We start from the raw sequence: 144,179 nt of genomic DNA on the forward strand, positions 1-144,179 counted from the left end.
TCATTAAAAAAAACTCCCTCTGCATGAAGCTGTGTATCATTTCAACTCCACATTTCTTAGCATCCTTGATAGCTTATATCCCCTCTGTGCAAAAGGAATCAAAATGAATCACTCCCCATGGCTTTCAAAATCACCAAATCAAAACCAAAGATCTTATGACCAAAAGAGACAAAGTCTGGCAAAAGGACAAAACACATTCCAACATATTACTCTTTAAGCAGCTCTGTAATCTTACTAAAAAACAGGTATATAATTCCAAAAAAGAGTTCTACTCACACCTACAAAAAGCTACAAGCATAATCCTAGAAAAATGCTGGTCTTCTAATACCCCTTTACTTAATATAGGAACCAAAAAATACCCCAGCCCACTTACTGAAATCTCTCCTACCCAAATAGCTAACCAATTTAAAACTTATTTCATTGAAAGCATATCCAACACAACTTCATCTACAACACTATTATCCTCCACTCCCTCCCAAACCTCTTTAAAACCCACTCCTATGACTTTCTCCTCTACCAGCCAAACCTTGCCTAACAACATACTTTCCTTATCTTTTAAACCATTCTCTGCTCCCCTCATAAAAAAGCTTCTTCTTAAACTTAAACCCTCCCCTAGTTCATCAGATAACCTTTACACTGAATATCTTAGACTATCTGCAGCTGCATACCTTGTCTCATTAGCATTGTCATCAACAGATCTATATCTAGAAATCTATTTTCCTTCCCTATGGAAACTCCATGGAAATATCACATTTCCGTCCCATAGCCATCTTGTCTCGTCTCTCAAAGATACCTGAAAAATGCATTCACAGTCAGCTCCTTAATCATCTCCTCAATAATAAACTGCTACACATAACATGGATTTTGGCCAGCCCATAGTACAACAACTGCCTTACTATCCTTCACAAAAACTGTAAATAAGTCCAGACACTCTGGCAAATTTGTCTCAGCATTATTTCTTGATTGTTCGAAGGTCTTTGATGCAGTCTCTCATCCTAAACTTCTCGTTCAGCTACCTAAACTTGGTCTGTCAACTTCCTTTATCAAATGGTTCACTAGTTAACTTTCAGCAGGCAACAAGCAGTAAAATGGAAAGGGTCTTTTTCACCATGCCTGTCTAACAAAATTGGAATTCTCCAGGGCTCTATCACTGTTCCTCTCCTCTTTAATATTTTCATGAACAACCTGCACACTTCTACATGTCACGGCCTTCTTATTCTGTATGCTGATGGCTCTTGTATTATCTGCTCCTCTAACTCTCTAACACCTCCAAATCATAACTCAGAAAGCCTTTACCTCTATTGAGACCTGGCTTAATAATGTCCAACTCTTACTTAACCTTCCATAAAGTAAAACTTCTATTTACTCCTAAAACCAAAGTCCTAGATACTAATAATTTAAATGTCATCTCAATAAATAATACATTAATTAAATTAGTCTCCCACACAAACGTATTAGGTATAACTATCAACAATAACCTTAAATTTGACCTCCATATTCAAAATAACATATAAAAAATCAATCAGAAACTTCAAATGCTATATAGACACTAATACTTCCTAAATAACTCCACCAAAACTCCACTTGCCACTACATACCTGCTACCATCTCTCCTTTATAGCTCTCCTATTTTCACCACTTTACAATCCACACTGAAAACTAAACTAGAAACCTACTACAACAAAGTAGCTAAATTTGCTACCACTAGAGCTCCATACCACCACACTGCTCTTCATACACTAAACTGGCTCTAACTTCCACAACAACTAAATTACCTCCAGTTGGTAACAAATCACAGTATTATTCATGAACCTGCTAGTCCTTAGTTCTATTCAACACCTCTACTGCCCCAAATATCTGTCCAGTCAGAAGATAAACAGCTCCTGCCCCTATATAAACTAAACAAATCAGCTGGGAAAAGCCTTCACTCATACTGTGTTGCAAAAAAATAGAATGACTTGCTTTGCTCCTTGAGATCTATTTCAAACCTAGCTATCTTTAAACACAAACTTAAAGAATTCCTATCCAAAAATGGTTCTGCTCATGTGCCAGTCCTAGCTAATACCCTCCAACTTATTGACCCTTTATTTCTGTCCTTCCTTGTGTATCTTCCTAGCCATGACTTCTTTGTCATCATTTTCTTCTTTACTCTCTTTTATTTTGTATTTCTCCCATACCCTCTTTTTCATAGCTCTCTCATACTTTACTTTATTATTATTTTATTCCTTCTGTTTCCTTTCTCTCCATAACCTACACTTCCTATTCCCCTCGGTTTTCATTTCTCTCTAATCTTGCTAGCATCTAATAATCATACTGATTTTCCATTCTCAGAAAGACAAATATATATGAGTGTGTGTTTTATATATATATATATATATATATATATATATATATATATATATATATATATATATATATATATATACAGTTCTCCAAATTTTCTACCTAAACAATGTTCAATACCTTTGAAGTTATTGTGCATTACCTGATTTTTTTTTATTTCATTGTCATATTTTTGTATTCACCTTTATGTGTATTGTGACATCCCCTATCTAGGCCAGTAATCAAGGAGTCTGACTCCTCAACACTGACAATGAACAGGGACGTTTACTTGGAATAAAAATATGTACACATAGTATTTCCAGATGCAGCTCTCTGCATCAAGCACAATTTCCCTTAAGAGTACACAGGGAACACACTCAGTCCGTGGTCTGGGTCTCTCTCTCTCTCTCTCTCCAGGTCCCCAGTAAGACTCCCCACTGGCACAGCTGTAGAGTTGAGTCCTCAGCCAAGTATCCAATCCAAGTCCTGCAGCACCCCCTCTGTGAAACCAGTGCTTTGTGTCCCTGCTGCTTGCAGCTCACTCACACGCACACACACAGACACACACACACACACACACACACACACACACACACACACACCTGGGAAAGGCTGGCACAGATTTACTAGCTATGCCCCCTTCTGCCCGGACTATAAGGTAGTTACTGCCACCAGACACTCCAAAGTCAGCTACTCTATGGTTCTTACAAGGGTACCCAATTATACTGAGTGACATTAATATTAGTACAAATGACAGTATTTTGACCAATGCAGTAATGCTTTCAGGAGTGGCCACAGAATCGCCAAATAGATATGAGTACTCTCAGAGGTTAAAATATTCCCTAAAGGACTAACCACAATGAAATCTTTGAATATATGTAATAATAAATAATAAAAGAGCATGAAAATATTAAATATTTATTTATAATAAACACCAGAGTTTCAGTCACAGGAAATATTAAAATAACACAAATTAATAGATTCATACATATACAGAAAAACACTACTTAACTAATCTCACTATATTTTTCTGACTGATCTAAAGAATTACTATTCCCTGGTCACTTACTAGAGCAAGGCAAAATGAAGTAGGTGAGGGGTCCTTCTTTGTCACATTCCAAAAATAGACTGCTCTGAGACATCAGTCTCATCTAGTATTAAATAGCATCATTGCAGTGATGGATTACAGAATGGCAATATATACATCTGGTCATCTGACTTCTGGTTCCCATGCTACCCCCTTTCCTAGCAACTGACTCAGAATCTCACACATATGTGTCAATAATACACACACACATAGAGCTTTGCTAAGATCTGTTGCAGCTTATACAATAAAGCACTTCCACTCTTCCTACAGCAGCTAATAAACCATTCTCTGGCATAGACATTTCATCTCTGGCTGCAGTCAGAACTGTAAGATACAATCTTTTATGGCCTAAATTAAGTAATTTAATTTCTTACTATTTTTCAAAGTTAGCTGGACTGAAATTAATCTCTTCTCTCCATGTATCCTATCTACAACAGTACAGTCTGATATAAATATATATATTTTTTTGTCCAGCAGGATACACTGTTGATACATTTTTAACACAAGCAACTTTACAAATACATTTTCAGCACAAGCATCTGTACAAATCAGTTTGTTATACGAATGACATATAATTCTTTACAAAATTCCATCTAGCTGTGCTGTTGTTACACATCCACTGCATTACTTCTCCTGGCATAGCTGGCGATACCTCACATCATCACATATATAACATATATGTATTTCTGTAATATCTTTGTCTAAATATTTTTGAAAATATTTGTATTTCTTTCTTACAAATATTGGAGCTTGTCTCCCTTGGCCTCCACTGAAAATGGGTACCTTTTGGCCCAGTTGGATTTTCCCAGTAAACAAATGTCAATAAATAAATAAATAAATAAATAAATAAACAAAAGCTTTTGTAACACTTTCGTGTAGTTAATAAGTCAGGTAACAATATTCCTAGTGTATCAAGGAATGTCAAGTTTTGCAATTATACCTGCCATTTTAAAATTCCAACACTCCTTTGGTTATACTGAGAAATCAATTTAAATTGCCACTACACAGGACAAAATGAGTGATATGGGTGACCACTTCCTAAAAAGCAAGAGTGATGATGTCATTAAATTTGCTGCATTTGTTTGACACAGCTAATCATGGTGGAACCCCCTGTGGTTCAGTTAATCTTTCAAATCACTCAGGTACATGTCTGCTTACACAGAAAATTAAACTGATATTTCCAACACATTGTTTGGTGAAGTGACTGCTTACCCAAATGCAAAGTATTATGATTTCAATACACTTGCTGTGGACTATTTGACTCAGTTAATAATAATGGAAGAACATTCTCTTAACTCATTACAGCTGAATGTGCCTCCAGGCATTTCTGCAGTTACCTCCTACTGATGCCTCTAGATGTCAAATATTGCTTGTTCATATTTGCATTAAAAATTCCAAAACCATGCTACATACAAGGTATCAGAAGATTTAATCTTAAAGCATACATGATAGCAAACATAACTGTATTGATATTTGACCTCTGACTAATGCAGCTAAAGAGGTATTTAATATTATTTGTATACTGTTTGTTTTGTAATAATTTTCTTATTTCTCTAAATATCTCAACATTCAGGTGACACACACAGCACTGAATAGCCTCATATGAAAGTTCACAACTATATGAAGAAATTCTTGCAGCAAGTATGTGTCTTGCTTGAATGGTTGCTGATATATCATAAGCTGGTTATACAACATTACAAAATTAATATTCACTGCCTTTATTTTGGCTTATAAAATCCATATTAAGTATCAAACTGAATGAATGCCACCAATGTAAAAATTAATTTATCCTGAATAGTTTGCCATTTACAGTTTGCTAGTAACACGGTTCCAGAGATTTGAATGTTTGTTTGAACTGTAAGGCGATAACTTCATTTGTTTAAAGTCTCAAGCCACACCCACTGGGAGTTAAAAGTACACACTCAAAAGAGCTGTACTGTAGGGAAGGAGTTAATTAAAGATGAGGTGGACACCTGGATCTGTTAATTTTGATGGGGGCTGATTATTTATACTTTACTGTGGATCCCTTGGCTCCATTAATCTTTCTGGGAGCCAAACCTCTCAAGTGTACCTCATTAAGAGGAACATTTCTCATTTTTGTCTTAAAAAGTCCATGTTCCTCACTGAGATGGTCTGTCACAGATTCAGTGTTAAGGATTTTTTAAACTGATATCGATTGTAATTAGAACTGAATCATATTAATTCATCAAAAAGAAATGCTTATAAGTATAAAGTAACACATTTTAACCATTCTGTGAACTTCCTAGCTGAAGTTGTTAGCAAGCTATTAGTAAGTGTTCCACATTTTGTCCATTTGTCCCACATTGTGACAGGCAGTGTTCTTCATTTTGGAGATGGAAGGTTGAGAGTTGTGGAGCCCCAACTTACTACTAATAGAGGTGAGGTCTTCCGATTCTGGATAGCTTGGTAGGCCTCCTGACACTTTCAATTCTAGTAAGGCTTTCTGATTTTTTTAATTCCTTTTGTGGGTCCTTTGAAAACGTTTTATTAGGCTTCTCCTAATTGTAATATGAGTGGGGGTCTGTTAATGGGTTGGAAGGATTAATTTTCTGTAGGCATCTTATACGGTCATTTATGTTTGATTTCCTTTATTTTAATCCTTTTGAAATCACTTTATAGCCTTTAATTTCAATGGAAGCTTTTCAGTTTTGTTAATACTGCAGAAAGTGGTAAATCTGTTAATTCTGTGAGAGACCCTCCCACTCTACTCTTGCTTAGTCTGTTCTAATGACATTAATTCTGCTATGGCCTGCATGACTTTATTTTCTAGTTGAGGGTTTATATATTGCATACTATTAAGTGGAATAGCTTAGGTAAGGTCAACATTAGTATGTTAGATTTTTTGTTCTGCAGTGTACTTGTACTTTATCAATACTGACAATGTGTTGCAACTAGTAACATGTTGTTGATGTTACAGAATATTGTATGCCATCTTAAACTATGGTTTATATTATGCATGCCTAACCTAATAAAATGCTAATGGATCTGGTGGAGTGGTCAGTCATAACTGGAGGATAAAATCTGCAACAGGTAAAAATACAAACTAGTTTTTGAGCAGCCCATGTAACTGTTCAAGTAGACATTATTAACACCTTAGTTGCAGATGCTAAGAACACTGTATTACAGTGATGCTCCACGTGTGCGTGTGTAGAGAAGTCTTATCTTTAATAAAGCCAGTGAACTTTTAATTGTGCAGTAAGTTGTTTCTGTTTTTATTTGCCCTGCGATTTCCCAAAGATGGACTAAATTGGGCTTTGTTCGAGAGGGGTCCAATGGCATTCTTGGTATGGCACTTAACATCTACCCATCTACCCTCTGCGCCATAAAACATATTGAAAAGGGGGTGCTCAGTACCTTTTGCTTTCTCATTTCTATTCCCAGGCGCCCATGTAGCATGCAACATATTTGGATGTAGTTTGGCTAATCAAAAGTCTTTTTAAATTTCTTTTCTTCTTGTAGTCTCCCTCAGAATTATTGACTGTTTCATAGCAGGAAGAGCATGGATTACTCTTTAACTTTCCAGTGAGGTCATTGCATACCTATACTTTATTAATTTGTTCCCAGTAGTGAGTTTCTAACTCCAAGTTACCCTAAACTTAGGTTGTTTGTTACACAAAGTATTCTGTTCAAGCTCTCCCTCCGCCCTCTCTTTGTCACAGCTGATTTCAGACCCTTATCCTAAGAAAACATTTTTTCTGCCTTCCTGTGTGCATTTTATATTATAGACAGTTTGTAACTGTGTTTTCCTATCAGTTGTACAAATTAATAGAATGGAGGATGCATGTGTACATTTTAACTTTGACTGCTGACATTTGTATATTTAATATGACTTTGAAAATTTCTATATGCACACCTAGTGTACAAAAGTTCAAGAGAAATATACATTTCAGAGATTGCATATTTTAAAAGCACCCCCGAATAACTGAATATGACTAGGCCAGCCCTGCAAAAATGATATTCTGAACTAGCAAGATAAAAGTTTCTGTTTTCAATTACATTATCAGTGTCTATGAACATAACATTCTACACAACAAATAACTATGTACTTTAGCTCAAGGTCACAGCCTCATGAAAAGCAATAATTTATACTTCTCAATTTTCCAGAGAGAATTTATTCAAACTTTGACAGTAAATGGGTAGATCTGCAAAGTTACACTTTATTGTAAAAGACTTCCTAGTGAATAAAATTTGCATTATGTATGACCAGTATTTGGAATACGGAGAATGGAATTATTTCAAGCATCAAGTTTTAAGTTTATTACTGAATGCCAATAGGACTTGGTACTGGGAATTAAAAATTTTCTGTGAAGAATCTATCAGCTACAGGACCAGATTCAGAAAATTTCCTACGTCATGCTAATTAATTTTCATGATGAGCTGTCATGTGCAGGATGTGTGCATTTAGAAACACAATAGCCACAAGCCGGGCAGACCAAGCAACATGGTCAGGCATGGTATTTGTTACATGGTAATGAGTGACAGCATTACAATAAGTATCTTGGAGAATGCTGATGAGGAAAAACAAGATGAGAGAGTGATTCATAAATATGTAAATGCAGCACAGCATATTTGAACTCAGATGAATGCTCATGCTCAGACTAAGGAAACTGTGAAAGACTAATCGGAGTTGCAGCAGCAGCAGCATTAGTAAATGTGCATCTGCAAGATGCTTCTAGTGCCACTGCTTTATCTGATGATGCATGATGTTGCCCCCAGTGGAGTTTGATCATCTGACCATGCTTAATGTCTCATGGACTCCTCAACACCGATATTGTGGACTGGTACAAAACTCGTGAAAAATGAGAAGCAACTAAGAACAATATCCAGACACACCCGTGGAGACAATAATTCAACTGCTGCAAAAAGATGGTAAAAGCAGGTTTAATTCCCAAACGAATCCTTTAGCACAGAGAAAAAACACAGTGGAGACAAGCGCTTTCGCCTGGACAATTCCAGGCTTTATCAAGTCAGAGTAAAAACAAACTGTGAAAGCACTACCTATATACCTGAATCACATGCTTAAATTGATTGTTAATTAAACAAAACACGCTAGTAGAGAATAATTTAAAGACATATACCATTTCCTTTTAGCTTGTTACTAAAAGTCTATTGGGATGTAAATGTTTGTGTAAACCAAAATTGATTTCATATACAAATATATTAAACATATACTGTACAATAACACATTTTCTTAAAACATTACATTTAAAACCTTTTAAAAACAACATTTAAGCCTACGAGTATAGCATAAAACTGTAATAGACAACGAAATGTTGTCTGTACACCAAACAACCAAACTGTCAGCTACTGAATTTGTTGTATAAAATGTCAACCTATATTAAAAAATTGTGTGTGTTATAAGCTATAATCTGGCTCTTCTAAGTTTGAGAACTGGCCCTATGCTTAGCGTCTCATTCATGCCAGGTATACTGCTAGCATCAAGCCTAAGCTGCCAGATTAATTCCTTAAATTCCAGGGTGGATTCCCAGTCTCCACCCCTACTACTTGGATGAACTTGTTCAAGCACCATAAAAGCAAGTTTGAAATTAGGGCAACCAAGGGAATGTTTATAGAATGCGTTACTATCTTTCTTTTTACCTATATCATAGATATGCTCATATATGCGCTTCCTAAATTCCCTTTCAGTTTTTCCTATATAAAAAGCGCCACAGGTCAAGCAATACCCAATGTATACCACACCTTTCGTGTTACAAGTGTAGTGACCGTGTGGTTTCAAGTTTGTTTTACGTGTTTTAAGATATAGATGGTTACTATTGATAATAAAAGGGCACTGTTTGCACGTGCCGCATTTGAAGGTGCCATTCCTTTGTTGAGTTGTCATACAAGTAGTGATATGTCTTTGCTCAAACACCTCTTTTAAATTACGACCTCTTTTTCTGACAAAAGCTGGTCTCTTTGGAATCAAGTTTTTAAATTCATCATTGGTTTGTAACACAAACCAAAACTTATTGATTGTGTTCTCTATCTCCCTTGAATTCTCAGAAAAAGTATAAATAAAATAGCTAGAATTCTCCTGTGCTTGTGTGCTGGAGGGCCTTGGGATGGGGATACCAACATCATTGTTCCCAAACAATGGTGTATATAACGAGTCCCTTTTACTAAGAATCTCATGGATAAGGTTATTCACCAAATAATCCGGATAACCTCTCTCTGTAAACATCACCCTAAGGTTGTTAGCTTCAGCAATGAAATCAGGCAATCTGCTACACATACGAGATGCCCTAATAAGCAGACCTTTAACTATTCCTTTCTTTTGTTGGAATGGGTGTTGGCTGTTAAAATGTAGCAGAGAATTGGAAAATGAAGGTTTTCTATAAACCTTGGAGTATAATTCCATTGATTGTACATCTCTAAGGATTGCTACATCTAAATAATGAAGCTCATTCTCACTGATTTCATGAGTAAATGTAAGGAAATCAGTGGAAGAATTGATATATTCCAGAAAACCTATTACTTGATCTCTAGTGCCGTCCCAGATGATACAAATATCATCCAGGTAACGGCAATAAAAAGTGATGTACTGTGCCCAAGGGGACTGGAAAATGTGCACCTGCTCCCATCTATGTAATACCGCATTGGCATATACGGTAGCGCAGGAAGCACCCATGGCCACTCCCTTGGTTTGTTTAAACAATTCCCCGTTAAAAAACACATAACTGTTGTTAAGAACAATATTTAACAATTCAGAAGTTAAGTTAATGATATTGCTACTTAGCCTGGTTTCATGTTTGAGAAAATCAGTAAACCATTCAACACCAACACTATGGGGTATACTCGGGAATAACTCCTTAATATCCACAGTGATCATTAATGAAGAGGTGAGGCATTTTTCTTTTGGAAAAAGTCTGAGAAACTCCCATGAGTCTTTTATCACATGGGTCATGGCCAGGGTGTACTGTTTAGTGACAAAATCTATAAATTTAGAAATAGGTTCCGTTACCCCACCTGCACCTGAGACAATTGGTCTGAATGGTAACGGGCTGATGCCTTTGTGGGTCTTAGGAATTCCGAAAATAATAGGAACCCTGGGTTTATTCACTAGTAGAAAGTTATAAAGCTGTTCATTAATAGCTCCTTGTAAAAGATAATCATATAATGTATATTTAATCTTAGCTAGGGCTATGTTATACTCATTACGGGATATGAGACAGTATTGTTGGTCATCATGCAGCATATTATGTATACTTTCTTCATAGGTGTGGTCATACATAAGTACAACACCACCACCCTTGTCCGGCTTCATTACCCTGACATGTTCCCTGGATAGCATTGAGATGTATTCAAGTTCTTGTTTAGTTATATTAGATTGCTGCATGTTCAGTAGAATAAAGGAACTTATCACGCAGTTCATGTTCCACTAGCTCCTCATACAGTTTCAAAGGTTGTACCATGGGTGGATTAAATGTACTTTTCTGTTAAGCCCATTTGAGTTATATACTGTGTTTTTGAAAAAATGTTTCAAATTTAGTGCTCTGGTAAATAATTTAAGATCTACCAGTAAGTTAGCTAAATTAGTTCTGTGGGAAGATACAAATTGAAAGCCTTTGGTAAAAATACCAAAGGCTATAGGGTCTATTGAAACATCAGTAAAGTTATAAATGCTGAAGTTATTCATTTTAAACACCTTACAATTGACTGCATCCACTATTTGGATGCAATCATAGTATGCATCCAACTCAACCAAAGGGCATGGAGCAGTAACTGGAGTTGGATAAGGGGCTTTGTCATCGTAGCTTCCTACGCTTATTTGTTGTTCCATCTGGCCCCTGGCCTCTGTGGTTTGTACCCCCATCCCCCGGTTCTCCCGGGGGATAGTGAAAATCCTGATTTCGTTCCTTTCTATCTTTCTCAGCCAAACGTTCGCTCCTACGTGGAGCTTCATTATAATTGCGCTGAAAAACTTCATCAGTTCCGTTATCATAGGTACTGTTGTATCTACTATTATTTGTTGATTTGTTGTAACAGGGATATGCTATCTCTTCCCTATACTCATGCATATCTCTCTCTAGTTTCTTGATCTTTCTGGAAATGATTTTAGAACAGAACTGGTCAACTTCATCAAAGACTTTGTCGTAGTCATGTTTGACCATGCCAAAGTCAGTGTCTGAAATGACATTGTTATGTAAATTATTTAATTCCTCTGTAAGTGCCCTGGCCTTCTTTTCATATTCCTCTATCATAACTGTTAAAACTTCAAGGCCTGCTCTATCAAAAATACTACAAAGCTGTTTATATTGTGCAGAGCCTTGTTTAACAAAATTAGGAAATTTAAAGAATCGTAGCTCCTTAGGGATACGCTTAGTCCTGACACATTCTGACAGATAGTCAATCTCACATTGATTACTTTTTAATGCATACAGCTTGTTTTTAAATGCTGTAAAATCTGTGTCAATAGCCACTGAGTTGACATAATTAACAGTACCTTTGTTAAAGTTAAAGGGCTGGTTCGCCCAGTTTGCAAAATCAAACTCTTTCATTTTGTCTTTGGCTTTTTTGGAACGAGCTCCTGGATTACTTCGGTTGTTAGAGAATCTTGTACTTTCCTGGGCCACATGGTTTTCTTGAGAAACTTCAGATGGAATCCTAACTCCGTCTACCTCCCTCCGGTAGACCGTTGTATCGGTGGAACAATGCTAGGTGCGATATTAGAGGAAGAAGTTCTTACGTCGTCTTTGCTTTGTTGTTTTAGCAGTCCCTTAAGCTCAGTTAGCATGTCTAACACCTGGTTAAATTCCGCTCATGTTACAGGGAGATTAGCGTCTGTTTCCTGTAACAGGCGGGGTGTAACTGCAGGGTTGAACGCCTCTACGCCGGTGGTCATGATACCAAACAGGAACAAAACTCGTGAAAAATGAGAAGCAACTAAGAACAATATCCAGACACACCCATGGAGACAATAATTCAACTGCTGCAAAAAGATGGTAAAAGCAGGTTTAATTCCCAAACGAATCCTTTAGCACAGAGAAAAAACACAGTGGAGACAAGCGCTTTCGCCTGGACAATTCCAGGCTTTATCAAGTCAGAGTAAAAACAAACTGTGAAAGCACTACCTATATACCTGAATCACATGCTTAAATTGATTGTTAATTAAACAAAACACGCTAGTAGAGAATAATTTAAAGACATATACCATTTCCTTTTAGCTTGTTACTAAAAGTCTATTGGGATGTAAATGTTTGTGTAAACCAAAATTGATTTCATATACAAATATATTAAACATATACTGTACAATAACACATTTTCTTAAAACATTACATTTAAAAACTTTTAAAAAACAACATTTAAGCCTACGAGTATAGCATAAAAACTGTAATAGACAACGAAATGTTGTCTGTACACCAAACAACCAAACTGTCAGCTACTGAATTTGTTGTATAAAATGTCAACCTATATTAAAAAATTGTGTGTGTTATAAGCTATAATCTGGCTCTTCTAAGTTTGAGAACTGGCCCTATGCTTAGCGTCTCATTCATGCCAGGTATACTGCTAGCATCAAGCCTAAGCTGCCAGATTAATTCCTTAAATTCCAGGGTGGATTCCCAGTCTCCACCCCTACTACTTGGATGAACTTGTTCAAGCACCATAAAAGCAAGTTTGAAATTAGGGCAACCAAGGGAATGTTTATAGAATGCGTTACTATCTTTCTTTTTACCTATATCATAGATATGCTCATATATGCGCTTCCTAAATTCCCTTTCAGTTTTTCCTATATAAAAAGCGCCACAGGTCAAGCAATACCCAATGTATACCACACCTTTCGTGTTACAAGTGTAGTGACCGTGTGGTTTCAAGTTTGTTTTACGTGTTTTAAGATATAGATGGTTACTATTGATAATAAAAGGGCACTGTTTTCACAGCCTCATGAAAAGCAATAATTTATACTTCTCAATTTTCCAGAGAGAATTTATTCAAACTTTGACAGTAAATGGGTAGATCTGCAAAGTTACACTTTATTGTAAAAGACTTCCTAGTGAATAAAATTTGCATTATGTATGACCAGTATTTGGAATACGGAGAATGGAATTATTTCAAGCATCAAGTTTTAAGTTTATTACTGAATGCCAATAGGACTTGGTACTGGGAATTAAAAATTTTCTGTGAAGAATCTATCAGCTACAGGACCAGATTCAGAAAATTTCCTACGTCATGCTAATTAATTTTCATGATGAGCTGTCATGTGCAGGATGTGTGCATTTAGAAACACAATAGCCACAAGCCGGGCAGACCAAGCAACATGGTCAGGCATGGTATTTGTTACATGGTAATGAGTGACAGCATTACAATAAGTATCTTGGAGAATGCTGATGAGGAAAAACAAGATGAGAGAGTGATTCATAAATATGTAAATGCAGCACAGCATATTTGAACTCAGATGAATGCTCATGCTCAGACTAAGGAAACTGTGAAAGACTAATCGGAGTTGCAGCAGCAGCAGCATTAGTAAATGTGCATCTGCAAGATGCTTCTAGTGCCACTGCTTTATCTGATGATGCATGATGTTGCCCCCAGTGGAGTTTGATCATCTGACCATGCTTAATGTCTCATGGACTCCTCAACACCGATATTGTGGACTGGTACCATGTGGATAGGTACACCATGCAAGAACTGCAGACATGGGTCAGCGTCGGTCATAGCCCCATTGCAGTCATGAAGGACCTGTCCCAGTGGATACTAAGGCATGTGTGGCTTTAAATATATCAGCTACTTGGACCTTCTGGAGACACAATAGGGGTATCCTAGATATCTGCCTCGAAAATACTCCAGCAGTTTTTCAATCCCATGTTTCAGCATGTGGGAGATCATATGTGGCTCCCACAAAATACAGAGGAGAGCACCAGCACCATGCAGTAATTGTATGATATAGCCTGTTTCTCTGAGGGGACCATAGACTGTGCCCACATTGAAATAAAGGCCATACCTGGTAAACTGGAAAAGAGGAATATAAACCATAAAGAATATCACTTCATAAATTGCCAGGTGGTCTGTAATGCACAAGGTATCATCTAGAAAGTCTTTGCAGGCCACCCAGGCAGTTATCATGACTCTCACACATATAACACCTGTAACCTGTACCAACATTTTGTAAGGCATGACTTCACCCAGGGGCATCTTTATGGTGATGCCAGATAGGCACTTGAACGCTGACCAATGACACCCATTAGAAATCCCAAAAATGAAACAGATGACATACAACCATATCTGGTCTCAAACAATGAACATTACTGAGCATGGTTTTGGAATGCTAAAGGTATTCTTTCACTATCTACATGTATCCAGTGATGTTTTGCAGTATAACCCTGGAATGCTACAAAAGTATTTTCATGGTATGCAATGTTACAGAATTTCATACTTAAGAAGCACTTACACCAAGGTGACTACTTGCAGGAGCAGCAGTCCTGAGCACACCAGGCAGTGGTGGTTGAGTCAGATGAGAAGTCAGGGGAGGAATCAGCAGTAGAGGATGATCATTCCAAACATAGATAAGTGCAGTATGCTGTGGCACTGGCAAAGATGGCATTTTTAGGGAGAGCAGGGTACTACAGAAAGTTCATCCCCAGTTATACTACCATAGCTGCTTCCCTCACAGACCTGACAAGGAAGAACAGGTCAGATAAGGTAGTGTGGACCCCAGCATGTGAGCAGGCATTCCAGAAGCTTAAAGAAGCTTTGGAAGGTCCCCCTGTGTTAACCAGAACAGATTACAGCCAAGAATTTGTTGTGCAGGTCGATGCTTCAAACCATGGGGTAGAGGCTGTACTTAGCCAGATTTCTTCAGAGGGAGAAAAGCACCCAGTGGTCTATCTCAGTCATAAGCTCCAACTCAGGAAGGAATGCTATGCAGCTGTAGAAAAGGAATGTCTAGCCATAGTATGGGCACTGCAGAAACTTCAGCCTTATCTGTATGGAAGGAAATTCACTGTTATGAAAGATCACAACCCCCTAACATGGTTAAATAGAGCCAGCCAGCAAAATGCCAAGTTGCTAAGATGAGCCTGGTGTTACAAGCATGATATGTCAGTGCAGCACCGCAGTGGGGTTAGCAATGCCAGTGCAGATTGGCTCTTAAGGATAACAATACACACAGGGAATGGGGTAAGGTACACTCAGATAGACTTATCCCTCTCAAACAGTGTTTCTCAAGGATCACTTGAAAAACTAGCTTGAGTTCTCCGGGGTAGGGGGGAGGTGAAGGCTGCCAGCCTAGCCTGATAGAATTTTGCAGATAATTCTGTCATTTGTAAATATGAATGTAAACTACAGGCTTGTTGTGTTAAATGTAAAGAAATAGTGTTAAATGTGGAACTGGGAATAAATGTGACAACAGTGCACTCTACTGACCAAAGTAAAGCATATGGTGACCCTTTGATGTAGACAGTGGTGCCGAAGTGTCTAGATGAAGAAATGTTTTCTATTATTTTAACCAAGAGTTAAATTGCTAGATTTAAACAAGCAAATATATTTTTATTGCTCAGCTGCCTGACCAACTGCAAGATAACAAAAGGAGATGTTAAGGATGTAAATGCAGTTTCTGTTAGCCTGGGAACCCAGGGAAGTGTGAAGAATGATGTAATGTGAATCAGAACTGCAATTTCAATTTAAACAGAAAGATTCAGAGAGGATTAAGCATTTTTGTCTTGACCATCCAACTCACAGCACTGTCTTGTTCTTATGTAAGTTTATTTTAGACTTGTGTTTTCTTTTAGAAATAGCTAGGAACTAGAAAGATTAGACTAAGTGTTTTTCTGTGATGTCGGAACTGTACTACTGAATTATTTTAACTATTTCTCTATAATCTCTGAACTCTTGACTAGCACTGTGTAGTAAGAAGTAATGTCTTGTGTTTTTATTATTTATTATTAAATATTTTAAAACCTTTCAACTGTGGCTGTTTTGTATAGAGAAAATGTAAGCTCTAGAGTACATTGCATATTTCTAGTGATTACTGTACCAAGTCACTCTAATAAGCCTTGACTGTTTAGTTACGCTACCAATTGGATAATAATATTGCACAGTAATAATTGGACACCCTTTTATGGGCCTTGAAGTAGCTGATAAATATTAGCTGGGTGGTAGCAAGTGGTACTACTGTATAGTCTGTGTAATAGGGGCACAGTTGGAGAACATGTGCCAGCCTTTCCCAGAAGTGTCTGTGTGGTTGTATAAACTCTTATCTCAAAGTGTGTGTGTATGTGTGTCAGCTACTTGGATAGGGACAAGAAGCACTGGTAGAACAGAGAGGTTGCTGGAGGTTTTAGCTTGTAAAGCTAGGCTGAGATCTGGACCCTATAATTGTGCCAGTGGGGAGTCTTATTGGGGACCTGGAGAGCAAGGGAGCGACCAGCCCCGGACTGACTGTGATCTCTGTGAGCTCTTAAGGGAAATTGCACTTTATTGTGTGTATTGTTATCCTTTCTTCATATATGAGATGCCCTCTCTGATGTTAGTGGTGAGGACTGAGGCTCCTTGATTGCTGGGTCAGGGCACGAACATCACAAGTACAACAATTAATTTTTAATATATTGTCTACAATCCAGACAAGGGTTTGCCTTGTAGTGCCTTTGGATAATAAGTGGAATGTACATACATCTCAATACAAGCTGCTTAGCTACATTAATTTGTGGGCCATTTAGCAGTGTCCACTGAGGCTAAATGAGGTGGTTAGGTTGGATAGACTCTAAAGGAGGGCTACTTTTGGTTATACCACAGAGATTACTCATTTGTATTTCTATGCATTGTGTCCTCCCAAAACCAACTGTACCTATCTTTACACTCGATTTTTCTGCTGGAAAACACCAAAACCCACAAATGAAAAAGAAGTATAAAACCATAAATAAATAAATAAAATTAAGCAATATATTCTAAAACACAAAAATAGTATAATAGCAGGAATCACTTTTTAATGTGAAGATAATGCAAATTACACCCATGTTTGATACAGATTTAGTCACTTTAGCACAGCTCTCCATTATAAGCCATCACTGAGCTTAGGTAAAAAACTGCTTTACCAAGACCTGATATTTGAAAATGCAGGCAACAATACCCAAAAGTGTGGGAGTTATCAGGGAAATAACAGAATACCTGGGGTGTTTCGAGGTCTAACAGTTTTATCATTTCACGGAAAAGCACATTCTAGTGCACTGCTGGGCTTAGATGAGGGGCCATCTGTTAAATTGTGGGGTTTTTTGTACCTAACTTTTTATATATTTCATGTAAAATAGTTCCTCCACTTAACGTTTCAGACTCGGTATAGCATATGTAATTGTTGGAGCAAATATTTTCATTCTAAAATCTGTTATGCAAGTATTTTAATGTCCACAGACATACACATACAGGTTCACAGATGCATAGGCACATACAGACTCACACACTTATAAACAGAAACACACACACAAACACAGGTACAGAGGCACGGACACATACACAGATACACAAGTACCCAACAATTACAGCTACTTTCTTGAATTAATACAGTTAACATTTCTCATCATGATGAAATAAATTAAAATATGATATGGTACAAGACACTGGAATCTCCCATGCCTCTTGAATGTTCCCCATTTTGTTCTGTCCTGATTTCCTGGATTCCTATCAGCAGTGAGGCCGGACGTTTTAGTGCCATACTTCTTACCATGCAGAAAATGCATGCAGATGGAGAATTAGGGTTATATTTAAAATATGTCCTTGATTTTAGATCTTCTTTATACTATTTTTAGCTTTACCCAGAATTCTTGATTAAAGACGTTCAGAAGTATGCATGCACTCTCATGAAAAAATGTGTGCATGCACACAGTGACACACACACACACACACACACACACACACACACACACACACACAAACACACGTTACTTTTTTTATTTATCTCTTTTATTTGATGCTCTCCAAACAATGAATCTATGTTTAGCAATTGGGGGCAGATTTTGTTTCAGGCCATGCTTCCCAACAGCTTAATATACCGCTATAAAACAGTGGACTTTTGTTTTTTGTTTTTTTTTTTTTGCTGGGCGATATCTGTACATTAATAACTTGTTAGAGAACTTTCATTCTCCAATAAAGTATCAATGTATAATTCAACATTATCTAATCCATTCATCCGTCTATAACCGCTTTTTCCCATTTTTGCACATGGAGTCAGGATGTCACATCAATGGTGACAATCATTTAGAGCAGGTTTTCACGCCACTGGGTGGCTAGCCCTGTTGCAGTCCATATTTCAATGCTATACTAAAATCTTTCCTGGAATATATCAAAGTATGAGGCAAATCCAAGCATCCTAGTTTTCAGAAGTGATTTTTTTTATAGAAATATGTTATGATGGTTATAGGTAATAATAATAATAATCATAGCTAATGTGCTCTGCCTGCAAAATCATCAGAGTATATATAACACTGCTATCTAAACAGATGGGTATAGTATACAATGGACTTGGTAAAAATAGAATAATTAGTTTTTTCTTAAGTCCATTGCTAACATGAAGTGTTTTTACCTATCCAGAACTGCTTCCACCACACATACATACACAACTTCCTCCCAGTATAACGTCACTAATGTACTTATGACTAGACCTGGGCAGCACTTCATTCTATTTGCATAGGCTCTATAATAGTTAGTTTTAGGGAAAGGTGCTTTACATAGAGACTGTAAATCATATCTCCCAATGTCTTTGCTCAAGAATCCTGGACAAATCCAAAAATAACGTTGAGGACAAAGGGACAAAATCAGAGACAATTTCTAAATATTACTCTAATTTACAAAGTTAATAGAACAACAGCTTTTGCATCAACATGGATTTTCTGAACAGTATTTATTTAGAGAAAGAGAGCAGTTGGCATAACAATGATGATCCTCAACCTCCATACACAAAGTACAAGGTTCAATCTTGACCTCTGTCCAATGCCTGTATGACATTTGCATGTTCTCCATGTGTCTTGGTGGAGTTCCACCCACCTTCTAAAAACATGCTGAGTGTTTCCATCTCAAACTTACCCAAGAATGGAGGTGTGGACAGCAGCACAGACTCTAAAGAGTGCCTATAGGGGTAAGAGTTGTATAGACAAACCACTTTAGAGAGCAGCTGTGGCGCACAGTATCCTTTAGATAGGAGAATTCAGATCACAGGCTGTGCATGGTGTCAGGGCTAGCCACATGATGGTGTAAAAATTGTCCCTAGGTGATTTGGTCATGTTGCCTAATGTCACCAAAATGGACGTGGTCATCTGCTGTTGATATGTGAGTTGAGAATCCAACCTATTCTGATATACACCAGGGATACATGCTAATGGTGCGAGGGGTCTATGTGCCCCTATTGGGCAGTGTGCCTGCCATAAAGCCCAGCAACCTTGGGTCAATAAGCTACTGGCTGGTCAGTGTCTAGTTGCTCAGCTTGGTTTACCTGGAATAGCTTTTTTAAGCAAAAGCTGGACATAAAACCAATTAACCTGCTAAACATGAACTAAAGATTACTACACCCAATTTAGTCTCACTGACAGGATGTTGCTTAGAAGTGGATGACATGATGATAAAGAGAGGCAGGACATCCATGTCAATTTTTCAGGAGGAGGACAGACTAAAAATGGTGTGGGAACTGTGGTGATGGAGAGGCTTCAGAAGACAATGAGGATGTCATCAGAATTAGTGACAGACTCATGGCAATCAGGCTCCAGTGCGGGACAACATGAACTGGTATTAATAATTGATGACCTAAGTGCAAATATCAGGACAGACAGAGCAGGGTATGAAGACTGCCTGGGTTCACATGTGTGGGGCAACAGGAATGAAGGAGAGGCCACTCTAGACGTCTGTATGGAAATGGCTTGATGGTGGCCAACACAAGGTTCAGCAGGAGACAGTCACAGTATCACATACAAGCCCGCTGACATACCACTCTGGTAGATGTCCTCCTAGTAAGAAAAAGGTATTGGGATACAATCAATGACTGCAAATTCATTCCCAGTGAAACAGTCAGCCTACAACATAAACCACTGGTTTCTACAAGTGGCTGCAAGCGGTGGTCAGAAAAGACTCTAAGGTAAATAGAAACTATTATGAAGACTTGGAAGTTGACTGTAAATAGTTCCAGAAAGTACTCAGGACTCTACACCTCAGGAAGAAGAGGAAATAAGTGAGGTTGAAGAAGAATGGCAGCACATCAAAACAGCATGTGTGAGGACTACAGAAAGGATATATGGCCAGCCAGGCATGGAAATAAGGTACATAAGGAAAGCTGGTGATGGAATGCAGAAGTCCAGGAAGTCATCAAAAGAAAGATGGAATACAGGAAAAAGTAGGACAGAAAAGATGGACCAGGCTAATACTGGTTGGTTAGTAAAGAAGCTAAAAGTGGAGTTGCAATAGTAACAAACAAGGCATTCTATCACCTTCTGGAAAGTGACTCGGTAAATTGAAGAAAGAAATTCTATCAGTTTTCAAGGCAACGAAAGAAGGATAAAGAAGATTGTCAGACAACCCTCGTAAGAGATGCAAGCAACAACCTGCTCACCAGTTCTTGTGCCATCAAAAGGGGATGGAAGGAGTACTTCCAGCAACTTCTAAATAAAAAAACCCACAGAAGATGTACTGTCCCAGTAACAGCCTATAACAAAAAAAGAGGAGGCGCCCACCCTAGAAAAAGTAAGAACAGCACTAAGGAAAATGAAATCAGGGGAAAGAAGCAGGCTCAGATGAGAACACAGCAGATATGATCTAGGTGGTGGGTGAGACAGGAGAGAAATGACTCATGAGGGTACTCATAGCAGTATGGAAAGAAAGGCATATCCCAGATGACTGGAAAATATATTAGTGCCGGCATACAAGAACAACACAGCATTCACAGATGTGGGTAGTACACAGGTATCAAACTCCTGTTAAACTATATGAAAGTTCTAGAGAAGGTGATTGGTAAATGAATATGCAGAGTAGTAGAACATAAGATGGGAGATGAACAGTTTGGATTCAGATCAGGATGCAGCACAACTGACCCACTGACACACAATGACAATGTCTGCAGTGAGATAGATAGTTATGAAGAAGCTAGAGGTGAGGAAATAGTCCGAATGGGCATTCCTGGACTTGGGGAAAGCATATGACAAGGTCACAAGGAAGCTGATTTGGGCAGTACTAATATTGGTAGAATTAAGTGCAGACTATGTACAAGGACCCAATGTCTCAAGTATGAGCAGTGTTTGGTCTTACAGAGGGGATCCCAGTGGGACTGGGTGTGCATTAGGGTTCAGCACCAAGCCCACTTCTGTTCATACTGGTGATGGACTTCATTAACAGGTCAGAAAGTACAGATCGACAAAGTTGTTGTATGCAGATAATGTGGTATTACAGACAGACTCTGAGCAAGAACCTCATCACAGGACTGGGAAATGGAATGTAAAACGGAAGTCACATGGAATGAAACTGAGTGCAGATAAGACAGTGGTAATGGTAGCAAATGGGGGAAATCAGAAGCTACGAATTGAGATAGAAGGGAAAATAGTGGAACAGGTAAACAGCTTCAAATGTCTGGGGGGGTTGAGGCGAAGGGAATTCTGAATGAGGGGGTCAAAGCTAGAATCAGAGGGGATTCAGCCAACTGCCACAGACTGTCAGGTATAATATAAGACAGATGAATACCAAAGAGGCTGAAACATAAGGTGTACAAAACAGGGTGTAACTAGTACTGCTGTATAGTACAGAAAATCCGAGCAGTAAAGGCAGAGCAGTCAAGGAAGGTAGAGATAATGGAGATGACATGCCTGAGACGGGTGGTAGGATGCACACTGTGGTAAAGATAAAGAACTAAGCACATCAGGGTAGAAGCTAAAATAGCTCCAGCTGTAGAGAAGGTCAAAGAGAACAGATCACAGTGGTTCAGGCTCATATGCAGAAAATTAGAAGACAATCCAGTGAAGATGGTTTGCGACAAGCAGGAAGAAGGAAAGGGGGAATGAGGGCATCCAGCAAAGAGATGAATGGATTGTATGAGACAAGATCTGCGAAAGTCAGACATGATTGTCGAAGAAGGCAGGAAAGTGGCACGAAACTAGAGAGATGCTGGCAGTTGACATGACACTCCAACCCTGTGTAGAAAAAATGTAAAAAATGCGGCTGATGATGATAATTTATTTATTTACTTAATTGCTTATTGCTTGCTTGCTGTGAAGGTGGGATGATCAGCTGACTCTTTTCAGCCATGTCCCAGGCTCACAGAGCGGATAACATAAAGAATTTAATGGTCATATGATTGTAGATACAGTTTGAGTTACATAAAACTCAACACAGTTATTGGCATGACACAGTAATTCCACAGTTACTGTACATATTCATTTACTTATTTATTGAAACTTGATAACTGTTTATGTGGGCTGGTCAACAGACCCTTTTCAGCCATGACTGAGGCCCGTAAGGACAACAGTTTAGAACATCCTTTATTTACAGATATCATACTAGTTAGAAAAGCAAACCATTTAGAATGCATATAGAAACAAACAGCTAAATGTAGTGTTACTGCAAATACTTTAAGTAAACAAACATTTACAATGAAAATAGAGAAAAACAACTGAAAATTTACAAACAATACTTTGAATGCACAAATATACACAATTTAGCACTGACATCTTCATTCAATAGTGAGTTTACAGCATGCAGTAGTAAGTGCTTTGTCCTTTACATTTACCAGTACAAAAATATTCGGGCACATCTCACTTGTCAAAAATAGCACAATAGCTACAATACAGCTGCTGATGTTAAGCAACAAGAACAATAAAATGCATACTGAGGAAGGTAACAGTGACTACACCATGAATACTGTACCCAGCATCAGTACTGTGGTAACATACATGAATATTGTACCCAGCATCAGTACTGTGGTAACATACATGAATATTGTACACAGCATCAACACTGTGGTAACATACATGAATATTGTACACAGCATCAATACTGTGGTAACATGCATGGATATTGTACCCAGCATCAGTACTGTGGTTACATACATGAATATTGTACGCAGCATCAATACTGTGGTAACATACATGAATATTGTATGCAGCATCAATACTGTGGTAACATACATGAATATTGTATGCAGCATCAATACTGTGGTAACATACATGAATATTGTACGCAGCATCAATACTGTGGTAACATACATGAATATTGTACGCAGCATCAATACTGTGGTAACATACATGAATATTGTACGCAGCATCAACACTGTGGTAACATACATGAATATTGTACACAGCATCAATACTGTGGTAACATGCATGGATATTGTACCCAGCATCAGTACTGTGGTTACATACATGAATATTGTACACAGCATCAATACTGTGGTAACATACATGAATATTGTACGCAGCATCAATACTGTGGTAACATACATGAATATTGTACCCAGCATCAGTACTGTAGTAACATACATGAATATTGTACCCAGCATCAGTACTGTAGTAACATACATGAATATTGTACCCAACATCAGTACTGTGGCAACATGCATGGATATTGTACCCAGTATCAGTACTGTGGTTACATACATGAATATTGTACCCAGCATCAGTACTGTGGTAACTAACATACATGAATATTATACCCAAAATTAGTACTGTGGTAACATACTTGAAGCTATTCCTTTCTGTGCTTTAACGCTTTTCATTATAGCAGGCACAGCTACATTCCTTAAGAAGGGACTTTTTCAGTCTGCTTTTCAACATGAGTAAAGTATCTTTTTGCCTCATTTTTATTCGGAATTGGTTCCAGACAGCAGGTGCAATCTTTGCAAATGCCCTTTCACCCATAATCATCTTAAATCTGGGTCTAAGTAGAAAAAGAGTATCCTTATTTATATCCCTCATTGCATAGCTGTGATATCTGATTTGCAACTAGGGGCAATGGTCCAGCTTGATGATTTTAAAGATGTGGGAGAACAGCAGCAGGGTTGCTCTTTCATTCACTGGTGGCAATCTTACCTTGGATAAGAGTAGTTAATGGTGGTTTCTCTGGTCAGCAAGTAATGAAAATCTGCAGATTTGGTTAATTGCTGTTTGTAGTTTTTGTGTTTGTACTTATGTGGAAAATTGCCAATGGAAGACAATATTCAGTTTTTGGAAATGAATCTGTTCCTTGCTATAGCTTGGCAGAAGGCTGGTATAAGTAAGTGGGATATTTTATAGTGCAATTTAAGCTATGAGAGTGCTTTGTTTATAATAATGCCTGTGTGTTTAGAGAAGGGCAGTGAAAGGTCAATGGTGAAGACAAGGAGCATTTGTTCAGTCACAGTTTGAAGGTGGCATCCATTCGTGTCTTTAACAACAATGTAGATGTTTTTAGGAATCAGTTGAGTTGTCTCAGATATCTTGATGGTAGATTTTAAGGTGTTTATAGCAACCTGTTGTTTTGGATCCATCTACTAATCTTATTGAAGCTGTCTTGTAGTTTCAGCTATAGCTGAGGAAATGTACTGTTAGTTTCTAGCATGAGAAGGTCATCACCATACACTATAATATTTAGATTGGGGAGGTCACTAGTGACATCAGTGATGAAAGGTGAGAAAAGCAATGGACTTAGAACTGAACCTTGGGGTGTTTCTCTGTTGAAAAAGAAGCCTTGGTCTGAGAAAATGTTCTTTGAGTAGATCTACAAGTAACTAATTTGAGGGTAATGTTGGAACGATAATAGTGCTGAATTCCAATGTTGAGCTTGCTTAGCTTATGAGGAAAGATGTTATAACTGACTGGTTTGATTATTCTGGTCATGTCTATGAATAGTCCACCTATTAATCTAGATTCATCCATATTATTGAAGATTTGGTTGGAGGCTGCATATAGCGCAATCTTCTTATTTTTTCGGCTTTTCGCGGTTAGGGGTCACCACAGCGGATCACCTGTCTGCTCATGATTGGTAGTGGACTTTTATGGTGTCCAGTTGCCAGCCCAGTGCACAACCTTCCACAGAAGGCATGCACATGCACGCACTCACACCTATGGCCAATTTAGAGTGTCCAATCCACCTATAGCATGTCTTTGGGATGTGGGAGGAAACCGGAGCACCCAGAGGAAACCCACGCGACCACAGGGAGGACATGCAGACTCCGCACAGAAGGCACCCCAGCCTAGGATCAAACTGGAGAATCTCTTGCTGTGAGGTGGCAACGCTAACCACTGCACCACCGCGGCCGCCCATATAGGGCAATCATACTACTAAAACAGTTCTGGAAGCCGTATTTGGCATTGCATAGAAGGTCATAATTGTTAGTGTGGTCAAAGACTTGGTTATATATATATTTTTTTCAAAAAATGTTCAAAGTCGGCAAAGGTTGGCTATTGGTTTGACATCCTTGCAGTCCTTGGCATGGGGATTATGACTGCATGCTTTAACTGGGTAAAAAACACGACAAGCTGTATGTATGTGAGAGGGGATTTTGCAATATGAGCAACAATTCACTTAAGAAAGGCTGGATACTACTTGGGAGAAGGATGCACTGCTTTTCTCACTGAGGCTCAGCAGGGCTTTTTTGACTTGTTTTTCAGAAATCTGCCTGAAGTAGAATTCTGGGGGTGTATGCTCTTACTGTGCAACGTTGGGAAGATGATGACTGATGGAATTGTGACAAATTATTAATAATTAGCTGGGTTTGATAAGGAGGGAATTTGTTTGCAATGTATTTTAAGATTTCTTTTAGGATGTGCCTATAGATGTTAATGAAAATTTGGATTTTTTCTCATACTGTATAGTAGAAAACTCTGAACATTTTACAGTACTTCCTGTAAGTTCTTTTATTTTATTTTTTTCAGAAGTATTTTGGATTGCTGGCCTGTGTAGAGCTAGCTGTATGTAGCAGGTTCATTTGGTGTTGGGTGCTGCTCGTCTGTCTGCCACTCCTCAACACTAGCTTTAGAAGAAAAAAAAATCTATTCTCCAATCTGTCACTCCTTGCTTGGAGGAGAAGCACCAGGTCCTAACACCCATCTTCCTCAGGCTCTGTATAACAGCAAAAAATAAAAGGTCCATTCTGCAATCTAGTAGTTGTCCTTCTTTCTTTCCTAAGGAAGAGCACCCCTTGACTCCTTCTACCTGGGGTGGTTGCTCCCTTTACACTTCTAAGCCCATGTTTCCTACCTATTTCTTATAAAAGGCAGCTTTATAGAAATGATTGCTCACCTTGCTCTTTCACTCAAGGTAATTTTGACATGACACTACACTTAGAAAAACATACTATAAAAAAATTACAATGCCAGATAGCAAAATAAATGTATATACAGTATATACAAATACATTTTCATACCTCATTGTTTTACAAATTAAATAGTATAACACCTGAGCAGAACAATAAGACATATGAAACTCTAACATATGTGACAATTAACTAACTGTAAAACTCACTAAATTACCAGAAAATCAAAAATGTTACACGGTGCAGGGCAAAAATATGAGAAAGCCGAGGCACCTCAACCTCTTAACACAAGTAATCTGGACAAAGGCAATAAAATATGGGCCGATTTTAATTACCGCTCTTATAAACATAGAACGTTGCTAGAATGCCAGGTTTTGCATTAACGTGCATTTTTATTAAGGATACTAAGTCTAAAACTCAAATGTGTGCCATTATTTGACGATTTCAGTCATCAATTATTTGCCAGATAATCATACATTTTATGATGAACAGATCAAAATATTGCGGCAAAAATCTGGACAATTACGAAATATGAAGCAGAGAGGTTCTGCAAATTTCTGAAATGAGCGGTATAACTGCAGTGCAAATTGAGGCTGCGATTGTTTTACATAATTTGTTTTGTACAACATTCCTTTTTGATTTCCAGTTATTTCTGAAACAACTGCTTTGAGTGTCTGATGAAGGGCTGGATGTGCGATTATCCAGACTGTGATTAGCATGCTTTATGTGTCTGATTTTGTCATTTCCCGTTAATTCTGAAGCAACTGCTTTCAGCGTCTGATGAAGGGCTGCATGGATGTGCGATTACCCAGATTGTGAAACTGTGATTAGCATGCTTCATGTGTCGGATTTTGTCGTTGGCAATGCAAGCATTAGCACGGAAGACATCACTAGTTACCAATCAAATCAAATGCCGTATTTCAGGTGCATTACCACCGCCTGCCGCACACTCCAGCAAAACACAAGCTAAACGCCTCGGTGCTGTTATGTAATGGCTAGTGTCTCGTACTATTTTAAAGCAGCTGATCCAGACACTGTGACATCATTATGCGATACCTGCCCACGTCCCGGGCTCGGTAACCAATCAGATGTCTTCTATTTGCATACTCTTGGGTGTAAAGTTCGTGGAAGCAAGATTCCTCGAAAAATGTATTATCGAGCACAGCTCAGTTTGCGTATTACAATCAAAGAAAGAGAGAGACCCTCTCTTCTTAACCATACAAGCTCCCTTTGTCCGGGAGGTGCATTAAACGAGCATTGCTGCCTTGAACCAACATTTTGAAGCAGTATGCTATCAGACTAGTTAAATAATTCCCTACAATTTACTTTACTTTGCAGTTTCTAAATCTCTTTGTCGGAGTGCTCTTAGTTTTTAATCGTTTGTTCTGGATTATTATCAACATTCTTCCTGTTTTGTATTGGCACTGGAGCCAAACCTGACAAGTACACGTCGTACCAAGTGGTTTACGTCAGTTTGACTGCATTAAGTCCTTGACCTAGTGCAGATTGATGCCACGTTCTACATTCTGCTGAGGTGTTACTTTTGGCTCAGGCTTGTTGCAGTCACCTGTAAAAAGAATGTAAATCAACCATGGCCTTTAAAAAGTGTCTGCTGAAACGCATTTACCTCATTATCATATGTGTGCGCATCCATCTATGTGAACATCCACGTACCTAAAGCACATATGTACACACGCGCGCATCTCTATATATTATGAATAAATACATATTATGTACAGCATGCGTGTAAACGTGTGTGTTTTGAAGCAGCATACGCGTATGAATGGTACAAAAATAAATAAAGGAATGACAACGTGTAGCAAATACGCCGCAACAGGCTTAAATGAGTTAGTGCATGCGTAAATTGCAGCAGCAAATCCGAAATAACGTACTGTAATTTAAAATTCTAATACGTTTGATTTGTATTTTTGAGTTTGTCTTTCTCCTTCTTGTCTGTGCGTATAGTGTGCATGCATTATGATAAAAATAAACAAACACATCACATATTACATGTATTCTCAAATGTTGCAGTCGTCCTTAAAATGGCTCACAAAGGAAACATCAATAACAGACCACCTTAACTGTTGCGTCTGGCTTTCCCCATTGGCTCATTACATAAACGTCAGCTCTTTTGAGTCCCAGTTACAGCACTCACTCACCATGTTATGCAATTGAGTTCATCAATATCTACTGTATACGGTTAGATGCACACAAATCCTAGCAGCATCTAGTCCCGCCCTTCCGTTATGACTATTTGTCCTAACGCGTTCGCTGAAGGCTGATTGGATGACAGGAGCGGTCTGTCAATGTGGCTGGTTGAGCAGGAGAGTAGGCTGCAGAGTTACTGACCTACTAACACATATCTTTCTAGTGCAGCCAGACAGAAGCCGGGAGAGCGACGGAAGGTTCTAAATTAGGAAAAACAGGCGAGGATCTTGCAGTTACAGTCCGACCCCCCACCGCTGCAACTTCTCCATGGCTGGATATCAGGCACTGTGTCTAATACCTTCTACAATTAAGGATTTGTCTTGTTGAAATTGTTTCACTTAGGTAATCACGTCCAATATTGTCTTTTGGAGGTTCTTTCTGTTCTAATTTGAAATCCTGTGCTTATATAAGAGTTGCCTTGGAATACTTCCACCGAGTGGAAAGCAGCGAATACACTGGCTTCGGCATGTCTACAATGTTACATAAGTGTAGATGTATACATATGTGTATATTGTGTTCATGCATAGTTACACACGGGGGTGGGGTGGTGAGTAAAGCGGTCACACTGCAGATCGAGGATTCTTTGTTAGGTAATCTATTGAGAATTGTTTAATGAATGATAATTAACTACATAAGAGGCAATTTGTGGACATGAATGTGAAGTGTGGTGTGTGTGTATTCGTGCGCGCGCGCATTGGCTGTAGGAAGGGATGGATTTAGCCCTTGGAATGACCCTGGCATAGTAACCCATTCAGTTGTTCTCATGGAGCAGACATACGAGTGACTTGTGTGTCGGGAACGCAGGTTGTGCAGTGTGTTTATTTTCAGTTAAAGCTTTTTATTTTCAGTCTCCGATGTGTTGATGTCTGGAATAGAAGGATACTGGAAAACCTTATAGTGCCTTCCTATAACCCTTACATAATTAACGTGGTGGGAATGTGTGACCACGGGAGAATATGTTGATCGTATAGGATGGTCGAAATGATTTGTTTTAAAATATTTACAACCATTTTTGAAAAGGGTGCTTGTTGTCGTACTTTGCGCTTTATTTTGTTGCACTAATATTTTATCTTGGTTTTCCACAATCAGGGACTAAAGCCTTTTTATTATTAAATGTATTTATGCTGTCTTAATGCATTGACTTTGATGAGTGGCTTTCCAGAGTCTGTCATACAAATGCGTAATAATTCCTGCAAATGTTGCATAATACGGCAACAGAATATGCTGGCAAGTCGGATGGGGTGGAGGCTTGTTATGTGATTTTATTATCCTGCCACAAAAAGTAGGACACGAGGTAGCAAGTTGAATTGTTACTTAAAGGCAAGAAATATGTATTATTTTATTTGCGTTTCCCATGTCAATGGCTATTTACTTATGCATGAAAACAAGCTAGAGTTGATGTGGGAGAAAAGACCCGTTTGATTAAGGTGTGAAAACAGACATGACATGAATTGCGATGCGCTCCATAGAAAGCATTTGCCTTTGTGCAGTCATTTTTTTTACGCAGTCACTCAGATTATTTAGACATCCCCTTTGTCTTATTCGGATTTTGATTTACAGTTTTGCTCGAAGCACCATACAGCACTAATTTGTACTCTTCGACTAAAGGTTATTTTTTTATTTTGCCAATTATAGCACAATAAGAAAGCCAAGACAGTCCCGAGCAGTGAAATCGTAAAATTATGTAATCGCTGCTGGTATGCATTTTACGGTTAATACGTTGCGTGTTTAATTTAGAAATGGGACGCAATTTAGATTGCGATTGCATATGCTCAGTGCCTTTTGTAGTAGTTAGGTGGTGTTAAATGTTTAAGGAACTCGGTGACACCAGCAGCAATGAACTTCGGTACTTTTTGTTGTAGTATGTAGTAAGAGGATCTTGTGCTGCCCGAGCGTGTAGCAGCCCCCCTCCCCCCACTGATGTGTCTGACAGCTGCTCCACGAGCGTGGATGGCTACCTTGACGTTGCCTGGCAGGCGTTGGTAAAGCATTCCTTTGTTCCCGGGTTGCTTTTCGCGAGGGCGGGGGTTCTGTTTTTTTGGTAGTGTGGGGGAGACGGGACTGAGTAACAGCTGGGGCGCTCCATGCTCCTCCCAACACGGAGATATGTCGGACGAGGAGGGTGAGTGCCAGGCTGTGGAGTGGGCAGCAGCAGGCGGTAGTATCTTATCTTTGGGATAAGCACTCGTCGACCATCCATCTGTCCACGCCCCCCCATAAATACACACACACACGTGCACACTTCTTTGTTGTTGGGCCCATTTTCAGCGATTCTGAGGACGTTCCTTCACATTTACTGAAGCTGTGAGACGTTTTTTTCTTTCATTGAATGGAGATGATCAACATTTCCACTTGTCATGCTGCGACGGGCTTAGGTCGCCACCTTTTCAAATGGCCAAAGTGGGACATTTTTTGTAGAAAAGTCAGATTTTACAGGACAAAACATACCCATGACTAGTACAAAGGATAGGACGTCACTTTTTTTGCCAAAAATAGAAGTTTATTCTTGTAGCATTTGAGTTGCTTATGCTGTTTCATATAACATTTACGTGTTTCAGATAAAAACAAAACTGTTGTATGCAACTAGTAAAGAAAACTTAGGAATCATTTTTGTTCTAAAATGTCAGGACATTTGCTATTTTTTCGCAGGAAGCAACTGCTGTCCCTTACAAAGTGGGACAGGTGGTGGTAACCCTAGACAGGCTCCATAGCTCTCAACTGTCTAGATTTTTTTACTCATATTTTAGTCTGTTCCTTATAAAATTTGTGGTTTTCTGGCACTTCACTGATGATTGAAGTCCCCAAATAATGAACAATTGAGTTGCAGACCTCATACCCTTTAGGAAATGCTAACGCACATTCTGTTTAGCAATTTTCTAGGTTTGTAAGAGCAATATTTAAAATCTGTCTCTATTTTTGTGTCTTTGTCCCCCTCCCCCACCTTAATTTTAGGCAATGTCCAGATTTAATGGGCTAAGAGGTATGAGTGACACGATATCAATTTATTAAAGCACTAGTTAGTTTTAAATACTAATTCGTTGATTAATAAAGGTTTACTAAAACGCAAACAGTTACACAGACCCAGGTCTAATTTGTTTTCGCTGTATGCTGTTGTGAGGAAAATGTTGCCCAGATAAAGCCAGCATAAGTTTGTCTCACAATGTCATATTCGTTAAAACGGGGTGTTAACAAGTGAGTACTTAACTAAACTAAATCTGAGTAGCCTGTTACTTAACGCGGTCGTATCAGCGGTAAAGATTTAAACCGGCCTGATGCTTGTAGATAGTACTTATAGACATAACCTGTCAACCAGTATGTTAATACAGCACTATGATTTTTGACTTCCCATTTTGCTTTGTTCCTCGTTGATTTATTGATTTTCGTCAATTTTTTTCTCATAAATGCAGACTAGTGCAAGATTATTTACGTTAAGTAACTGAAATGAGCCAAAATGCAACTGATCCTTAACACTAACCAAAGAATATAGCCATACCTCTTAACTGGTCAGATTTTTTACAGAACGTCCAGATTTTTGCCTCGTATGTTTGGTCTGCCCGTCATAAAAGTTGTGGTTTTCTGGCAAATCACTGAGGATTGTAGTCACTAAATAATGACAAGCATTCGAGTTTCAGGCTTCTTGTCCTTCAGAAAATTAACGCTAACACAAACCTGCTATTCTATCAACTTTATTAGTTTATAACAGCGATGTTTAAAAATCTGGTGCTATATTTTGGACCCCCCCCCCCATTATTTTAGCCTTTGTCCAGATAGCCTATGCTAAGAGGTTGAGTCGTGTATAGCATTGTCTATGGCTGTTATCGTTTTTTTACTTTGTTAATGTTCAGAGGTTGAGAGATATGGCTGTATAATATTTTCTCTGAGTGCAAATTAGTATGTATTTGTTTATTTTAACTTGGGGGAGATACATTGTGAACCCATTTTTTGCCACATGCACTGTCTTTTATGTGGGTCCCCATTTTGTTTGCCAGTCCAGACTCAATGATGGGACAAGAAGGAAAAAGAAAACATTTTAGTCTTAATATTGGTGAGGATTTGGAAATTCAGGGCACTGATGTGAGATGGTCTTTTAGAGTAAGCAAATTGCAGTGTGGAAGCAACTGGTGTTGTCCATGAAGGCAATGATGAATGGAATACTAGCAAAGTATCATTATGTTCATACCTCTCAATTGCCCGAAATTTCACAGATATCCAGATTTTTACCTAATTTTTGGCCTGTTCTTCGTAAAATTAGTAGTTTTCTTGCAAATCGTTGAAGATTGAAGCCAGCAAATAATGCCAGTCATTCAAGTTACAAACGTGATATCCATTAGAAGATGCATGCTAATATAAAATATGTTATTTTAGTGACTTTCCAAGTTTATAAAATTAATATTTAAACTATATCCTTGATTTTGGATCTTTGTTTCACTCTTATTATTTCTGGCATTGTCCAACTTTTTTATCTAAAAGGTTGAGAAGTATGTGTTTGATGTTTTGGTAAACGAGTAGAGCATTACTGTCTTACTAAGAAGTCACTTAGAATATGTGTAGGCATGACCATGCAACAACTTTATTGTAAAGCTGTTTATTTTTTGGCTTGTAGCCATTGAGCATTGTTTCACTAGTAGACATATTCATTCCTATCTCCAGCTGCAGAAGATGTGATGGAGGGGAGGTGAGAGCTGAGCAAATCCATTAACATCCAACAGGTGGCCGGATTTTAGTACTATTTTTTGAATGCTCCTATAACCCTCCTCATCTTGGTCAACAAGCCCAGTGCAGTGCTTGTTAAGTTGAGACCAGAGCAGATGAATATGAGCTAATGATGCTCAGTTGGACCAAATGCACTGCCTGGCTGGACTTGCACATCTGGGTCCCAGAGTGATCTATAAACAATAGAGTCCCAAGTGCTCACAGCTGCTCTCTCAAAGCCAAGGACTTGAGTGCCTTCTAGCTCATGCAAGCTGCTGCTCACTTTGTACTCTATAACTCAAGTCTGAGTTTGGGCAAGCATCTCATAGGTTTAGGCAGAGGGAAAGTAATATTAGGGTTAGGAAGCAAGAAAAGTGTTTTATGGCATGAGTTAGGGTTTTAGGGCTATACAGTTTTAAGGGTAGGTTGTTTGGGATAGCTAAGGAGTTATGGGAGACTGAGTTAGTGTGGCTTAGAGCACTTGCCTTTTTGAACAAGTGGTAGTGAGCAAGTGTGTCATGGGCAAATAGCACAGGAGCAGTTGTACTAGACCTGGAGTCCTAATGTGAATGGAGTGTACTTCTGGGCCCTCCTTCAGAGGTAGCTCTTGTGGTGGGAGGATATCGGTGGGAGAGGTGAACTAGCATTGTCTGTTAAGTTCCACCCTTCCCCAGTTTGATTTGTCCAGTATCTGGGTCACTAATTGAACCTGGGTCAGTTGATATCCAGTCTTGTTTCCATCCCTCTGTACTCACTGGGCTGTATAGTATAGGTTTTAACTTTTTGTCTGAATTATCTTTTCATGATCATTCTGCTCGACATTTCACATGTTTTGCTTTAGAAGGGAGTATTTGAATGAATAGCATCCACTAACTAAGATTTTATAGGCTCATGGGTTATTACTAGGCTATCTGCCCTAATGAGCCATTTTAAACCTACCAGAATTTACCAGAGGTAAGAACCAAACCCTGAACTTTGTCTTTTAAGGTAAACCTCTTAATCATTATGCCACCCCCTCCCATATTTACAGGTTTGAGATGTGTGACATTTACCCATGTTTTATATATAAGTATATGATTCTCTCTCCGAAGGTTGAAAACTCAAGTGAGAATCACAAATGGTAGTACAGAAAAAAGAGTCACAGAACAGTGAACTGACACTAAGAGCAAATCACAAAATATTGAATACTTTTCTCCCACTAAAAGCCCTATATCGGTAAACCCCAGCTACAAAGAGCAAGATCAGGGTTTGTCTTGGTATAAGTACTGTTAAGGAAAGGGTTCTTAATAATGTAATGTGTAAGGTTAGGGGCAGGGATTGGGTTAGCACAAATGAGTAAGGTGGGCAGAAGGGCTTCATTTACTCATGTGTGCTAACCGCAACCTTTACTCTACACATTACACTAGTAAAAACACTTTTCCTAACAGTACTACAAGAAAAAAAGGACACAGGACACACCCAACAGAAAATATGCGTAACACCAAATCTACCCTCTTAAGAAATCCATCCATCTATCCTGAACCCCTTTTTCCCGTTTTACACATGGGATCAGGGTGTCACTTTAACGGTAACAGTCATCTCGAGCCAAAGTTTACACCGCTGGGTGATTAGCCCTGCCACGGTAGTTCATCCATAAATAATCCTTGCACTAATCCTAAACTGCGAACACTTGTACATAAAAACATCAACTGCTATAACACAGTCTTGCACAACAACCACTTTTTCATGCAAGCATTAATTTTTCTGCACACTTCTACTTGTCTACAATTTGTAAAGCTAAATTCAACCCTAGCTGATTCATTCACATGAGCATTCATTCATTTGTGCATTCTTCGTTCTTTCTTTTTTTTTTTTTTTTTCACCCACAAAAACTTTGCAGCCATATATAATTATGTATGTATATACATGCATGGGTGTTTGTGTGTGTGGTGGGTGTACTTCTTCTCATTGAATTTACACTTCAGCGAACATCAGTTTGGCGACACTGCTTGTTTGAAACTACATTAGTCCAAACACTTACTTTCCCAAACTACAAAATACCGAAACTACAAATACGTAAAAATTAAAAACAAAAAAAACATACAAGTCCTAACATTTTTTGACCCCCTGCACCCCCCACAACCCCTGTAAATTATATGTACCAACTCCGAGATCGTACTACAGTGACAGCAAGGGTAGATTTCCCTATCTTTACTGAAGTGCAATCTCCATTTCAAAGTTACAATCGTTGTAAAAGTAATTTACCATACGTTAAAGATTGCTGACCCTACCGTAACATCTATCATGCCTCACAACTGGAATGATGTCAAAGGTTGAACACATTTAAAGGCACAACTACATCACAAGACGTTGCTTTAACTTTCGGAGATTTAGCTTCTGGTGAAGTGTATTTTTGACAGTGTGCAGATTCGAACAACCAGTGTCACTAAACTAATGTTTGCTGAAGTGTAAATTAGATGAGAAGAAACAGCCCCTTATATATATATATGTGTGTGTGTGTGTGCGCGCGTGTGTGTGTGTCTGTATCGGTGTATAGATATAAGATTTTTTATATTTGTTTATAGATAGTACAGAATATGTTATGTTGTATTGAACTGTAGTGGCCTTAGATCTATCAACTTAATGCTGAACATATTGCTGCCACTGTTTTATTATTGCACAATCATGATTCATATGGTTAGTAATATATGCTATGAGCTAGATGGGCTGCAATTATTTTTTATTCCACTGTAAATATATTGTGCCAATCTTTTGATTTATGTAATGTTGCAATTACTGTAAGTCTGTGTTGCACAAGAACTTCCATAAGACAAAGGATTACCAAATGTGCTTTGTCTTTGAGAAGTTTTATTGTCTGCTTACATGTATTTTACACGTATTATTGACTATTCTTCCTGTTATATTAGGAGGCACATCCCTTCTTCAAACGTTACGTTATAGTCAGAAACAAATTTCACTATTAGACATGTCACATGGAATGCTGCATATTTTTTTTTTTTTTTTTTGAAGGCACAGGTTGTATTTATGTGTTGTCTTTCTGGCTAAAATCACAAGTAGTCTAGTGTCTGTGTCAATATTTTTGAAATCGTATATACATGATAATGTTTTAGATTTAAAAAGTACTGTCAGCAGTATGGTTTGAAGCTGATATTTTATGTAGACCAGTATGCATTTTTTTTTCTTATTTCAGAAAAAGTACAGTTGGATAAAATTTTACCGTAACGGTAGATGTCCTTGCCTTCTCTGTAGTATTCTTAACATATGGGATTCCATGCCATGGAAGCCTGACGACCAGCCAGTCTACCAAAGACTACTGTTGCTTTAAAGTATGCTGAACATCACCCAAACACTCCTTGCATAGTGTAGAGCATAAACGTGACATTCAGGCCTACCACAGTTAAAAAGGATTGCCCCAGTAGGAACACCAGTCCAAAGAACCCAATAGGTAATCTGTACATCCAGGAAGGTAAAGGACTAGGGGGAGGGAGGGAGTGAGTACTGTTGCAGTGCAGGCAAGGACATCTACAGTTATGGTACGATTTTACACAATTGTACTATGTCCGTACATTCACTGCTGCAGTATTTTTAACATATGGGAGAGTGTCAAAGCTCAAGGGGAAACTTGGGAGGGGTAGAGCAGAGGAGACCCCTAAAAAGACATGAATAACAGCACTAGCAAAACAGCCCTAGCTCTAGAGATACCATCCAACTTGTAGTGCTTGATAAAGGTATGCACAGAAGTCCAGGTGGCTGCTTCAAGAGTAGAATTAATATCTAAGCCCTTGAAAAAAAATCACCAGAAAAAGCCACAGCTCTAGTAGAATGAGCCTTAACTGAGGAAGGAAGGCTCTTGCCATAAAACGTGCAACAAAAGGGAAATAGCTTTAGAAATCCAAGAAGTAGTTTGCTTGGATACAGCAAGTCCCAAAGATCTAGGATGAAAATAAATAAATAAATGATCATATTTTCTAGCAGCCCTAGTCTTATCCAAATAACCCTGCGTTGCCTATGCATGTCCAAAGTATGCAGCACCCTTTCACTGTCAGATTGCAGAGAGGGGGAAAAAGTAGGCAGATTAAGAGACCGATTAAGTGATAGCTTGTTAATCACCTTAGGCATAAAAGAACAGTTGGTGTGCAAGGACACCCAGTCCTCATGAAAGATCAAAAAAGGAGGACAAGCCATAAGAGCCTGCAACTCACACACCCATCTGGCAGAAGTAAGGGCTAACAAAAGAACAGTCTTCCAGGGACAATGTTGCAAGGAAGCTGAAGCAACAGGCTCAAAAGGAGCCCGGGTCAAATTTCCAAATGAAAATTAAGATCCTAGGGAAGAGAAACCGGTTTCGTGGGAGGTCTAATGTTAAGGACGCATTTAAGAAATTGTTTCACTTCAAATCCAGAAGCTAAAGGAGGAGAAAAAGGCAGACAAGCAGAGATAGCTGATAAGTGGGCTTTAGTAGAAGAATAGACCAAACCAGCATTGAGCAACTCACACAAATAAGAGAGATCCAAAGGGACATCCACAATAAGTGGGTCCAGGTTAAGGGAGAGAGACAGAATAGAAAATCTCTTCTATTTGAAAAGGTAGGATTTCCTAGTAGTAGGTGTCCTGACCTCCTGCAGGACTTGCAGCACGTTCTAAGAAAAAAAAGGTGTCTATGAGGAATCAAATTCCTATCACCCACAGTGTCAGTTGAAGCGTGGACAGGTTGAGATGGATGAGAGATCTATTGGCTTGTGTGATTAGACCCACTAGGGGGAATCATTGCTGTCGCGGCCAAAAGGGAGTCACCAGCACGATTTTGGGAGCATCCTGTTGAATTTTGAACAGGACTTTCAGAATGAGACTAAGGGAAGGGAATGTATAAAGAAACATCCCCTTTCAAGAAAATGAGATGGAGTCCACCTTCCACACCAGAGGTCCTGGGACTCTGGCACAAAACAGAGGAAGTTGTCTGTTCACAGGGGAGGCAGAAAGGATCCACTTGAGTACCCCACTGGTGGATAATGTCTGGAAACACATCCCTGTGAAGCATCCATTTATGGCACTAAGTTATGGACCTGCTTAGAGTGCCTGCCACAATGTTTTGATTGGATGGTGTATAAACTGGCTGAAGATTCACTTGATACTTGACAGCAAGATGCCATACCAAAAGTGCCAACTGGCAAAGAAGATAAGATCACATTCCTCCCTGTTTCTTGATATACAACATCACTGTGGTATTGCTGTGAACACCTTGAGAGGTCCTGGAGATAAGAGGATGAAAGGCCTCAAGAGCCAGCAGAAGAGCTCTCATCTCTTTGACACTGATGTGCTCCTTCTGCTGATGAGGTGACCGCACCCCCTGTACCTTTAGGGAGCCAAATGTTGCCCCCCATCCCATGTCTGAAGCATCTGAGAGCAATTGCTGAGAGGGAAGAGGGAGATGAAAATGGATCCCTGGATTCTGTGACAACTACTGAATCTACCAGTGAAGTTCCTGCCTGAGACAAGGAAGAAGAGGAACTACAAAGTCTGGAGAATGTGCATTTTGAAGCCACACTGATTTCAGAAACCACTGAAACTTTCTCATGAAGTTTGGCCAGAGGGAGCATTGGGATGGTGGATACCATAAAACCCAGAGCTCTCAGAAACTCCTGGTGGTAATGGAAGCCAGAGGAAGAAGAGCGTGAAAGAAAGAAAAAAATGAAAGTTAAGGCCTTTGGAGGAGGCAAGGATATAAGTATTGACAACATCTGAATCCTGCAACCCAGAAAAACATGATCTTGAGAAAGAGTCAGGGAAGACTTTTTGAAATTTATAGTGAAACCCAGGCTGTGAAGAAGGGAAATGGCAAAATGATGGTTTTGCAAAAGGGTCTCTGGAAAGTACGCCTGAATCAGCAGGTCGTCCAGGTAAGGAAAAATTTGGATTGCTTGAAGCCTGCAAAAAAATCACAGGAGCAAGGCATTTGGTGAACACCATTGGGGTAGTTCAAAGGCCAAAGTGCAAAGCAGATAACTGAAAATGCCAGGAAGCAACAGAGAAATGCAAAAACTTCCTGAAAAGAGAATGGATCAAAATATGGAGATAAGCATGCTTGAGAACCATAGATACCATATAGGCCTGAGGGAGTAAGAGAGGAACATAATCTGTAGGGACAACATCCAAAAGGAAGGTACTTTTAGAAAAGTGTTTAGATGAGAGAGGTTTAGAATAGGTCTCCGTGTGCCCACTTTTCTGGGAACTAGAAGCAGTCTCGAGTAGAACCCTTTTCCCCCCTTTGGGCCACCGGCACCTCTTGAATAGTAGTACACTGAGTCAAGAGATTTTGAAGAATCTCTGGGGAAAAGGAAAGTTGTTCCCATGTAGGCTGAGGAATGCCCATAAAAGGAGGATGGGATTTCCACACCATGAAGTACCCCTGACAAATGATTGACAGAACCCAAGAATCCTGAGTGATCTGAAGCCAAACAGGAAGAGAAAGGTGAAGAGAAAAACGAATGTGGCTGGAAAGAGATGAATAGTCATATAGCACCTGGTTTGTCTGGAAAGGAAGGCTTCGGAATCCCTGAAAAGTGAGTAACCTTAACAGGAGGAGCCCACTTGCCAATCTTCTTACCTTTAGTAGAAGGGCGGGATTGCCTACAAACAAAGGCAGGCTTAATAGGGTAGTTTCTCTGAAATTTAGGCACAGAAGAAACAAACACGTTTAAGCTCCTTTAAGGCTTCCACAAACAAAAATTTAGAATCCAGAGGAGCATCCATTAACTTAGCTTTAATGTCATCAGGTAGGTTGAAGCTAAGCCAAGAATACCTCCTCATCGCTGAACCAAAAACAGCAACCCTAGAAGAGGCATCTGCCACATCATAACTGCATTTAATAGAATGATGAACAACTTTAAAGGAAATCCCTAGCAAGGAAATAATAGAAGTTTTATCCTCAGAGTCTGGAAAATCAGAAATAAGTTGACTGGCCTGAGAAGGAAGAGCCAACGCACACCTAGACATATGGGTCTGATAATTAATAGCCTTAATAGCTAGGGTAGCAGAAGTGTAAACCTTCTTACCCAGCCTGTCCATAGTTCTGCTGTCCTTGTCAGAAGACAATAACTTGGGCAAAGAAAGCAATTGAGACAGCTTATCAGAGGTTATAGACACTACAGAGGGGTCAGCAGCCAGACATTTATATATAAATTAACAATCCTCAGGCACCCTATAAAACCTGTCAGGCTTCTTGGGTGCAGGGGGCAGAGAATCCAGCACATGAGGCATTGGAAAAAGCATTCAGCAAAACAGCCTAGACAGGAGGAATAGCCACGTGTTTAGGAGATTCCAGCTGCAGCAACCCATAGTACCTCTTACTGACCCGAGCACAATCCCACTTTCTGACTCATAGTCCAAAGGAGAAGGAATCTGAGCAGAATAAGTTGGAGATTCATCATCAGGATCCGACTCATCCTCAAAAGAATCCTGTTCTCTAGGCCTTTTAAGGGGTGTAGAAGACCAAGGAAGAGCAGGAACCAAAACCCTGCGAGGAGGTTTTAAGGGCATTAAAGAAGTAAATAACCCCTGAGTGAAGTCTGCCACTCACTTTGTGGATCCATAGGAGCAGAAGAAACATGTCTAATTTTTTGTTTCTTTTATAAGCAAAAAACAAAACACCCACCAGGCACTTATTTGTAAGTGCCAGAAGTCAGCAAACAGGCGTAGGTAGTCTCTGGAGAAAGAAAATGCATTCAGCTAGCAGAAAATGGTTGCAGGTAAACAGACTGGTGAAAAGATATGTTCAGACTGGCAGCAAAGAAGTTCTGATTACATCACAGTAACAGAGGTGTGGAGTTTTAGTTGATTTGTGTATCAGGTGCATGTTTGAGACCAGGAAGTGGTTGTGTGATGTTGAAGGGTACATGGATTAGGGTGTATAAGGAGAATATGGTATCAGGGTTCAAATATCCAAAATGGGGCCCTCTATGTTTTTAATGCTGTTGGATGAACCCCATAGTGGGCGCCTCCTTACTTTTGATACAATGAAACCTTCGATGTCATGAAATGAAGCCTTATTAGTGTGTTAATGTATAAGTTCCTCTGTGTAAATTATTTGTTTTTTTAAAGAAGGCAGTATGTCTTCTCACACAAGCTATGCATATAAGATGCTGTGTGGTCAGACACCAACACCGTCCATAGCACATTTACTGTTTCACATTATGAGTCTTTGTTCCCTCTTTAGCTTTCTCTAATTTCATTTTTACCTTTTTGATACTGTACGAGGAATAGTGCTTAAGTAAATGTGAATTTAATATTGATAGGATCATATGAAGTTTCTAGGCTATTGACCCTGGGGTCCTTACAAGCCTAGCCAATAATTTAGCCCATGTTTCAACAAGTCAGCACTCTATGCCATTGTCCAGCAGGGACACAGGTGGAATCCCAGGGGTGGATTTTCTGTTCCCCATCCAGTTATCCATGTTGAGCTTTAAAAAGGTTTAACGAAGTACTGTGCTTTATGTGGAGAGTGAGTCTATTCCACAAAAGGAGGAGTCTCTGGGACACAAATCTGTCCTGCCAATGAGTCCTATTGATGTCACAGACCGACCAGGTTGAAGTCACACATGTGGGTTACTCGAGTTTAGCTTAACTTGCGGATATGCAGCAGTCCTTGCAGGGCGAGGTCTGAGATTGCTTTGTATGCCAGACTGATGTCACCTCTGAGGAGACTGAGTAGAGGGGGCAGGGCTTTTAGCCTATCTGCATAGAGTAGATGCTGGAGGCCCTAGATTCTGTGGGTGAAGAACCTCTGTGGTCTCTCCTCTGTGGTCTCTCCAGCTGCTGCATGTGCTTTGTGAAGTATATGCTGAAAGGGGCATTGTACTCAATAGTGGGTCTTATAAGGGAAGAATACTGGGATGTTATGACCACCTTGTCCCTGGATGAGATACCCTTACTAATGAGGTGGGCCATGTAGAAAGCTTTCCATACGGAGGTAAAATGGTGGTCAGAAGTCAGATTGCTATCAACCTAGGTGCCCAAGTCCCTCATGACTGATTGTGTACTTAGTGCCTTATTATCAATATGATAATTTGTGGGGACATCACTGTCCCCAAAAGGGATGATGATGCATTTTTTGACATTCAGTTTGATTCCATGTTTCTGGCACCAGTCGTTTGTTTGGGTGAGACCCTCTTGGAGGATGTCCACATCACAGGGGGAATTGATGAGAGCACTCAGCTTGCAGTCATCTGCAAACTTGGTCAGCCATAGCCCACTAGATTTGGCCTGCAACTTCGAGAAGTATATCCCAAACAGCAGAGGCCCCAAGACCAATCCCTGGGGTACACCACTTGTTACGGGTCTACTACTTGAGGTGGCTTCCCCTGTTTTAACTAGGTGGGTTCTGTCAGTGAGCCAGTTTGCTACACATCTGGTAACATATGGATTGATGCCTAGTTGAGAGAGTTTATCTATTATAACTGAGTGGGGAATAGTATTAAAGGCTTTGGCCCGGTCAAGGTAGGCAGTGTGTACCATCTTTCCCTCATCTATGGCCTTGGTGATTGTCTCAAAAAGTTGACCAAATTTAACAGGCATGACCTCCCCTTGACAAAACCAAACTGTGTGGGATCAAGAGTCTAGAGGTTGCCAATGTCCTTGTTAATGAGGTCCATGATAGTTCACTCCATGGTCTTACAGATCAGGCTAGTTAGGCTGATGGGTCTATAATTTCTTGAATTGGTGGATGCTCCACCTTTGTGCAAAGGGATGATAGTAGCTGTCCTTCACTCGGCTGGGATGAAGCTGATACTCAGGCTGTGGTTGAATAGGGTGCCTAATGGTGCTGCAAGTTCCTGCCTGAGTTCATGTAGAATGCAGCCTGGAACGTTATTGGGTCCAATGGAGGCTGTAGTTTTTTGCCTTTGAGAGGGCAGTGATGACTTGCTCCCTAGAGATAATGGGAGGGGGGCAGGTACTGGGGATGTCCTGTTTTACTGATGGGAGGGGCAGAGGAGTGAAGTTTTCACTGAACCTATCTGCCAGCAGGTTGGCTATATCTACAGCGTTTGTGTATGTGGTGTCCTTGACCCCCATTTCTGAGCAGATCTGGGTGCTTCCCTTGAGATTGTAGACATGTGTGAAGAAGGCCTTATGATTGTCTTTAGTAAATGTGGCTAGTTTGGACGATTTCACAAGCGTTCTTATTTGTTTGTTCAGGCCAATTTGGCACCTGCCCCTTCTTCATCCTGGACAGCTTTTTTCTGCTTTTATTATAGAATTTATTTACTGTAGATGTCCACCAGACAGGTTTACTCTTTCTTGAGGATGAGGATTTCATCCTGTCTGGTATTCCTGATTCCATGCACCTATATAAATGCTCATATAGTACTTTGGTGTAGGTTTGGACATATGTGGCAGTTCCTGTGGAGGAGGAGGGGGCTGTGAATCTGTTTATACGTCCCTCAGGAGGTTGTAATCAGCTTTGGGGAAGTTTTTTTTTTTTGTTTGACCCTAGCTGGGGTGGGGGTGGGGGGTCGAGGGGATGGTGACTTTAAAAGTGACTGCTTTGTGGTTGGATCATACCCGGGATGTTGACACTGTAGGGATGCTGCAGTGATTACTCATGTTGGTTAATACCAAGTCCAAGATATTTTTACCTCTTGTGGGGATGTCAACCAACTTGTCCAAGGCATTTGCATTGACGTAATCAAGGAATCTCTGGCCATTTGTGTTTTGGCATGAGTATTCCTTCCAATCTATGGTTGGATAGTTAAAGTTGCCCAGTATCAGGGTAAATGGTTGAATATTGATGGATTTGAAGATGACATCTTAACACACTCTTGGACATTTGCCAAAAGTGCTATTTTCAGCCTCTGCAGTGTACCTATAGATTGCTCCTACCTGTATTGGTAGCATATTTAAATCTCCATGTTAGTTGTGTAGGTTGCTGTTTTGAAGACAAAACTACAAGGAATCAAAACTGTGATCCAGACATTTTCTTAACTTTCAAAGGAGCAAGCATTGCATTCTTTCTGTGGTGGATTTGCCCACAAATCCTTCATGCAGTGGGAGACTACTTGCTCCAGTTATTTACAGGCAACTGTAGACTTGTTGCATCTTAGTGAAAAGAGTGCATTGACTTCACCCAATCAACAGATCACACAGTCTGCCACGACCAAATGGGATTCACATTGCTTGAGCTCTACCACTGCTTTGGACTTGTTTATTAAATCAGTTGATACAAAGATTGCTGAAACTATCTGGGTGTATTTTTCAATTCTGTGTTGGTTCTGCTTGTGCCATTTTAATACATTTTAGTCATATATTTAAATTGTGTGGCCTGACTGTATTCAGTTTATTTGGGCTTGGCCCAGTCTTCCTATGTCTTTGGTTATGCTACTAGATTAGTAGAGGGCAAAGATTTGCAAGCCCCCTTCTTAGAGAATCCATTGCTTGGTGGTCTAGTGGATTCCTCTATAGTAAATATTAGTAGTAGTACAGAATCCTCTCTAATGGTGTCATGGCCTGGCTTTTCATTTTTTTTTTTTTTTTTACAGTGTAGTTCTATATCGTGGACTTACCCAGTATTCTTGTGGTCACAGTATACTTGCACACTATACAGGAAAAGAGATGTGTACAGCCCTAATTTAGATGGCAGATTCACAAATTCATATAGAGATATAAATCTGAATGGTTTGGTTTGTCCGTCTTTGAAAATGGCTTACCTGTTCATTGTAGTAATTGATAAACATATCATATTCAGTATCCTAAGTGTTTTGTGGATGTCTTGAACCTTTACCATAAGCAGCAGCCATGCAGTAAATTTTCAAAGTTTGTAGTTTCATAAGGCAAGTCTGTGAGGCTTCATAGTTAATTTGTTCCGGTTGTCACAATTTCAATAACAGACCAAGTCACACACGAAGTGCTGTAGATGAAATGTGTAAGTTTTTGGCTTGGGTGGTAGGTGCTTTGTATTGAAAACTGGGGGGGGGGGCTTTTTGTGGGTGCCATAAGGCTGAACGAGTAAGACAGTAGGGTTGTCTTTTTATGTGCACTAACATTCTATGACTTCATGAAGAGAACCTTAAAATAGCATATGTGGAATCTTAGAACGTCATTACTGAGACACTGGATGCAAAGGTGCTGGAAATATTTGTGTAAGATATGTCCGCTTTCTTTGTATTGTATAGGTTTTGATCATATGAAATGAAAACTATTGACCTTTTCGTAGTAGTGATGTGCACAATTTATTTGTGGCTGTGAGTCTTGCAATGTTTTCCTAATTTTGTCTTTTATTTAGTCTATTTTTGCCCACCTTTTCTAAAAGGTTTAGATTAAATTAAATTTTATTTTTTCTAATTTGATCTATTTATTCTCTGCTATGTAGCAATTTTGTAAGTGTTGGTGTCCTTGGCACTTTTTAATTTAATTTTATTATAGTATAAATAGTCTGTGCCTTTTTTTAATGTTCTGCTTTATGGGTAGTATTTATTATGTCTTGTTTTTTAACTGATTTATCTTTAAGGAATGATTTGATTGTTGTTAATTACTTGATTGTTTAATTTATGTATTAAGGCTTGCTATTTATTGAAGCTTGCAAGCATATGCTTTTGTCTGAGGAAGGGAAGTCATTAAATTTCCCGAAAGCGCTAACGTATTAAAGTGTCTGTTGTGCCTGAAACAGCTAGTCCTGGTTTTCGTTTATTCAGTTTAGTTTGTTTGTATTGTGCCTTTGGTCTGTTTGTGGAATCTTAGAATGTCATTACTGAGACACTGGATGCAAAGGTGCTGGAAATATTTTTGTAAGATATGTCCGCTTTCTTTGTATTGTATAGGTTTTGATCATATGAAATGAAAACTATTGACCTTTTCGTAGTAGTGATGTGCACGATTACATATTTGTGGCTGTGAGTCTTGCAATGTTTTCCTGAAATGTAACTCCAAAATGGTGACTTTATTTCTTGTTATGCTCTTTGGAAATTTTCAAAAATCACTAGTATTAAAGACTTCCCTTATCTTACTGTCATGCCCCCAAAGTGTCAATAACAGAGACTTTTTATATGGCCCATGAAGGTTTTGTGGGTGACGTCTGTAAGGTAGATATGCAGAAGCATGATAATGTTGCAAAATTTATAGGAGAGGTCTTTGAATGCAGCCCATTTTGTTTGCAGTGTTGTCATACCACGTCCCATGAAACATGTCATTATTAAATTCGGGACAAACCTTGCTACAACCAGAATTTTTCCTGGGACTGAAATGTAACCTTCCAAGAAAGTGGCACATTTCATTAAAAGTTCATAGGTAAATTTTAGGCTAGTGTGCCATTTTAAGCTTAACTGATTCCCCCTTCAAAGGTGAGAATAAAATCTTGTACCATCTGTGAGGTAAACACCTTAATTATTATACCAACCCCCAACCCCAGTCTTCATAGTAATAATTTGAATTTCTTTTCTGCTAGTTCCATGTAAGTTTACAGACATCACTCTGCAGGTAACATTTAAATTAGGGCAGCGTTTTAAAAAAATGTCCTAATTTTTTCCCCTTCCTTGCCGTATATGTGACAGCATTTGCTAAGTGCTTTACTGGCTTCCTTTTTTTACAGGTAGTAAATGTGGTAGATAAAATTGCATGCATTACAAAGATTTATGATAAGGTCTCAGCAGTCATATCTGTTCTTAAAAAAGATCTAAAATTCCGCTCTCAGGCTTCGCTCTCAAGTTGACTTTCTTGGCATCCATGTTTTGAACACATAGTAATGTGGTTATGATCGGAGACCTGATCATAACCCTCTATATTGATAGCTATACAAGACTTGTTCACGGCTGCTAGTTTTCAAGGGTGACCCAGTAACAGTGGTGTGATTAGTTACTCAGTGTTTAGATAAGAAAGTTGTAGGAGTCAGACTCCAGTCAGCAAAATGCAGCATGTTTGCATTTCTTTGTCTTAACCCAGTAAATTATACTGGCAGCTGTATTTGTTTAAGTGTTGGTACAAAAGCTTCTATTCTTGAATCTTAGTTTTGGAAACAAGAGGGCACATGTAAGAGATTTCACAGAAGTTTTGAACTTTGTGTCAGACATGATGGATCTGAGTGTTATCTGAGTGGTTGAAAAAAAAAGCTAGGTGCTGTGCCAAGGGAGGCCTAGATACATGGGCAATATCTTTTATGAATACACTCTCTAATAATTAAAGTTAAAACTGATGTTTTACTGGATTCGTTTTAAAATTGTACTGGAAATTCTTACTAACATATAAATTAAAAAAATATTGTCAAGCAATGTTGTATTTCTGGCTGTTTCTGTTTTGTCTTGTTTTATCACATTTATGTTTTGATTTTGAGTAGTTACAGGGGGTTTCTTATTTATTTAAACTGAAGGTTACTTTGTCACACCTTTTTTATTTTATGACTTATAGTTCAGATGTCAATACATTTATTTAATAGTTTTTTCTTTGTTGGGTACAGTTGTGGAATACCAGTTTTGTACCATTTGTGAAGAGTGGGGCAGGTGTTTGTGGACTTTCTACCAGGTTTCTGATTAACTCATGGTGTGGTGAGAGTACCTTGTTTACAGATAATGTGTTTAGTAGCGTACGTCTGTATCAAGTTTTTCTTAGCACTTTTGACATCATTCCATTGTCCTAGCTTGCAATGCTTTATTTTTTTAGTGATTTATTGTTATGCTAGCAGTTACTGTTTGCAGTTTTTGACTTTGTAATTGCTTTGCAGGTCATACTGTAGCAGTGTTATTCTGTATTATAACTACATTGCATAATCGTACAGAGCTACTGAACAGTCAAGCCTGTGATCAGGTTTTGCTGAAAAGGGTTTGGTAAATAAACAAATACATACTTGCAACATGGAGAAGATGATCTTAGAAATGTACCTAAATGTTTGTGTGTGCGCATACACTTACGTGCATATAAGAGGGGTCATGCATGTGTGTGTGGATATTGGCATATGTATGCACATATGTGTATATGTGGAGGAGATGGCACTTACATACTTCCAAGACAGGTGGGAAGGCAGTCTGGTAGACTAGATATGTGGCTGCGAAAGCAAAGAAACAGGAGTGGCCTGTCTTAAACTCTTTGCACAGAGTAGTATCTTAATGGCTGAAAATAAGAAGGATATACTTCAAAAAGCTCACAACATATTTTTGAAATTTGAAGCAGTGTCAGGACTTGCATATAACTGTAAGAAAACAGTTTTAGTTGGATCAGGTCTAGGTGTAGGGAGGAGGTGCTGTGGGGAGATTCAGTAAGTTAAGTTTTCTAAATATTTTGATCTGTGAGTAGGTATTTTCCTTCTGCTTTCCGGAAATTTAATGAATCTTGGGAATTAAATCCTGTCAATGCTGATAAAAAAGAGAAAAATAAAATGCCCTGTCTGGTAGGATGGGCTAACATAACAAAAGCTTCCAATAATAGCACTGGCGATCCATTTGTTTAGGCACAGTTCTCTGAAATCTACAGGAACAGAATTAGGAATCATTCAGAAAGAGGTTCTGGGATATTTAACTGCAGCCAAAGTTTCTAAAAATAGTTAAATCCAAGTGTTATGAGCCAAAGAGACTAGGAAGGTAGGGAGTCCATCATTTTATGTAATTCGTTGGAACCGGGTTTTTCCCAAAGGGGATGACGACACATTTTTTTGGCATTGAGCTTAAGACCATGGTTCTGACACCAGTCATTGGTCTCAGTGAGGCCTTTCTGTAGGATGTCAACATCACTTGGGGATTTAATTATGGCTCCCAACTTGCAATCGTCTGCGAACTTTGTCAGCCAGAGTCCCTTCATGCTGGCCTGGACTTCAGAGAAGTAGATACCAAACAGGAGAGGACCCAGGACCGAACCTTGTGGGACTCCACTCGTGACTGGTCAACAGTCTGACTTGGAGTCGGCTACTTTCACACTATGGGTTCTATCTGTGAGCCACTTTGGAACCCACCTAGTGATATAGGGGTTGATGCCTAGCTTAGTGAGTTTTTTTAATGATTCCTGAGTGGAGAATGGTATCAAAGGCCTTGACCAGATCAAGGTAGGCTGTATGAACCACCTTGCCTTCATCCACAGCTCTGGTGACTGACTCAAAGAAGTCGACCAGGATGAACAGGCATAATCTACCCTTCACAAAACCAAACTGTGTGGGATCCAGAGTTTAGAGGTTCCCTATATCTTTGTTTATCAGGTCCATGATGATGCGTTCCATAGCATTGCATATCAGGCTCGTCAGGCTAATGGGGCGATAGTTCCCAGGGTCTGTAGTCGCTCCTCCTTTGTGGAGAGGGATGACTGTAGCAGTGCACTATTCAGTCGGGACAAAGCCTGAAGTGAGTCTGTGATTGAACGGGGCACACAGGTGAGGTGCCAGTTTACTCTGTAGTTCATGTAGAACACAGCCAGAAATATTGTCAGGTCCCACAGAAGCTGTATTCTTGGCCTTGAACAGTGCTGTTTTAACCTGTGCACAGTAATACTGGGTGCCTGGCAATCTACTGATATTGTGATTGGTCCTTTGGTGGGGGAGAGAGGGGTAAAGTTGGCACTGAATCTGTCGGCCAGTATATTGGCAATATCTGTTGGCTCGGTATAGGAGGTGCCATTGTGCAACAACTCCGAGCCAATCGGGTATTGCCATGGAGATTCTTTACATAACTGTAGAAGGCCTTGTGGTTGTCTTTACTATCTGCTGCAATTCTGTTTTCATAGCTAGCTTTAGAGGATTTGATGAGGAATCTCAACTTTTTGTTGAGGCTGATAGGGGAGTTTTTCCAGTCTTGGGACTTCACCTTATTTCAGTTTCCTTCTTCTGTTGTAGAGTTTGTTTATGGCAGGGGACCACCAGATTGGCTTCCTTTTTTTGGAGGAGAGCTTGTTGGTTCTATTGGGTATGGCGAGATTCATGCATTTGTGTACATGTACATACAGGGCGTTAGTGTATGATTTGGTGGTCATGCAGCTGTTTTCTAATTGCATGGGTGCCGTGCAGTTAGCCACCTCTGTTTTAGGAGCCCAAAGTTAGTTTGGAGAAGTTTTTCATGGTGATTACCTTTGCTGGGGGGGTGGGTGGGTGGATTTCCAAGGTGATTAGTTTGTGGTCGGATCTAACCTGGGAGGATTTGACTATTGGTACAGAGCAATGGTCACTCCTGTTAGTAATGACCAGTTCAAGGATGTTGCTACCTCTAGTGGGGGTAAGAACAAGCTCGTCCAGGGCATTGGAATTAATGAATTCCAGGAAACTTTGGGCAAGTGTATTGTTGAAATCAATCACTTTCTGCTTGTACTGTGGTATCATTCTGGGTTTTGGTAGGAGGCAGGTCAGGGCTAGGGTCATACCCGTCTGGGCTACATAACCCGAGAGCTCATCTATGTCTCTTTTCATGTAGTCCAGGGAGATACTTCTCAGGTCATTCACACCCAAATATACAATGACAGAGTCATATTTGTACCTATTGTTGAGGGACCTGAGTGCGTGCATTATGTGGCGGATCTGAGCACCTGACAGACAGCTGACTGTTACTTTCTCCTTATTAACTTAGTGAGTGGGACATCAGTGTGCCTCACTATCACTTCACTTATGACTGTGTGTTGGGCATGTGGTTTTGCCTTGGGGGCCTTTGCTGAGTGGCACACTGTTTAGGAGAGTTATTTGTCTCATGATTAGTGTTGCGTTGTGGTGGTCGAGTGCGTTTCTACCTTGGAGATCTTTGCTGTTTGCATAGATTTTTATTGAGAGCTTCCGTGAAGGTGGGTGTGTGGTTTGTGTCTTTATGTGAAGGCAGTGCTGGTGTGTGTTCTGGAGGGCTATGTGTTGCATGTGTTGTGGTGCAAGTGTTGACCTTCTCCTCTTGACCAGCTATTCTGGTCTTGGCTGCAGAGTGCATGGCTTCCAATTTGGATATATAAGTGCAGCTCTCGCAAGTCTGGGTATTGGGAGGTAAGAGCTCACCAGGCTAATAGGAGAAACCACAGGGAACTGACCTTTAGATACGTCTGGAGGGCTGGGCATTAATAATAAGTACTGAAGCTGTTACCTTGAACGTTTAGTGCTGGTAGCACTGTTGTGTGCTACAATAATTGCTACAAGAAGTCTAGTAAAGTGCTAGACTAATAAGCTAATAAAAGTGCAGGAGAGCAGAGAACTAGCAGATCTAAGGGAAAATTTGAAGAGCACCGCTCAGAAGCGTACAAAAAGTCCTGGATACAGCAAATCTGTATCTGGACTACACTAGTTCCAGGAAAGTCAGGAAACAGTTTTTTTTTTTTTTTTTAGTAGAAAGTGAAGAGGCAGAAGATAATGAGATAATTCAAGGTTCAAAAGCTAAAGGGGGCCTTTGCTACGTTGTCACTATTAACAGTAGAATGAGCCGATGTAATGTGACTTGGGGGTAGTGTCCAGTATCAACTATCAACTTTATACCAGAGGCAGGCAACGCAAAGCCACCAAGACAAAAAGACCACAACAAGAACTGGGAGGGTGAGTGAGGAAAAAAAAAAACAATTGTACAGATTACAGAGATATTAAATCAAAAGTACAGACAATAAATGAGAATAAACTCTTATCTTTTCTCAATATCACAGCTGGCAGTAGGTCAGTCTCTGCAGTAGCTTGAGCAACAGGTATATCTGATTTAAAACACTGGCTATTTAAGGCACAGAACAGAAACCAGACCAATTATCCAAACAATAACAGATGCAGGAATGCCCTGGCTAGATTAAACCAGTTCTGTTCACTTTCTCTCACTTAAACTCAATGCCAAGAAGTGCATGATAGTATCTTTCTGTAAGACAGCCACCCTACTTTGATAATCCACTCCTTAGAGTGTTGCACAACTTATAAGCAAGTGTATGGCATCCATATCCAAAGATGTCATCATTCCATTGTACTCTGCTCTCTTAAGACCAATGACCGAGTACTGTGCCCCATTTGGCACGTACCTGACTAAGCATATGCAACAACTGGAGGGTGCGCAGAAGCTCCTCACAAAAAGAATATACAATGTAGAAAAGTCCTATTTGGAAGCCTCAAAGCCTTGTCCATATACTCAGTCTCTTATAGGCTGCTGAGAGGCCACCTATACCTGGCCTACAAAGCATCCTCTGATCCAGCCTTAATTGAGCTCTTACTCATCTGCAAAACAAATGGCATTAGAAACACCCTATTCAGGCTAAAACCTTGCCTGCAACATAAGTAGGACATGCTGGAGGGCAGCATAAGCAGGACATGCTGGAGGGACAGGTATGTGTCTCAGTGGCTGACCTTTCTCTGGAACAGGCTTCCCATCCATATGAAGCAATGTTCTTCGTACTTATTCAAGAGAAACACGGATCAGTGGATGGAGAGTTGTAAATTTACCACTGGTCTGACACCTTTGTCTTCATTAGAGAGAGAGAAGACGTGTAAATGCTCAACTACTCATGCCTACGTTTATATACCCCCAACACAACAAATGGGACCAGTACCTTTCTAATATTTCTGGAAATCATGGCTAGGCTTACAAACAGCCTTCAGGCCAGGGTCATTAGCTAAGCATTTTCCTATAATCCCATGATTCAGTGATCAAATGCTTTAGAAAGGCTGTAATTCTCTTTTATCAGAACTGAATATGTTGTGTATCATGCTTTAGCTATTACAGTAGCATTCTGAACAAAAACAGCTGTGTATAGTAACACCCTCATATCTTTCTATTTTAACTTGACAGATAACAAAGCTTGCAAACTGAAAGATGAGTAAATTTTATTAATACCAGTGGATTACATAACATAGTTTGGCATGTGGAAATGTTACAAGCTATGCAATTTTTACTTCTTCTGCAGTGGAGGTAATACAAGTAATTGTGTAACATAGCTTATACATTCAGCTGTCAGTGGCATGTCCTTCCTCATAATCATCGGCAAACGCACTTAGCTAGATACATTCAGGATTGTTAAGAGAAAAGAAAAAAAAGTAAGTAAAGGTGGACCTAGGTTAAATTCCTTTTAAACTGCACTAGGTAATAATAATGCAAGTTGGCTCATCACTTCTAAAGAACCATTTGGGTTATATCAGTAAGAAGTGCAACTCAACGTACTTAAAGATTTAGTGCTATGATGAAATAAAAAAGAATGTATGCCTTCGCGTGGCACACAAAGACTGTCAAGATCAGAATAGTCTACGTCAGCTTGCAAGCCACTCAGTGCCAAGACTAACCATACCGTCTACCAATGTGGGAAAGCAAGATCCTCTACTTTAAAAAATAAAATGAAATTTGTCGAAATCCTTTACTGCTCATTTGGCTTGTAATTTATACTCAGTATTATTTTGCAGGATGAAAGCTAGGAGTCGTAAGCTAGGATCACAAAGTAGGCAAATTGAGACTGAGGGGAATCAAACTCTTATGCCACAGGAAGCAACTTCAGTTTATGCTGGATCCTAAAGGCCCAGAGTACCTGTTTCCCCCTAATTACAGGACATATCCTTATTCTATAAATAAGAAGCAAGTTATATGTACCTCTGCCTATCTGTATGTTCATTTACTCTTACTTTTCTGTGATGTCATGTTCACTCAGCTGAAAGAAATCTGTTTTCTTTGGACCATGTTTACATAGTTTAACTCTGGTGCCTAAGAAACCAAAGTTCACTTAATTTATATTAAATTTTAAGTTAAGTTCTACCATTTACTTGTCTGGCAGTTACCTTGGAAAATTAAGACTATGTGCTGTTAAGGAGCTGCTTCATGTGGTGAAGGGTTTGAGTACCTTTGTTTTCATTTGTCTGCTGTGTGCCTCTAAACAAGCCACTTAACTAGACAGTGCTTTAGGGCAATTGAGATTTGGGTTAGGCTGCTTAATGGTCCCCTGGACAGCATGCTTTAGTAAGTGCCTATGAACTTGCTGAAGACCCATTTCATTTATTTACTTCTTGGCCTGTGCTTTAATGTTTGATAAGTGGGTGGAATGGTCTAAAGAACCTTCTCAGCCACGACCCTGACAAAATGGCACCTACAATTTTTTATACATTTCTCTATACAAACATCTAACTTGAGTGACATTTGTAATGCATCAAGTGAGATACAGTAATTAGTGAAATAAATAGATGTTAACATTTGGTATGAAGTAGTATTAAAGAAGATAAATTATGAACATGCCAAAAGCCTTTTCAATGATTTTCCCAGCTGTAAGATGGTTACACCTTTGGGTATTCAGTGATATAATTCAATTAAGTGCAAAGAAGCGGCAAGTAACACATTTGTTGCTGTGTCCAGGAATAAACCAGGTGGTCAATTACTTGTTGTCTGCAAAGTAGTTGTCTTGTTTGTGGTGTTCTTAGCGGTTTCGTCTGCACCGTGAATAATTTTTTTCCCCTCCGTTTGGGTGGGGGTGCTGGTTTCACTTTTCTGGAACAACTTTACTAAAGTTTTTCTAACCAAATGACTTATGGTAAGAGCCTAAGAGGTGGTTTCAGGGATGAGTGAGAGAGATGTTACTTTCCGTACAGAGGAAGCAGAGAGAGGATCTAATTTTTAGCTTGTTTCTAATGTAGGATTGTAGTTTTTATACATAATCTTAAAGGTGAAGGTTGAAAGAAGCAGGGTGACAAAGGCTGTTTGTAGAAGCCATTTTGCATTTTGTAGGGAGGTATGGTAGAGGTATGGTGGCGTTTATTTCAAATGGAAAGGTAAACAAACTTTCTGATTTTGTCAACAGGTTTTTTGAATTAGATGGGTATTATAGGATAAATTAATTAACTAATTATAACAATTGGAAGACCATATTCCAATCTTGGAGTTTGTGTTAATGAAAGGGAGCTTATATTGCTTGCAGGGAAAGCTGGGAAAGATCAGCTGGAGAACACTTTAACCTGTGTATTGACTTCCTCAGTCACTCCCACTAGCTCAGTTGTAACAGTCAGTGAGCAGTGCGGGCTAGACAGAGATGCAGGAGCACCATCTAATTTTACTAACAACATGTACACATTAGTGCCGTTCAGGATTTAGAGGTCTCATGTAATGTTTTCACAGAAAACACACAGTGGCAGAAAAGGCAGGCTAATTTTGAGCTTTTGTTAAACTTGCTTTGTAAAGTAATACGTTTTTGGCTTGAATACATTTTAGACAGCAAGAGTAGAAAGGGCAGGAGAATGTTAACTGTTGGGGGGGGGGTAGTCATGCGTGCCCCAGTAGTCCACAGTACAGCAGAAAGCAGAAAAACTTTGTGAGTACTTATGTCAAATAGATAAGAAGAAAACAGCAGGGTGGGGGGGGGGGGGGTTGGAAAGTGAGTCAGTTATTTCCGGGAAGAAAAACAAACCTTTAAAACACTTGAACTACAGTATGCACCCTTATAAAAAGAAGGGAAATTGTGAAACAGAAGTTAAAGTGATTTGCTGATATTTTTATATGCATCATAGCATTTGATGAGTAAAGTGCTGTGATGTATTTTCCAGCTTGCCCTTCCTTTCTTTTTTGGGCCATTTTTTAATAAAAAGATTCATAAACCTTTTATTAAACCATGGCTCAAAAATATTTAGCTTTTCCGATTGTGATTTTACCATAGGGTAATGTGAGCTATCTCCATAGACTTCAATGGGGCACCTTTGGCCATGTCCTGTGATGCACCCATTAAAGTCTACAGACTCAACAGACACTTCACCTATGCCTATATCACTGAGGTTAAACTTTCTTGTTTTTCCTCAGTGACGTCAGTGTAAGGAAAATGCAAAGATTACAATTAAATTTAAATATGAAGGTGATGACCAAAACGTGAGCTGATTGGGTAAAGTGCTATTCTGGAGTTTACGCACTGCATGCCGTAGTGGAAAGGTAGGTTTCAAAACATCAGCAAATCACTTTAAGCTGCCTTCTATGATGCTGCAACAACCCTTACTTTCATTGGCAAGAGGTGAAGTCCTGCTCAGAATGCTGTAGAAGGCACTATAGCAGATTAACCTGTTGGGGAAACCTAACTAACAGCCTCATGACCCTGACTGCAAACGATTAGAAAATAAGGAAAAAGCTTAGAGTTATGTGTACAGTTTTTCACCAAGGATGAATTATCTCTTATCATCCATAGTTTAAATTAACTATGAAAATGAGTTTTAAATCTGTTGTTGTAATGCTCTTCACAGAGGTCTAAGTATGAACAATGGAGATATACAGCCAGCAGTCATACTCGCATTGTATAGCATTGAAGCCAATGGCAAGAACCATTCTGGTTAATGCTTTTGCCTGCAACATGGTTTAAATGCTGTAAAGAAAAACAATTCAATGCTCTCCATATGTTTTGCACTCCTTAAAGTGGACAGTCCCAGTGAACCTGCAGAACTGTTTGTTTTTATTTGTGGTCCGTCGTAGGACATCACTCAATCAGCCCAGCCCTCAGTAACCCAGGTCCATGCTGGGTGTACCACCCCATCTCATAGCCAACCCCCCCCCCCCCCGGACTTGCTCTGTTTTTTGCCGGGGCTGGTCAGAGATCCTAAGGGAGCCCTGATGGCTTGGCTGTTTCTGCATCCATCCTTGGGGGATGTTTTTTATTCACCTTATCCATTCCCTGTCCCGCCTCCCACTCTGGTCAAGTACATCTGAAGGCAAGTATCTCTTTGGACTACACAAACAAATGCACGCCAAGAACCACATATTAAGTCACTTTAATAATATTAACACAAACAACTAAAGAAATAAGTGCTTTTGCAAAACAGCTTCATGAGATTATAATACATTATAAAATTACGTAACACTTAATATATAAGATTTAAAATTACATGACTAGTTTAAAAGGCATGCTTCATTAAAGTTACAATCATTTCCTTAAGCCACACTTTTTCAAAACAGGTTTCAAAGAATACAAGTCATTTAGACCAGGATAATTAGTTGCATTCAGTTCAGTGATCTATGTACGCTCCCCTTCTTCAGTACAGTTTTTAATGTGTCATCCTCTTATATGAAGATTAATAACTTGTACTAATTGAAAAAGGAAACATACTGATTTCCATAACATGTCTACCTAAGGAATTTTTCTTTAATAATTGCTTAATGTCATAGACATGTTCGCTAATACATTCTTTAAGCATTCTGTTAGTATTATCTGTATAGAATACATACATTACAACATCTACAATTTGCTAAATAAACCATTTGTTTAGAAGAACAATCAGTAAGATTATGTTGTTACCAGTAACTGGATGGATAAAACAAGTGCCCAAATTAATGAAGACACAATAATTGCAATTTCTGCACGGGTGTGTACCTCTCCTGTTGGAAATACATGAAGGAGCATTACCAACCTCATGACATAAAATGTTTTCCAAGTTTCTGTTGTTTCTGAAAATGAATAAACGTTTGTCACACACTGTTACCCACTGTTCTGGTGGTACAGCGGTAGAGTTGTTGCCTCACAGCAAGAGGTTCTCCTGTTCGATTCTGGAGTGCTTTCTGTGTGGAGTCTGCATGTCCTCCCCGCGGTCGAGTGGCCTCCGAAAGACATGCGTGAATGGGCGTGCCTTCGGTGAAGGTTGGGCGTTGGGCTGGCAACTCGGCACCATAAAAATCTCCTGCCAATCATTAGTGGACCGGAGTTCCGCTGTGGCGAACCCTAACCAGGAAAAGCCGAAAAGGCAAACAAAACCCACTGTTCTCCCAGTGTCTTGGCTCTTAGAATGTCCCAATGTTTATTCAAAATATCACAGATAATACTTGCACTGGTAGACTATATCAAATTAACCCTCAGTTTGTCCAACATATTACTCCTTGCAGCATAAACAGTTTCACTAAAATAGGGTGCTGTTTGTGTTTTCCTTAATCTCTTAATATTGTGACTAACATCTTCCAGTTTTTCTATATCACACCCCTCTGAGCAACTTTATTTGACATTCCATCCTGTATGTTATTTAATGTCACCTCATTTGTTGTTAATCTACTAACTCTTGGCATCTGTCCATTTACAATGCTATTATAATCATGGCTAGGATGCATAAGTCGACCTATGTAAACAAAATGCTTTTCTTACAACTGTTCTGATAAACTGATGTCTGTAACTTTCCATTTTAATCTTTAAAAAAATTGCACATCTAACAAATGTACTGTATTAACAGAATAATTCATTTCAAAAGTTTAAAAAGTTGTTGGATTATTTAAATAATTTACATACTGTCTCAATTAATGTTCTTTGTGTTTCACTGTTGCAGTCATTACATTTGAGTAATCTGCTGGCTGGTTGCCCTCAGTCAGCGTGAATTCCAAAGTCTTGGGTCCTGCGTCAGTTGCTGTCTTATCTTCCATGACGTCAGGTCGTCAGGGGTATAAAACATGCAGCCAATGCCATTTTCTTTAGTCTTTCTTGCCGGGCGGTGCCCGAAGCAGAAGCATTTCGCAAGTGTCGGTCGGCCGACTACTGAAATATTCGAGTTTGAGTATCAGAACTGAAGTCTTCACTAAAGGCAAGTACCCTGTTGGGGAAACTTTTCTTGCTTTTTACTGATGTCAGAAAAAGTTAATAATTGTATTACTTGTGGGAAGCAAATACCTCATAAGGATTTCCATTTATACTGTATTCATTGCCTAGGCCCTGATCACAACGTGCCTGGCTGTCGGTTTTGTGCTAGATTTAACTAACGCACTGTCAAGCGTCGGTATATTTTTGCATCAAAGTATTTTGGAGACAGATTTAACTACCCAGAAATGTCGTCGGATAACAATCCGACTACCGGAGTACATAAAAAAATGCAAAGAAAAGGACAGAGAAAGGCAGTCGAGATCCAAAACCGACAACGAAGCTTCTCCTAAGCCAGTCGCCGGTTCGCTGGTACTCAGTGAGGTGCTTTCGCAGCCCCTGATACCCGCTATCTTCGAGTCGCAGGTCTCTACCGACACCCATGTGGAGTCCGGCAAGGTATTAGACCGACGGATGTATCTCCCTCGGATGGGTCCGGAGCCGCTGAGCAGTCACCGGCTTCTGAGGGTGTATTCAGACCTCAACATTTATATATCAAACCGACGACAGCTTCAAAACCAAAGACAAAGGCAACTTCTAAAACTAAAAAAACGACACCTGAGCCACGTGCACAAGCCTCTATGCCGAAAAAACAGATGATCAAAATGGCTGAAGACATTATTACCTTGATCAGGGGTACCCAACCCCTCCAGATAAGAGGCCTAGGCAAGACACTGATTATGAATCTTCAAATCAGGTTTTTATTTCTTCTGATTCCTGTTCTGATCAGTTATTATCTGTACCTCCCTATGAGGATTCTGATGCTGAGGAGTCTATTACATCTGCATCTCCTCCAGAGGATTATTACATCTGCATCTCCTCCAGAGGATTATTCATTTGGAGAAACCTTGCATACTTTGGGGGAGCATTTTCACTGGGAGAGTCAAGACTTCTCAGAATCAAAAAAGAGATTCAGGGATTTCCTTCTTCTCCCTCAGCACAAGCCTTTAGCCATTCCCCCTGTTTTAGACATTGTGGATGATGTGTTTTCGGAGTCATGCTTGACCCCTGACTCCTTACCTCTGGCTCCCAGTAAGCCTGACATATATTACAGGGTCCCTGACTCACATAAGTTTTTATTTAGAAACCCTGCTGTGGATCCTGAAACTATTTCACAGGGTCCAAAGGGAGTTAAGGCCTTAACAGCAAAAAACCTTACCCCCTCTGACAGAGATTCAAGGGCTCTAGACAGATGGGGAAAAAAGGTTTATACATCTGCAACCTTGGCAGTCAGGGCCTTAAACTGTCAATTTCATATGCTTAAGTACCAACAACATGTTATGGGATTGCTGAAACAGAAAATTATGTTGATTTCAGAATGTGCAGAAAATAAAGAATTGCAGGAATTATTGCATGCAGCTGAACAGGTTGGAAAGCATACTTTTCAATGTGGTTTTGATTCTTTAGAGGCCTCCTGCAGGGCCGCAGTTACTGGATCTGTGATTAGGAGGCATGCCTGGTTAAAGGAACAAAATTTGCCTGATCATGTTAAAGCTAAATTGCTAGATGCACCTTTACAGCATGATTCTCTGTTTGGTATTATGGCAGAAGGGGTTTTAAAGAAAATGGAAGACAAAGCTAAGTCTACGCAAACTGTTAGACTTCTTACAGGTGCAGCCACCAAGATTCAGTAGACAATGGCCTACAAAAAATTGGTCCTTTCCTGTGTCAGACAGAGCTCAAAGGGGCAAATCCAGATGCCCAAAGGGTTCCAGATACCAGGCGCAAGATTCATACAGGTCAAAGCAATGGGATGGCCCTTCACCCTACCCACTGCCAGCCAAACCTTAACAACAGACGCATCAGATTATGCCTGGAGGGCCCACATGGCAGGAAGATGCATTCATGGCATATGGGCACCAAAACAAATGCATCTACATATCAACCAGAAAGAGATGCTAGCTGTTCAAAATGCCCTAACAGCCATCAAGGACTTGCTTCATCCAGGACAGCTACTGATAAAGATGGACAACACCACAGTCATGTGGTATATAAACAAGCAAGGGGACACACACTCATACCCCCTTTGCAGATTAGCCATGGCACTGTGGGACACAGCTTTGACCTACCAAATACACCTTCAAGCTCAATTCCTGCCAGGAAAACAAAACGCTTTGGCAGACGATTTAAGCAGAAACCTTATTGATCCTCACAAGTGCTAAATCCACAAGTCTTCAGCATGATAATAGAGAAATGGGGGAGCCCAGACATAGATCTATTTGCCTCTCCTCAAAATTATCAATTGAAAAGATTCTGCACAAGGACTTATCACAGACAAGTATGGAAAGTGGACGCCCAATCCTTCAGTTGGAAAAACCTATCAGTTTACACCTTTCCTCCTCTGCCTCTTCTACCCAAGGTCCTCCTAAAAGTCAGACAAGAGAAGCCAAAGATGATATTAATTGCCCTGGACTGGCCCCGCCAATACTAGTACCCTATCCTAAGGAACTTATCTGAATACACAGCTTGGACCTTGCCTCAAACACCACAACTACTGTCCCAGCAAAACAATCAGATCCTGCACAATCAACTACAGACTCTAAACCTGGCAGCATGGCTAACCATGTAATCATACAAACAACACCTCTCAGTAAAGCTGTGATGGATGTCATTTTGGAAGCCAGAAGACTTAGTACCAGAAAATCTTATGCTGACAAATGGAAGAGATTCTGTGCTTGGAATCGAGCACAGGGAACTGATACAGCAGAACCAAATATTCCTCAGATATTACAATACTTAACTGAGATGCTTGACAAAGGCCTATCTTTCTCATCAATCAAAATCCATGCCTCTGCCATTTCGGCTCATTACAACACAGAGCCACCAATTTTTTCTTATCCTTAACTAAAGCAGTATATTAGAGGAGCCAAAAATTTAAGGCCCCCTAGAAGATCACCATTACCTGCATGGGACCTCAATTATGTATTGGAAAAACTCACCCTGCCTCCATTTGAACCAGCTGCTACCACTGATATAAAGTTCTTATCATGGAAGACAGCTCTGCTACTAGCAATTACTTCAGCAAGAAGAGTTTCAGAGCTACAGGCCCTCATGGCTGTAGAGCCTTGTATCATATTTTACCCGGACAGGGCGTCTCTGAAGACAAATCCTACTTTTATGCCTAAGGTGGTTTCCAGTGTGGCTCTTAACTAAACAATTCATCTGCCAACTTTTTATCCAAATCCGCAGAACAAAGGGGAGAGAATTCTGCATTCCTTGGACATTCGCAGCTAAGATTCTACTTGAGCAGGACTAAAGCTCTAAGAAAAACTGAGCAATTGCTAGTGTCATATGATGCAGGATCAGAAGGAAAGGCTATTTCAAAGCAGACAATTTCAAAGTGGATAAGCCACTGCATCCGATGTTCTTTGTGTTTCACTGTTGCAGTCATTACATTTGGGTTATTTCGGCCTGAATTCCAAAGTCTTGGGTCCTGCATCGGTTGCTGTCGCCTCTTCCCTGACGTCAGGTGTATAAAAGATGCAGCTGACGCCATTTTCTTCAGTCTTTCTTGCCGCGCGGTGCCCGAAGCAGAAGTAGTTCGCAAGTGCCAGTCAGCCGACTCCTGAGATTTTCGTGTTCGAGTTTCAGATCCAAAGTCTTCATTAATAGCTATGTACCCCGTTGGGGAAACTTTTTTCTTGCTCCAGACCGATGTCAGAAAAAGTTAATTGTATTTCTTGTGGGAAGCAAATACCTCATAAGGACTTTCATTCTTACTGTATTCCTTGCCTAGGCCCTGACCACAATGTTTCTAGTTGTCGGTTTTGTACTAGATTTAACCAACGCACTATTAAGCATCGGTACGATTGTGCATTAAGCTATTTTGGGCGAAGATTTAATTATACAATGTCGTCGGATAGCCATTCGATTACCGGAGTTCACAAAAAATGCAAAGAAAAAGACAGACAACCGAGGTCCAAAACCAATGATGAAGCTTCTCCTAAGCAAGTCGCCGGTTCTCAGTGAGGCGCTTTCGCAGCCCCTGATGCCCGCTACTTTAGAGTCGCAGGCCGCTACCGACTTCCACATGGAGTTGGCCAGGCCCCTGGAAACTCAAGGTATTGGAGCCTCAGAGATTATTCCCTCAGATGGGTCCGGAGCCGCTGAGCAGGCATCGGCTTCTGAGGGTGTATTCAGACCTAAACAATTATATATTAAACCGAATTCAAAGGCAAAGACTAAAACACCTTTAAAGGCAAAGAAACAAGTTCACCAGCCAGGACAGGCCTCCATGCCCAAAAAACAGATGCTCAAAATGGCTGAAGACCTAATTACCTTGATCAGGGGGTCCCATCCCCCTCCTGATAAGAGGCCAAGGCAAGAGACAGACTATGAATCTTCAGATCAGGTTTCCATTTCTTATGATTCCTCTTCTGATCAGGAATATTTTCTTCCCCCCTATGAGCATTCTGATGCTGAAGAATCAATTCCTTCAGCTTCTCCTCCTAAGGACTACTCTTTTGGGGAAACCTTGCATACCATGAGGGAGCACTTCACTGGGAGAGCCAAGATTTTTCAGAATCTTAAGAAGATTCTTTGAGACTTCCTTTTACTACCTCATCACAGGCCTCTAGCTATTCCACCTGTGTTAGACATTGTAGATGATGTGTTCTCAGAGTCTAGTCTGACCCCTGACTCCTTACCCCCCAGCTCCTGTTAAGCTGGACAGATACTACAGGGTCCCTGACTCTCATAAATTTCTTTTCAAAATCCCTACTGCAGACCCAGAAACTATTTCACAGGGTCCCAAAGGGGTCAAGGCTTCCACTGCAAAAATCCCTACCCCCTCTGACAGGGATTCTAGGGCAATGGATAGATGGGGAAAAAAGATTTACACATCTGCTACCTTAGCTATAAGGGCCTTAAATTGCCAGTTTCATATGCTCAAATATCAGCAATATATCATGACACTGCTTAAACAGAAAATGATGGTAAATTCTGAATGTGCAGAAAACAAAGAAATGCAGGATTTATTGCATGCAGCTGAACAAGTTGGAAAGCATACTTTGCAATGTGGTTTTGATTCCCTGGAGGCCTCCTGCAGGGCCGCTGTTACGGGTTCTGTTATTAGGAGGCATGCTTGGTTAAAGGAACAGAATCTGCCTGATCATGTTAAAGCAAAATTATTAGATGCTCCATTACAACATGATACCTTGTTTGGTGTTAAGGCAGAAGAGATGTTAAAGAAAATGGAGGACAAAACTAAATCTATGCAAACGGTCAAGGATTTCTTACAGGTACAGTCACCTAGATTTAGCAGACACTGGCCTACAAAAAATTGGTCCTTTCCTGTCTCAGACAGACCTCAAAGGGGGCAGATCCAGACGCCCTACAGGCAGATCACAGCCGCAAGGTTCCTACAGGTCTAAGCAATGGGGTGCTTCTACCTCCAAAGGTGGAGAAGACCAATCACAACCATACAGGAAACAGTCCAAATGACTTCCCCCTGCCTGCACCAAGCACTTATCTTCTGGCAGCACCCTTAGCGTGAAAACTACTGCTTTTTTCTCAAAATTGGCACATTATAACCCAAGACAAATGGGTTCTAGACAGTGTGTCACAAGGCTACAAGTTTCACTTCCATACCCTGCCAAGGGCAAACGGTTGGCCAGACCTGCCAAAAAATCAATGGGCAGAGACTCAAAAACAAGTTGCAGCTCTCACGGACATGAGGGCTATTCAACAAGTGCCACAGCAAGAGCAGGGACAAGGATTTTACTCAAGACTGTTCTTGGTACCCAGAAAGGACAAAGCATGGAGACCAATACTGGACCTACCTATTCTAAACACTGGATATACCAAAATTCAAGATGTTGACCTTGCAGCAGCTTCTGCCCATGCTGGGCAGCAAGGCTTGGCTCGTGACTTTAGACCTAAAAGAGGCATACCTGCATGTCCCAATCAGACAATCATGCAGAAGATACCTCATATTCAAGGCTGGCTCAAAGCATTACCAATTCTCTGCACTGCCCTTTGGCTTATCTACTGCGCCCAGGGTCTTCACAAAGTGCCTGGCACCAGTAATTGCTTACTGCAGACAAAGAGGAATACAAATATATCCTTACTTGGACGACTGCCTCATACAAGCAGAGAACAAGGACATTCTACTACAGCATCTGACGTTTGTGAAAAGACTTTTAACATGCCTAGGGTACACAGTCAACAAAAAAAAAAAAATCAAAATTAGTACCCTCTTGAGATAATATTCCTGGGTGCAAGCTTAAATACAACTGCCCAGATGGCTTATCTCACTCCAGACAAACAAAGGCAACTGACTACCTGTTTCAAGGAAATGGCAACAAAGGCCTAGTTATCTGCAAGAAAAATTCTGCAGGCTTTGGGCTTCATGGCATCCTGCATCTTACTAATTCCATATGCAAGACTGCATATGAGGAAAATTCAATGGTACCTAAAAAGTGTCTGGTCACAACATTGCCACAGCCTGGAAACAATGATTACTCTCATTCCCTGCCTGCAGCAGGAGTTTCGATGGTGGGCAAAGGCTTGTCACCAAAACAAGGGACAGCCATTCTCACTACCCCCAGCCAGGCAGAGCCTAACGACGGATGCATCAGATTATGCCTGGGGGCACACATGGCAGGAAGGGCACCTGGTCCACAAATCAAAAGCATCTACATACCAATCAGAAAGAGATGCTAGCTGTTCAAAATGCCCTGACAGCCTTCAAGGATCTACTTCATCCGGGACAACTACTGATAAAGACAGACAACACCACGGTCATGTGGTACATAAACAAGCAGGGGGACACTCATTCTTACCCCCTTTGCAAACTAGCCATGGCTTTATGGGACACAGCATTGACTTACCAAGTTCATCTGCAGGCACAATTCCTGCCAGGAAAGGAAAATACTCTGGCAGACGAACTAAGCAGAAACCTCATGGATCCCCACGAGTGGCACCTGGATCCACAAGTCTTCAGCATGATAACAAAGAAATGGGGACGCCCGGACATAGATCTATTTGTCTCCCCTCACAACAACCAACTAAAAAGATTCTGCACAAGGACTTATCACAGACAAGCTTGGAAAGTGGACGCCTTATCTTTCAACTGGACAAACCTCTCAGTGTATGCCTTTCCTCTGCTGCCTCTCCTCCCCAAGGTACTCCTAAAGGTCAGACAGGAGAAACCAAAAATGATTCTGATTGCCCCAGACTGGCCACGCCAGTACTGGTATCTGAACTTAAGGAACCTGTCCCAATGCCCAGCCTGGACCTTACCTCCAATACCTCATCTACTGTCCCAACGAAAGAATCAGATTCTGCCAGCCAACTCAGGACCCTAAACCTGGCAGCATGGCGGATAATGTAGCCATACTAACCACACTTCTCAGTAAAGCTGTGATGGATGTCATTTTAGAAGCCAGAAGGCCTAGTACTAGAAAATCCTATGCTGGGAAATGGAAGAGATTTTGTGCTTGGAACCAAGCTCAAGGAAATGATGCAGTTGTCACAAATATTCCTCAGATTTTGCAGTACTTAACTGAGATGCTGGACAAAGGCCTATCTTTTTCATCAATTAAAATTCATGCCTCTGCCATTTCGACTCATTACAATACAGAACTACCACTCTTTTCTCATCCTTTATTAAGGCAGTACCTCAGAGGAGCCAAAAACTTAAGGCCTGCAAGGAGAGTGCCAATACCTGCATGGGACCTCAATTATGTCTTGGAAAAACTCACCTTACCTCCTTTTGAGCCAGTGGCTACTGCGGATATAAAGTTCTTATCATGGAAAACAGCTCTGCTCCTAGCAATAATTTCTGCAAGACAAGTTTCAGAGCTACAGGCTGTGAAACCCTTTATCATTTTTTATCCAGACAGGGTCTCTCTGAGAACAAACCCTACATTTATGCCTAAGGTGGTATCCAGTGTAGCCCTTAACCAAACTATTCATTTGCCAACTTTTTATCCAAATCCACAGAACAAGGGGGAGAAAATTTTGCATTCGTTGGACATACACATACAACTTAGATTCTACTTGGACAAAACTAAAGTTTTCAGAAAGACAGAACAATTACTAGTGGCATATGCTGCAGCATCACAAGGAAAGGCTATCTCCAAGCAGACTATTTCAAAGTGGATAGGTCACTGCATTCGTTTCTGCTACTCACAGCATGGCAAACCAGTGCCTAAGGGCATTAGACCACATTAAACCAGAGCTGCAGCCACTTCTGCAGCCTTTCTCAGGGGAATACCAACCAAAGACATTTTAGAGGCTGCTACTTGGAGTTCAGTGCATACCTTTACAAAACATTAAATCTGCGTCTTTACTCTAAGTCCAGGGCAGGCTTTGCCACTGCAGTTCTGCAGGGCCTCATAGCCGTTCCTAATGCTGTTTAGCTCCAGCCCCCCGCCCCCAATCATAGCTTTGGGACTCAGCCCAAATGTAATGACTGCAACAGTGAAACACGAAGAACATAGTACAGTTGTGTACACTTAATAAATGTAGATGTTCGAGTGTATTCACTGTTGCAGTCCAGGTTACCCTCCCGCCATCCCCCTGTCATTCTGAAGTTCATCTTTCCTTCACTATCTTCTACAACCTATGAGGTGTATTTGCTTGTAGATGAAGGTAAAGTTTATATTGATGCATGTATTTATATATATATATATATATATATATATATATATATATATATATATATATATATATATATACATATACATAAAATATTGCTACCTTTTTGGGGGCACCTGACATCGGGGGCAAGAAAAACTAAAGAAAATGGTGTCGGCTGCATGTTTTATACCCCCTGACAACCTGACGTCATGGAAGAGAAGACAGCAACCGACACAGGACCCAAGACTTTGGAATTCAGGCCGACTGAGGGCAACCTGTCAGCAGATTACCCAAATGTAATGACTGCAACAGTGAATACACTCGAACATCTACATTTATGGTAAGTGTACACAACTTTCTGTTTCCCCTTACCATATATAATTAGTACATTCTAAAAAGATTATTGGCTTTTGTTCTGTATAAACCGATAAGAGTTCAGTGATCTATCCACACACTGAAACAACTGGTCTCATAGGAGAGAGTATAAAAGCTTTTGTTTGCTCCTATTTGTATTATGCTCCCCTATGGGAGTCCTCAATAAATGGCCTCTCACCCAGGATGGGCATGCTCATCCCTGCCTTCCATTCTATAAGTTATCTGAACTGCTCGAACCTAGGTGGACTTTGCCTCTATGCCACTGGATTGGCTTCCACGGAACTGACTATTGTAATTCATGGTGGCCCTTGTTATGTTTTTAGCTGCTAGTAATAAAATAAAATATCACTTCTGTGTGGCATTACACTCAGCATTTTGCAGGAAGCTGCTCTGTCCTCATAGTTACACACAAAGTGTACAGTAATGCTTTACAGTTTCAGTCTGAAACAGTGTAAGCAGATTAGAGTGTGATTCTTCATACAGTTTAATCCATGTGGACAGCATGTTATCAGTATCTACTCGAATGACTATACTTTTAAAGTTTTAGGTTATTCACATACATTTTATACTTGATGTAAACTAAAAATATACCTCTTAGATCATATGTTTTCAGCCCTTTTAAGTGTAGTTCAAATGGTTAAATGGTCACAAACAAATGCAGGCAGTGGAATCAAGCAACATGTATTAGTGACATAAATACTGAAAAGACCGTTGCCACATGTAGACTAGCTCTTTATATCACCCAACCACTGTCCACTGTGCTGGTGCCGTTGGAGATTTACAGGGACCTTAAACTACTGCACATGAGTAACTACTGAATTAAACCAAAGATCCATGGTGGATAAACATTAACGTCTACCAATACCCTTGATTTACTTACACTGAAAGCAATTTGACTTGACATTGAACACAAAATGTATAAATTTTTACCTATTTCAGTTTGTCAACCAGGCAGATACGCTGTTCACAGAACCAGGCTTAAAGGCAATGGTAGTTACTTACTTGGTAGAGTACAATTCAGTAAACGAGTAGTAACGTATATACATTTTAAACCAGAAGCATGTTGTGTATAGACTAACACAGTAAGATACTGCAGTATGTGTGACTGAAACTTAGAAAGAATAATTGTATGAAAGCTGATTTATAAACACCACCAGGGGGTAGTATACAATGAGAATTTACCATGCAATGTAGACAGTGTGTACAGGGCAGTAAAACACAGAGGCATTCAGTGTAGTAGGTGTAAGTACCTTTTGCAGGACTATCACCCTGAGCAGTAAGAACTTGTAAGAGACAAGGGTATGATTTGTCAATAGAGCAGGCACATTTAAACTGATAAAAGACAATACCAATTTTTATTTGATAACTTACTTAAATACTTAATTTTGTTTATGGAATGCAGCCCATCAGACTGTAGTCCTTTTCTTTTGAGGCACTTTGGTCATCTAAGATGCTGGACATTGGCCATGCCTCACTGTCTTGGTTTTCTCCTTACCCCCTCACAAAAGTTATCTGGTTTATTTTTTGGACTGGAAATACCTTCATGAAGTGAAGAGTTTATGGAGAGAAGTATGTTAGACTGAGGGCAATTTGAAAGGAGGATAAGTCCCTGCAATTACTGCCTCTGTTCAAACTGATGTAATCCTGTAGCTGCCATATTTAAGAAATGCATGGGAAGGTGGTAGAGGGACTGTAGCACTGTGAACAGAGCACGTTTGCCTGCACTGCTCAGAATAACTGTTTTCAAAACAATGGAGCTATCACCCTTCATCCATCACAGCAGGGGTGAACAGAATATGAGGTGGGACATCAGATCTCAAGGTACACTCTTATCCATGGCAAAATGGGAACATTTCTGTCTACAGCCTATCTTGTCATGGATATGAGCAGGCAGTGGTAACAACATGTTTACTGGCTTCCTACTGCAACTGCACTGCTGTAATCTCTTTGGTGTCCATTGCACATATAGACGTGGCAATCTCCCTGTCCCTCCAGGGCAGCAGAATGGCCTTTCAGGGTTCTACTATGAGGGCAGAATAGGCGGAGTTGAATAGGGTGTGGAGTAGAGAATCCCACAAGCAATGTGGCATCATTAAAGCACATCAAGTGCAGGGCTGTTCTTGTGTATTGATTTTTTTTCCATTCTGTCTGCTTTCTCTTCCAGCATATTATAACTTGTTGCATAGTCTCTTTCATCAGTGAGTCGAACATTTGGTAATATTTCACTTTATGCTGTAGTAGGTTAGCCATTTATGTTAAATAACTTCAAAAAGGGGGAATGTTATATCTAAAAAAAGAAGAGATTGGAAGTTCAGTATGATCATTCCAGTAGTTCATTAAACTTTTTTGAACATTTTTTTATAATGGAAATTACTATGATGGGGCGAGATAAAATAGTAAGATTTTATAAAAAAAATTTAAAGAATAGGTAGAAGTGTGGCATAACAAAAAATTAAGGACTATAATAAAATGAGCTGGCAATAATATACTATTCATCTGTTTCCATTTCTTCCTGTCCTCTGCATCATGCTCTTTCACGCCAACCACCTGCATGTCCTCTCTCACCACATCCATAAACCTTATCTTAGGCCTTCCTCTTACCTGGCAGCTCCATCCTTAGCATCCTTTTCCCAATATACCCAGCATCCCTCCTCAGCACATGTCCAAACCAACACATCTCACCTCTCTTGCTTTGTCTCCAAACTGTCCAACCTGAGGTGACCCTCTAATATACTGATTCCTAATCCTGTCCATCCTAGTCACACCCAGTGCAAATCTTAACATCTTTAACTCTGCCACATCCAGCTCTGACTCGTGCCTTTTCGTCAATGCTACCATCTCCAACCCATATAACATAGCTGGTCTCACTACCCTCTTGTAGACCTTCCCTTTCACTCTTACTGGTACTCGTCTGTCACAAATCACTCCTGACACTCTTCCCCACCCATTCCACCCTGCCTGTACTCTCTTCTTCATCTCTCTTCCACACTCACCATTACTCTGAACTGTTGATCCCAAGTACTTAATCTCATCCACCTTTACCAACTCTACTCCCTGCATCCTCACCATTCCTCTACCCTCCCTCTCATTTACACACACATATTCTGTTTTAGCCCTGCTGACCTTCATTCCTCTCCTCTCTAAAGCATATCTCCACCTCTTCAGGGTCTCCTCAACCTGGTTCTTACTCTCACTACATATCACAGTGTCATCTGCAAACATCATAGTCCACGGGGCCTCCTGTCTAATCTCCTGTCTAATCTCATCTGTCAACCTGTCCATCACCACTGCAAATAAGAAAGGCCTCTGACCCACATGAATGTTTAAGGTATTATTGAAGTACATGTACGTCCCTCATCCACTAATTTTTCTTAGCATATTTTAACTGAAAAGAAAGTTTAATCTTTTAGTTATTTAACCAAACACCCATTTACACCTTGACCTGCTCTTAAAAACACTTTGCATTTTGCAAGTAATATGACTGTAGATACTGTACATGAAGATAATCTCCATGACAGTGTACCCTGTTGTTAAAACACATACTTTTTGAACCCTTTATCAACTTACTTTCTATGTCTTTCAACATTCCTAATGTTGTAAATGTCAATGTACCAGTGAAGCCACATAAGGATGCCCCTCACAGATTGCATCAGGACCATATGTAAGACATTCCTCCAGCTCTATCGAGTGACTATGATGGCTTCTCTTAACCTGGGCATAACTGTCCTCTCATTGGCAGCTTCTAAGGGATGCCTTGTAGTTGCCATATAATACTAAGCAGTGTTCACTGATTTAAATGTATTAAATATATTAAACTGCAGCCTGCCTTTCTCTAGTGCACAATTCAGCCTTGCTTCTGTTTATGTCATGGATATCTCTTCAGACAGATCCTGTCCTGTCCCCCTATTACCATAGTACCAATGCTTTCCTATGATAATTGGTCCTTTCAAGTTTACATCTGCTATCTATATGGCTACTTTCTGGTCCTTGTTTCCAATTTAGAAAAGTCCACTGCATCTGTCCAGAGAATGACAAACCTCCTATTAACATTCTCTACAATTCAAGAAGTTGTTTTTAAAAAAAAAAAAACATGAAACAGATGTTATCCATTCCTCCTTTTAATGGTTAAAATTGCTTCTGCCTAAAGTTCTATATCAAACCTTCCGTACAGTTTCTGCTGAACTCCTGTTTCCTCAGCTGGTAACATTGTCTTGTTATGTTAGGATCACTAAATCCTGCTTAAATATGTCTATCCCTGTCAATGCCATGCCTTCTGATGCCTGCATTTTGTAAATGAAACCTCAGTATTTACATAATTGTTACTTTATAAATCCTCTCCCTGCTTCTTTCCCAGTTGTGTACATGTACATTTCAAGAAATAGGTATTGACAGTCTTTTAACTATTTAATATTCTTTTACAAGGAAGTAGATTATTTCAGGACGTCTGGCAAGTACATATCAGACCTAATGTGGACACGTTTACTATGTCTCAATTGGATAATTGAATTACTACCTTAATTGTTTTCTGTCTCTGCCTTTTAAGACAGCCTTAGCAAGTTATATACATCTTTTCTTTCCTGCCTTTGAACCTCCTACATGGTAGAGTGCAGGTGTGTCCATTTACATGTTTCAGATTTCCTAGATGGCAGCAAACAGTTGGATGATATGAATAGATCACTGATGCCTCAGAACTGTATGCTTTGGGGGGGGGGGGGGAGAAACTGGCAGTACACTGCTTCTTTACTACTCGTAGTAATAAACTACTAATATGTAAGAAAATAGGGCAGTTGTTTTACATTCAGTGTAGCAGATCTATGTAAAACCTCACCTCACCCATTCCCCTACCCATTACTGTTCTGAACTGCTTTGCTTGTTTTGTCCTGCTGTTTATTCCAAGACTATCTGAGTGGCCGTTCAGATTTTTAACACCTTCTGAGGATAGTGGTCTTTCATCCATTTCCACTGATTCCTTGAGAATAAGTTTTTCTAGATGCTGCTTTGTCAGTTAGAATGATTTGAAGATTTGATTCTTTCTTGTTTTCCCATTTTATGTTATGCTGTTAGCCAGTCCAGTTTACTATGATTTTTAGGCTGAGTTCTTACTGTTCCCTTGTCCTGCAGATTTAACCAAAACACATTAAAGTCCTTTGTATCTGGCTTACTAATAATGCAAGCCTTTTGTCAGACTATTTGTCAGACTATTCTGCTAGCCACTTCTTGAGTCTGACATTTTAATTTTTTTCCTTTGTGTAGCCTCCAGTATTTGTATGTGGTCTTGTCATCATTTGTAGGCCTACCTCTCCAATTCTTTAATTGGACAGGTCTTTTCTAAGTCACCTTTTTAATGACCTCCATCCATCTCTTCCAGGAACTATAAATTCATAGGCTGATAGGTTTGTACTAAATAATTGGTCAGTAGAGGATTTCCCATTACTCCCCCATCTGTAATGGCCTGTGAAGACAGTCTAGGAGTGAAATTATGGAAACCCATCTACCCTTAAGATTGACCTTAAAGAGAGGTAGGGAGATAACTTAGTTTCACATAGAATAGGAGCTTATTCCAAACACAGGGTATCATTTGGGAGCAATATCTATGCTGCCAACAGGTTCTGTAGCTATTTCAATGTAGACTAGAGTTATTACAATGGATATTGGTAGTATTATGGGTTTTACAAATATGTAACTGGTTGAGCAGGACTGGGTCTCTTATAGCCACATAGATTCACCAAGTTCATGCAGGGTCCACACAAAAGGCACCCCATCCAGAGACCATACTTGAGGCACAGGCATTATGAGTCGGTAGTGCTAACTGGCACATAACTGTATTATTCAAAGCCTAATACTGGAATGAATAAAAGGAGCAACTGGTAAGCAATACGGGAAATTATCTCTCTGTGTGCCTGGGTAGTCACAGAGCTGTTAACTTTCACCTTAATTAGACAGTTGCATGACATTTTTACAGTGAAACAATGATTCTGTTATAGTCCATGCAGGTGTAAATGATCTAAAGTGTACTTCACTGGACTGTTTGAAAAGAGACATTATGGATCTTTTTGAGTATGTGTTACAGACAGATGCATGCTTTGCATTGTGCAGCATTTTACCTTCACCAAGGATGATGCCAGTATATGAACAGAAAATTATTGCTTTTAATAATTGGCTTAGTTTCTGGTGCCACTCCACGATAATCCAATATCTGTCAGCATGGGAGGACCTGGTTAAGAGACCACTTTGCTTTGCCAAGGATGGTCTGCAGATGTCTCCATGGTCTTTTGGATATTGGCTAAAACTTTATCCACCCCCTTATAGCCTTTTTTAGGCAATGTCAAAACTGCCAGCCAAAAAAAAAACACCAAGAGCCTAAACAAGAAACTCCACACCTACAATCTCTCCTCACTCTGGAGAATGTAGACATATGTGCTGTAACTGAGACTTGGTTTAAAGCCTCAGAAAGTACTCTGGCAGTAGAAGGCTACAGTTCCTTCCAGACAGACTAATAGCAGCACAGGTAGGGACTAAAGGTGGAGGTGTCTCACTCTAGGTTGATTGTACTTGCTAAACTTTAAACTGAGGTTGAGTGCTGGGAAAATAGGCAGCATTCTTTCAATATACCAAATGTGAATTCCAAGCCACATTCTTTCCCCTACAAACCAAACTGACATAGGTTGCTGGCTACTGTTACTGTATTTCTTTGTCTTTCCTATATGTATAGACACAGGCTGGTCCTACAAGACTTCCCCTGTAATGCAGTTAAACCTATAGGTTCAAGGGCAAATACTAGGCAATCAGTCTGCAGACCATTACAAATCTAGCCAGAGGGCAAGACAGTATACACCAGGTGAGAATTTGAGGCTACCAATCCAATTTATATGGGTTTACCTTGAAGGTGGTAAGGGTGCAACTCTGCTTGATATGTAGTGGAAGCATGTTCTAAGGGTGGGGCATACATTCTCTTAAGTCTATCGCACCAGCATGTCATTTGTTGATGAAGGTTTAGTTCCTTTAACTGGGTATTAGGGAGTATCATTTCTTCTGTGAAAAATTTGGAGGTCAAAGAGGGTTCAACCTTTCATGACTGGAAAGGCTAGACAGAGATCTCTACGGAGGAGTCTGTAAGAGACTGGGTTTAGAGACAGGACTGCCAGTCTGTCCTGACAACCAAAATTTGAGGTCACTGATGTTTTTACACTTCAACCTTTTCTTTGCACTGAGTCATTTGTTTGTCGCACCAGTCATTTGTTTGTGTTAGGCACTCTTGAAGGATGTTGGTGTCATGGGGGAATGTATAACAGTTCCAAATTTACAGTCATCTGTAAAGCTGATAACCCTCAGTATTGTCATATACACAAGTAAACACTGGTCATGTTGGGAGGCTCAGTGCACCCTAGTTCTGTGACAGCCTAGTATTGATAGAAAAAACGTTCAGGTTTAGGGGATCTTAGCTCACCATAAAAACATGTATCCTCTAACCTAAGCTACCACATTCCCCATCATACCATCCGTACCATCCCTCAGCATGTATGTATGGAAACAAAAGGAGTATTTCAAACTTTCACCACCAATGATGGGCTGAAACTTAAACAAAAATATGTGTATAATGTGGCAGGTTGCAGGGTTTGACAAGTGTGCATTTTTCCTGTCAATTTCATTCTTTGTACACCTGGTTATAACATTTCTGAAGACATACAACTATAGTTTGTAGGATTTTCCTGCATAATATTTTTGTCTGTAAAGGAGTAAGTGATATTTTTTGTATTACAGTAATTTCATCTATAAGCCTATGCATTACTTATACATGTTTGTCCCTTTCGAGTATTTTTTTAGTTTTCTGTTTTTTCCACAAATTAATTATAATGAAGGAGCTTATGTTTTATTGTCTGATACAGACTAAAATATACACAAGTCTGCTTGTCTTAACCACTTTCTGCTAAAGCCTTTCATTCTGATGCTTACTCAATTGGGAGAGAGAGGAAAAAAAGTCTTTGGTCAGATTTACTAGAACTTTATGGCAAATTACTAAATCTGTACTCCTACTGTCCTTTAGCTTAAGAAAGTCAGTGTACTCCTAATGTCCACTGGCTTAAGAAAGAAAGAGATTGTTATTTGATTTTGAATCCTCTAGGTTTCCCTGCAGGAGTATATAATGTATTTTTGTCAAGTGTTGCTCTTTTAAGCAGCCATGTCACTGACACTGCAGCCTTTAAGACTTGTCCAGCTACCATGTGGAAAGTGCATTTTAATGGAATTATTACTGAAATTAATGTCCATAGTTTCACAATACTATAAATATGATTTGTGAAAAATATTTCATTAGTGTCTGAGACTCAGACACTTTTTTTGACATTGTGGTGACAAAGGCTGTGATTGTTTAACCAGTACTGTCTAATAAACTAGGAAGAATTTAAGTGATCAGGAGAGCATCATTTGTCAGAGGAGTAGTGTTTTCAGAGCTTGCTTCCTGAATTGAGAAGCATATGAACTTCAAATTTGTGTTTTTTTTGGAATTAATGTCAGAATACGTGTTTTGGACAAAGTTAAGCAATCTGGCATCACTAAATTATAAGCACTTGAAAATGTATTATTCATAAAGCATCAGTTTAACGTCTAACCTATGGAGTCAGAGAAGCTTCCCATTGTATCTGAAGTAGATGCATGAGGAGCAGTGAAATAAGCAACCTTTATTGTTTTCTCTCTATGCTTTTGAACATTAGAGATACCAGAAATGTCAACACTAAACTTAAATTTTATAACGGGGACATCAGCACTGATGAGGTGGTGTGGTAAGCAGATAGTAACATCCCAAGTAATATTAATTAATTTTAATTAATGCCATGCAAGTTTTTTGCCACATCAGAAGAAGGAATTACAATATTATTGTGTTATGCATCTGTGACTGGCTGCAAATCTTTTTTTACAAGTCTGTGCCCATTCTGTTATAGTCAAAGTCTTCCATTACATGACTTAATGAACATACTGTGCAGGTTTACTCCATTCGTTCTGTTAGTAGTTGAATTACACTTCTGGATGAATTTACTTATGCTGGATTAATTATTTCATCTCTAACTTGAGGGAGTGTCAAGTGCAGTCTCCATGTAGTTTACATCAGGTGTTAGTACGGTACATTAAACAGAGTGTTCCTATTGCATTATCAAGGTAGAGCAGAGATGCAGTGAATCCATTTAGCATTGCTTCATCTTAAATAAAGAGTGAAGAGAGATGTGGATGGAACTTGAAACCATGTTCTAAAAACCAGCTGTGCATGTAGCCAATTGGGTGGCTGATAGCCATGTTGTGAATATGTGGCTGAGACATGCCAAGCTCAGGAATGAGCCTGAGTTGTTGTGGGTTCAGCTATGCCAAACAGTATTATCATTTACTGCACAAACTCTCCTTCCCATGGTGAGAATAAGGTAGAGACTGCTGTGTTCCACTGTATAGCAAATGCAGAACGGAAATGGTCAGCTGTCAACTCTACAAACCAGCTGTGACAAATATCTGAAAAGACACCTTCAATAGGGTGTGCACTGACTGACTAGAAATGAGGAGGAGAGAAGGGAGGGGGGTACTTTTATCACTGCATTTGCAGTCCTCCACCCTACTGAGCACATCAACTCATGGGTGTTGAGCGTCATTACTATGTTCATTTAATTATGGTTATCTAGGCCAGTGTAACATGTTTTGATTGTCTGACTAGCTCTGAGCTGTCCAAATCCATGCCAGTAATACTAGCTGCAGAACTACTATAGTTTCTAAACTGTTACAGCTGAGAAATCTGAGGGTGCTGCATTTCCTGCATGAATTCTAGCAGCCAAGATGAGTATAACATATTTTACAGGAAACAAGGCATGATCATGCATTATTAAACTTATTTTGTCATCAGTTTGGGAAAGAGGTCAAAGCTATGTACTAGCTGCAAGTTATCAGTTGGCCAGAATTTTCAAGCATACCATTTATCTAGTTATCAAGTTTGTCTGAAACCTATTGCCATAGTTGGTATTGCTGTGGTCAGATCTTGCATAGTCCTTTAAGGGTGCAGTTCAATTGGCTGTAGGTCTGGAGCAGATTGAGGGGAGCCATTGTCAGCCAAGAAACTAATAAATGTAGTAACCACTGTGCAATAACCATTTCCTCATCTAAGCACTCAGCAATTTATTTTTTACTGTTGTTCAAGTAGGCTGAAAACTGGACATGTGCACTTTGAAGTCTTTCTTCCTTGCACTTCAGAATTTGATATATGTCACAACTGATTTTCATGTTAAAATTTCATTTTAGCAACACATGATACATTCTCTGCTAAAGTATTATTTATTTTTTCTTGGAAAAAGTACTAGATTTTTTTTCGATTTTGAGAAAAAAAAGTTTTTTCTCACTATTTGTATAGCAACAAACTAAACCAATACTATTGGTAATGTCTATTCAGTACTCAGCATTTCAGAAAAAAGTAATGCAAAAGTAATTATTGCATTCTTTTAGCTTCCTTTGCTTCATCTTGACCTACCAGTCTGTAGATGTGTGAGCAACAGTTATTACCAAAATGTATTAAATTAGTGAACAGAAATTTTTTTTAGAGAATTGAAATATGCCGTAGATGTATTTTACTGTCAATTAATCAAGTGTTTTCTTTTATTTCAGATTATAGAAATGGAAATGTGAGTTTGGTAACAGATGCTGGATCTCAGCATACTAAGTGAAACAGAATGAGAGTGGATGAACACTGGCTTCATTATACAGGTTGCTGTCATCTGAAAACAATTACTAACTAAGTACCATTTAAAGAACATCTGTCAGTTATAAAAAACTTTTTTGAATCAACAGAAATGCAGACTTTAAAGAAAGAACAGTTGCCAAGCGGAAAACCATGTTTAGATGGTCAAAAGGTGGTTTTACTTGCTCCAGATTTTCAAGATGTCTCAGAAACACAGGATGAAAATTTGTTCACCCCAGAGTTAAGCAGCTCAAAATCCAAAAATGCAAACTGCAGGAGAAAGCGAGAATTCATACCGGATGAAAAGAAGGATGCAGTTTACTGGGAAAAAAGAAGGAAAAATAATGAAGCAGCTAAAAGATCTCGGGAGAAACGCCGACTAAATGACATGGTATTAGAAAACAAATTAGTTGCATTAGGTGAAGAGAATACTACATTGAAAACAGAACTGCTTTCGTTAAAACTTAAGTTTGGCCTTATAAGCTCTACAGCTTATGCACAAGAGGTACAGAAATTAAGTAATGCTTCTGCTTTGTACTTTCAGGATTTTCCTGCCTCCTGTACAAACATAAACTCATTTTCTCTTGATCCGGACCAGTCTGCAGTAGGCAACAGTTGTATATCCGTCATTAAGCACTCACCACGGAGTTCTTTATCTGACGCGTCAGATGTGTCATCTAATTCTGCGGAGAGCCCTTTCCAAGCAAATTGCAGCACTGTTGAAAATAATTTCAAATTTATAAAAGAAGAACCTATTGAAATTATAAACTATGCAAAAGGGTCACAGGAAGACACTAGTCATTTTGTGGCAGGTGTGTTTAAAAACTACATTGGGAACTCCTTTAGCACTTTTACCCATTCTCCTCCCACATTACAAATGAACAGATCTTCAAGTAATTCCCCCAGGACTTCTGAAACCGATGATTGTGTTGTCGGCAAAACGTCTGATGCGGAGGATGAGCAGCAAGTTCCTAAAGGTCCTATTCATTCTCCTGCAGAAGTCAAGAATATCCATGCAAATATCAAGGTTCCAGAAGGGAACTCTGCATTGCCTCACAAACTCCGAATTAAAGCAAATGCTATCAAAATAAAAACAGAGTCAATTGATCATGATCCTGACCTCTCAGATAAACCAGCTCTCCCCATTGATATGTCAGCCAAGAGACATCAGCTTGAGAACTGCAGCAAAAGAAATCATGTCCATCATTCTGTGACTCCATTATCTGTTCAAGTAACTAATATCCATGCATGGACTAATGAGATGAGTCAGTGGCATCAGAAGGACCTTGACGAGAAAGTTCAGAGCAGTTACAGCAGTAAAGCTGTCATTAGGGACAATATCTGCAATACTTCAGAGGCAGAGAACTTGTATTTAAAGCAGGGCATTGCAAATCTGTCTGCAGAAGTTGCTTCTCTTAAAAGACTTATAAGCAAACATCAGATGAGTTGTTTTGATGCCAACAAAAATACTACTGAGAAAGACTTGCAAATTGTGGAATGTGATTTGAAGTAATGTTTTGCATAGTGTTTGATTCTCACTGGACTTGTACAGTCATTTCACTGTAACACTTGTATTGTGTCTTGATGTGTTTTTTTGTGCATAAGTAATAATAAGGATGTTAGGCTTTGTTGCAGTTATCCTGCATTCTGTAGTGTTCATGGCCTGACAGGGCTGTATTATGTAAAATATGTTCCATTTCTTGTACAAATTGTGTAAGTTTCCAGTTTCAATAAATTGTCGTCATTGAGTCTTATTTTTTATTTGCTTAAATGATTTGCTATAATAATATTTGATACATGGTATACTCGCCTTGATATCTACCATACTCTGAATACAAGGTAAGCAGTATGAACCATTTTAAAACACTTATTAATGGTTGAAGCATTATCTCTTGGCACAGATATCAACATAATTCTAAGCAATTAAAATGAAGTCTAATAAGTGATAAAAATAGTGTCTGACAACATTATAATGCCAACTAAAATGTATAGATACCAAAAGTAAAAATAAACTGTGCAACTCAGACTGAATAAAATAGTAATTTATTGATGAGTCAATGAAAGTACATTAATTAATTCTTCAATAAATTTTTTTTACCTGTTCAGTGCTGCAGAAGCAGGGCATCAGTTTGCTTTGCCAGTGACTCAAGCTTAAGAATGGACTTGAGCCATAGGGCTAGGACAAAGTTGCCAAAGTCGGCTCTTGTGTCCGGGATTTGGGGTTTGGAGAAACTTGGAGACAAAGAGCCTCACCAGTCATCCACCTAGATTCTCGGGGGCACCAATGTAGTGATGGTAACTTTGATGTTATTGCACTGTCCACTGCCTATGGTAGCATCAGCAGTTTAAGGATGATGGTGTACAGTCCCTAAAGGATCCCCATCCTGGGATTAAAGATGAGTTACTATTGAAGTTGACTTCCTGAGAAGTTGAGGTCTCCCCCATTAAAGGTTTGTGCTGTAGTACCTGGAAGAAGTTATCAGGAGATTTAAGGGTTTAGTGGGTGTGAAAACCAGGACAACTTCTGGAGTATTATACATTACCAACATGGGAGCAAATGACAAAATTGTGTGGAACAGAATTTCCAGTTTCATAATTATAGCTGTTCACGGCAGAGACGATGTGGCTAATAATCTGTAACCTTGCCTATTCCTGAGGCTGGTAAAAGTATGAGATTAGGAAGGTTCACAACAAGAAAAGAAGAAATATTTTACAATTTGTCAATACAAGAAATTTTTTTGTTAAAATAGCTATTTAATGATAGGTCAGTCAGGATTATGAAACTTGATAAAGATTGGGGGGGTTGTTATGTATGCTTTAGGTTACACAGATGAGGAGGGAAAGTATTCTGAGTGACACTTATGTTTACAATAGCGTGCCTATTAATGAAATTTGCATCACCTACCGAAGTGTAGATCTTTGATTAGAAGACTTTGTACTGGAAGGGAGAATTGAGAAAACACTTTGCAGTAACCTAAAAATGAAAAATTCACTATCCCTACATTATCTGGAATTTCCAAAATTTATAAATGTTTGAGAGATTTGCCTTTTTAGCCCATTGCCACAGAGATGGGGTTCTAAGACAAAACCACTAGCAAAATGGATCGACTTTAAGCTGAAAAATGTCATGAACCAGTACAAATATGTGCTAAAGGATTTCTGGCATTTTTTCTTTTTTTAATTTTTATGAGAAGCGGAATATGTATTTTACATATATGTAATTTATTACAAGAATTTTTGGATTGTTTTAGAGAACACCACATCATTTTCACATTTCACATAGAATATATTTAAAGATAAGATTAATTTGGAGGTTTCTATTACTTTTTGGCTGGGGGGGTCGTCTAATATTTACAAGAAGAAAACCTTTTCAAATTCATTCCTACATTACAAAAGCTACCAAACGTATGAACAGAAGCTTAGTTTGCCTTAGGGACAAATGGCATGACTTCCCCAAATGATGATAGAATGGAAATGGAGCAGCTTGGTAGGATGTTTTTTTTTTTTTAGAAAGAGGATATGGAGAAAAATAAGGTTTACCCCATTTTAAAGTTGAGAGGATGAAGTAATTATTATTACAACAATTCAAAAGAATTTTAGAAAAGAAATGACCATCATATTTAGCAACAATATCCAAGAGATAAAAAATACTTTTTGCAGTCAAATATTATATCACATTGGATAATCCTAGGGGGTATTTTGGGAGATTCCTTGCCTTTATTTGTAAGATGGACCACGATAGAAAACAATTATTTGACACACAACCATACAATGGTGATTCTTTTCAAAGGGGAAGTAAAAATGTGGTGCATGTAACCAATGCAGTTGCATGTACATGGGCAATGAAGTAGAGGTTTTGAACACAATAATCCTGTATACAGAAATTGTTAGAGCCATCTTGAGGGTCTAGAGCTTTGGTTTATTTGACTTCATGTACCACATGTAAATGATTTGATATAGGTTAAATGAAACATTCCTTACAGGAGAGAATATATTAACACAACCACAGTATTTGTAGAAGAAATTCTAGCAATGCCTTTAGTAAGCATGGATATTTGTGTAAAGATTTTAAGAAGTTTGTGTTTTTAGTTTTAGAAAATGTGAACACAGATGGAGGTAATGTCAGCTGGGAAACTTCTGGAATACAAGGAACTCTGTTGGCAGATATGATTGCATACTAATTCTCTTCCAGGATTAAATGACTACTTAAATGTTATTCATATATTGGAAATGAATGCAGCTAAACTTTAAACTAAAAATGCTTAGTGGTATAAGTGCTACTAAGTTTGCAATTCCTGTTTGTGTTGCTGATCAGCTCGTCTTATTTACAATATGTTTTTATTAGTGTATATTTATACAAAAATGCAATGCTTTTGATGTGCTTTTTAACTTTATGTTTTTTTTTTTGGGGGGGGGCTTGTTACAAACTGAGTGTTTTGTCTTCACTGCATATTGAATTCAGCATTATGGTTTGTTTTATTAAGACTTGTGTAAGCTGTTAGGTGATCTTAGGGGACTGAATCATGGGCATAATATTTAAATTCAGTCCTGTGGGCTTTTAACTTGATTCTGATGAAGTTCTGCATTGAGGAAAACAAGGTGCTCAATCTATTAAAAACGAGGATAACAGCTATGTGAACTTGTGTATATTAACTTCAATAGAGAAATTACTTTTTTCTGTATTTTTCACCAAATTGTCTACCAACTAAATTAAATGAATACGAAGAAACAGTTTAAACTTGTGTGAAGTTCTAAGGAAGACTGCACCAACATGCAAGATCATATGGAGGCCCAGATTAATAAAACAAAGTTGTTTAGCGTTATAAATTCCTGTAAAAGAAGTTCACCTAAAAGGAACCAAAGATAATGAAAAACATGATAAAAGGATGCAACTTGCAAGAATTAATTCATATTTAAACCTGTATCAGAATTAAAAGAAGGCGTAATTCAACTTGAAGAAACCATTAAAAAATGACCTTCCAGCTTACTATAAACAATACTATGGTAACTGACATTGTTAAAAGAACTAATTAATTGTAATCTTGCATTTCAGCTTCTCAAGATAAATGTTAGAGTATGAGGTAAAATCAAATTTTCTACAAAATGATGCACTGTTGACAATGATGTACATCTAGACTTTGGATCCTGCAGTCTCACAACAGCTTTGTCTTAAGAGGCTTTCCTAAAAAGTTTGAATCAAGTAACATGATTTGAATGATGAGAGAGATTATACTCAGCTTCTCAGATCAATAAAATCTGCATGAATCATTAAATGTTGAGTGTGCACACAAGGTCAGCTCTGGATCACAAGTTTCAGATATTCACAGAAGAATTTGTATTAAGTTATGTAACTTCCAAGATGCAATTAAGATAATTTAGGATGCTAAGATAAGAATGAGTTTACATAAAAAAGGTTACACAGAAAGTTTTTTTTACCAGCTTCAGTCCAAGAATACTAGTCAAAATACTAGAAGTTTGCCATTTTTACCAGTATTTAATTAAAAACAATATCCAATTCCAGATTCCGTCCCATACCAGCGTATACTTGGAATGAAGTAAAGTGTCAATACTGCTTTTGATTACAAGTTCCCACTTTGTTGCTGCTGTGGGATGGGAGGTTGGCTTAATTGTTAAGGTATTTGCTTTACAAACAAAGTGCAGGGTTTGATTTTCACATGGATTAATTGGCTAGGCTTAAAATGGCCCACAAGGGCAGTTAGTCTAGTACTAGTTTATGAACCTATTATTAAGCTCAGTCATTCATGCTGGTATAATATTTCTAATGAACTTATGTTTGAAATAAATCCTTAGCCTTGCTTGCTGGAGAAAAGGGTATCATGGTGTGGTTTTGCTATGCTTGGTGCTTATTGTTCCTTTACTGGGTATTATAGTGTTTTGATTTAATGGGGGAGAAGTAGAGAGGGAGGGGTAGGCAGCAGGGGTACACAGACACACATAGGGTCCACATGCAAATAAGGGTAGATGTAGACACTCAAGAGGGAAGACATGGGAGATAAATAGGCCAACAAAAGATAGACAAATTATTGGGGATAGGATGGGGTACAAGCATACTGCCATCTGCTGACCAGCCCAGTGGGAGATTACTGAAACACAGACAGTCCGGTAGGGCCACACTCACTATTGGTGGCTTAATGGCATCATCCAGAAGATCTGCTGAGCCACCTACTCACTACAGAAGGGTTTGCTGGATGGCACTCCAGTGTCTCAACACCCAGTCAACTGCAGTCTGCACTGTGCTTGCCAGCAATGGTATAGCCAAGCCCAGCAAATGGGATGGCCTATCTAACAGGGATGGGCCAGAACCCATTGGGGATAAAACCGTTCCAACCATTCTCAGCTACAGTCTTGACTGGGATGGCAACAACTCTCTGCCGATGTCGTCCCTACAGCAGGTGATGCAACAGGCGTAAGGCAGTAGATACATACTTCCGCTAAACCTGCTGTACCTGTAGTCATTACTGCCTCCTGTGGCAGCTGGTACCATTGTCTGCATGCTCTGCATCTGCCAAAAGACAAAATGAATAGGCAAGTAATCACATCGCATGTACAGGTGTGTGGATATGCAAATGTTAGTGCAACAATATACATATACACACACACATATATATATATATGTATATGAAGCCAAAAGCCTTAAATAATTCCAAGAGAACAGTACAGCACTATAGCATGATGTGCTTGTGCAAAGCTGCAAGAAGCAGGCAGATTCTAACTTTGTATTACAGCAGTCAACATTACAACAGTTATTAATAAATAAGTAGAGGCAGCTGCACTAATGTAGTTGGCTCCAGTGAGACAGATACAGCTATGCTAAACACTTCTGTATGCAATAATGCAGTAGTGTGAACCAGGGTCACAGCTCTGTGCATGTTCCAAGAAAACTGTACAGTGGCACAACAATAGCTTCATGAGTCCTGACAATCTGACAAGTTACCTTCTTGTCAGCGCCAAGCACTGCCTGGCTGACTTTTTATTTTGTCTATTTAGTCTCAGCCTTTCCAATGGATTTGCACCAGACATATGGTGAGATTGTTGTCATCCCTCTCTACAAGGGGGGGGGGGGCTATGACTGACATGGGCGACGATAGACATTTCGGCCTCAATTTAATGGTAAGGTAATGGAGCACATCATCATAAAGTTCATGACAGGCAGTCATCAAAACCATAGGCCCTAACCAATTTGGGTTTGTTAAAGACAGGTCCTGGCTCTTAAACCTAGTGGACTTTTAGAGACAAGTCTTAAAGGCATTAGACTCAGGTAAATCAATTTACATGGCATACCTGAAAGTATTCAATACCATTCCATACTAGGGATCATTGATAACATAATCCAGTTAAATGGAAACCCCTGTGTTACTTGCTGGGTAGCAAGCTGACTTACTGACAGAATTCACTCTTAGTTTTGCAGGCACACTCTTAACTAAAAGAGAAGTTGCAGATGGTGTCCCTTAGGGGCTGGTCCTGGGACCACTCCACTATGGAATCTACTTCTTTAACATTAAAGAAGACGCCAAAGGGCTGTGGCTGATGATGTTTGCCAATGAATGTAAACTTGGAGCTGTCACAAATATACAGATGACCTACATATTCTCCAGGAGGATCTAACCTATGCAAGCAAATGGTTGTTTGACCATAGCATCAAACTAAACACAAAAAAGTGCAGAATTGAGTCCATTGGCAAATGTGGGCACTTCTTTTCTATCACATTTACAGCTCCTTCTAAAACTGACTTAGTCATTTGGGACATGGGCACTTTCATTGATGATGAACTATCCTTTGACCACCATGTGACCACCATTGTTAGGAAATCCTTTTATATAGCCATTCTAATCACCAGGAACATATCTTCTATATCCAAGAATGTCATTGTCTCCCTAGACTCCCTCTTACAAAACCAATACTAGAATATAATACCCTCTTTGGTATATGCTTGGCTAGCCATATGTCTGAGGTCAAGAGACTGTAATGTTTTCTTTCTTTCTTTCTTAGCATTTCTCTAGCAGGCTGTTTAGAGTGGATATATACAAATACACCTTTTTGGTGGATCCCTAGGGAGAAAAACTCCAAACAGTTACATAAAATACAACACTCTAGCAATAACACATAGATGGTCTAAAAAATTACATAAAATTAATATAAGCTAAAAATTACATAAAAATACAATGTAGTATCTTTCTATTTCCTACCAACTATTAAATGGAGATCTTTGCCTGGCCCACAGAGCCTTGAATGATCCAGTCCTATGTAACCTTATACAGACCCACAAAATGAATACCATCCTAATGTATTGTTCCTACAATTTCCATTTCTATGCAATTTACCCATACCCATTTCTAAAGATCCCAATTCCAATTGTTTTATCTCTGCTGCTATCTTTACTACTTCAAGTATGGTTGATTTAGACTTTGATTTCCATTTTCTAATTGCTTTTTTGGCAGCCATCATAATTAGACTCAGCAAGGCCTTACTACGTCTAGGAAATTCTGATTTTGAATCATAGCTCAGAAAATCATTTAGTTACACTTTTTTTCCTCACCCAGAATCTTTTACAGAGTTGCCTGCAGAGAATCTTTAAAGTCTGCCAACTCATTACACTCCCAGAAAATATGTTACCAATCACATCTTTCTTCCCCATCACACCTCCCAACATTTGCTGCTTACCTGAGGTAAAATTGTTAGATATTTTTATACCCCATGTAGATTCCAGTGTAAACACTTCCAAGCAAAGGTCCTAAATCTTCCAGACTTTGTTGCATATCTGAAAGCCATGCATATATCCCACATTGTTTCTTTGTGAATTTTGCTTATCCAGTCCCTTTTCCAAATCCTTTCTAACCTCCTCTGATTGATTCTCATAGTTATCATGCAATATTTTACATGCTCTGCTAATTTTTCCTTTTTTAACAACAGCTTCTGCTCTAGGTTGTACTAAAAGCTGTACCAGTGCTGGTCTTTTGCTTAGGATCCCGCTGTTTTTTTTCTCTTTGCCTATACTCTGATATCAATCCTTGATAGGGAAGGCAGTTTCCAGCCTGCAGTCCAAATAAATTATTGGCTTCTTCCCATTCCGTTACCTTTCTCTATCTAGTTGTTTGTTTCCAGTACCTTGGATGTTCTTCGTGTTTCAGTGTTGCAGTCATCACATTTGGGTTATCCCTGCCAGTGTGGCCCTCAGTCGGCCTTGAATACCAGAGACTTAGTATTTCTGCGTCGGTTGCCATCGCTCAAGGACTGACATCATGTCGTCAATGTTATAAATTAAGGCCACTGATGCCATTACATCAGTCTTTCTTGCCGTGGAGCCTGAAGCAGAAGCAGTTCGCATGAGTGCCAGTTGGCCGCTACCTGAGTTTTTCGTTTCTGAAATTGAAGTTGGAAGTCTTCTAAAGCTAAGTACCCCATTGGGGATCCTTTTGTCTTACTCTAACTGATGTCAGAAAAAGTTAACAATTGTCTCACCTCTGGAAAGCAAATACCATACTGTGATTATCATTCCTACTGCATCACTTGCTTAGGCCCATACCACGACGTCCCCGCTGTCGCTTTTGTGCTCTGTTCAATGCCAGAACTGTACATCATCGAGCCCTTATTGTAGCTAGATATTTTCGCTCTCAGTCCTCGAATTCAAATATGGCTTTGGTAAGCCATCTGACAGCAGATCTTATGCAAAAATGTAAAGATAAAAACAGACGGACGATACAGGTCCAAAACTGCCGACAACACTTCCATTAAGCTAGTCATCAGTTCTCCGGTGCTCAGTGAGGCACTTTCGCAGCCCCTGATGCCCACTTCTGTGGATTTGCAGGCCGCTACCGAGACCCTTTCAGAATCTGGTATGCCGCCAGACTCTTCGTCAACTAAGGATCCTGCGGATGTCTCTACCTTGGATGGGTCCAGAGCCACTGAGCAGGCGCCGGCTTCTGAGGAAGTACTTCGCACTACTGATTTCCGACACAGACCAATGACCTCTTTTGCATCTACCGCTCTTTTGAAAACTACTGAGTTTCTAAGGCCCAGGGTACGAACCACACCCAAGAAACCGACGACCCAGCCTCAGGCACCTGCTTCCTTGCCTCAGTCTCAGATGTTTAAAATGGAAGACCTTATAATGTTTATCAGGGGAAGCCAGGCTATCCCTTCCAAAAGAAAAAGAGATTTGTCCCCAGTAGTTTAATCTGAACAGGAATCCAATGATTCTGATGCATCTGATTATGAAGGTATGCACCTCCTCTCAGCTTATGAGGATTCTGATGCAGAGGAATCCATCCCTTCAGCCTCTCCACCCAAGGACTTTTCCTTTGGGGAAACCCTACATACCTTAAGGGGACATTTCCAATGGGAATGTCAGGACTACCCTCAGTCAAAAAAGAGACTCAGGGAATTCCTAAATCTTCCACAACACAGACCTCTGGCAATTCCTCCTGTCCTGGGTGATGATTTTATGGAATCCAGTTTGACTCCTGACAAACCTCCCTCCTGTTCCCAGGAAACCAGACAGGTACTGTAGAGTCCCTGACTCTCACAAATTTCTATTCAAAAATCCTAGTGCTGACCCCGAGGTTATTTCTCAAGGACCTAAAGGAATTAAAGCAACTTCTGCTAAGAATCCCACCCCTCAGATTGGGATTTCCGAGCATTAGACAGATGGGGTAAAAAAAAAGTATACACCTCTGCTACTCTTGTTATTAGAGCACTAAATTGTCAGTTCCATATGCTGAAATATCAGCAACATACCATGGAACTCCTCAAACAAAAAAATATCTTCCTTTCCTGCTTGTGCAGAAAATAGTTACAAGAGTTAATGCATTCTGCTTGTCAAGTAACTAAGCACACCTTACAATGTGGCTTTGATGCCCTAGAAGCATCTTGCAGGGCAGCAGTCACTGGTGCTGTCCTTAGAAGGCATGCTTGGCTAAAGGAACAGCCCTTGCCAAACCATGTCAAATCCAAATTATTAGATGCACCACTGCACAAAGACAACTTTTTTGGTGCCAAGGCAGAGGAGGTCTTTAAAAAGATGGAAGAAAAAGCTAAATCTATGCAGACAGAAGACTTCTTGCAGGTTCAGCCACCGAGGTTCAGTAGGCATTGCCTCTCCAAGCACTGGTCCTTTCCTGCTCCCTCCAGGTCAGCTCAGCCCAGACCCCGGGGAAGCAGGCCCCCAGGACAAGAGTCCCAGGGAATGCAGAGATCTAAGCAATGGAGTTCCACCTCTTCAAAACCAGGCAGTGCTAAGCCACCCCTCATGGTAAGAACTTACAATGACTTCACGCTTCCAGCCCCTCCCTCTGCCCACCTGCTGTTGCCCCTAGGAGGAAAATTCTCCTTCCATGCAAGCACCTGGGCCACCGTTATCAACGACCATTGGGTCCTCAACATAGTGTCCCAGGGATACTAATTTTACTTCCACACTCTACCAACCCCAAAGGGTTCACAGATCTTCACCCAAACCAGTGGGCAGAGGCCAGAAAGCAAGTCCATTCCCTGCTCTCGATGAGGGCAATAGAGCATGTTCCTGCAGAACAGGTTGGCCAAGGTTTCTATTCCAGACTCTTCCTCATACCCAGAAAAGAGGGCTTCTGATGCCCCATCCTCTATCTGTCCATCCTAAACACTTTCCTGGTGATACCAAAATTCAAAATGCTCTCCCTCCAGCAACTTCTACCTATGCTCTCCAAGGATGCTTGGTTAGCCACCCTAGACCTAAAAGAGGCTTACCTACACATCCCAATCAGGGAATCTTGCAGGAAATGTCTCCATTTCAGGGTGGGATCACTGCACTTTCAGTTCTCTGTGCTTCCCTTTGGCTTATCCACTGCTCCCAGAGTTTTCACAAAATGCCTGGCTCCCGCCATTGCTTTTTGCAGACAAAGAAATATTCAAATTTACCCATACTTAGATGACTACCTGATTCAGGCAGACAGTCAGGAAAAACTGTAAAGCACCTGACCTTTGTGAAGGACCTACTGACCTCCCTGGGGTATACTATCAACAAAAAAAAAAATCCAAACTAGTACCCACGTAAAAAATTGTATTTCTGAGTGCAAGCCTGGGCACAGCATCCCAGATAGCATTCCTTACACCAGAAAAACAAACTTACCTGACAACCTACTTCTCTTAACTATCCACCAGACCCCAGTTATCTGCAAGGAAAATCCTGCAAGCTCTGGGGTTCATGGCTTCTTGCATTCTACTCATTCCACATGCCAGGTTGCATGTGAGGAAACTACAGTGGTACCTAAAAAGCCTTTGGTGTCAACAATCCCAAGACCTGGGAACTCGTATACCAATGATACCTTGCTTAAGGAACGATTTCCTTTGGTGGGCAGCAGCATGCAACAGCAACAAGGGACTACCCTTCTCGCAACCCCACGCCACCCAGACCCTCACCATAGATGCATTAGACTATGCCTGGGGGGTGCACACCTGGATAGCAGGTGTATTCAGGGCCAATGGAGCCCAAACCAAATACATCTGCACATCAACCAAAAAGAGATGTTAGCTGTTCAGCAAGCTCTAATAGCCTTCAGACCCCTACTCTCCCCAGGGTCTCTACTGATCAAAACAGACAACACCACTGTGATGTGGTATATCAACAAGCAGGGAAGGACTCACTGGTACCTTCTGTGTAGGCTCACCATGACCCTTTGGTACACAGCCTCAGCCATGCAGCTACACCTGCTAGCACAATTCCTGCCAGGCTCTCTAAACTCTCTGGCAGACAACTTAAGCAGAAATCTTCTGGACCCACACAAGTGGCAGCTAGACCAAAGAACCTTCACCCTTGTAACCCAGAAATGGGGCACCCCAAAAGTCGACCTCTTTGCTTCCCACTCTAACCATCAGCTCAGCAAATTCTGCACCAGGGAACCTCACAGCAAGGCCTGGAAAGTGGATGCTGTATCCTTCCAGTGGGTCAACCTCTCGGTCTATGCATTCCCCCCCTCTACCGCTCATTACAAGGGTACAGCTCAATATAAGGGAGGAAAAACTGAGGACAATCCTGATTGCCCCAAACTGGCCACGTCAGCACTGGTACCCTCTGCTGCGAAGCCCGTCACCACTGCCGCCATGACATCTCCCTCAGATCCCAACACTCCTGACCCAGAGGAATGGAGAATTCATGCATCCCCAGTTGCAGACCCTCAATCTGGCAGCCTGGCTTATTCCCCAACCACTGCACAAGCTGCCAATCTAAGCAAACAAGTTCTAGATGTTATACGTGAGGCCAGATGTCCTAGCACTGGAAAGTCTTATGCTGACAAGTGGAAAAGGTTTTGCACCTGGATCCAGGCTAAGGGAGCCAGAACTGCACAGCCCTCCCTACCTCTCATCCTGAATTACCTGGCTGACCTACTACACAGGGGTCTATCCTTCTCTTCCATTAAAATTCATGCCTCTGCCATCTCTGCTCATTTCAGCACAGAGCCACCTCTTTTCTCCCACCCTCTCATCAAACAGTTACTAAGATGGGCTAACAACTTGAGGCCACCCAGAAGAGCACCTACCCCAGCTTGGGACCTTAAATTTGTTTTGGAAAAACTCACCCTGCCCCCCTTTGAACCAGCAGCATCAGCAGAGTTAAAGTTCCTCTCTTGGAAGACAGCCTTACTTCTGGCCATCACTTCAGCTAGAAGAATATCCGTGGTACAAGCACTAATGGCTGTAGAGCCCTTCATCATTTTCCATGCTGACAGTCACCCTCAGGACTAACCCATCCTTCATGGCAAAGTGGTGTCCAGTGTGGCTCTCAACCAATCCATTCATTTGCCCACCTTTTTCTCTAACCCACAAAACAAGGGGAAAAGGATTCTGCACTCTCTAGATGTGCATAGACAGCTCAGATTCTACCTAGATAGACTAAATAATTTAGGAAGACTGATCAATTGTTAGTCAGCTTTGCTACAGGAGCAGAGGGCAAGGCCATATCCAAACAAACCATTTCCAAATGGATAGCACACTGCATCCATTTCTGCTACAAGCAGCATGGGAAACCTCCCCCCCAGGGGGTCAGGACACATTCTACCAGAGCAACCTCCACCTGTGCAGCTTTCCTCAGAGGGGTCCCCACCAGGGACATCCTGGAGGCTGCAACATGGACATCTGTTCATACCTTCACCAAGCATTACCACCTGCCTATCTTCTCCAAATCCAGGACAGGCTTTGCCACAGCAGTCTTGCAGTGTATCCTGTCCAGCCTCTAGTCTTCTTGACTGCCTCCACCCTTTTCTTCAGCTTTGGGAATCAACCCAAATGTGATGAGTGCAACAGTGAAACATGAACATAGTACAGTTGTGTACACTTACCATAAATGTAGATGTTAGAGTGTGTTCACTGTTGCAGTCCTGGTTTCCCTCGCTCTGTCCCACTTGTCTCTCTCTCTCTATCCTTACAAGGATGTTTTGGTATTTGATTTTCTACTGGTGGTGTTCTTCCACCATAGCCTAGCTCCCTCTTGAGGGCTTCTGACAGGGCAAGAAAAACTGATTTAATGGCATTGGGTGCCTTAATTTATAACACTGACATCCTGACGTCAGTCCTGGAGTGACGGCAACTGATGCAGAAATATTAAGCCTCTGGTATTCAGGCCGACTGAGGGCTACCCTGGCAGGGATAACCTAAATGTGATGACTGCAACAGTGAATACACTTGAACATCTACATTTATGGTAAGTGTACACATCTACTTTCTTTTGATAGTTTTCTCCAATAAATTCCAGCCTCGTCTTACCTATATTCTGTATCCCTAATTGCAGTCATCCCTATTGGCAGAATCTCCTTTCTCCATTGCCATGTTGGCTTAGTTCTTAGAATAATTTCTGCTACTTTATGAGTATAATATTCTGTTTGATTATTGTTATTCTCCTTAAGGATCTGCATCAAAAATCCCAGTCTCTCCTTGCTTCTTGAGCTTCTCCCTGTTTCATCACCATCCCTTTCCACGTTGAATTATAGGTTTATGCCTGTGCTATGTATAAGAGCCTTAACTGTATAGCTCTAAAATACCCTTTCAAATCGGGTAATCTCAAACTGCCTTGTTCTATTGGAAGAATCAGTTTATCCAGTTTGACTCATGCCATCTTCCCTTCCAAGATAAAATCCTTCAGCTCTTTACAAATTGTGATCCACAACTTCTCTGGTTGATAAAAATATGCCTGATCTGCATATAAAACTAAAAGGACTAAAACATTTTAACCACTTTTATCTTGCTATCCGTATCCATATAACAGAGTTTTCAGTTACTCAGTTTTTGTATTATCTTTTGTTTTAGTCTCTTTCCACATATCCTTAGCAGCCACATTAGAATCCTTTTTAATCCATACTCCTAAGTACTTCATGTTATCATGTCCCCATAGATATGGATATTGCTGAACCAATTTATGTGTAGGTACATAATTTTCAGCTATTGCCTTTGTTTTAGCTTCATTAATTTTATATCCTGAAAAGACTTGAAACTGTCTCAAAATGTTCCAGAACACTAAAATGTCCTTTTTTGGTTTTATCAGGTATAAAATAATATCACCTGCAAATACAGCCAGCTTTTCTTGACTACCATACCAATTATATCCTTAAATTTCTCAGTGCCTTATTTTATTTGCCAGTGGTTGTACATATAATGCAAATAACAAAGGGCAAAGAGGACACCCCGGGCTGGTTTGTTTGCTCAAATAGAAATTATCAGGAAGGAACCCACCCACTTTAGTTTTCGCCTCCAATCCCTCATATATCATCCTAATCAGCCTTATAATTTTATCAGGGAATGCTAATGTTTCCATTGCCCTGCTCATAAACTCCAAGCTTACTGTGTCAAATGTTTTCTCTGCATCATGACCCACCATCAAATGTGGTATTTTCTTACATTCTGCTTCCCTGTGGATTATCAGTGTTCTGTTAATGTTGTCAAATGTTTGCCTCCTCTCCACAAAACCACATTGATCCATATCTATCAATCTGGGCATCACCTTTGCTACTCTTTTAGGCATTGTAGATGTACACATTTTATAATCATGGTTTACGCTTGATATGGGCCTGTATGAAGCTGGATCTGATGGGTCTTTACCCTCTTTATGTGTTACAGCCACCACAACTTTCTTCCAAGATGTTGGCGCTTCTCCTCCTATGCTGTTAAACAAAACTTTCCAGATTTTGATTATATTTTCCTTCCTAGCTTCCAAACTTCCACAGGAATACCATCTATTTCTGGGGACTTTCCTGTGGATTGGGTATATATCACCATTTTTATATTATTTCCTCCTGTCCTCACTTTTAGTAATTGAGCCTCCTCTACCTCTAATCTTGGCATATTTAATTCTTCCATAAGCATTTCCATTTGTACCCTTTCTTTATTTCCATATTTCTCTGCTTTTTATAGACTTTCATTAAATTTCCAAAATATTTCTAGAACTTCTACGTGATCTCTTGTTATCTTCCTTGTTATAGGCTGCCAAAGCCTGGTGACAACCCTTTTCTACTTTCTATTGCCTGGTTTGTTGTGCTATCAAAAAACAGTTTAAAAGCAATCTTTCTAAGCTTGTGCATATTATTGAGGTAATCCCTTATTTTCTGTTTAGCATTCTGCAATTGTTCTTCTTCTTGTTCTGTGAGATTCCTCCTATTGTATTTCCACATTTTGATGATTATACTATATTAAGCACGTTAGAATTATTAAGGATTAAAAGTCTAGATGAAATTGAATTATTTAGGTATTAATTCATCATATAATAGTATCAAATATCATTCAAACAACTTACTGAAGTTAAGGAACAATATCAAATAACCTATTACAAAATGGTCAGCTATGAATTTTTGTTTAATCACTAAAATTTCTATAATAACAATGATTTTTTTCATTACTGTTTGTATATATATCCATTTATCATTTCATTTGTAAAAAGATTTTCAAGGTGATACAAATGTTATTAAATTTATCTGGTTTCCAAAATCTGTTTGGGTACCCTATAGCAGACTGCCACCTTTGAAACTATGGGGGGGGGGGGTTAAATTACTGAACCTTTACAGCTACTTGTGGTTAACTAAGTAAACTTGTGTATTATACATTTTTCATATGGATAAAGGATGGGCTACTAGCCAACATAAATGTTGTCTGGGAGTATTTGACTGTGCTGAGCATAGTAATAGTGTGTTAAATTTGTTTAGAGTTACAGACCTTAGCAAATCTTGAATTTCACAAATTGTCAACTTAAAAAGTTTTAAAGACTTGAGCAGATTCCCAAAGTTAGACAGCATTTTACCATTGTCTGAACTCATAATTAAAAATCCCAAATACTACTTGGTGATGTCACGATTAACCATCATTATTTTACAATGTTAACATTGTCAATATTATTTGGACTAATTTTAGGATGAAGTTTTCTTTATCCTCTTTATATAAAACAGTGTCCATTTTCAAAGAAAAATATAAGCGTTCATACCTCTAAAACTTGTTTCTAACTCTTTCACCATAGTCTTAAAGATTAACGTAGTTATCAACTACTTTATTCCTCTGTTTTTGTTAAAAAGGACAGGTCATTAGAGGAGTACTGTTTATGCAGAGAGTTATGGACTAATCCATTACAATATATCCTTTGTTATAAATTACACTACTTTCAATTTAGTCTGTCTATCTTTCCTTCTGTCTTTCTATCTGCTTGCCTTTGATTACAAGGAAAATCTGACTGGGCAAAACCCCTTTTCAGTGGAGACCAGGCGAGAAAAGTTCTGCATTAAATGTTTGTACAGTACAAGTACAAGCGTGCACACACACACACACACGCACACACACACACACTTTACCAAGTAATGGCAATACTATAAACACCACTTGTGCATTCATTAAAGCATGCTAAGGTCACACTTGCCCACATTTGTAGCACTTATTATTTATATATATATATATATATATATATATATATATATATATATATATATATATATATATATACACACACACACCACAGACACATATACACACACACACACACACACACATATATACACTCTGTAGGGTATGTACTAGTTAATTCGCTTGTGGCAGGTATCTTTCTGGGGCACAGAGGATACTGAGGACAGTTGTATGATGATTACAGGCTAGTACTTTCAACCAGTTATTGGACTGTAGTGGAAGATGTATTTTGTTGATGTGGTTGCTTGCAAACATAACAGTTCTATTAGAACCTTGCTTCTGATTGCTAGCTGACAGGACTGTATTTATATGAAGATAAATAAGACACAGAGGAGACTAGGAAGTATACAGGTGAAACTTGTGGTCTTATGTGCATGGTCCATTAAGAAATGTTTGACTAAAGTATCAGTTTGTGGTTAGTGTTTTGGACTCTGTGTTGGATATGTTGATCAAATTGTAAGTCACAGTCAGTTATTGTTCCCAGTAGTTTTTTGCTTTGTACTACATTGATTCCAGTTTATATGTTCATAGGTAGTTACTAGGCCTAAAGTTCAAAAGGCCATTGAAGATCCTAGCCCAGTTTCTTAATTGTCCAAGTGCACCATCTGTTTAAGTGACTTGCTTTTAGTCTTACAGAAGTCAAATGGAGGCTGAAATAATCAAATCCCTAATCTATAGGAAAAAGCCAGATGTTCTTCGTGTTTCACTGTTGCAGTCATTACGTTTGGGTTATCTGCTTGCAGGTAGCCCTCAGTCGGCCTGATTATCAAAGTCTTGGACCTGTGTCAGTTTCTGTCTCATCTTCCATGACATCAGGTAGTCAGGAGTATAAAGCATGCAGCTAATGCCATAACATCAGTCTTTCTTGCCGTGTGGTGCCCTAAGCAGAAGCAGTTCGCAAGTGCTGGTCGGCCAACTCCTGAAATTTTCATTTTCGAGTTTCAGATCCAAAGTGTTCAACTAAGCTAAGTACCCCATTGGTGATCCTTTTTCTTGCTCTAAACCGATGTCAGTAAAAGTTAACAATTGTATTTCTTGTGGAAAGCAAATACCTCATAAAGATTTTCATTCGTACTGCATTCCTTGCTTATGTCCAGACCACAACGTACCTCACTGTCGGTTTTGTGCCTTATTCAAACCTCGAACTATTCGTTGTTGGTTTATTTTCGCTTCTAAATATTTTGGTACTCTGTTCAATTATCCAGAAATGGCTTTGGTAAGCCACCTGACTACCGATATTCTGAAAAAATGCAAAGATAGAGACAGAGCGCATAGGTCCAAAGCTGCCGACGACGCTTCTCCTAAGCTAGTCGCCAGTTCGCCGGTACTCAGTGAGGCACTTTTGCAGCCCCTGATACCGCTTCTTCAGATTCGCAGGCCTCTACTGAGACCCATTCGGAGTCCAGTATGTCGCAAGATGATACTTCTACTGTGGAACCTGCGGATGTCTCTACCTTGGATGGGTCCGGAGCTGCTGTGCAGGCACTGGCTTCTGAGGGTGTATTCAGGCCTACTGACTTGCATATTAAACCAACGCCATCTTCTTTTTCAAGGCCTAAAACTCGATCCACGCCTAGAAAACCGATGCCTAGACCACCTGGTCAGGCCCCTGTGCCTAAAAAACAAATGATAAGAATGGCTGAAGACCTTATTACTCTAATCAGGGGAAGCCACCCTTCTCCCACTATGAGACCTAGAAATGATTTTCCTTCTGATTCTTCTGATCAGGATTCTGAAATTTCTGTTTTTTTCTGATGACCAGGGGTTGCCCTTATCTACATATGAGGATTCTGATGCAGAGGACTCCATTCCCTCTGCTTCTTCTCCAGAGGATTTCTCTTTTGGTGAAACTTTGCATGCTCTTATGGAACATTTCCGCTGGGAAAGCCAGGATTACTCTAATTCCAAAAAGAGGCTTAGGGAATTCTTACTGCTACCACAATACAGGCCTTTAGCTATCCCTCCTGTACTGGACATTATAGATGATGCCTTCGTGGAATCTATCCCTCCTGTACTGGACATTGTAGATGATGCCTTCGTGGAATCTAGCCTGGCCCCTGACACTTTACTCTGTCTCCCAGAAAACCTGACAGGTATTACAGAGTACCTGACACTCACAAGTTCCTCTTTAAGAATCCTACTGCGGATCCTGAGACCATTTCACAGGGACCCAAAGGCATTAAGGTTACCAGTGCCAAAAATACCTACCCCCTCTGATAGAGATTCCAGAGCCCTGGACAGATGTGGTAAGAAGGTATACACTTCTGCAACTTTGGCCATTATGGCCTTAAACTGTCAGTTTCATATGTTAAAGTAGCAACAGCATGTTATTGGATTGCTTAAACCGAAAATTATGTTGATTCCTGCCTGTGCTGAAAATAAAGAATTACAAGATTTAATACATTCTGCTGATCAAGTTGGAAAACATACTTTGCAATGTGGTTTTGATTCATTAGAGGCATCTTGCAGGGCTGCTGTCACTGGGTCTGTACTTAGGCATGCTTGGCTTAAGGAGCAATCTTTGCCAGATCATGTTAAAGCTAAATTACTAGATGCTCCCTTAAACCAGGACTGCCTGTTTGGCAACAAAGCAGAAGAAGTACTTAAAAAGATGGAGGAAAAAGCTAAATCTATGCAAACTGTTAAAGATTTTCTGCAAGTACAGCCTCCCAGATTTAGTAGACACTGGCCTTCTAAGAATTGGTCCTTTCCTGCCTCTTCCAGGCCTTCTCAGTCCAAACCCAGAACCAGCAGACCACCCAGGCTTTAGTCTCAAGGTACTCACAGGCCTAAGCAGTGGGGGGGGGGCTCCCACTTCCAAAGCTGGGAGTAGTAAGACACCCCCCTATGGCAAACTGTCACAATGACTTAACTTTAAACCTTCCAAGCCCTGCTCAACTGACTATTCATTTAGGGGGAAAGATTGCCATGCATGCAAAAAAACTGGGAATTCATTACCCAAGATAAATGGGTTTTAAATATAGTTTCCCAAGGATACAGATTCCACTTCCACTCCTTACCAACCCCAAACAGTTGGCCAGACCTACCCCCAAATCAGTGGGCAAAGGCTCAAAAGCAGGTTCTCTCTCTTCTAAGCATCAGGGCTATTCAATCTGTCCCAGAAAAGGAATGGGGGCAAGGTTTTTACTCAAAACTTTTCCTGGTACCCAGAAAAGACAATTCCTGGCATCCTATCCTGGACCTGTCTATCTTAAACACTTTTTTGGTAATCCCAAAATTCAAAATGCTAACTCTTCATCGGTTGCTTCCCATGCTAGGCAAAAATGCTTAGTTGACAACACTGGATTTAAAGGAAGCCTACCTGCACATCCATAAGGGAATGTTGCAGAAGATACCTATGCTTCAGAGCAGGCTACATGCACTATCAGTTCTCTGCAGTGCCCTTTGGCTTATCTACTGCACCCAGGGTATTCACAAAGTGCCTAGCTCCAGTCATTGCATTTTGCAGGCAAAGAAATATTCAAATATACCCATACCTGGACGATTGTCTAATTCAGGCAGAAAGCCAGGACATACTATTAAATCATCTGGCATTTGTAAAGAAATTACTAACGTCTCTGGGGTACACCATAAATGAAAATAAATCACATCTAGTACCTTGCCAACAAATTGTATTCCTGGGAGCAAGCTTGAATACAACTTCCCAGATGGCCTACCTCACGCCAGAGAAACAAGTTCATTTGACAGCCTACTTCAAACTACTGGCCACAAAGACCCAGCTGTCTGCAAGGAAAATACTGCAAGCCCTGGGGTTCATGGCCTCTTGCATTCTACTAATTCCATATGCAAGGCTGTATATGAGGAAACTACAATGTATCTAAAAAGCCTATGGTGTCAACATTCTCTGGACCTAGAATCAATGATTCCTATCATCCCTTACTTAAAGATAGAGTTCCTTTGGTGGACAGAGGCCTGCCACCACAGCAAGGGACTGCCATTCACTCTACCCCCCTGCTGCCCAAATCCTAACAACAGATGCATCAGACTATGCACGGGAGGCTCACTTGGCAGGGCAGTGCATTCAGGGCAAATGGAACCCAAGTCAAATGCACCTGCATATCATTCAAAAAGAAATGTTAGCTATACAGAATGCTCAGACAGCCTTCAATGACTACATTCTTCCAAGACAATTATTGGTAAAGACAAACAACACCACTGTTATGCGGTACATAAGCAGGGGGGAACCCACTCACCCTCTCTTCAGACTAGCCATGGCTCTGTGGAACACAGCCTTGAGCTACCAAGTGCACCTATAAGCTCAATTCCTGTCAGGCAAGTTAAATACACTGGCAGACGACCTAAGCAGAAGTCTCATGGACCCACACGAGTGGAAACTGGAACCAAAGATATTCAACATTTTGAGAAACAAATGGGGAGCCCAGAGATAGACCTGTTTGCCTCCCCTCAGAACTACCAATTGGACAAATTCTGCACAAGGACTCCCCACAGACAAGCTTGGAAAGTGGATGCCCTGTCCTTCACTTGGAAAAACCCATCAGTTTATGCCTTTCCCCCCCGTCTGTCTCTCCTCTCCAAAGTGCTACTAAAGATCAAACAGGACAAACCAAGGGCAATACTTGTTGCACCAGACTGGCCACGCCAACACTGGTACCCCCTCCTGTACAGTGTGTCACTTCTGGAACCATGGCATCTGCCTCAGACCCCTGCCCTGCTGTCCCAGCAGGAGGGCCAAATTCTGCACCCCCAGCTTCAAACCTGAACCTTGTAGATTGGCTAATTACATGATCTCTCCATTACCATACCCTCAGTAAGCAAGTGATGGATGCCATTCTGGAGGCAAGGAGGCCTAGTAATAGAAATTTGTATGCTGAAAAATGGAAAAGATTCTGTTCCTGGAGCCAAACTCAGGGGATGGACACAACAGTGCCCAATTTACCGCACATTCTTCAATACTTAACTGAGATGCTTCACAAGGGCCTTTCCTTTTCTTCCATCCAAATTCATGCCTCAGCCATTTCAGCTCATTATAATACAGAGCTACCCCTCTTCTCTCATCCACTGCTGAAGCAATTCCTCAGAGGGGCCACAAACTTAAGACCACCCAGGAGAGCCCCTTCTCCAGCCTGGGACCTTAACTTTGTATTGGAAAAGCTTGCTCTACCTCCCTTTGAGCCAGCTGCAAATGCAGAGTTGAAATTCCTTTAATGGAAAACAGCCTTCCTTCTAGCCATCACTTCAGCAAGAAGGGTGTCTGAATTACAGGCTCCCATGGCAGTGGAACCTTTCATAATCTGTCATGTGGACAGGGTGTCCCTCAGGACCAATCCCTCCTTTATGCCCAAGGTGGTATCTAGTGTGTCCCTTAATCAGTCCCTTCATTTGCCAACCTTCTTTTCTAATCCACAGAATGAAGGGGAACGAATACTGCACTCCTTGGATGTGCACAGACAACTTAGATTTTACTTGGACAGGACTAAGCCTCTCAGGAAATCTGAACAGCTGCTGGTTGCATTTGCTGCAGGGGGCAGAGGGGAAGGCCATTTCAAAGCAAACCATTTCTAATTGGATAGGCCACTGCATTCCTTTCTGCTATAAGCACCATGGAAAATCTACCCCACAGGTGATAGGACCACATTCCACCAGGGCTGCATCTACCTCTACAGCCTTTCTCAGAGGTGTCCCTACCAGGGACATCCTAGAAGCTGCTACCTGGCGTTCTGTACATACCTTCACCAAGCATTACCTCTTGCCAATTTGTTTTCAAAATCCAGAGCTGGTTTTGCCACTGCAGTCTTGCAGGGCCTTATAGCTGGTTCTAATGCTATCTAATTGCCTCCTCCCTTCCTTAGATTTGGAAATCTACCCAAATGTAATGACTGCAACAGTGAAACATGAAGAACATAGTACAGTTGTGTATACTTACCATAAATGTAGATGTTCGAGTGTATTCACTGTTGCAGTCTTGGTTACCCTCCCTCCAGCCCCCTGACTTCTACTGACCATACCTCTATTCTTATTTACTATGCTTAAAGCTTTCTGGTGTATTTGCTTTATCTGAGCAAAAAAGAAAGCTAGCAGGTACGGCTGGTGCAAGGCAAGCAAGCTAGTTAGACCAAAATGAAAAAATGCCAGCACCAAGAATGAATTAAGTAATAGTAGCTTTATTTAAGCTGAAATTCTAGACCGGTTTCAGCACATGGCTTACATCAGTAGATTGTTACACATAGAATGAGAAGGTCCTGCTATAAATACCTTTAAAACCAGAAATAGAATGACATCATTTCCTGTCTCAAGAAGAAAATGTAATTGTTAGAAAAATAAACATAAAAATAAATATTGGTATACATAATGTAATACAATTCAAAATGCATGTACTTTAAAAATATACATATTCTAACATCAATATTAATGTCAAAAAGGAACAATGTTTGAATTATGATAATTTGTCATTAAGTCCAGGGGAAAACAAACTCCCTAATTTCACTATCCATCTTTTCTCTTTGTTATTCAGAATATCATGCCATCCAGTTTTGAAAGCACGGTTGCCTATAATGTTATCAATGATAGTAAATGAAAACTTGGCAGTGGGATGATTCATAGTGTATCTGTATAAGGCATTTGTAATCCTACCATTTCTGATATCCCCCAGGTGTTCAGATATTCTAATTCTGAACTGTCTGGATGTCTGTCCAACATAAAAAGCTTGACATGTGCATGTTGCAAGATAGATAATCCAATCTGAACTACAGTTACCAAAAAAACCAATATCATATAAATGACCAGTGTTTTTGCTAGTAAAAGTTTTTGTTTTAAATATGTAGCCACAAAAGCTGCAATGACCACAAGGGTATATTCCAACTAGTTTCTCACCTGTTAATGTCCTTTGGGATAAAGTTTCATCCCTAGAGTTGTTTCTTATAATGTGAGAAATGAGATCCCAGTGTTTTCCCCTGTATGAAAATGAGCATTGCTCCCCCAAATAGTCCTCTAAGAGGGAATGAGACTTCAATATGTTCCAATGTTTATCTATAATATTAAGAAGATGTTTAGTATTTCTACCATAGGTTGTAACAAATCTGCAAGTTTTGCTTTATGTTGGAGGTGTAACCTTGTATATAATTGCTTCCCATTATGGGGGTACCTGACATCTGGGGCAAGAAAAACTCATGTAATGGCATCGGCTGCATGCTTTATACCCCTGACTACCTGACGTCATAGAAGATGAGACAGCAACCGACACAGAACCCAAGACTTTGATAATCAGGCTGACTGAGGGCTACCTGCAAGCAGATAACCCAAATGTAATGACTGCAACAGTGAATACACTCAAACATCTACGTTTATGGTAAGTGTACACAACTGTACTTAGGCTTAATCTTCCACACTACCAGCCAGTATTATTGATAGGTAACATTAAGTTGTAATAGTATAATTGTTGAGTTAGAGGTGGTAAGTATTATAAGTTTAGTTTTATTTGAAGTTAAGGGTAGTTTACAGTGCACTCTTTTTGTAAAGAAATGCTGTGTGTTGGCTTGAACTGTTTGACTGAAAAGGCTGCACATATTAATGCTTAGTAATTTGGCTACTGTGTTAGATTCACTGACTGTATGGCTGTATACCTTTTATTTATGACTATATTAACTCATTACAGTTGAGTGCGCCTACAGGAATTTTTGCAGTTAACTCCTACTGATGCTTCTAGTCATCAAATATTGCTTGTTTATATTTGCATTAATAATTCTAAAACCATGCTACATACAAGGTATCAGAAGATTTCATCTTAAAACATACATAATGGAAAACATAACTTTATTGATATCTGACCTCTGTGTAATGCAGCTAAACAGATATTGAATATTATTTATACACTGTTTATTTGTATTGTAATAATTTTCATATTTCTGTAAATATCACAACATCCAGGTAACACAGGCAGAACTGCATAGCCTCATATGAAAGATCACAGCTGTATTAAGAAAATCCTGCTGGCAGTATGTGTATTATACAACATTACAGAATTAATATTCACTGCCTTTATTTTGGCTTATAACATCCAGTTTAAAGATTTGAACTGAATGAATGCCACTAATGTAAACATTAATTTATCTTGAATAGTTTATCAGTACAGTTTTCTAGTAACACTTATGGTTCCAGAGATATGAATATTTGTTTGAACTGTAAGGTGATAACTTCATTTTTTAATAGCTCAATTCACACCCACTGGGAGTTAAAAAGTACACAGTCAAAAGAGCTGTACTGGGGGAATGAATTAAAGATATTGAACTATTTGGCAAACCTACTATTACTTGATGAAATGCTGACAGTTCATTAGCCCAGCATTCATAATGTTGCTGTGGCTCAATTCCTTGAATTTAAATTGTAATATGGGACCTAAAATTCTATCACTTGCTTTTTATACTTCTAAAACAGGGATGCAGTGATCTCACCCTGACTTTGTCTGCCCTGAATAAAGTTTATGAAGGTCAGTAAAACTGCTTCTGTGCATCAGTCCAGCCTAAACCCATGTTGTATTGTGGAAAGTAACTTGTGTTCTCTTAGGTACTTGATGACTGCAGGTGGACCCATTTTAGTTGCATTTTGGATGGATAAGCAAGGTGGCTATATGTCTGCAGTTTGAGATTTCTCTCCTTTATGTAGAGGATAAAACAAAATCTTTTCAAGAGCTTAGAGGCTACAGCTTCTATAAGGGAGTGGTTCACAACTATAGATTTCATGTATGTATTGGTCTGTGCAGCCATCTTGAGTTATTCTACTAGTGGGCTACCAGCTGCAAGAGAGGATGTTTTAGGTTTTTGAATAAATATTTTGATTGCATTAGTAGAAGGTATGGCTGCAGTGATGCAGTGGTTAGCATTGTCACCTCACAGCAAGAGGTTCTCTGGTTCGATTCTCGACTGAAAGCCTTCTGTGTGGAGTCTGCATATCCTCCCCATAATCGAGTGATATTAAAGGCATGCAGGTAGGTGCGTGCGTGAATGGATGTGCCTTCCTTGAAGGTTGGGTGTCAGGCTGGCAACTTGGCACTGTAAAAATCCACTGCCAATCATTAGCAGACTGTAGTTCTGTTGTGGTGACCCTTAACCGGGAAAAGTCAAAAGACATTACTTAGTAGAAGGTATGGCAAGTTAGAAGATATTAGTGACACTGTCAGTGTTACTTACTGGCATGTTTGGTTTAAGGGGATTGGCAACATTTGTATGACATAAATTACATCTACATGTTGTATTATAGTCTGCATAATCTCACTCCTGCTCTTTTACACATAAGCAGACTATATTCTAGTCTGCTTATGTGTAAAAGGGCAGGAGGGGGATTTTCTTTACCAGGTTATATAACATCATTTATTGCAGACTAAAACTGTGTGGACTTTGCTATGGTCTTCCTGTAGACTAGTATAGTAGTTTTGTTTAGCTTCTAGCATAGCATTCTCAGTTAGGTTTTGCAAATGTCAATTTCATATACATTTTTTCTAGATGTTAATTCTTCCATCTCTGTTTTGCATTAGATGATTTATTTCTCATGTAAGCCACAGTACAAGTTTTGATTTTCTACTTTGAGGTGCTAGGGAGAGTAATGTTATGAGGAATATTTTGTTGAAGTAAGTTAACCGCATCACCTAAAGGTGTTGCTGTATTGGTTTTCAGTTGTTATGCTTAAAGATAGTCAAGAAGAGTTTATTATTGAATATTGTTATATGTCTACTGTTTATGTTGGGTGTTTTACAAATTCTCGTACGCTTTCAAATTGCATAGACTGAGTTATGATCAATAATTGTGTCTGGCATAATTCCTAGCTGGGTAAATTTGCTGAGGCTTGTTGTTAGCATCCAATCCCTAACAATTTTTCCCAGTAACTTTACCTTTTCTTATGCTTTCATGTATAATTTGTGGTAATCCATGCAGACTGAGATATTTTGATGGATAATTTCTTCAATTCTCTTGAACGAGTCCATGTTAAGTTCACCTAGTGTTATTGTTTCAAGAGCGGTAGCTGTAGTTATCCAGTACAGTATATCCTTAAGGACCGTCTTGTTTTGTCTGCAGTAGGAGGTATATGCAACACCACTGTACATATTGTTTATGTATTAATTACAGGGGATTGGGGGTGGGTAGAAAATCACTAGACATCAGGGATGCATATAACTAAAGTGTCATAAAGGCACTGGCATTGTATGGGGATCATGGCATAGGTGGAGACCGTAGGCACCTGGTATTATGAAAATGTGCCATAATGGCATTTCACCTGTTATGGTGATCGGGGATGGGGGGGTGGGAGAAACCTCAGGAGGGTAGACAGGCCAGAAGGACAAGTATAGGGACTGCTGTGATGTGTGTGTGTGTGTGTGTGTGTGCGTACTTGTGTGTATGGGTGAGTGACTGGGGGAATGCCAATGCTTAAGCAGCAGTTTACTACCATGATATACAGATCAGTAATATGCATGTTGTGGCAGTAAATGCAATTCAGAGACTTGCCAATCAGCTGATAATGAGGTCTTACTTTATCACAAATAACATGTCTCTGAATCATCATGTGATAATAAATGTGATCTAGAGACATACATATTAGTTGATAATGAGGTCTTACCTCATCCCAAGTACCATTTCCCTGAATCATCATGTGGTAGTAAATGTGATTTAGAGACATGCAATTAAGTGATAATGAGGTCTTGCTTCATCATGGCTAACATGTCTGTGAATCGTAAATTTTCATGTTGTGGGAGCATGTCCTTTCTAGCATGCTAGGCCCTTTAACAAATCCTTTGAATACACTGAAGTGTAGAGAGAATTCTGAGCTGCTTTTAAAGAGAAATACATAATGATTCCCATACTTATGCCCATAACTGTCCAATATTTTGCAGAGTGCACAGTTTTGTCCCATTTTTTGGTCTGTTCCTCATAGGGCTTGTGGTTTTCTGGTGAATCACTGGGGACTGGAATTACTAAATGGTGACAGACATTTGCATTTCAGATGCTGTATGCTTCAAACAATGCATGCTGGGAACCTGTTATTCTGTCAGCTTTATAAGTTTATATGAACAATGCTATAAATCTGTCCCCATTACTTTTAACTTTGCCCAGGGCACTTGCCCTGAGATGTTGAGAAGTATCCCCATTCTAGAAATTATGAAATTATTGCAAGAATCATAGGGCTCTTGCATGAAAATTCTTATGAAGCAGAGAGAGAGAAAAGTATTTTTTTTTACTTCAAAATAATAAAAAATGAAAGGGTAGGGGGCATAAAGGAAAGGAAAAAAAAAACAACTAATAAAAGCAAAATTGTTTCTTTTCATACACCACACAGTTTCTCAGACTGCAGGATACGTAATGGGTTGAATACCAAAATGTAGAGGGCAGTGTGCTAATGAGGCTTATAATAATTTTAAGAATTGTGTCCCCATTATATCGTATTATATGACAAGTGCAAAGCACCATGCTGATGACTTAATGATACAGATGTTCAAACAACACTTAGTAATATTAGAAGGTATGTATTTGCATATTTCTGAAACCTTATAAATGTTGAGTCATGTCTATAATGCAGTTTACTGCATCATACGTTCAACACGCAGAAGGTCGAGAATGACTGCAACTTTCCTCAAAATCTGGCATGCCAAATGCAGGCATACTCAACAAAAGCACCGGATGCTAAAACTCCTTACCACTCGGGACCCATGAGCAAGTGCAAACATGGGTCTGGAATGGGGACAAGATCACAGTCATTAATGTCACTTTTTGACATTCTGGTTACGAATATGTGAGAATCGCACAGTTTGACTCAACTATGTCCATACCGAGCATGTAATAGTAAACCCTATAATGCTGTTATTGAATGTAAATGAATATATCTGACTAAATAGTGTGCTGGTTTCAGAGCTAATTGGATACATTGCAACTTAAATATACAAGGCAATATTACTGTAATTACATATTCAAGTTGTACGTTCCCCAGTTCAACATTATTAGAAACAATATACACTTATTGTAATTGTTACATTGTACTGTGTATTTAATAAAGACTTCAAATATAAATGAAAATATAATCAGATTAGAGAGGTTTTGTGGTCTGCTAGTGCCATTAGAAATTAAGATACATATAGCCACTTTGCTGTACACATGAGAATACTTGTTCAGTTTGATAATTGTTAGCTAATTGAGTATGGAGGCATGATGTGGTTTGAGACTTGGCTTTATAGTTGTTGAATTTGCAATTAAATATGAACAACATTTGATGAAATATGACAGCATTATACAAAATGTATTTAGAGTTATGAATCTATTGCTGTCATATACTCATGGTATAAATCCATTAAACAATAAGACTGTTTAAGACAGAGTAGAAAAACATAAGCCAGGATTCAAGAAGGTACCTCAGTGTATTTACCTCTCTGTGGATCAGGGATGGGAGATTCAGTAGCCACCAGAATAATAGTTAAGTGCCATAATGGCACTGACAACAGTACAGAGATTGGGGGTGAGGGGACACACTAGTCACCAGGGAATACTAGATATGGCACTTCGGCTATTATGGGAGTGGGGGAACCATGAGATAGCAGTCAGGTCAGGGACAGGTAAGGTGACTGTGGTCAGTGTGTTCATGTTTTGTGTACTTGTGTGTGTGGTAGAGTGATTTGAGGAAAGCCACTACCTACATGAGCAGCAGTTTACTACTGCAATGTGCAGATCATCAATGATCTGCACATTGTGGTAGTAAATGCGATTTAGAGACTTGCAAATTAGCCGATAATGAGGTCTTATCTCATCCTGGCTAACATGTCTGTGAATTGTAAATTTGCATGTTGTGGGAGCATGTCCTTTTTAGCATATTACTCCCTTTATCAAATCCCCTGAATAGATGCATTTAATGGTGGGGAGCACTTTTATGTTCTGAACTTTATTAAACTGATGTCATGACTTTATAGATAAGTTGCCTTTTACAAACATAGGTAAATATATACACGTAATTGTAAATATGATTTTTTTTTACCCTCACTATTACAAAAAGGCATTGTTTTACAACGTCCCTCATATAATTATGATAAAATGATAAGAGCAAAAGGCTTGGCTACTTGTGGTCTTGAGTATAGGTTCATAGGTTCATAGGATGATACTAGACTATTGGCCCGGAGGCCCTTATAAGCTTAGCCAAGAATTTTGCCCGTGTTCCCCTTAAAGTGAGTACCTGTTTCCTTTGTCCAGCAAGGACACAGGTGGGATCCCAGGGGTATATTTTCTGTTTCCCATCCAGTCATCCAGGTTCCTCTTAAAGAGGGCTTAGAGAGGTACTCTGCTTGACATGTAGAGGGATTGTATTCCACAGATGGGGGAGTCTTTGGGACACAAATCTATCCTGCCAACAAGTTCTATTAATGTCACAGACCAGGTTAAGGCCTTGCGTGCAGGTTGCATGAGTGGAGTTTGTCTTATGGATATACAGCAACTCCTTCAAGGCTGGGTATGTTGAAAGAGTCTATTTCAATTCATGGTTAAAGAACAATGACTGGAAACCAATTCTGACAGGGTATAAATGTTTTTACTGTAACAGACATTCTAACAAAAATCAGGTGGAGGTGTTATGATAGGGATTAAAGATAGCTATGAGACCTGTGATTATCACATGTTCAGTGATAAGACCAATACTATAGACTGTGTAACTGTGACAATAAAGACAACCCTGGAACATATAACAATTGTTGGAGTGTATAGACCAAGAAAGTCAAGTGCAGATGACCTAGAGGAATTCATACATTTCTTACATGAAACACAGGAGGGGAAGAATAATATTAGCTGGGGACTTAAATTTACCAGAAACAGACTGGGATAATATTGATTTAACAATGTTAGTAAAGAAATTATTCACAGAATATATTCAGGAACAACAAATGCTTCAGACTGTAAAAAAAACTACCAGGGGACGGAATATACTAGATATTATTTGTATTCCCAAAGAAATTACTGTAACTTCAAGTCAAGTTTTGCCACCATTGATGTGCAGTGATCATGGGTTATTAAGGTTAATTTGTTGCTAGATAATTCTGCCAAACTGAAATCTAAGCCAATGCACAGAAGGTTAATTACAGATTATAGGGAAGCAAAACAGTTACTATATAAAATTAACTGGAGTGAGGTGTTCAGTGGAAAAACTGCAGATGGGATGTGGAATGTTTTGAAAGAGAAATTGTTTGAGTGCAAAAAGTAAAAAAATGTTTGACATCAGGATCTAGGCATGCATCATCAAGGGGTATATTTCCATAAGAACAAGATACCTGATTAAGGTGAGATACAAAAAAAATATAAGAAATGGAAGAGAGGACGAACTACAACTTTGAAAACTGAAATAAAAAAGCTGGACAAACAGATTAAGCATAGTGTTAGACAAGATCAAGAAAAATTTGAAGAAAATTTATAAAAAGATATTTAGCATAATAGGAAACATTTTTATAGATACATAAGATGTGGAAGGAGTAAAGATACACAAATTGATAAACTGTGTGCAGATTTTAAAATTTATTCTCAGACACAACAGATTATAGATATATTTACAAAATCTTATGCAAAACAGTTTGGCTCCGCAAAAGGGCTGATAAGGTATCCTAGTGACATCCAGGTAACCCTAGATACTGGAATCAAATTAGATTATATTGAAAAAGAACTCCGCAAACTGGATCCAAACAATGCGCAGGGAGGAGCTGTAATAAGTAACAATGACCTGAGAACACTTGCCAGAACTTACACTACCATTATATTTATTATTCACTAGGTCATATAAATATGGGGAGATTCCTCAAGATTGGAGACATGCACTTATTAAACCTGTCTTTAAGGGAAAGGGGAGTAGGACAAACCCAGAATCATATAGACTCTTAGGTCTACTTTCACGTTGTGGAAATATAATGGAGAAGGTAATACTGGATAAGTTATTATCAGAATGGGATAGGTTGGGACTTGAAACCATATATCAGCATGCATATGTTGAAAATAGATGTATTACCTCCTGTAACATGATGTTCTATAAAAATATAATAACAGCTATGAATGAAAAATTATGCTGTGATGTGATCTATATAGATTTAACTTCAGCATTTGACAGGGTTGTACACAAAACACTGATCAATAAATTAGTACAACTAGGTACTGATGTGCTGTTGATAAGATAGATAGCTGCATGGCTTACAAATAAGACATGGCAAGTATCACACATAAACTGGACAGGTGAAATCCTTGGTTATAGTCAAGGTGTCCCACAGGGCTCTGTCCTAGGCACATACTTGTTTAGATTGTATACTTACTTTTTCATCTGAGGTGTTCTATAGTCTATATGCTGATGACCTGAAAATGGGTAAACTGATTACAAGTGGTACAGATAAGGCATGTCTGCAAAATAATTTGATTAAATTGACCATTTGGACACAGGAGAATAATATGTTGATAAATACATCAAAAACTAAGCATATGAGATTTGGGAGACAAACTAAAAGGTGAATATTTAATACGGCACACAGTGATTGAAACTGTAGACTCATTTATGGACTTGGGTATATGGGTAGATTCAGCTATGAATTTTTCTAATCATATCAACCAATTGGCTAATGATAGTTATAGAACTATAGGTTGTATAAAAGATTTATAAAGTCTAGGAAATCAAACATTATGAAGTCATTGTTTGTTAGTTACATTAGACCCAAACTTGAGTATGGAATAACAATATGGAAACCCTATAGGAAAACAACATGAATAAACTGGAAAGAGTACAGCTGGAATATACTACGGGCATCCATGGATGTGAAAATCTAAGTTATTATGAAAGACTAAAATATCTGAACTTGTACAGTGTCTCTTACAGATATTTAAGAGGAGATCTTATTCATATATATAGGGCATTTAGGGACAACTACCTCTGGGAATGTTTGGAGTTATCAAAAAGTACTAGAGAATCATCAGATAACCCATGTGGAAGATTCTATAGGAATGAGAAGTGTATTAATTGGTTTTCTGACAGAGTAGCTGATGCTTGGAACAGACTACCAAATGACATTAAAGCAAGTACTAGTTTAGATATTTTTAAGAACAGCCTGGACATTTATTATGGGAACAAGTGTTTTGGTATATTGGCTAGAAGGGCATTAATGCCCATGCTTGAAACATTTGTATGTATGCATGTATTGTAGAGACAACCTTAAAGTCTGCAGTCATTTTAAACAGTGGTAGAGATATTTAAGCATGCATTTAATGATAAATGTCCAACATTGTGTAATATTTACTTATTTAAAAAATTTATATCACAGTACTTCATTCACAAGATCTTCCTTGTATTTTTAAATGTCAGTCAGTTTAATTACTTTATAAAAAGAGATTTATGCCCAAGTGCCATTGAGAAATGTATGTGTATAGGAACTGAGGCAAGGATTCTGTGTAAATGTTTCATGATATAATAATGTTATAAAACAAAATATAAAGACATCTAAGATTATTTACTGGTATATAGATATGTAGTCTATAGTTTACATATATTAGTAATTAGCTTATAATTAACATGCATATTCCAAGGTACATTAGGAATAATTGCAGTTGCTCTAATGGTTGAATATTGATATTTTCCTCACTTGTTTAGTTAGATTTTGAAGGTAGCTTGTTTTAATCCAGTCATATTAGGAATCATACTTGATTCTATGACAGATTCCTTTTATTTTTATTTTATCTCACACTGTAATTTTATATATTATGGTTTAGATTTCTGTTGGATATCTGTGATGTTTAGTAAAATGATATTATTTTCCTTTAGAATCAGACTAATCAGTAAAAACATGACTGAAGCTAAATTCTGGGAAGCCGGTGTCCTGCAACTTGGATTTGTTAGATGTTCTTTTAGATCACTTAATTTAACAGACGTAAACATAAAATATTGACTTCTGTTTATGTCATTAAATATTACTGGTTTGAATGATGGATAAAAAAGAAGATGTCTCAATAGACATCTTCATTAAAGTATATTTCAAGTTATGTTTACAAGTAACACATATAAAGAAATCAGATAAAGAAAACATAGATTTAATGAATATAAGGTTTTAGCCACTCCAATTTGAAAAGTAAATGAGTATCTGTTTTGTGGAAGAATGGTTTAATTATGCCTCAAATTTTATTAAGTTAAAAAATATCAAAAGGGATATTTGATATGGTAGTAGTAAAATTCAACAAGAGAATCTAGACACTGATCCATTTATATTCTTTGCATTGGAGTTAAATTGAATAAAAAACATGACATTTTTCTTGAGAAGATGAAAAGTCATTTAGTGATGGCATGTGAGTTTAATTATATTTTTGATAATAAAGAAACCTCAGCTACAAAAGAACACATAATTTCTGATTTAGTTAAAATGTTAAAAACTGGATACAACTTTTAAATATAAAATATGAATTTCATTTATTCATTAATGTTTGTTCATTACTCCTATGCTTCTTGTATACTATCTAAAATAGATAAAATACTATTTTCAAATAATTGCATTTCTTTAAAATGATAACATATCCATCTTCAGATTATGCTGTTAATTTTAATACATTGTTTTTTTTTCATGAGGGATTTCTGCATAAATCATTAAAATATAAGATTTTGAGAAATAGATTAGTGAGGAAACAGAAGAATGTAAGAAATTTAATAGCAAAGATGCTATAAAGAAATTGATGATATGTGATTCCCTGCAAGCCTATTTATATGGGAAAACTTTGGAAAAGTGCAAAAAGAAAATTATAAAATACATTATTAGATATCCAAAATTCATTCTTGGAAGTTAAAAGAAGGGATAAAATACATTTAAAACAAATAAAAAGATTAAGTAGGGGAATATCAAGACAATTTAGTCCATAAAATACAATTTGTCTTACAGAAATTTAAAGTTTTTTTCAAGCTTCTACTGGATTGTATAATTTAATAAGGAAATTGAATATATCAGTTGTTTCCAGATACATAAATGAAGTTACAAACTCAAGAAGACAAGAATCTTAAGAAAGAAATTGATGAAATTCTGTCTGAATTTAGAAATTATTATACTAAGCAAAATCAAGGTCATAATACATTGTTTTTAATGGTGAATTTTACTTAGGATGTGAAAATTAATAATATTAATAAAATAGTATGTAATATTAATAGGCATACTAGTTCAAAGAATTCATAGATAAAATAAAGAACTTCAAGAATAATAAGTCTCCCTAAATAGATGGAATTACCCCTGAGATATTCAAAATATTTCCCCCAAATATTTTGTTTTTCAACAAAATTTTAGTGGGTATTCAGACTAATTTTAAATCCTCTATCTCCCTCTTGGAAGTACACACTGATATCTTCTTTTCAATCAATAGATAATATGGATCATTCAATCTATTTAGCTTGTAGATCAATTTCCCTTTTAAATATTAATTGCAAAATATTAACTTCCATGTTGGTTGATAGAATGAATATCTATGCTAGAATCAAAAAGGAATGATCAAACAGGTCTCGTATTCAAATGAAATACTCATGATAATATTAAAAGATTTTTAACTTTATTAGATGTGGCCAACAGTAATAATTTTAGAGGTAGATTTCGTAAATCTAGCTACTGAAACATTTTGATTCATTTAAATGGGATTATTTATTTAAGACCTTAGATTTTTTTTCACAAGATTCATCTCCTTAAGTAGGTGTGTACATTTGTGTGTGTGTGCGTGTTACACACACACACACACACACACACACACACACACACACACACACACACACACACACACACAAAATAAAGCTTATGTTAAATAAGGAACATATTTGTCATAACCAGTAGATTTAAAAAGGTACCAGACATGGAAGTCTCCTATCCCCACTATTATATGAAACTTCTGGTAGAAGTAATACGATCAAATCCTAATCACAGTTTCAAATCTAGATACTTCAATGGATGAAACTTACACTATTCCACAGTTTTGAAAGAATTTCAAAACTGTACTTTAGCAATAGTAAAACCAAATATTGTATCTGAAAGAAGAAGATAAATGCAAAATATTTTTTTTCTGAATATTCTGTAAATTGGAAAAATCAAGAAATTACATATCTATGAATAATTTTAAGAATATGTGATGATATAACAGATGGAAATTATGTTAGAGTTTTAATGGAAATGAACACCTTGATTGACAGGTGGTACAAATTAATTTTTACCTTTCAGGAAATACTTTTTCTCATTAAAATGACTTATTACCTAAAAATCTCAATGTAGTATACTCCACAACTCATTTCCCAACCAAATTCCATCTTAAATGCTTTGGCAGGACATTGTTAAATTTTTATAGTATCCAAAAAAGATGTAATATAGCTTATATGCACTATATAAGATCCTGGAAGAAAGGTGGCATTAAATTATCAGCCATTGAAAGCTATGCCATTGTAGCTTCATGTAAAGTTTTAATTTATAGGTTAGATAAAAAAGATTTGGCAAAATGGAAAGCTCTCCACTTGTGGTTAATATAATAAGATGAAAATGATGTCTTCTCCTATTGAGATATTACCTAATACGTTCTTGCTGATTTAATGTAATTACTTTCAATCTAATGTTTATTCCTCAACAACGCCTCTCTTTTTTAAATAGTATCCTTAAATATTTAAAAAATATTTTATATGAGAAAACAGACTTGAAAAGTTGTTTAAATTCAATGATACCATTTTGTATTACTAAAGAGTTCATTGAATATTTTAATATAACAAAACTAATTCAGTTGAATGAATAGGGATTGTTAGGGTGATGCAGTTGTTATAAGAAGGATGAATTGAAATCTGTACAGAATCTCATTCTGGATTATAATCTGGGATATGATGATTGTATGTTCAGTCAGGAAATTAGAAGAAAAATATTGATAAGTCTGAAAAAGGTGAGATTTGCCACCTCAATATAATATTGAACTAACAGATTACTTATGAAAATAAAATGCAGAATATCTATTTGTCCTTTCTGCTTTATATACAGTTCTCATAATGAATAAGTAACTTTAGAATTTTATTTTGTAAGATGATGCAAACAAGATGTTTGATGAACATAAAAAATATATTATATTTCATTGGCAAGTCTTCCATAATTAGAAGGTTTTACTTGGAAATATATGCACAAAACATTTTTACTCCTAATAAAATTACAAAAATAAGTTAAAATAATGAAACAAAATGCTAGAGATGTAATCATATTAATTATGATGGCTCAATATTGAGAACTTTTCAGAATAAAACAAGCTATTTTTAATAGACTATATGGTCATATAATACACATATCACTAAAAAAAACGATTTTATTCAAAATTCTAGAAATATATTCCACTAACAATTTTGGCTGTCACAAGAAAAAAACTGCAAGAAAATGGAAAACAATATACTATCCTCAGTTTTCTGACTTTTTATTACTTTTAAAACAAGTAATTGCATCAGAGAATTAAGCAAAAAAAAAAAAAAGAAAAGAAAAGAAAATCTTCAAAGTATACAGCTACCAATCAATGGACTAAAAATCTACTTCTTTACACTGTGTTTCACTTGGATTCTGATTTTAATTACTCATTTAAACTAGGAAAGAGACAACAGCTGTGTGTCTTCTGAGTCACACAGAAATTAGAATAGCGCAATTAAGGTTAATCATCTGTGAAATGAGGATGGCACTAGGAGCTAAACCTTCTATACAGGGGGTAAAATAAAACATTTTAAGGCTTTACTGGAAAAGGTGACTCAGACTCACTCAGACTCTGTAAGATATTGCTGTGAGGGAAAGGTTAGTTTGTTTTTCCTTTCTTGTATTTTGTATTGTTTAATTGCCTTCTTCTATTTTGTATATTCTGGCTTTTTTTTACACTGTGTTTTACTTGTATTCTGCTTTTAGTTGCATATTTAAACTAGGAAGGAGACCACAGCTGTCTCTCCTGTGAGTCACACATAAATGAAACTTTCAACCATCCTCCCACCATGTTGCTGTTGTGTTTTTAAACTCAACTGTCTTTTTAGTTACCTGCCCATTATGTTAGTTTGACCCCACAGTTTCTTCTCTCTCCTCTTTCTTTGGCTATTGTGAGTAAGCAGAAAATTATCATTTTGTGAAATCACTCTTTTTCAGCTATTTATATTTATTGGCCATCCCATTGTATTCCATAGAACCAGAATACAAAGTGCTTGTCCTTTCCAATCTGTTTTTCTCTTTTAAAATGAGTGGCTCCCAATTTAGATAGAGCATAAGTTACCCCCTCTTTCACATCTAACTGCTTACTGCACACTGCAACTCTTAGGATATTAACCAATTCTTCCATCTTACATTTAAAATCTGCAGCATCCACTCCAAAGCCACCAATTATTTGAAAGCCCACATTCTGCCTGTCAGTAGTCATTTTGGGATTAGTGCTTCTGTTTTGCTCCTGGTGAGAAAAAGAGCTGGGGACATTATTTCCTGTAGACTGCTGATCACCAGAAAGACTAACTGCTTCGTGGGTGCCACCTTGGAATTTGTGCTTACAGTTTGCTTCTGCTGAGAAGGAGTGAAGGGTATTGATTCCTGACTGATTCTGATTGGGCAGTGAGTGTCTGTGTTGGACCTTTCTGATTGGTTTGGTTGTAATTCAAGCATCTACTAGGAAAAGGCTGTAAGACACCTACAGACCCTTGCATCATCTGGGACAACACTGTTGATCAAAAAGGAGCATGTGTTTTGCTTCTCATCTTGGGATTGGTGCTACCATTTTGCTTCTGGTGAGAGAAGAAGCAAAGGTCTGTATCCCAGCAGCATGAAGCTGTGGTGAGACCAGCACTAGTAGTTGCCAGGCAGTAGCCATTCATGTGAATCCTCTCTTTTCATCGTTTTTGGCAAAGCTAATTCTTTCTTTTCAGTACATACTGCATGATTTTCTGCTGTCTAACCTAACATCAGAATATCTCCCTAAATACTTCATCCATAAATCATCATGGTCTACTTATCATTTTCCCCTCAAGTGTTTGACAGCACTCTGTATAGACACAGCCACCTAGAGTTGACATATTTCCTGTATAAGCACACTTGAAATTCCACCAATATCTTGTTGCACACAGGGCAACTAGTTTTCAGTGACAAGCACTGACCCTAGAGTTGCAAATCAGATAGTCCTAACCTTAGTTTATATTCTCACTCCAACTGTCTAATCAATAAAAAAGGACCTGTTGCATGGATATGAACTTTCCCACTATCTCCATTACCAGCTTGGTGGATATGGGCATCCTGAGGCAATGCAGAAATTGCCTTATGTTTACTGGCAACCAGTTAATTATCAAACAAACTGAAATAGTATGTGAGAGATGTATTTACACAATGTTACATAAAAGCACTCCTAATATCAATCAGGTTGTCAGTAGTACACATGCTGCACCCATCACACATAATTCAAAGCAGACACATAGACCCATATATGCTGAGGCACTTAAATGTAACTTTCATAAACCTCAAAGACCTCCTAGAAAAAGTACCTTCAGCAGCCCTGAATATACTGTTTCAAAACACCACATCAATACATACAGCCACATCTCATGGAGCGTCTACTTCTAAGCCCATAAGGCAAGCCTCCACACAATCCAACATTCTGGACATTGGAGACTCCTTCATGAGACACAATGATGTCCCTCTCACCATGCTGAATAAGGAGAAACGTCACTGTCAGTTGCTTATCAGGGGCCTGATCTGCCACAATATGCACGCACTCAGGTCATTGGACCACATATACCAGTATGTCTCAGTCATAGTCCATGTGGGTGTAAATGACCTGAGACATACCTACCTAGACTATATGAAGACAGACATCATGGAGCTCTTGGAATTTGTATCCCAGGCTGGCATGAGCCTAGCATTGAGCAACATTTTACTTTCTCCAAGGATGATGCTACATTACAAACAGAAGATGCCTGACTTTAATAACTGGTTTAGTTTCTGGTGTCATTCTAAGGGAGTCCAACATTTGTCAGCATGGAAAGAGGTGGTCAATAGACCATACTGCTTTGACAGAGGTGGTATATACCTCTCCCCTCTAGGCTTTCAAATATTAGCTAAAACATTGTGCTTCCCCCTATAGTGCCTTTTTTTAGGAAATGCCAAACTAAAAGTACTTCAGACATAGCAAATCAGAACCAAGAAAACCTAAAAGTGTTACTGCTCAGTGCTAGGAGTCTAAGTAAAAAACACCACTCCCTACAAGTTCTCCTCACCCTAGAGAATGCTGACATCTGTGTGGTCACTGAGACATGGTTTAAAGCTGTGGAGAGCACACTGGCAGTGCAAGGTTATAATGCCTTCCACACATTTAGACCAGCTGGTTCACAGACAAAGATTAAATGTCAGCTAGGGATTAAAGGTAAAGGTGTCTCAATTTGCATCAAAAATAAATATACTTCAAGGTTGGCCAAATAGGACAATGCACTTGAGCTGCTCCACATTCAAATCATCATAGGCAAAATCACATACTACTTTCCTGCAAGCTATAGGTCCCCCTTTATGACCCAGGAAACCCACATTTAACTGGGAATCCTATATGACACTAAATGTACAGGCACAGAAATTCCAGGATTTTGTAAACATAAATTCCCTGGACCAGTTTGTCAATACACAGACCAAGGGTGCAAACACACTCAATCTAGTCCTCACTTATATGGGAGAGGGCTACCATCCCCTACTATAATGTCTTCTCTGGTAAGGTCAGACCACAAAATGGGCTCCTTTGAAGCAAAAATAAAACCTGGAACCCCAGCTAACCTTGGAATATTCAGAAACCACTCTAAGGCTAGCTTCCTACTATTAAATGATAACCTGACAAAACTTCAAGCCCCTGTAAAACTTGAGAACAGTTACCTATGCAGAACTGTTCACATAATCCCTGTACAAGAATGTTAATAACTACATAGAGGCAGCTGTACTCACTAGGAAGAAGTACAGAACTAACTCAAAAAACAAGCCAACTTGGTGGAATGATAACTTCAGTAGGCTGTATAACAGAAGGAAGAAAATCATGGCATAAATTAGGAGGTACTACAACCAGCAGGATAAAAGCACTCTCATCAAACTAAACAAACAACTCAGAGGAAAATAAAGTCGACCAAAGTAAAATTTGAGGTAAATTTGGCTTCCCAGACCAAGGACAACCACAAGGCATTATTTAACTATGTCTGCAACCTCAAAGGTAATACACAATTGTGTGCAGATCTCATTTTTAATGGAGCTACCTATACTGAGTCAGAAGATATAGCAAACCTACTGGCCAACAAATTCAGCTCCAACTTTACCTCTCCCCCCCAACCTACAGTCAGGAAATACCATCCAAATATAACTCCCCCTACTATCACTAGGGAACAGGTCCTTAGTACTCTTTCTAAGGTCAAGAGCACTACATCAATGAGCCCAGACAATATTCCAGGATGCCTTTTATATAGCATAAACATGACCTACCAGGGCCTCTGAAATTGCTATTTAACTGTAGCCTCCAAACAGGCTTCATTTCTCAGGAATGGAGAACAGCAGCAGCAGTCATCCATCTGTACAAAAGTGGGCCATCTACAGACCTGGAAACTACAGACCCACAAGTCTCACTTGTCTCATATGCAAAGGCATGGAAAGAATTATCATGGAAATGATCAATAATGACATAGGAAACTTCCAGACACTGGACCCAACCCAATTTGATTTTGTCAAGGGCAGATCATGCCTTCTTAACCCTGTGGACATCTTTGAGAAGGTCACAAAAACAACGGATGGGATCAAAATGGTTCACACTGCAAACCTTGACATGGCCAAGGTGTCTGACACAATACCATACTTGGACATTCTTGACAAACTCCGGAGGTTAGATGTAAACCCTTATGTCACCTGGTGGATAGCCAGCTGGCTCACAGACAGGACCCAGGAAGTTAGAATTGAGGATTGCTCCTTTTTGAGATTTAATTCTGTGAAATCAAGGTCAATGTCAGTGGCCTCTGGCTGACTAAATTTGCAGATGATTACAAATTAGGAGCAGTCATAGAATCCACCACCAACACAAATGTTCTCCAGGAAAGGCTGACAAATAACTGGTCTCTAAGCCATAGACTAAAATTAAATGCAATGAAATGCATAATCATAATAAATATCCTTTGGGAAGTCATCCACCCATGGTAACTATTACACAGACAACACACCCTGAAGAGATGACCCAGTAGTCAAGGACTTGGGGACACACACAGACAGTAAATTAGCCTATGACCATCACTTGTCTACAGTAGTGAGAAAATCATTCTATGTTGGGCAACTTAGAAACAAAGTTATGGCATCTAGGTCCAGGAAGTCATTGTTATACTGTATCCAGCATTCATCAGACCTATTGAGTACAATGCCCCCTTTGGTATGTACCTAACCAGGCATATCCAACAATTGCAATGTCCACAGTGGTTCTTCATTAAAAGAATACAGGGAGTAAGTAACATGTCCTATGCATACCGCCTCAAGGCCCTGTCTGTGTATTCTGTCTCATACAGGCTATTGAGAGGAAATCTATGCCTGGCATACAGGGCATTGTCAGACCCCACTCTGATAGACCTACTGCATATCCACAAAACAAACTGCAGAATTACCCATTCTAAAGACTTAAACTTTGCCTGTAATTTAAATAGGACCTGCTGGAGAGACGGGCATCTATCCCAGAGACCACCCCTTTTCTGGAACAGGCTTCCCATCTATGTGAAGCAGAGTTCCTCCCTAACCAAATTCAAATGTAACTTAGTCCTTTTGATGGGGAACAGGAAATTAATCTCTGGTTTGGCACCTATGTTTGACACAGGCAGCCTGTGAATGGCTCATCTCCCAGGCCCTTGCTTGCAAATGTTTCATCTCCCAAGCCCCTGCTTTTACTTATCAAGGGTATGAGAACTTGTCAGAGATATGGGAAACATAGCTAGGCTTAAGAAGGCCCTTGTGGTCACTAGCCTAGTAAACACCTATGAACCTATAAGATTGAAAAGTATGGCAGTATTATATTCATTTGTTTATAGAGCTAGAAATATAAGATCATTCATCTTATGATACACCAAATGTATAATTTACTCTAGCATAATATGCAGACATCTGTTGTAAAAAAGTACATAGTTTATTAATGTGTGCAATGTATGTCAGATTTTAAGTGTTCTTACATAATTGTTTATATATTTGTATAACATAATACATAAAACAGATTAAATTTTCTTTTGGACACATATTTCAAAATTTACTATTAATAAATGTGAATTAATAGCCAATACAATACTTGAAAGACAGAAAAACCTCATGGCATAGTAAATTAGGAAGCCTGTTATTCACTTTTTTGATCTGTATTTTTAGACCCCTTCATCAATCATACATTGCATTGAATAAATCTTTAAATGAGCAGAATTGTCAGCATGGTTTCTAGAAACTTACTTATTTTGACAGACGCCATTGAGTATTATTTCCCTGATCTCCTTTAGTTGATGTAGCAAGTGCTCAAGTTTCTTTTGTGATTTTTTTCACTGTGAGTTATCTGGTCCTTTCAGTTATGTTTTCAACATCACCTGTGAAGCTAAGCAGCTCATTACTGGTCAGGTCTTGTTGTTGTTGATCAAAATGTGAGTCTAAATCCAGAGAAGTATACATGTTATAAGTTGGAACTGTTCATGACAAAATCCTCGTCAGTGACAGAGTACATTAATTGGTCTTTTATCACCATAGTACAAAACTACAAGAAAAACCTAGCCAAGCTAGAGTTTTCAATGTGCGATATCATAAACCTTCTGTAATAGCGGTCCATGGGATGTATGCATAAAGACTAAAAAAGAAAAAGTAAAAAGTCACGCACATTGAAAAGCCATATAGCTGAAACACATGCTGTCCTTAAGGGGTCATTTGCATATATCGCATGGGCCTCTATTACAGGAGGTTTAAGGATCACATAGTGAAAACTCTATCTTGGCTAGGTTTTTCTTGTATTTTTTTTTACTAGTTGGTTTGTCTGTATGGCCTTTTTACTCTTTGGTTTACCCCCATAGTACAAGATAGTCACGGTCTTCATCAAGGGACAGATTCTGAAATTCGTGCTCTAACCTTACTTTGAGCTACTATGAACTACTACCATGTGAAGCTACTATCCAAATAGAAATTTCACCAAAATAGCTTGGAGTAGCTTTAAGTAATGGTTTGGGAATATTACTTCAAATTATGATGAATATTATCATATTGCATTTCTCTGGCTATGGATGGGATCATGGTTAAAAGTATCATCTGGCTGTGGTGGTGCAGCAGTTAGCGTTGTTGACTCACAGCAAGAGGTTCTTTGGTTCTATTCTTGGCTGGAGCGCCTTCATTATGGAGTCTGCATGTCCTCCCTGTGGTTGAGTAAGTTTTAAAGACATGCAGGTAGGTGCTTTTATGTGTGTGCCTTCTGTGAAGGTTGGGTGCTGGGCTGGCAACTCGGCACCGTAAAAACACCACTATCAATCAATTTGTGGACCAGTGATCTGCTGCGGTGACCCCTAACGGAGAAAAGCCAAAAGACATTGCTTTTTATGATTGAAAGTATCATCTGCCAGGCAAACAATAAATGAGGACCTACAATTAATTTCATGCCAGATAAGTGATACTTTATAGACATTGACTTCTCTTTAATTAAACCATGGCACTTTAATCAAGTTGCTGAAGAAATTATATGTTTTTAACATATGTGGACATCTGTAACATGTGTCTGGGTCACTGCTGCAGAATGCAATCTGCAGTTATCTAACAATAGCACAGCTTTGCTAGACAGTCACTTAGTAAAAAGGAGAGATTATACCTGCAGCAAAAAGTGGTCTAAGAATTAATGTTTGAAAATGTGTGATGTTATGTAGGCTGTCACAGCCAAATGTAATGAATTCAAGTTATAAAATATGCAAATAAAATACACCTTTGTAGTTTTATTTTATTTTTACATTGCCACTGGTGTGTGGAATTTAAAGAAGCATATCAAGTCTGAAATGTATTTATTTATTTATTTTGGTTGGGGGGCAAAGCAAATCCTTGATATGCAATCTGCTTAAATTAGATATATTTCTTTCTTCACTTAGATAAAGAGTGTACACTAGACATGAGTTGTGCCATTTCATAGCTATATCTTGTTTGCAACTCTGTTCTGGGAATAGTCCCTCTAGTTGATTAGACAACTTGTTTGCAACAAATTGTTCAATTTCCTCTTGCCAAATGTTTAAAGTTATTGAATGTCATGTTATGAAATGCTAACGTTAAATCGCAAATGGAGAGGAAAGTCCTACACATAGAGTTGGGACTGTTTTCCTTTCTCTGTTATTTGTGGTATATAAAAGCCAGCGGGTGTGTAGGAGCTGAGGAGGATGCTGCCCCCACGTGGGGTGCAAGGAGGGCATGCTCCCCTGGAAAAATGCTTTATTACAGCATATTTGTTAGATCTCAGTAAAATATTTGGTTGGGAGGGTGGCTTAATGGCTAAGGTGTTTGCCTTACAAACACAAAGTGCAAGGTTTGAGTCTCACAAGGGTTTATTGGCTAGGCTTAAAATGGCTCACAAGGGCAGTTAGCTTAGTACTAAACTATGAACCTAAAGGAGGTTGTTTCCGTAATGTGTGTAATTTGATTAGACATAATTTAAGGGGGATTCAGCAGCTGAAACCCACTGTATTGGTTCAGAATGTGTTTGATATCATGAAGATGTTTGATACAGTAATTCTTTTTAAAAAGTTTTCTTTTCTGGGCTCTCCTCCTTTTTATTATTGTATTACATTTTTCTGCGGTGCATATCTGCAGTGTTACTATCACCAACATGTTCTTCTGTAAGAGTCTTGTGTGAAAGATATAAATATTAAACAGAATGTTATTTTATACTCTTTTGGAGGCATATATGTATGGATGGATCTAGAGACACTGTATGTCAAGGGCATATGGCCTTACACACTTACTAATATGTAAAGGTTGAATTAAAATAGATTAAATAGAGATAGACGAAGGACAGTGTCCATTTGTCAAGGAAATGAAGCTACACCTAGGTGAAAAAGTAAGGGATTTACTGCAAAATCCATACATTGATACACTGCTGTCAACCTTATATTAGTGTGGAAAGAAATGCAGTCAAGCTACCTGGTTAAGGAACTTCAGATTCAGTGGTTATAAAAAGTGTACACACCCCGTTAAAATGTCAGGTTTTTGTGATATAAAAAAACGAGACCACAATAAATAATTACAAAACTTTTCCCACCTTTAGTGTGGCCTATAACCTGTACAATTCAATTGAAAAACAAACAAATCTGTTAGGAGGAAAAAAATATAAAAAAAAAAAAATGTACAATAAGCTGGTTGTACAAGTTTGCACACCCTTAAACTAATATGTTGTTGAAGTATCTTTTGATTTAATTATAGCATTCAGTCTTCTTGGGTAGGAGTCTATCAGCATGGCACATCTTGACCTGGCAGTATTTGCCCACTCATCCTTGCAAAAGCATTCCAAATCTGTCAGATTGTAAGGGCATCTCTTGTGCACAGCCCTCTTCAGGTCACCCCACAGAATTTCTATTGGATTTAGGTCTGGGCTCTGGCTGGGCCATTCCAAAACTTTAATTTTCTTCTGGTGAAGCCAATCTTTTGTTGATTTGGATGTATGCTTGGGGTCATTGTCATGCTGAAAGGTGAAATTCCTCTTCATCTTCAGCTTTCTAGCAGGTGTCTGAAGCTTTTGGGTCAAAAGTGACTGGTATATGGAACTGTTCATAATTCCCTCCACCTTGACTAAAGCCCCAGTTCCAGCTGAAAAAAAGCAAACCAAAGCATGATACTGTCACCACCATGCTTCACCATGGGTATGGTGTTCTTTTGGTCATGTGAAGTGTTGTTTTTGCACCATATGTACCTTTTGGAATTGTGGCCAAAAAGTTCAAACTTGGTCTCATCAGACCATAACACATTTTCCCACATGCTTTTGGTAGACTTGATGTATTATTTTGCAAATTTTAGCTGGGCCTGGATGTTTTTCTGTGTAAGAAAAAGCTTCTGTCTTGCAACCCTACCCCATAGTCCAGACATATGTAGAATACGGGAGATTGTTGTCACATGTAGTACACAAACAGTACTTGCCAGAAATTCCTGCAGCTCCTTCAGTGTTGCTGTACGTCTCTTGGCACCCTCCCTGACCAGTTTTCATCTTGTCTTTTCATCAATTTTGGAAGGATGTCCAGTTCTTTGCAATGTCACTGTTGTCCCATATTTTCTCCACTTTTTGATGACTGTCTTCACTGTGTTCCAGGGTATATCCAATGCTGTGGAATTTCTTTTGTACCCTTCTCCTGACATACCTTTCAACGATAGGATCCCTTTGATGCTGTGTAAGCTCTCTGCGAACCATGGCTTTTGCTGTAGCAGGCAACTGAGTAAATGTCAGGAAAATCCTACTAGGACAGCTGAACTTTATTTGGGGTTAATCAGAGTCTCTTTAATTGATGTCAGGTGTGTACCCAAGAAGACTGAATGTTGTAATTAAATCAAAAGGTGCTTCAACAAAGTGTTAGTTTAAGGGTGTGCACACTTACGCAACCACCGTATTCTACATTTTTAATTTTTTATATTTTTCCTCTAACAGATTTGCTTGTTTTTCAGTTGAATTGTACAGGTTATAAGTCACATTAAAGGTGGGAAAAGTTTTGAAATGATTTATTGTGGTCTCATTTTTTTATATCACAAAAACCTGGCATTTTAACAGAGGTGTGTACACTTTTTATATCCACTGTATGTTTCACCTCTGTATGGCCCTAGAGGGGTACAGATCTTTCCCATCTCTTAGCCTAATTTCTTATTTGTTGGCATGAAGTGGTAACATCAGTAGTTGCCCTGTGTATATTTGTGCATCAATGTGTAACATGTCTGTCACTTCACTGTTCATTCATGTGTAACATGTCTGTCACTTCACTGTGCATCCATGTGTAACATGTCTGTCACTTCACATGCATCCATGTGCAACATGTCTGTCACTTCACTGTGCATTCATGTGTAATATGTCTGTCACTTCACTGTGCATCCATGTGTAACATGTCTGTCACTTCACTGTGCATCCACGTGTAACATGTCTGTCACTTCACTGTGCATCCATGTGTAACATGTCTGTCACTTTACTGTGCCTCCATGTGTAACATGTCTGTCACTTTACTGTGCATCCATGTGTAACGTCTGTCACTTCACTGTGCATCCATGTGTAACATGTCTGTCACTTCACATGCATCCATGTGCAACATATCTGTCACTTCACTGTGCATCCATGTGTAACATGTCTGTCACTTCACTGTGCATCCATGTGTAACATGTCTGTCGCTTCACTGTGCATCCATGTGTAACATGTCTGTCACTTTACTGTGCATTCATGTGTAGCATGTCTGTCACTTCACTGTGCATTCATGTGTAACATCTGTCACTTCACTGTGCATCCATGTGAAACATCTGTCACTTCACTGTGCATCCATGTGAAACATCTGTCACTTCACTGTGTATCCATGTGTAACATGTCTGTCACTTCATTGCCTGATGCACTTGTCCCCTACAACTTTTAACGAAAAGTCTGATTTTCATGCAGTGATAGTCTCCATCTGATAGAAAATATATATTTTGCATTCTGAAACTTTCCCTCTGGCGGATCTCTACAAACTACCATCACTGACATCCGAACAGATTGCTTCACCACTTTACAAGTGCACCATATTATATTTCTAAATAGATATTTCAAATGTACTTCCTCTTAACATCACTTTCTTATGTGTTCTACTAGAAGAAAGATGCAGGTACAGCTTTGCTGTACACACATGTGTCTGAGACAGGTAAGACACATGTCTTGAGCAGCATCTTGACTTCTCCAAGGATGATATCATAATATCAAAGCAAAAATCATGAATGTCAGCAACTGGCATATTAATTGGTGTCATTCCAGTGGACCCAATGTGTGTGTCAGCACTAGAAGAAATACTTGGACGTCAAGCCTGCTTTTTCAGACATAACCTTCACCTCTTTCCATTGGGCTAATGCATATAGGCTAAGACCTTTTTTGCAGCCATAGTGTCTTCTTTATGCAAAGTTCATTTGTTAGACTTTCCAACCTATCAAATTCTAATCCAGCTTACATGAAGGTGCCTCTTCTCAATGCTAGGAGGCTGAACGATACAATGCCTGATTTGGGGGTAGTTTTGATGCTCAAATAAATACATATATGTGTTGTAACAAAAACTTGGCATCCTTATTCAGTTAGCAGTCCTACTATAACAGCAAACATTGCCTATGACACTTTTAGGCCACCTGGGGGGAGATGGGGGTATCTGTTTTTACCATTTGAATATCAATTTGTAATAAGTACTTCATAAGACTAAATTTGAGCTCTTTGACATTTTGGTCACGTTAGATAGTCATTTACCACATTACTGCCAAGTATAGATCCCCTTCAGTGCCATCTGAGGTAATTTGAGGAGATGGATTCCATTATTTATTAATCCTAATACCCATATTCTAGACAACCTCAATTATTTATCAATCGTTCAGAAGTCTCACATCGCTAGCAATAAATATATCTATAGTTTGCTAGATTTCATTAACATCCCTCACTAGATCAAATTGTCCAAGAATTGACAAAAAAAATTGTACTTGACCTTGACTTTAGGAATGCTGCTTTTGGTTGTACACTTGTGAGTAATATTCCCTCTTTGATCAAATATGACCACCCCACTGTCACATTTTTCCTTACAATTAGTGCCACATCACCCACAAATTCAACTGCACTCAAGAGACTACTTTTCATAGTTCTGTTTGAGGACGTTAAGAACTGCAAAAGTGCTTTGTCTGTTGCTGGACTAAACTTTAAAGCTATCACATTTACCCATGATTTCTGCAGTCATCTCAAACAATGTATACCTATTAGGCATTATTATGCTGAATAACTCACTGGTTAGTCCCTAAGTTGGAGCTTTTATATAAACAAACTCTGTAAAAGGAGAATAAAATGATATGATTTATATAAAAATATCCACATCATTCAGAAGAAGTAGTAAAAGCATAGCTGTAGGGATTATAAATTCCTCAATAGGAGTAAGGCTGTATATCATTTGAAAGTAGCCAACTCTTCAAAGGAAATCAAAGGCATTTTTCAGCCATCTTAGAAGTTTTGTAAATGATGTCCAGTACTCTAATGAATTCAAAGTCAATAGTGCTACCAATTCTGACACCAAAGCCATAGCAAGTGTCCTGGGTGACAAATTTATCTCCCCCCCCACACACACCCTAGTGTCCCTCCTTTGAATCAGTTAACAATCTCTGCCAATTATCACTATGGACCAGACCTTGGAGGATATTACCAAAACTATAAATAATAGGAACATGAGTCTCGAGAATATACTAGGCCGAGTTGTTGTTATTAGGCCAAAGTAAGATATCGCTGACCCCTCTTTAAAATGTTTAATCTCAGTTTTTCTGCAGATTATGTGCCTGAGCTCTAGAGAACAGCAGCTGTGGTACATCTACATAAGAGGGGTGTTGTAACTGACCAAATTATGATCCAATTACCCTCTCTGGTAATATCTGCAAAATCATGGATTGGATTTTAGTCAAACTTATTAACAACAAAGGAGATAACATACCTAGTCAGTATGTTTTTGTAAAGGGTAAGTTTTACTCGCTGAAGCTGGCTGACTTTTTTGAGGGTGTTGATTTCGTTGATGAGAGGTGTTCTGAACACGTTGCTTATCTCAGCCTTGGTAAGACAGTCAGTACAAATACTCATGCTATCATTGTTGATAATCTATAGTAACTTAAATCTTAATATATATTACTCAGTGTATTGCTAATTACTTTCCTGATCCTACAAGAGATAGTAATTGTTAATGCCTTCTCATACAGCCGATTGTTCACTAGTGGAGTTCCTCAGGGATCTGTGCTGCTTCTTCTTCTCTTTGGAATCTTCTTCTCAGATGTGAAGACTGATGTCCAAGACTAAGTGTGTGAATGAGTGCAAACTGGGTATCATTACTGATTTCCCCACAAACATATTCTCCAAGAAGGGCTATACAGAGTGGTGTTGTGAGTATGGGATTGGACTTAATGCAAAACAGATGTAGTGTAGTGCAGTTGTACTTGTGAAATAAGTCATTCCCCCTAATTATCATATAAATCACACCCCCAGTTAAGGTTGATTAAGTTCTTAGGCACGTCCACAAACAATGAACTGCTTTTGATCATCAGTTATTAGTTAGGCTATGAAAATCTTGTTTTTTTCACTGCCCTGTTAATTATCAAAGGTATATCTTCAAGATCCATAAAGGTTTTAGTCCCTCTATACTCCTCCCTTATTAGGATGATCATTAAATATCACACTCCAATTGGTATGTATCTTGCCAAATACATGTCTGAGGTTGAAGGACCTCAGTGTTTCCTAACTAGAAAAGTCAAAGTGCTAGACCTATCTTGGCTGTCCAGATAGAAAAAAATGAAGGACATTTTAATCTATCTCATATAGACTCCTACGTGAAGACTATCCTGCCTTTTGGGTTATGCACGTCCCGGCTTTACTGGATCATCTTTATTTCAGAAACTTGGTTTAAAATCAGGAATATTTTCTTCAAAACTCTCAACTCATAAACAGGACTTCTTGGAGTGATAGACTCTTTACCCAAGGGATTTCCTACCTGTGGAACAAACTTCACATGCATGTTAAAAGGCATAATACCTTACCCTACTTCAATTTAAGTCTTAATATTTAGATGGGTTCATGTACACTTACTACAGCAGCTATTAGCACGGCTAGGTAATATATAGATGCTTGAACCTATTACTGTCCTGTGAGCTTACTCTGCACTTACACATGTCAGGGTTTTATTGATAATGGTTGAATAACCTGCTCAGATGATTGCATATCCTAGTTAATCACATAAATATGACATAATGCACTGTAGGCAAGTTTTATTTTACCTTATTGGCTGCAGTTTCTTCTTCTCATGATTTTGTAACATCTAGAATGCGTTTGACATTTCGTTTCGTACTTTATCTTACATTTGTTTCTTCAGTTGACTGCTACATATGTGATTTGTATTTTTTTATCTATTTTATAAACTGTTCATTTTTTATTTAATGTATTAAGTACTTTATTCACAACAAATCACCGATATACGAAGACTACATTCCTCATACATGGTACACATAAACTCAATTTCACCAGTGGCAGGTCTGGAGCAATTATAGCTTGCCCTCCCATGCCCACCTAATATGTTCAGACACACAGCCCACTACTGGCATTAAAGCAATTGAATAGACCTTTAAGAACTAGAACAATTTTCTGTCATTCCCCACGCAACCATGAGCCCACCACCACAGTATCAACTTTTCATATCAAATCTAAGAGCACCAATATGTGGAAAAAAGCATACCATACAAAGAGGGTTCCTATTAGATGACCGAAGATGCATTCCATCGAATGCATGTTGGTCAAACTTAAAACAACGAAAAGGCAAAATAGCAAAGTGGTGTTTAAGCGAATTCTTTCCCAGGGAAAGAATTTACTTGGCCGCTTCCGTTACTTTACTGTTTTTCGGCACTGCAGTGCGATCTCGGAGTTGGTATATTTAAGTAGGGGGGTGTGGGGGGCGAAGCCCCCCACTTTATGTATTATTTAAATGTTTTTTCTTTTTCTTTTTTTTTTGTTGGAACAGCGATTTTTTTCCCTTGGGAAAAAAAATCGCTGTTCTGAGCTTTCGAGATTGTAACCTTTCACTTACATGGGGTCGATTATTCATCGTTCACTTTTTTAACTGTTCGATGATATAATATAGACCATAGAAATATAGCAACTACACCAAACAAGAAAACCACCTCCTCAAAAAACAAAGGCAGCACCCTAATACTATATACGTGGTGTGTCATCCCTAAACTCTACAGCTGCTATACACAGGTCCTGTATGACCACTACCAATGAATCCCTACCTCCTCTCAACCATAGTTTTAGCCATGTGTACAAATGGTTAAAACTGCTACATAAAAGTACTGTCATCAATTATAAATTGTAAGTTTGAATTTCTGTCTTTGCCCCAGGTTTTGGCTGAGAAGGGTTCACTAACTAGTCTACCTACCTGGTTACCAAACAAGAATATAAGACAAAGCAAAATAAAATAAAATCACATTAACAGAAGCATTTACATAATTTAAGATAAATCTAGAATGACAGAAAACTAACATAAAATATTGCATTAGTCATAATTTCTGCTTGCTCTTATGTGCTGATGTGCTTATTTATTTTCATTTCAAGTTACACATTTACAGCTGTAAATATATTGCTCAATTCTAAGAATAGATGTTTCTGATAGCATTATTTATTATTTGAGGCCAGGACAATTTTACTTTAAGGTATTATAAATGACATGGTTAATGAAGGGAGTTGAAAGTGTGCTTGATTAGGTACAGAGCTTTGTACTAGACACTCAGATACTCCTTGTGTACCATCTGCAGGCTGACTAAGTAGAACTTCTGGTCTTTGGGAGCTGTCAAGGATTTATTCAGGAGATCTGGCTCAAGGAGAGTGAAAGACTTAACCAGGTAATTATTTGTTAAACAGAGGGTGCGAGATAGTATGTACCATTTTAAAATTCCTATAAAGTGAAGGTTTTTAGGACAAAATAATAAGCTATTGTGGTTTTAAGGATGGTGTTTTTCCTATGATTGTTGAGCTCAAAGCATTGAACAATGAATGAGATGCAGTGACAGTTTCATGGCTGACTGAGCACAAGCAGAATTAACAATCATGCTAAGAGGTTGCTCTAATATAATAGTATGAGTATATGGAAGTTTAGTGAAGATGCTCCCAACATAAAGGAGAACTGAGATGAGGAATAACCTAGCAGTATTAATGTGCACATGGAGGGGTGGGGGGTTGTCATCATGTAAAGCTGACCCAATTTCTGTTGGTGCTGAATGAAGTTGTTCATCCTCACTTATTAACTGTATAAAACCCTGAGTCAAGCATTTATTATGAGATACAGGAGCAGTGATCTGCACAAGTGACCTGCTACTTACAGTCCAGAAGTGGAAAGTGAAGGATTCAAACCCACACCTGCAAGATGAAGCTCATCAATACCTTACAGCCTTGACCCTTTGCACTACGTTACCAGACTTTGCTTGCAATAATTCACCTAGCCTTGGTTTTCAACACAGTGGCATTTTTATCTTATGCAGCATTAACCGAATTCCTTAATTTATGAAAAAGAAATCTTAAAGCATAACCAATATATTAATTATGTCCCAACAATGCACATCCTGGTGGTTACATAACATTAACCAGACGTCTGAAGGTGAATGGAAAGCTGTTACATAACATTCCAAAAACAGATCTCATGTTCTTGTTTCTTATAATAAACTTGACAGCAGAATCAAGTATGTTTTTAAAAATTCCTTGATAAGCATGCAATGGACCAGTATCGTTTTTCACAAGTGGCTTACAAGAATTTATGTGCATGCGTGTGTGTGTGTGTGTGTGTGTGTGTGTGTGTGTGTGTGTGTGTGTGTGTTTGCGCATGTCGCTTGAGTGTGTCACTGAAATGCTGTTAGTGTTTAGGAGTACATAAAAGGACACTGTAAAAACAACCTCATCTCTCATGGCTAAAATAAACACACCCATGATTCATAATGTACAGATTATAATGTTAGCACTAGTATCAGTAAGATATCAGCAGAACTGATGAGTTCTTTAGAGGTGTGCCAGGAACAAAAATAAAATGGTAGATGTTATTGTCCAGAAATACCGACTTGTTATCCTATTAAGATTACTAGGAAAATGGTGTGTCATTGATGAGTCTAAAACATTTTACAGGGTTATATTCCCTGGGATTTCAGAAGTCAGTAGATGAATCATTTCATAGTAAATTACATCCTTTTGGCAGTAATCAACAGCCTTGAGTACGTGCAGTATCTCATTTTTAAGCCTGAGAAAGGTGTACATTTACCATTCTGCATATGTTAACTAAATGACCCATTAGTCTTATTCTGAGCACATGTTTTTAGATTAGAGGGTACCATGTTTAAAGTGCATTGGTCATGTTTTCATACCATTTTTAAAGTGTATCAGTCATGCTGTCATATTTTGTTTAAAGTGCATCGGTCATATTCTCATACCATGTTTAAAGGGTATTGGTCATGTTTTCATACCATTTTTAAAGTGTATCAGTCATGCTCTCATATTTTGTTTAAAGTGCATCGGTCATATTCTCATACCATGTTTAAAGGGTATTGGTCATGTTCTCATAATATGTTTAAAGGGTATTGGTCATGTTCTCATACCATGTTTAAAGGGTCTTGGTCATGTTCTCATACCATGTTTAAAGGGTATTGGTCATGTTTTCATACCATGTTTAAAATGCATTGGTCATGTTTTTATACCATGTTTAAAGGGTATTGGTCATGTTCTCATAATATGTTTAAAGGGTATTGGTCATGTTTTCATACCATGTTTAAAGGGTATTGGTCATGTTTTCATACCATGTTTAAAGGGTATTGGTCATGTTCTCATAATATGTTTAAAGGGTATTGGTCATGTTTTCATACCATGTTTAAAGGGTATTGGTCATGTTTTCATACCATGTTTAAAGGGTATTGGCCATGTTCTCATATCTTGTTTAAAGTGTATCGGTCATATGGGTCATATTCTCATACCATGTTTAAAGTGTGTTGGTCATGTTCTCAAATACATTTGCTTTACAATGAGTTTAATTTCCTGTTATACTTCATGCACTTCTTTGATAGAGCTGCAAGTGATTTTGCAAAAGATAAAGATCATAGAGTGCTATTTAATTTTTTAGCTTCTCTGTTTACTCAGTTTTTTCTGTATAAACACACCCACCACATGATGGCTTGCATCTGATTTTTATACAACTGTATATTATATTATATGTAATCAAAAAAATCTTACCTGTATAGAAGAGCTGCTTCTTATTTACAATAACCCAATCCTGGATGTGGATGTCACAGGATTTGCCCACAGTTGGCTTCATTTCATTATTTGGGCTCCACCCTCATGCTCGAATCACGGTGACCATGGGAAATCATGTGACACACCCAGTCGTGGGTTATTGCTAAAATACCTAATTATGTAGTGATAGCTTTTTTTTTTCCTCCTGCATAACAGCATTAATGAGAAGAACTAGTTATAGATAGAGTTTCTTAGAGGAGGTCAAAACAAGATAAAGGAGCAATACAAAATGTTAACTAACAATGGAATAAAAAAAAAGTCTATACACACGTCAAGAATATGTGATGTGTGTTTATACAGCCCATTCCAAACATTGTCTTCTTTCTAGTTCAGTCGGCTAGTAAGCAGATCTCAGCTCTCACTAATATATGTAGAATAAACTACTGAATTCAGAAATAAAAGTAGTTGTGATTATTGTTTTCTAATGATGCATGCACATTACAAATTATGGCATTAAGATACTTTTTTCCACAAGATTGTATCCAGTGTATTTTCCAGCATTTTGAAATGTATTTTCATTGTGCTCGAGGCCAAGATTCAGTTCTTAAAAGTATATAACTGTCCTAATTTGCAGTTATTTTGCTTGATATTATGTCACTGAAGTTCAGTTTAGTCAGAAATATTGCAAATCATTTGTCTGCCTCTTTTTCTGTTTCCTAATAAGTTTAATCATGTGCTCTGAAGCTGATGCTAACGGTCATAAACATTTGCTTCACTGTCTCATGTTTAATACTATCCTCTTATGATGCTGGTTTTCTCTATGTGTGTATGTGAGTGTGAATCTGTGTGTTTGTGTGCTTGTGTGCATATCTACGTGTGTGTCTGTATTTCAATGTACATATGCATGAACATGTGTAAGTGTGTGTGTGTGTGTGTGTGTGTGTGTGTGTGTGTGTGTGTGTGTGTGTGTGTCTGTGTGTGTGAGTGAGTGAGACTGGGGCTCACTGGCATTACTGCTGTTACGGGGACAGGGAAAGTTATGGCTGACATATATACATATAAAGGTATGTGTATTGATTTTTTCTTATTTATTATCTCCGGACGCATAGCATACAGGAGGTTTCATTTCAGTTTATTCATTAATCAAAATTCATTAAACTAGAACTATCTTGGCAGTCTCATACATGAATGAATTTCCTCTGTTTTGCTATCTGTTGTTTTTCCTTTCTCTGAATTTATTTAAAATTGTGACAGTAAATGACAAAAATAAATGAACAAAATGGGAAGACTGAAGGAGGCCTGGAGTCTTGTAGTTGGCTTACTTAACAGGGACAGTGCCAAGACATTGAGATGTTATTGCATACACTACACCCAAAGTTAAGGATTTTGACCAGATTTGTACACATACAGGCTCCTGATGCCACATCCCATATCAGTGACCAAGGACTTGTAGGAGTCGATCTTGGAGTATGTGACTGAGCATTGGATCTTTCTCCCATCCTGGGGGAGCAAGAGAAATGAGGAAGGTCATTACACAAACACCGCCCACTGGAGGCCTGGTAGGGCAGCAGCAGAAACGCATAGCCTTAAGTACTAGGTTACCAAATAATGTATGCATGAATGGTAAGAGATTCAGAGCATGATGGGAAGAAGAAGGATGTACTAACCCAGCCCTTCATGCATCACTGAGGGGCTAGGGATTAAAAAAAATTCTCAGTAAAGCATTGGGATGACACTACACTGGAGGCGTAGTTCCTGAAGATGGAGACATTCAGTATAACATTTGGTTATTTCCCGACTTCCTGACGCTGGAGACATTAAGTCTGCCATAAAGTTATTACTCAACTTCAGGTTGGCCTCTAGTCAGGGATAAACTGCACCTTCCATCCAATGAGGCAGAGGAGACTCTGGTAGGCAAGGAGATAGAGCACTATAAGGGTTAAAAAATGCCACATCAAACTAAACTGATTACAGGCGTTCAAAGTAGCAATATTCTGAAATCCATAGATATAGTACTTGTTTTTCAACGTTGGTTTAATAAGGTGAAGATTCTGATAAATTTTTGTTGTGTATATCTCTGTGGGGAGTGGGGTGTGGACAATATATTTTAATGACAATTATTCTTACTGACCATTTCAGTAGATTATTTTAATTTAGCTTTTATAGCATTTGGGGTCAACGCTTTGCAATGCATCTTCTAAACATCATCTTAGACGGACAAATAAATAGTTTGTAATAAAGTATACTGTTCATTCATGACACACAACCCATCTTTGGATTGCATATACTACTCCCATCCATGCACTTTCTTGGACCTGAATGAATAAGTCACGGGACATAAGTGTCTAATTATTGTAGATGTCTAAGGTCACAGGCCTTTCCAATCTGTTTGAAAGTAAATCTAATTACCAGATATCTGTCTCAACCAAATCTTCCATGTCTATAAGCATTTTAACTAGTCTGATAACTAAAAATCTGTTGTCTATTTAGATAAGTCTCTCCTGAGCCTTACCACCTTATTCAGTTCACAAAATTCCCTCATTACCTGATGTTATCCCGCTTTTAACTGTTTTTACTTCCTTTGTTCTTTCCTTGTCTTCCTCTGTAAGTTTTTCCAGTCTAACACTATAACTGTGTACCTGCCAAGATACTGTCCCCATGACACTTCTATCTTCTAGGCTTGGTAGCTCCACATTGGTTAGCTTACATTGCTATAAATATAACTCTGCAGCCCCTTCAACATCTTTGCTAGCCACCTGGAGTCTGTATATCATTCTTATGTCTCTATTCAGCTATTGGTCATCACGCAGAACTGGACACTATAGTTAAGGCCTTTGCTTATCAATGAATTATCTCTTTGCCACTAGTCTCTTAGGGAGAGTAGAATGGCAGTCTATGAACAAATAAGATTCAGAAATTCCTCCTCTTTGATACATAAGCAAAGCTTTTCCTACATTACATGCCCTTCCTTGATTATTGCATGCAAAAATTAATGATCTTCCATTTTTTCCTGTTATATCATAATGTCTCTGTCACTGTCCATTCCTATAACTTGTTTTAAAGTCATCAGTTCTATCAGTAGATCATCCCTTCTGACGTAAGAACACTTACCTGTGCGACAGTTTGCTGAAGCCACAAATTCTCTCTGAGGTATCAGTTATGGCAATCATAAACATTGGCTCAAAAGAGATCCCTCTGAAACTTTGCCTGCTTGTCACTTGTAAAAAAAAAAAAAAAAATGTATCTTTCATAATACCCCCACTGTGTTCTATTACCCAACCACTTTTACCACCGTTCTCTTTTTCCTTTCTTTTTCCAAATGCCTTTATTGTTGAACTACATCAAAACTTTGCAGATATCCAGCTACAGCTAATCAACCCCTCACCTCATTCATTGTTCACATTCCTCAGACCTAAAATTAGATCACATTCGTCTGGCATAATATAACCTACCTGAATGCTTGCTTTATCGTAGTATACCCTGTGTAAATGCTTGCTGCATCATAATATACCCCATGTAAATGTCTGCTACACTATCCGTGCCTGACTGCTTGCTGTGTCATAGCCATACCTTTTAACTGTCCAGATTTTTGCCTCATATTTTTAGTCTGTTCCTCATAAAATTTGTGGTTTTCTAGCTAATCATTGAGGACTGAAGTCACTAAATAATGCTAAATAATGGCAGACATTTGAGTTTCAGACTTCCTTCAGAAAATACACAATGATGCAAAACCTGTTATTCTAACAACTTTCTAAGTTTTAGGAGCAATATTTAAAAATCTATCCCTATTTTTCAGCCATTGTCCCCACATTATTTCTGGCTTTGTCCAGATTTCTTGCACAGAGAGGTTGAAAGGTATGATCATAGCATACCATGCCTGAATGCTTGCAGCTTCATAATATACCCTTACGAATGCTTGCTTCATCATGAGCAAATTTTGCTGCATTGTAATTTACCCTGACTGAATGCTCACTACATCATAATGTACCCTGCCTAAGTACTTGTTTCTTCATAATATACACTGCCTGCATGCTTGCTGCATCATATTATACCTTGCCTGCATGCTTGCTGCATCATATTATACCTTGCCTGCATGCTTGCTGCATCATAATATACCCCAAGTACTTGCTGCATCATAATATACCCTGCATGAAGGGTTGCTATATTGCAATACAGCCCCTGTGGATGCTTGCTGCATACTAATATACCCTGTTTAAGTACTTGCTACATCACAGAATATCTTGCCTAAATGCTTGCTATATCCTAATATACTTGACTAAATGCATGCTCCATCATAATATAGCCTGCCTGAATGTTTGCTGCATCATAATATACCCTGAGTGAATGCCTGATTCATTATATACTGCCTGAATGGTTGCCTGCTGTATATCATTCTCATTTTGTCCAGGTTTTATAATCAGTGCTGTTGATAAGCTTCACTGGAACTGAATCTTATACTCTCAAGCCTTTATTTGCTGAGATAATTAATCAGGCTACATTTATATATGAGTGTTTCCATCCTTAAGTTATTAGGCATTACTATGGACTTCAAACATTGCCAAATTCTTCAGAACTCTATGTTCAGTCAGTCCAACAACCCATTTATGCTTTATTTCACTTTCAAACCTTTTCAGCTTCATCAACATTTCCTATTCAAATTTTTCCATTTATCACATTGAGTACAGCAGCATAATTCTATATCATTCAAGTTTTCATAAACCTTGCCACAAAGGTCTTCCTCTGACTTTAATTATAGCCTCACCTCAGGCTATGTGCCCACTGAATGGCGCACAGTGACAGTTATCCCACTCCACAAAGGGGGAGCCATCACAGACCCCGGAAACTACTGCCCCATTAGCTTAACGAGCCTGGTCTGCAAGGCTATGGAACGTATCATCATGGAACTTATAAACAATGACATTGGTAATCTCCAAACTCAGGACCCCACCCAGTTCGGGTTTGTAAAAGGCAGATCATGTCTCCTAAACTTGATAGACTTCTTTGAAGCAGTCACCAAAGCCATAGATGAGGGTAAGGTGGTTCACACAGCCTATCTAGATCTCGCCAAGGCTTTCGACACCACCCCCCACTCTGGAATTATAGATAAACTCACTAAACTAGGTATAAATCCCTATGTCACAAGATGGGTTGCCAACTGGCTCACTGACAGAACCCACACTGTGAAAGTAGCAGACTCCAAATCCAACTTCAGACCAGTGACAAGTGGAGTACCACAGGGTTCAGTCTTGGGTCCTCTCCTGTTTGGTATCTACTTCTCTGAAGTACAGGCTAACACAGAAGGTCTTTGGCTAACGAAGTTCGCAGATGACTGCAAACTAGGAGCCATAATCAAAACTCCAAAAGATGTGAACATCCTACAAAAGGGCCTCGCTGAGACAGATGCCTGGTGTCAAAGCCATGGCCTCAAGCTCAATGCTAAAAAGTGCATTGTCATCCCTTTTGGTAAAAACTCTGTACCCATGAACTACCACATAGGCGGTAGTCTACTTAACACCGAAAGTGTGATAAGAGACCTTGGGACACAGATGGACAGTAGTCTCTCCTTTGATAATCACATTGCCACAGCAGTCAGGAAATCCTTCTATGTGGCACACCTCATCACAAAAGGTTTCTCATCCAGGGAAAAAAGAGGTCATTGTTCCTTTCTACTCATCACTCATTAGACCCATTATAGAGTACAATGCCCCTTTTGATATGTACCGCACAAGACATTTACAACAACTGGAAAGGCCACAAAAATACTTCACAAAGAGGATTACCAGCCTCAAACAGATGCCCTACGCAGACCGTCTCAAAAAACTGCAGCTTTACTCCATCACATATCGCCTACTCAGAGGCGATCTCTGCCCAACACACAAAGCTATGTCAAACCCAGAGCTTTTAGACATGCTTCACTTAAAGAAATCCCAATCCCTACGAGCTACATGCTCTAGGGACCTAAACATTATCACCACAATAAACAGAACATGCTGAAGGGATAGATTCCTGTCCCAGAGACTTCCCATACTCTGGAACAAACTACCTATCTATATCAAACAAAGCTCCTCATTAGCACTCTTGAAGAAAAATCTTGATGATTGGATGGGAGATAGGAAATTCACTCCGGGGATCACTTCTGTGGCTCTGCTCGACAGTGGCACAGGAAAATTATTTTCTTGGGTGGCGAAAGCCAGGGTACCTTTTGGCTAGGCTTATATAGGCCCTATGGCCAATAGCCTAGTACCTACCTATGAACCTATGAACCTATGTCCACCTTCAATTAGATTAAATCTGATGTAATTATTCTGTACCTTCATACAGTGCTAAATAATTTCATAGCACTAGTTTTAAATATTTTTTACTGCATTATAACAATAACTGAGAAGAAGCTAGAGATGAAGCAAGTCCAACTGGACATTCATAGACCTGGAGAAACCATACAATAAGTTCCCAAGAAAGCTGATTTGGGCAATCTTGAGATGGTTTGAAGTCCCAGAAATATTGATAGAACTAGTTCAGGCTAATACAAAAGGATCCAATTCCACAAGTATGAACAGTGCTCAGATTCACAGAGGTGTTCCCAGCTGGAGTAGGTGTGCATCAGGGTTCAGTTCTGAGCTCACTGCTGTTCATTCTGGTGATGGACTACATTAGAACACAGGTCAGAGGGGACAGATCAACAAAGCTGCTGTATGCAAATGAGGTTGCATTACATGCAGACTCAAAATGGAAACTTCAGCAAATTATAGGGGACAAGAAATCAAAACTGAAGGCACACTGCATGAAACTGAGTACACATTAAACAGTTCTAATGGCAGCAAATGGGGAAAACAGTAGCTGACAACTGAGATAGAAAGGAACATAGAAGAACAGATTAACAACTTCAAATATCTATGAGGGGTGATTGAGGAAAAGGGAAGTCTGAATGATAAGGTCAAAGCTAGAATCAGAGGGGCTGCGGCCAACTAGCACAGAGTGTCAGGGGTAGTGTGTGGCACAAGGATGACAAAGAAGCTGAAAAGTAAGGTATGCAAAATAATGGTTTGACCAGTACTGCTGTGTGGTACAGAAGCCTGGGCAGTAAAAGGCAGAGTAGTTGTGGAAGCTAGGGGTTTGAAGTGCCTGAGAATGGTAGTAGGATGCACACTGTACGACAGATGGAAAAATGAGGACATCAGAGCAGAAGCCCAAATAGCTCCAATTGTAAAGAAAGTTGAAAGGGAACAGATTCTGGGGGTTCAGGCTTATGTACAGGAAAGCAGAAGAGAATTTGGTGAAGAAGATTTGTGACAAACAGGAAAAAGACAAGCGGAAATGAGGCAATACAGAAAAGAGATTAATGGATTGCATGAGAAAATGCCAGAAGCAGGCAAGTATGACTACTGAAGAAGATATGAGAGTGTCATTCAATCAAGAGAGATAATTGCACTCCAACCGCATCTAGAAATTAGGGAAAAAGGGGCTGTTGTTAATGATGATGGTGATTTTGTTGTCATCGTCCCCCTGCACACTTACAGACAGTCTAAGAAAAGAACTGTAACTCTGCCCATTCATTACCTACTGGGGGTGAGGAGAGCTGATTGGAGTGAAACATTCATCCAGGCAGCCATATGGTGATTTTGAGATGACTGCTTGTCAAGATGAGTCTACTGTCATAGGTTCATAGATACCCTCCCAACCCATTATAGACCACAACCTCTTAAACATCCCATCCCATCTCATCTCCTCCTCACACTGGAATGTGTAGGGAGGCACATCCAGGGACACACATCAACAACAAGCTTCAAATTATTACTCAGTCATTAAAGAATCTGTCATTTAGATTCCACATTGCTCCTTAGGTGCAATATTTTAGCTAGTTTTACTTTTGCTATGTTTATATAGGGTATTACTCAAATTCTAATATTGCAAATCTTTAAACAAACATAAATAAATAAATAAATAAAAATAAATAAGGTCACTAATGAAACACAGGTCAGCTGGGCCATAGTCAGGCTTTCATTTACTCTGTTACATAGCAGCAATACTGTAGCACAATTTGTTCCTGTTTTTGGCAAAACTCATCTCAATGTTCCTTAGATTCTTATTCCTTTTTAGTAGGTATATTCCTAATAGCCAAAAAGAATTCCTCTGACTCATATCTCAGTACTAAATTGTAATTTCTCATAGCTTCCTTCACTGCTATGAGAACAGACTAACATGCTTTTTTGCCTATCCTTCCCTATGTCCAGAATTCCTTTTCCTATATCCTCTCTAGCTATCACTTTAACTTTTGCAGACGGCCATCCTGCCACTCTTGCTTTATTCCTAACCTTCAGACATAACCTCATCCAGTTTTACTAAGTATTCTCACACTTCAGTTTGTAATAATTCTTCTGTTAACAAGTATCTTACTGCGTGGAATAAAATAATATAAACCTGCTCTTCCACTCCTGGCTTCTTCTAAATCGTGTGAAAATCAGATTTATTAATATATGTAAGAGCTAAACATAGTTCAAAATCGAATGTAAATATGCACACATAAGCAAAGACAGTCTTTCCAGTATAAGACAAATCCAGAACCAATAATAAAATCTAGAATATATAATTAAAAATGGATTGGCATATGCAGATAAATCAATGTAATCTCAGACAGACTAGGCCAGGTGAAAGAGATGTGAAGTAAGAGACTTC

At 39.0% G+C, this 144,179-nt stretch overlaps 1 protein-coding gene across 6 annotated transcripts; it reads left to right on the plus strand.

Moving 5' to 3' along the window:
* The first annotated feature begins 28,822 nt into the window (after positions 1-28,822).
* NFIL3 (nuclear factor, interleukin 3 regulated) lies at positions 28,823-80,378 on the plus strand. 6 transcript variants are annotated; one of them, XM_044088023.1, is made up of 2 exons: positions 28,823-29,165; positions 78,552-80,378. In XM_044088023.1, exon 2 carries the CDS (start codon positions 78,737-78,739, stop codon positions 80,135-80,137), a length of 1,401 nt encoding a protein of 466 aa, XP_043943958.1. In that variant the 5' UTR covers positions 28,823-29,165; positions 78,552-78,736; the 3' UTR covers positions 80,138-80,378. The 6 variants fall into 6 exon arrangements, with proteins under 6 accessions (XP_043943958.1, XP_043943960.1, XP_043943962.1 ...); XM_044088025.1 differs by lacking the exon at positions 28,823-29,165 and adding an exon at positions 29,607-29,627; XM_044088027.1 differs by lacking the exon at positions 28,823-29,165 and adding an exon at positions 30,741-30,805.
* Positions 80,379-144,179: the final 63,801 nt, after the last annotated feature.

This window comes from Protopterus annectens, chromosome 11.part0, assembly GCF_019279795.1.
Source record: "Protopterus annectens isolate FY-2018-M chromosome 11.part0, PAN1.0, whole genome shotgun sequence".
Lineage (NCBI taxonomy): Eukaryota > Metazoa > Chordata > Ceratodontiformes > Protopteridae > Protopterus > Protopterus annectens.

What these genes read in the sequence shown, in the direction of transcription:
- NFIL3 (XM_044088023.1), top strand. Translation starts at nt 78,737, where the DNA reads ATGCAGACTTTAAAGAAAGAACAGTTGCCAAGCGGAAAACCATGTTTA.